The 102,392-nt window shown below is 44.9% G+C and overlaps 1 protein-coding gene across 4 annotated transcripts; it reads left to right on the forward strand.

Moving 5' to 3' along the window:
* The first annotated feature begins 5,467 nt into the window (after positions 1–5,467).
* On the forward strand, positions 5,468–101,941 carry Znrf1 (zinc and ring finger 1). Of its 4 annotated transcripts, none has more exons than XR_013051306.1 (6): positions 5,468–5,891; positions 88,525–88,620; positions 97,959–98,064; positions 98,378–98,469; positions 100,371–100,462; positions 101,325–101,941. XR_013051306.1 is itself a non-coding variant. In XM_076572172.1 (5 exons), exons 1-4 carry the CDS (start codon positions 5,468–5,470, stop codon positions 100,426–100,428), a joined length of 684 nt encoding a protein of 227 aa, XP_076428287.1. In that variant the 3' UTR covers positions 100,429–100,462; positions 101,325–101,941. The 4 variants fall into 4 exon arrangements, 2 of the variants coding, with proteins under 2 accessions (XP_076428287.1, XP_006974148.1); XR_013051307.1 differs by having other exon boundaries at positions 101,639–101,941; XM_076572172.1 differs by lacking the exon at positions 98,378–98,469.
* The last annotated feature ends 451 nt before the right edge of the window (positions 101,942–102,392 follow it).

Below are 102,392 nucleotides of genomic sequence, written 5' to 3' on the forward strand. Positions count from 1 at the left end.
TATGCAATACTAGGGATTGAACCTAGGACTCTATGCATGCTAAGTAAGTACTCTACCAACTGAGCTACATCCTCAGCCTCCTAATTTATCTTTCATGTCTCCACTTAGACTCTTTGCCCTTCTTCTGCTCACCTGTCTGTCTTTTAATCAATGCAATGCTTTCTCTCTCATGACACATAATCATTCATACAGCAAATATTTCTGACAGTACATGCCAAGTACTGTTCTAGATTGATCTATATTGCATCATCAATGATAAACTTGTAATTCCAGCACTTGGGAAGTACAGGCAGGAAGATCAAAAGATCAAAGTTACCCTTGTTTCATCTTTTTTCTGGGATCCCCTTCAGGAGTGCTTGGGATTGAACCCAAGCCTTGCTTATGCATGGTAGGTGTGGTGGTTTAATAAGAACGGCCCCCATAGATGCATGTGTTTGAATGCTTGGCCCCCAGGGAGTGGCACTCTTAGGAGGTGTGGCCTTGTTGGAGGAAGTGTGCCACTGTGGAGGAGGGCTTTGAGGTCCCAGCTGCTTAAGTCCAGGCTCAGTGGCACACAGTGCTTTTCTTGCTGCCTGCAGATCAAGATGTAGAACTCTCAGCTCCTTCTCCAGCACCATGTCTACCTGCATACTGCCATGCTTTCCACCATGATAACGACATACTAAACCTCTGAATGTGTAAGCCAGCCCAATTACATGTTTTCTTTTATAAGAGTTGCTGTGGTCATGGTGTCTCTTCGCAGCAATAGAAACCTTAACTAATACACTAGGCAAGCACTCTACCACTGATCTAGATTCCCAGTCCAGATACATAGTATTATTACAAACTTTATGTAACATAAAATTGCTCTTCACAAATATGTGATTCAATGGATGTTTTTAGTATATTCACAAGGATGTGCAATGCTAATTCCAGAACATTTTCATCACTTCAAAAAGAAACCGATTAACAGTCACTCTTCATCCTTCCTTTTGGGTCCTAGTGACCCTAATCTATCTCAATGGATTAGTCTACTCTGGATATTTCATGTAAGTAGAATCCTAAAACTATACAATAATGCAGTTATTAAATGAAGGAGTTCTCTCTACCATTGTGTTTTCGAGTTTCATTCATATAACCTCTATCAGCACTTTATTCCTTTTTATGACTGTTAGTTCATGTACAGAAACCATTATTGCTTTAATCTATTGATGAATATTTGAGTTGTTTCCAGGTTTTGGTTATTTCAAATAATGCTGCAGCCTGGTGTGGTCGTATACATCTGTAATCCTAGTACTTGGAAGATAGAGGCATGAGCATCAGAAATTCAAGGTCATTCTTGTCTACACAGGGAATAAAGAGCTAACTTAGGCTATGTAATACTTGGTCTCCAAAATATAAAACTAGGCCTGGAAAGATAGCTTAGTTAGTAAAAAAGCACTTGCATACCTAGTAGGATCCCTAGCACACACCTACAAATCCAGGCACAACTGTGTGCATCTGTAATCCCAGTGCTGGGGAGGTGGAAACAGGAGGACCCCTTGGGCTTGATGGCTAAGGAGTCTAGCCAATCAGTGAGCTTTAGGGTTGGTAAAGAGCCTATTTCAAAAACACAAGGCAGAGAAATGATTGTGGCAGACACCCTCTATCTACCTCTGATCTCCACATGCTTGTGTATCCCCACATTCAAACAGGTACACACACACACACACACACACACACACACACACACACACACACACACCAAGTGATGAGGCTATGCATATTCCTGTATAAGTTCTTTTGTGGATGTATGTTTCATTTCCTTAGTAATACACCTAAAATTCAGGTGTAGTGGTGCATACCTTTGATCCCAGCACTCAGGAAACAGAGGCAGATGAATCTCTGAGTTCGAGAGGCCAGCCTGGTTTACAGAAATAGTTTTGGGACAGCTAGACCTACCCTGACAATCCCTGTCTTGAAAACCAAAAAAATAAAAAATAAAATAAAATAAAAAAAAGAAAGACATATATATACCTAAAAATGGAATGGCTAGGTCATATTGTAGTTTTTTATTTTTATTTTTTGAGACAGTGTCTTATTGGGTAGCCCTGGCTGGCCTTAAACTCAGTCTCCTGCCTCTGTCTCTCAGGTGCTGGGATTAAAAATGTGTGCCCACCATACCCACCTCTAATCTTTTTGAGGATCTGCCAGGCTATTTTCCAAAGCAATCAACCGTTTAATGTTTCCAGCAGGAAGATATGAGGGTCTGATCTCTCCACTTCTCAATAGCTGTTACCGTCTTTCTCTGAGGATTGTCATTCAAGTGGGTGAAAAATGGCTGTTCTGAAGTTTATGAGAAGGGGACTCCATCTGTCTTGTTCATCCTATATCCTAGAATCTAGGAGAGTACCTGGAACTTCTCAGATACTAAATATTTTATTAGGGGATTGGGTATAGCTCACTGATAGAGTACATATCCAACATACATGGAGTCCCTGCTTACTGATAGAGTACATATCCAACATACATGGAGTCCCAGCTTCAATCTCCAGCACTTAAGTTGGGGGGGGATAACTCTATATGTACACACACACACGCATATATATGTGTAGTAAATAAATAAGATCAAAAGCTACTTTGTTAAGATGATTAATATATTTAACTTCAAAAACAGATGCATCAAGAATCTAGGTTTTTTTCCATGTACAGTACTGAACCACCCCTTTTCCAATACCATAGTCTTTCTTCTGAGAAGAAAATGGATGAATGCCCTCTTTTTATAATTTGTAATTTTTATTTATGTGTGTTTACATGAGTGAGTGCTACTTATCTGTGGATGCCAGTGGAAACCAAAAAGGTCATCGGATTCCTTGGAATTAGAGTTAGAAACCAAGCTCAGGTCCTCTGTAAGAGCAGTATACTTCCTATTCAGCCATCTCTCCAGCCTCTGTAAGGCTCTTTTTCTATTTCTTCAGATCATTCTTTTTGGTTTTCGAAGTACATATATTCCTGATTTAGACACAGATAATATCATGGATATTATCTCAATGTGTGTGTGTGTGTATATATATATATATATATATATATATATATATATATATATATATATAAAATCTTAGATTTACTTTTTTGTGTATGAATGCCTTGCCTGCATGCATATAGTGCATCATGTGCATGCTCGTTGGGTACCTGGATCTGGGGTTATGGATGGTTGTGAATCACCACATATGTGCTGAGAATGAACCTGGGGCCTCTGCAAGAGCAACAAGTGCTCTTAACCCCTGAGCCATCTCTCCAGCTCTGTACACACACACACACACACACACACACACACACACACACACACACACACACACAATTTAGTTTTTCAAAACAGGGTTTCTCCGTGTAGCCCTGGCTCTCTTGGAACTTGCTTCGTAGACCAGGTTGGCCTCGAACTCAAGAGACCTCCCTTTGCCTCTGCCTGGGATTAAAAGCACGGTGCCACAGCCCTGATATTTCTTGTATTAGTTTTTCTTACAAAACTCTGAACTTTCTTGTTCAGGGCTTTTTGCTCACCCCCAGATACTCTATGCTTGCAAATAGCCATCTTCTTGTGGCCTTCCAGGCTAGCCACCCTGGAAGAGGCAAGTCTAGCCTTTTTTTTTTTTTTTTTTTTTTTTTTTTTTTTTTGGTTTTTCGAGACAGGGTTTCTCTGTGTAGCTTTGCGCCTTTCCTGGAACTCGCTTTGGAGACCAGGCTGGCCTCGAACTCACAGAGATCCGCCTGGCTCTGCCTCCCGAGTGCTGGGATTAAAGGCGTGCGCCACCACCGCCCGGCCAAGTCTAGCCCTTTTTATATCTCTCCACTCTCCATACCCATTTTTGGAAGCACCTGGCGCACTTGACAGAGTGACAGAGGAAGTCAGGCTAGGGACTGGGTGATGCTCACATCCAGCGCTGAGCACTTGAAAAATTATTTGTTCAATGAACAAGCGAACGTGAATAGATAAGAAAGACTGGGACTGAATTGGAAAGGTGATTCTCTGTTGCAAAATGCAATCTGGTCAACAAATATTTATTGAGTACTGACTGTGTCCTTGCCTTGTGGCTCTATGTCAACATACACGGTAAACAAAAACAGGAGTCGGCCTTGGACAAGGAGTTTCTAAATCCACTTCTTAGCCGCATCGTTCTATTTCCATGCTTTTATCCACCTATTGATTTTTGAGGATTACATTCTAGCCTAAGAAATCGACTCGTTTCCTTAGATTCAAATAGTTGGTTCTCATCTGTCAGCAAAACCCCGATTCCTTATGTGCCCCCCAGGGCCCTGTTGTATCTCCTAACAGATGACCCCAAATGTTTGGGTCCAACCTAACTCCCCCCCCCCAAAATGTTAAACTTCCTAATGTTGGTTGGGGTCCTTGGACGGGAACCTCCAAACGAACGGACAGCACATCCACCAGGGGGTGCTGTGAGGGCAGGTTTGTGGCGGGAGGGGAGCTCGCCCAATGACCCTCCAACACAGGTAGGCGTATTAGTTGGTTTCCTTTCTTTCTAGTTTCCTTCCCACCCACTAGAACCGTCGCCGCCCCTCCCCCACGCAAGGCTGCTTCTTGCACGCAGGGATTCGACTTTCGCGGCGACTCTAGCCGTGCTTGGTTCCCGGAAGAAGTCTCGCCTCGGTCGCAGACGCCCCGCGGCTGGAGCTCTCCTGCCCCCGGGACCGCCAGGGGCGCCGGCGGCGGGTGGGTGGGGACCTCCAGGGCTGCAGCGGTCCGCCGCGCCGCAGGGGCCGCGAAAGGGTTAACCCGGCGGGGGGGAGGGGGGGGGGGCGCGAGGCCGCGCGTGCGCTCTGCCGCCCTCCATTGTCTCCACGGCGGCGAGGAGCGCCGGCGAGCGCAGCCCGGGACCAAGCGGGGCGGTGCGGCTGGCTGGAGGAGCCGGCGGCGGCTGGAGCCGGAGCGCGACGCCACGCGACCGCGGCTTCCAGAGCTCCGCCTGGCTGCCCCACCGCCGCGAGCCCTCCCGAGGCCTGGAGGAGTCCCGGCCGTCGGCCCCGGTCGTCGAGTCCTGAGACCGGGGACGCGCGCGGCGCCCCGAGCCTCCGCCGCTTCCTGCTGCGGGCGGGCGGGCGGGCAGGCGGGCGGGCGGGCGGCCTCCTCCGGCGCCTCCCTCCCTTCGCTGCGGCTCCTCAGGCTCTCGAGCCCGGGGGCGGCCTGTGGCGCGCGGCGCCCGCTCCGGACCGCGCGTCTTCGGACCTTAAGGAGAACATGCATTCGTCTTGGACTGTTTGAAATTCTTAGTTTGGGGTCCCCGCTCGCTCGCTTTTTTCCGCCCCGCGGATTTTCTGAGGGTTCCCCCCCACCTCTATCTTTTTTTTTTTTTTCATTTTCTCCCCTCGAGGCTCCTTTTGTAAACCTCCCCCCCCCTTTATGTTCGCCCAGCCCTCCACCCGCTTCTGAGTAGTGGGGGAGGAGGGTTCAGGCCTCCAGGTTCCCGCCCCACCGGGGCCCCGGGCGAACATGGGGGGCAAGCAGAGCACGGCGGCCCGCTCTCGGGGCCCCTTCCCGGGGGTCTCTACCGATGACAGCGCCGTGCCCCCGCCGGGAGGAGCGCCCCACTTTGGGCACTACCGGACGGGCGGCGGAGCTATGGGGCTGCGCAGCCGCTCGGTCAGCTCGGTGGCGGGCATGGGCATGGACCCCAGCACGGCCGGAGGGGTGCCCTTTGGCCTCTACACCCCCGCCTCCCGCGGGACCGGCGACTCGGAGAGGGCGCCGGGCGGCGGGGGGTCCACGTCGGACTCCACCTATGCTCACGGCAATGGTTACCAGGAGACAGGCGGCGGTCACCATAGAGACGGGATGCTGTACCTGGGCTCCCGAGCCTCGCTGGCGGATGCTCTACCTCTGCACATCGCACCCAGGTGGTTCAGCTCGCACAGTGGTGAGTCCGCGGGTGACAGAGGCCTTAAAGGGTGGAGTGTAAGGGAGGGCGCGCCGGGGCGCCCCAAACCTCTTCGTGTGCTAAGCTGTGGGTATGAAGCTAACTCCTGCCTTTCCCTTGGTCCCTCCTGTGCCAGAGGGTGAATAAGATCAAGTGGTTTAACTACTGCCTAGGGAAAAAGCTGTCTACCAGGCTGCGGGGCCGGGCGTTTTAGGACTACAGGCATGTGTTCACTTGTGGATGGCAGAGTGAAACCTGCCCATTGAAGTCCCATTTATTAGCATCGTGATCCTCAGAGAAGAGGTCTTCTTGTCTGGCTTACAGTTTGGACTCTTCATTTCTGCCACAGCAGCATGGTGTCTACCTGTCTGGTTAGGGAGGTAGTGTCTCCTAAACAAAGAGTGAAAAAAGAAATAAAACTAAGGGGCAAGTGGTTCTTAGATTAGGGTTCTTACCCTTGCTAGGAAAGGGAGGTGGCTAGTTTTCCCTGCCGGCTGGGTAGCTGTATAAATTGTTTAAAATGGAGCAGGAGGCTGGCTTAGACAGGTGTGGTCTGCTATATGGAAAGCCTTCCCTCTTTGGATTTACAGGACCAGGGTTCTGGTCTCCCATGCTGCATGCAGTAGACTTGGCTCAGTGACTCTCACATCCCTCCATCTTTTTTCTTCTGCTCCATGATAAGTGCCTGATCTTCTCGTGAATCTGCATCTTTTTTTTTTTTTTTTTTTTTTTTTTTTTTAAACAAAGCACCAGCAAGGTGGAGTATTATTGCCCTGCAGTTGGCACATGACTGGGGAGGAGGAAGATTGAAAGAATCTGGATGAATTCATTCTGTGCTCCTCTGGTGACAAGCCAGGAGAAGGCTGGAGGGGGATTTCCCAGGCTCTGGCTTGTAAGGCAGAAAAGGCCTGGCAGTCGCTTCTAGAGGAAAACAGGTCTGTCTGCTTGGCTGTCCTGAGAAGGCAAGGCAGGCTTCTGGAAAATTGGTCCAAGGGGTGTGAGACTGCTGTTTGCTAATTAGCAGTTGAAGTGAAGAAGTAACATTCAGACTCCTTTGGGTGAGTTGGGAAATTGTAGATACTGTGTAGGAGAAAGCATTCTCCTCTCTTTAGGGTACATTATGAAAGATTTACCTGTGGGATTACTCTTGTAGCTATTTCAAAACAGTAGGTTTTAGGGGGTTATCTCCTTTTTTTCATCCTTTTGGTCAAGTCCATAATCTTAAATTTTTGATATAACTTTGGTAGGGGTATAGTGACGAGTTTAGAGTCTCTCTGACTGTAATTAAACTGTTGGAAATCAAATACAAGGCATGTCTGCCTTCGGTACCCTTTAGGCATTTGGTTTGTGTTAGGCATCTTGGAATTAATAATCTTCCTATTTAGTTTGAGTCCAGAAGGAGTCCACTGTATTTGTGAGACTATTGTGATTACGCTTTTAAAACTGAAAATAGTGTAAATAGGTTCTCTGAAGTCACAGAGTGATTTTTGAGTGTGGCAAACAACTAACTTTATAAAGTCTTGTATGGAGAAGTGAGAAAATCTTACCTTTTGGGCAAGATTTCTTAAGTCTGTCTCTTACTAGAAACTTCTTTATCCTTGTTCCATCGCCAGGTTCCCTGATAAAGTTAGGCGCGTACAACTGAATTCCAAATTTTCACACTCTTTAGCTGTGAAGCCTTAGATTTCTCCCCCATCACACCCCCATTCAGGCCTGAGAGTAGGGAGCACAACAATAGGAATACAAGAAAAGCTGGAGATATTGATCTTTTCGGTGTCTCGAAAGTGTGTGTGGCAGGCTCTTGTTAACATTATAGGTAATACATTTATTTATTTGTTTGTTTTTAGTATATAGGATCATTCTGTCCTTTTGCAAGACTTTGAGCCCATTGAATGCCCCCCAGGGCATCCTGCAGTTCACCTCAAACTGCCTCCATAAATTCCCAGATGCCTTTTGCTGGGGTGGGTGTACCAGCCTGACCGAGAACCACTGTTTAAAGGGATTGGTTCTTTTGTACAAATAAAGTAATTAGCTTTTCCTGTACTTTTCACTTGAGGTGAGGGCTCATTTGCATCAGTGGCTCTGTCTCCTGGAACAGGCCATGGAATTTTCTGGGGCATCCTTTTCTCTCTTGTTCATGGCTGCAAGAAGAGAAGCCCTTTCTACTTTGGAGCCTTTGAGTTAGGTCTGAGCATCTTTTGCTCTTGAGTGGTAAGATTCCAGCGGTAGGGCTTTCGAGCTTGATTCACCAGATGCCTGGAAACTGATACAGTGTCATTACTTGTGTTTTCAAGGTGCTTTGGGGACTCCTCAGAGCGCAGAAAGCCGTCATTAGTGAAACAAGTCAAGGCTGTGGGCTTATGCTGTGTCTGGAAGTAGACTACTGAAGGGTTCCAGTCTTAGGTCCTCTTCTGAGTAGCTTTGACCTTGGACAAGACACAGCACCTTACTCTAGGCTGATCTTTGTTATTTTAAAAATAGATGTGGTAATCCTCAGTGGTGGCAGCTTGTAATGGTTGTTCTCCAAAACCCTATGAGAGGATATACTGCAATCACATTTGTCTTCCATGTTCCTGTGCCTTCCTCATGCTGTGACCCTTGAACATCTTGAGTTCTTTATGACAGAAATGTTTGTTCTTTCATTCTTCACATAGATAGCTCCTATGGACCCCTTAGGGCTCAACAGAAATTTCTCCTCAGAGGCCACTCTTAACATCTGGCCCTACCTGTGATTGTTTTCAATCATTTGTGCTAATCTTAATGGTTTTTGTTTTTATTTTTTTAGCATGTTTTATAAGCATTTATCGGCTTACTTATTTTTTCTTGTAGTTTGATTAAGTTCTCAGCTCTGTGAGACCAGAATGACCTTTGATTACTGCTGTAAGTCTTATACTGTGCCTGGCACAGGTATTTGCTGAATGAAAAAATGTGAATGGTTTATGTCCATCATCTCTGTCATCACTGTAACTCTACTCCCAGTTTGCAGGCGAGGTGAGGAACCCAGACAGCTGGCTGGTAGGTAGCAGAGGTAGGACTGGAATGCTAGCCTGACAGCACCAGAACCCTGGCTCTTTTTATTTAGTACTTTGTTTGGTTATTGTTTGTTTGTTTTGAGACAAGGTCTTAATATTTGACCCTGACCGGCCTCAAACTTATATAATACAGGTTGGTTTTGAACTTTTAATCCTTTTGCCTTCACCTGAATTGTTTCAGTTATAAGCATATGTTGCTTATGTCCAGCTGTGCTCTAAGACATCACTCTGGCCTCTCTCATCTGTAACTTAAGGAAGTAGTACCCTGGAAACTTACTAGCCAGTAAGTAGAAAGGCTAGGCTCATGATATGCCTGACTTAGAACCTTGAGCAGACCAGTCAAGTAGTCCCTGGTTTACCATATGTTCATCTGTAGATATCTGTCCTCCAGCAGAGTCCTTGTTGAGGGTCTTGTGTGACAGTATACACAAAAACAAAAGCCAAAGGAAATCCAAATGGAACATGGTGGTGTCTTAGAGACAATGGTGTTGTTCTGTGCCTGCTCTGTCTCCTTAGAACTTGATGGGCGGAGAGGTCTACATGTATGGGAACATAGGCCCCGGATGGAGGCTGGTGCTGTCTGGAGTCTGACCTACATCCAGTTCTCCCATAAATACTGCTGAGGAAAACCGCCTCGGAGAAGCAGTTACAGCCCTTTCCTTTCACTGTTCAGCTGCTGGTTTTGTTCTGAGGCGATTCTACAGCTTTTGGTTTTCTGATGCTACTCTGGAGGTCTTTCTTTTTTGTAGTAGTTCTGTTAACCTTGGAATAGGGGTTTCCAAATATGGAGAGAAAACATGAAATATCCATCATGTTAGGAGATGTTGTTATTTTCTGAGTTCTGCTGGAAAATGGCTGGCTATTGAGGGGTTTGGTCTGGCTTCTTAGTAATGTATATGTATATTCAAAAAATCTGAATTTATTCTGTATTTTCACTAAACCAACTGAGGCTGAGATGGAATGACTTTGCTAAGTGTCTGAATATGCTAGCAGGGTATCTTCTAAGTTCTATTTTGCTGTCACACTAGGATTTTCAAAAGGTTTAATTTTTTTCCTATTCTTAAATAATGAGGGACAGTTGCCAACTCTTAGGAGTGGATCAGAAAACCTTTGTGTCTCACTGTAGGTATGCTGGAGGTAATGGGCCTTTGTGAGCTTTCTGAAGAAGCAAAAGCATTCTGTGGTCCCCAAAGAGCTAGATCCATCCCCTGCCCAGCTTTGCAAGAACATTCTAACCTTAATGAAGACTTTGTTTTTAATGCAGGATTTTTGGCTTTTTATTACCATGAGGGGCTTATTTTCCACGCTTCCTTCAGGCAAAGATAATTTCCTAAGAGTCTTAGTTAACTATTCCTCACAAGATCTGAAAGGCATTGCAAGCAACAGTGGTTAAATTCTTAACATGGATGCTTTATGGATGTGTATATTTTTATATTACACAGACTCATCGCCAACTATGTCACAAGGAATACTGTGAGCCAGGGCATCCTTAACCAAAGAAAGAGTGCTAGCTCCATTCTTGAGAAAGAACATGCTGTGTATTCTACAAATGTGATGATATTCCATCTGAGCTCAATGGGCACTGAACTCAAGTTTTAGAATACCCAGTTATAGGCAGTAAGGTGGCTGAGCAGATAAGGGCACCTTGCCACCAAGCTGATGATCTGAGCTCAATCCCCAGAACGCACAAAGGTGGAAGGAGAGAACCAACTCTCCTAAACTGTCCTCTGACCTCCACATGTTCACATACAAACGTACACACATACATGCACACAAATAAAGTAAAAACTTGTGACACTTTAATTTGGCAGGAAAGACCTCATAGGGAACCAGTGTTGACTTAGATGGATATTGGTCCTGCTCTTCTTAAGCCTTAAGTTAGGTTAACCACAATAGGTCTCTGAAGTTGTGGTACTCGATCGAATCTTGAAGTTAGCCCCAAACCTGAATGCTAACTTTAGTTTCTAGAATGATAGGTTATGATTTTTATACATTTTCCCCCTCAAGTTTACTGTGGCCCAGTCGAAATCAAATGGTTGGGTCTTAGCAGTCCCTTCCCCCACTTTTGGTTTTTTCAAAACAGGGTTTCTCTGTGTATCCCTGGCTGTCTGGTATCTCATTCTGTAGACCAGGCTGGCCTTGAACTCAGACCCACCTGCCTCTGCCTCCCAAGTGCTAGGACTAAAAGTGTGTGCCACCACTGTCTGGCAGGTTCTTAGCATCTTAACATTATAGGCTTAAGTACTAGAAGAGGCTTATCAGAGACCTAGCAGTTTGTACTTTTTTAAGTTCTCATAAGAACCAGGTTTAGTGCTGTGGTGGTGGTGCATGCCTTTAATCCCAGTACTTGGGGGGCAGAGGCTGGTGATCTGTGAGTTCAAGGCTAGCCTGGTCTATAGAGTGAGTTTCATGACGGCCAGGGCTACACAGAGAAACCAAGGTGGGGTTGGGGGAGAGAGAACCAAGTTTATCTTTGTATCCAGAGTTGGGTTCCTGTCTCTGGTGTGCTGTTTGGATAAGGAGTAAAGACCAATGATCAAGTAGGAAGTTGATAAGGAACCAAATTTCATCTTAAATCAGCAGCGGGAACAGTTTCTGAACTGATAGCAAGTTTACTTTGAGATATCCCTGGCTTGGAAGGCAAGCGAAAGGGTGAAGTCACAATATCATGTGACTCAAGGTGAGGTGAGGCATGATGAGAATTTATAGTGTACTCTCTGACATATAACAAGAATTAAACTGGGCGGTGGTGGTGCACGCCTTTAATCCCAGCACTGGGAGGCAGAGGCAGGCGCATCTTTGTGAGTTCAAGGCCAGCCTGGTCTACAGAGCGAGATCCAGGAAAGGCACAAAGCTACACAGAGAAACCCTGTCTGGAACTGCCCCCCCCCCCAAAAAAAAAAAAATTGAACAGATACATACAGGAGCTCTCCTGATAACTGTGAATGACTCCAGAGTATTCCTAAATTTGACTGGGCCTGGTGTTCTCTGTGGAGCCTCAGGACAATGCAGATGACTGGACCCCAATCCTAGAGTTTAGTAGAGCTGAGGAGAATTTGTAACATTCTGAGAATGTAGTTAGTGTAGCATCTACTCAGCTCTGTCATGGATTTCATTTTCCCTTCTGAAACAGAAAGAACTTGGTCTTTTTTGGGTGTGTTCATTAGCATTGTTTTTTGATATTTCTAAACTAGTTAGATATTTTCTAGACAGGATCCATACAAGTATTTTTCACCAGCAAGAGCATTCTTCATAATTTTTTTTTCCCCACATGGAGCTAAGCATTTGTCTCCTACATAAAGGCCTAAGCCAGTCTGCCATGGTCTTGAGAACAGACAGTAATTAGCAGCGTCCTCCTGTGTGTGCCTCCCCCTCCTTTTCCTGTAAGGCCCAGTCCCCGTGGGCTGTCGGTACCACTGAAGGGCCGGCCTACTGAGTTGTGGCCTCTCACATACAGGCCCAGCCCAGAGCTGCAGAGGTCAAGAGCTAGGACAAATGACACTAAAGTGGATACATTACCCAGTTTCTTCCATATTCCCCTCCCTGTCTCAAAGCAGGAGACCTGCCTGTGCAGAAACTGGTTGCACTAAGACATTCATTTAGTCAATTGATAATTATTGAGTACCTGCCGTATACCAGGAAGGTAGGTGCCGGGAACATCTTTTTTTTTGTTTTGTTTTGTTTTGTTTTGTTTTGTTTTTCGAGACAGGGTTTCTCTGTGTAGTTTTGTGCCTTTCCTGGAACTCACTTGGTAGCCCAGGCTGGCCTCGGACTCACAGAGATCCGCCTGTCTCTGCCTCCTGAGTGCTGGGATTAAAGGCATGCGCCACCACCACCCGGCTTGCCGGGAACATCTTAAAGATTAACATTCTTTTCAAGAATCTTTGCTTTTTTACTCCCCCGCCCCACCCCCACCCCCCCAGACAGGATTTCTCTGTGTAGCCCTAGGCTGTCCTGGAACTCACTCTGTAGACCAGGCTGACCTCAAACTCAGAGATCCGCCTGTCTCTACCTCCCTAGCGCTGGGATTAAAGCCTTTCTTTCTTTTTAAGAGTCTCTTCTCCTCAAGCTTTAGGTTTTATCTTCTTGATCGGCTCTCTGGTGTGTAAACACACTCAGGTGTGTGAGGCTGCTGTACAGGTGTTTCTTCTGAACTCTTCAGTGACTGTCCATTTTCTAAACCCTATTTCTGGGCTGGGCAGGTGATCTTTGTGTTTCTAGCAGACTAAGAAATGTCTCAAGTGACCTAGTACCAGGGCTCTCTTGTCTTCTCAAAGAGAACATCTAAAGAAGGGCTATTTTTTAGAATTGTCATTTTATCCTTGGACTTCAGTATCTTTGTTATGCCTTTGTTTTCTGGTTACTGAACACTAGAAGCATGGTTTACCACTTTTCTATGTCTGTCTTCGTTAAGGGAAGTTCCCCTTGGTCTGCTAAGTGTAGGTTTCTGAGCTCCATGGTGTCGATACTCCAGTGCCCCCTACCCCCATTGCTTTAGACTGAGGTAAAATACATATAATAACATTTGCCGTCTTCACCTTTTTTGGTTTTTCAAGACAGGGTTTCTCTGTGTAGCCCTGACTGTCCTAGAACTCACTCTGTAGAGCAGGCTGGCCTCGAACTCACAGAGAGCCCCCTGCCTCTGCCTCCCGGTGCTGAGGTTAAAGGTGCAGCTGAGTGGAGCGGTAAGGACTGCAGTAAGGGACTGTCAATGTTTGTCTGTGACTGTGGTTTCACTTAGCTAATGCCCTTACCTTCAGCCACGTTGTATCTCCTGTCAGAGTTTCCTTCCATTTCAGGGTTGAACATTACCTACCACACAACGTGTGTTACAAAGTGTATAATACAGAATGTATGCCACATTTTGCTTCTCTGTGCATTTGTCACTGACACACGGATTGCGTCCATGTTGTTGTGGCTGATACTGTTGGGAATGTACAAATTTAGACCCTAATTTTGCACCACCACCACCACCACCACTCCAGTGACGGGGATGTTTCTAGGCTCTAAACCACTGAGCCATATCCCCAATTTTTTCTTATATACCCAGGAGTAAAATTGCTGGATTGTATTTTCTATTTTTTTGAGATAGTGCCTCATGTAGTTCAAACTGACAAACTCACTGTGGAGCTGAGGATAAATGTGAACATCTGACCCCCTGCCTCCAGCTCGAGTGCCAGGATTACCTGCCCGGTTTGTTTGGTGCTGGTGATTGAACTTGGCGTCATACATTGAAGGCAAACACGACCAAGTGGAACCATGTCCCCAGCCCCTCTGTTTTGGAACCATTGTCCCCTTTCTCTCGGGTCTTGGCTGTATTGCTGGGGGATGTTCTGGAATTCACTGTGGAGACCCTGCTGGCTTAAACTCAGAGATCTGCTTGCCTCTGCCTCCTGAGTGCTGGGATTATAGGCATGGAATCACTTTTTTTTTTGGATAATAGCTAACCTAATGAGTGTGATGTTGTAGTTTACACTTCTGTCATATGATTGATGAGTTTTTTTTCCTAGTCATTCGTGCATCTTTGTAGAAATATGTGTTCCTGTCATTTGCCTATGTAATTTTTTTTTCATTTCATGTATATGGGTGTGTTCCCCCCCCTCCCCCCAATATCTATGCACTACATTTGTGCTTGCTACTTTTGGATTCCAGTCTCCCAGAACTGGAGTTACAGAAGGTTGTGAGCTGCCAGGTGGGTTCTGGGAATTGAACCTGGGTCCTCTGGAAGAGCAGCTAGTGCTCTTAACCACTGAGCCATCTCTCCAGCCCCTCCTCTGTCTATTTTCGAATCAGGTTAGGTTTTTTTGTTTTGTTTTGTTTTTTGGTTGATTTTTCGAGACAGGGTTTGTGTGTAACAGCCCTAGCTGTCCTGTAACTAGCTCTGTAGACCAGGCTGGCCTTGTGCTTGCAGAGATCTGCCTGCCTCTGCCTCCCAAGCAGAGAATTAAAGGCGTGCGCCGCCACCGCTTGACTGTTTTTTCTTTTATCCTCATTTTTAATGTTGTTTTCAGTAATTTACTAAAGCCTTGTATGATAGCCAACAGCAGTGACTGTTATTCCCAAGAATAACTAATAAACCTTTATTACTTTTTGCACAAAAAGAAGAATTTAAAAGGTTCATGTTGAGATGATTTTTTTTTCTTTTTGTTTTATTGAGAAACTATGACAACTGGCTGTTAGATAATGCCTTAATTTCTGAGAGGCTACTTGGTGAAATAAATGTTGCCGTGAGCGTGTGTGCACGTGCGCTTTGTCATCTTGATCTTGTTGAATTAGACTCATAATATGGCCCCAAAGTTCTTGTTTGTAGTACCCTTCCCTCTATAAAATATGATTAAAACATGCTTCACAAACAGCTGTTCTAAAATTACTCACTTCCATATTGTGTTACTGTATATCTTCTAAGGTCAAAGGTGACTTCTTAGCATGTGGGAGAAGCAGAGCTACTCAGATGATTTGGGACAGAGCTAGAAAGTCCCACAACCCCAAGCCTGTGTGGTCAATTTGCCCACAGTTCTGAGCTCTTTGGAGACATTTTTGTTTGTTTCCATCTCCAGTAACTTTTTTCCTTTAGAGAAGAGCTAGTTAGGATTCGTTTATCCTGATACTCCCCCGAGGCCGGGAAATTCTACAGGAACTTAAAGGAACCCTTGGGATTCCACACTAACAAATTAGTTTTGTGAAATACTGTTTATTCTGTTTATTTACACCCTCAAAGATATAATACCACTTATACTAGCTAGAAGGTTTTCTAAAACACCAGTCACTGCTGTAACAACCATCCCCAAATTCCCATGCAAACCATCGATTATTGGATTGACTCAAATCTGGTCAAATAGGGCTGAAACTTCTATACCATTGTAACCAGATGCCCTGGAGAGCTGTAGGTAAGTCTTAAGACTTGTGGTGAGGGCTGGCTTGCAAGCTAACTGCCTTCCATCTTAATGTCTGACAGGCCCAGTTATATGAGCCGAGTTTAATCAGTCCTACCTGTTCTTTCAATCTGAAGGCCAAATGCAGCACAAAAAGCTAAGTGAATATAAACATCTCCTGTGTTTGGGTATAGGACTCTCCAGTGAAGTGGCAGACCTATGAAAAATACTATTATGAGCTGTTCTATTTTGCTGTGGCTTTGGAAAACCTTTGGATTTCTTTACTGAAATTTGTTTAGGGAAAAAAATCTTTTTAATGAAACAGTGTGAGTCACAAAGCAGCCACCCCTTCTTATAATAGCATTTCTCACCAGAGGAATTTTTGGTAGCTGCTGGGGGGAGGGATGTGAGTAGGTTGTGGATGATACATCCCTTGGTAGAACATAGCCAAAGGCTGCTACATGACAGCTCTGGTGCTTTCCTTGCTGACACCAAGCTCTGAATTCAAAATGCAGGACAGCAGAACAGAACAGAGAAACTTGGGTTAGTGAATGGATAACAGCAGCATGAACAATGAGATTGGAGCCTCGACATTGTAAATCAGTTCAAATCCCATTGCAGTGTAAAAGGATCATGCAACAGGCCTGCAGTCAGAGTCCCGATCCATACAGAGCAGAATATCGGCTTTCTGGGTTAGGGGATGGCAGTGGACCTAATGATGCCCATTTGAGGATCACAGGTAGTTTCTTTCCTTCACTCTCTGCCCATTTCCAGATTGAAATTACAAAGTGGAGGCATCTTCATTCTAAGGGTGGATTTGTAGAATTCGTCTTTGCCCTTAAAACTTTTGGTTCAAAATGGGGTCATATTAAATTAAAATGCTTCTGCATAGTAAGGAAAGTGATTACCAGGCCAGCCTGCTCTATAGAGAGAGAGTTTCAGGACAGCCAGGACAATGCAGAGAAACCCTTTGTTGAAAAAAAAAAAAAAAAAAAGATAGTTTATAGAATGGTAGAAAATCTGCCAGCTATTGATCCAACAAGAGATTAATATCCAGAATATATAAAATCACAGAACAAACAAACAAAAAAACCCCACTTAGCTGGGTTGTAGTGGCCCACACCTTTAATACCAGCACTTGGGGAGTGAGGGGCAGAGTCAGCAGGATCTCTGAGTTGGAGACCAGACTGGTCTACAGAGCGAGTTCTAGGACAGCCAGGACTACACTGAGAAAGCCTGTCTCGAAAAATCAACAAAACAAAACAAAATAGAATTTAGAATAGGGCTGGAGAGGTGTCTTAATGATCAGGAGCATTTTCTGCTCTTTTAGAGGACCCAGGTTCTATTCCTATAGCATCCTCATGCTGTCTGTCTTACAACTGTGTAACTCCCAACTCCATGGTGTTCCAATGCCCTCTTCTGGCCTGTGAGTGCTGCATGCATATGCTGCACAGATGTACATAGAATCAAAACTTACATTAAGAAGAAAATTTAGAATAAGATACCAGTATTCAAAAGCACTTGCCCTACACCTGTCTCCAAACCCAAGATTAAGTTTGAAGGTTTTTGGGGGGTTGTATTTGTTTGGAGCTAGGGCCTCATGTATTCCAGTCTAGCCTTCCCCTCATTATATAGCTACAGTTGACTTTCAACTTCTGATTCTCCTGCCTCTGCCTCCCTACTGCTGGGATAGCAGACATGAATAACTTCTTGGGTTATGTGGCCCTGGGGATTGAACTTAAGGCTTCATGCATGCTGGCAAGCATTCTGTTTATTGAGCTAACCCCCATTACTTATTTTAGAGACAATAAAGTCTTGCTTATACTGGCCTATAACTTTGAAACCCATGCTGGCCTCAAACTAGCAATCCTCCTGACTCAGCTTCCTCCTGTTGGGTTTATAGATAAGAACCACCACAGCTATCTCTTGAGTCTTAGTTCTAACTGTCATCTTCTTCATTGACTCACAGTTCCACAGGCCTCATTTCCGAACCACGGCTTTATGTAAGATGTAGACACAGGAAAATCTGACAAGTTTTACAGCTTTTAAGATTTGAAAAGTCATGGCTGACTCCTTTTTGTGTTTTTCTGACTTTGTACTTTTTTCCCCCCCACAAAGCCTCATACCAGTTCTAAGTCTCCAGGGCTCAAAAGGGGGAAACAGGAAATCCATATTTGATGCCTGAGAACCAGCAACAACTAATAGAGAAAGGGCACCAGTCCTTGGAGGGAGAGTTCTGGGCCTGGGGTGACCTGTATCCGTTCCTATACAACTTAGGTTGTGTAGTAGAAACTCAACTTTTCTGTGATGTCATCATTATAAAGTAGCTTTCTGTCTGAGGAGCAAAACACTCAAGGAAAGGGGTGTTCTATCTAGCAGTAGGAGTCACTCTCCTGTTTCTCTTACTTGGAGACTTGCTGGATGCTTATCTTCGGATCCCAGCTGCAGCCTGAAGCCCTTCCTCTTTCCTCCCCTTTCCTCTTAGTAATGAACTCTCAAGATTTTAGTCTTGTGGTTGGTGAATGGGTAAGTCAGATGGTCGGTGCTGTTTCGGTTCTTGTTTTACTTGTACATTTCAGGAAATCAGATAGTGCTGTGACTGAATAGGGTCTCTTCGGTGCCTAAATGTTTTCAAACTAGGAACCATTTCAGGAATTCAAAAGTAATATACTTAATAGGCAAATGATAATTAAAACATAGACATAATTGTGTATGTCCTTTCCATTCTCATTTTATCCATTCCTCCTCAACAATAACCATTGCCCTGACTGTGGTGTTTATCCTGATATATATGTGTAAGTGTATAATATATATCATATACATATATGTCATCTATGTATGCATGTATGTGTATATATGTTATTTTAGCTGCTTACATTTGTCCAGAACTGTATTTATTGTACTTGTTAATTTTTTATACTTTGCATAGACTGCATCCTAATGTCGAAATGTGTGTGTGTGTGTGTATAACAAAACAGATTTGCAGTGTATAACTTGGTTTAACTTGCTACCACAGTAGTTCACTTCCATTTCCATACTATTGGATGACTTTACATTACCATCTGTTGTTGTTCCCTTCTTAATAAATATTAAAATTGTTTTCACTTGCTTCAAGAATGTTTTCATGTTTCCTTAGCTTTTTTTTTTTTTTTTTTTTTTTTTTTTTTTAAAAACAGTTGTTATGTAGCCTGGGTAGGTCTTGAACTCACTTTGTATAGCTGGCGATGGTCTTGAACCCCTGATCCTTCTGGCTACCCCTCCCAAATGCTAGGATTCAAACATGCCGCCACCACACCTGGCCTCCTTACACTCTAATGAGTTTTTCTAGGGCACAATCTTAGTCATGAATAGCTAGGTCATGGAGGTGTGTATATGTGTATCTTTAGCTCTGAATTAAATAGTACCCAATATATGTCTGGTGTGCTTGTACCAGTTTGTACTCTCCAGATAGCATGCTTTCCTTCCTTTGTGTTTTTGTCTAAAAGTTTAATAGGATTGGGCCTGTGGTGGGTGTAAATGGCATATCATTATTTGTTATTGTATTTGTTATTAATACATTTGATAAAATGTATTTACATATATGTTAATATTGTATATTTAAGCATAATTTTTCAATTGTGAAATACTTGCTCATGTCTTTTTGTAGCACAAATTCTAATTGGTGTTAATAATAAAAACCCAGAGTTAATATAGGGGTAAATGCTGAAAGATGAGAGAGACAAAGGAAAAAGCCACAGCCACTTCTTACCTCCCCTGAATTCTCAGCCTGAAAGGGGGCAAGCTCCTGTCTTCTCCCACCTTTATATTCCTCTCTCGGCCCAGCCATTACTTCCTGTCTCCACCTCCCTAGTGCTGGGATCAAAGGTGTGTGCCACCACTGCCTGGCTCTGTTTCTCTTTTACACTGGATCAGTCTTGCATCTCTCACTCATGTTATTATTAGGTGGCTCACCCTTCCTCTAACACCTCTCTCTCCTTTATTTATAGCATATATATGCACTTGTATTTTTGTTCCATAGTTTTTGTGTGGAGTTTAGAGGACAGCTAGGGTTCCTGGGATTGAACTCAGGTCATCAGGCTTGGTACCAAGCACTGGTTCTTTCTTGTTTTTGCTCTGCTGTCACTTGTAATATAGAAGTATCCTCTATTTGGGTTTATTTCTTTATTCTCTGATTTCATGTGGTTAACTCAATTTTAATATGACTGACTAGTCATATTTTCTTTCATGGCATATGCATTTTGTGTGGTAAATATTTTCTTTCCCTGAAATTTTTGGCTTTCAGGGCTGGAGAGATGGCTCAGAGGTTACGAGCACTGGCTGCTCTTCCAGAGGTCCTGAGTTCAATTCCCAGCAACCACGTGGTGGCTCACAACCATCTGTAGTGAGATCTGGCGCCCTCTCTGGTGTGCCGGCATATATGCAGACAGAACACTGTATCTATAAAAAATAAATCTTTTTTTAAAAATTGGCTTTCATATTTAAAAACTTAATATATGGAGAATTAATTTCTTGTTTGTTGTTTTCTCAGAATTTGATATAGCTCTGGCTATACTCAAACTTGCTACATAGCCAAGGTTGGCTCCTGTCTCCACCTCCCAAGGACTGTTATTATAGGGGTATGCTGCTACTTCCAAATGTTGAGAATGAACAGATTTTTCTCTTTTCATGTGAATAACCGGCTTTCTCAACGTCCTGTTAGCAGTATCAAGGCTTTCCTCTCTGGTTTGTAGAGCCACCTCTGTCCTGTCAAGTCTTTCCAGGCATATTTCTTACTGGCTTGTTCTGTCCCATGGATCAATTTGTCTATCCTTGTGCTGACACTGTCTTGATTACTATAGTTTTTTGTTATTTGTTTGTTTTTGAGACAAAGTCTCTATTATGTATCTTTGGCTGTCCTTGAACTCACTCTGTAGACCAGGCTGGCCTCAGACAGAGATCCACCTGCCTCTGCCTTCTGGGTGCTGGGATTAAAGGTGTGTGTACCACACCTAGCTGTGTGGCAAGGGCAAATCCTTTCCCTTACTGAATTCTTTTTCAGGACTATTGGCTAAGTGAAACTTTGCAGGGTTCCAATAAGGGATCAAGATGGGAGCAACAAAGTGAAGCCCGAAGTTCCAGGGATCACTGTTTATAGCTGGGATTCTTAGTGGCAGGATGTGTGGTACCCCCGCCCTAATGGGCAGTTTCATGTTTTTCCTCTGCTATATTGCACAAACAACATCTCCCTGTGTCTTTATATCACAGAGAGCAGTTTTGAGTGTTTCAGACAACAATAAAAACAAAAACTGCCTGACTATTTTGGGTACTTTTTGATTCCAGACAAATTTTAGGATCTGTTTTATTAATATCAGTGAGCAAAAGGAATTGAACTGTTGAGATTTATATCCTCATCACAGACTCATTTGCCATGTTTTTGTTGTTAATTTTTCACTGGCTTGTTTTTCTGTTTTTGAGTTCCAGGTTTCCTGGACGTATGGCAATCCTTTTACCTTAGCCAAGATTACAGTGGTGTGTCCCATGCCCACTTCATTTGCTGTCTTTATAAACGGATGAGACTGGATTTACAGATAAGAATTGATTTTTTTTTTTTTAAGATTTACTTATTTTATTGTGTGTGTGTGTGTGTGGGTGTTGTACCACATATGTGCCTGGTGCCCATGTAGGCCAAAAGAGGATGTCAGATCTCTCAGAACTGGAGCACACACACAGTTGTTAGCCACCATGTGGATGCTGGGAATTGAACCTAGATCATCTGAAATGCAGACAGTGTTCTTAACTGCTGAGCCATCTCTCCAGCCCCAAGAATATAATTAAAAAAATTTTTTTTTACATATTTTCAATTTATGAAATTATTTTCAGGCCGGGTGGTGGTGGCGCATGCCTTTAATCCCAACACTCAGGAGGCAGAGGCAGGCAGATCTCTTATGAGTTTGAGGCCAGCCTGGTCTACAGAGTGAGATCCAGGAAAGGCGCAAAGCTACACAGAGAAACCCTGTCTCAAAAAACCAAAAAAGAAAAAAAATATCTTCAGAACTTTTACAAACAGATTCACACACCTACTGTTAATATTCTGATCCGCCCCTTGAAATCCTACCCTTGCCTCCGCCCTCCATCTTGATGTAAAAGCCTCATTGGAAGGGAAATCTCCCCTTCCTCTCTTTCTCTTCCACTTTTCTTCCCACAAGTTGCACACCTTCCCCCTCTCCCTCCCTCCCTTTCCTTCCTCTTTCTCTTTCTGTCTCTCTTTCCTATCTCTCTCTTCATCTCTCTATTATAATAAACTCTCCATGTGGATACAGCAGCTGAGTTGTGAGTTACTGGTCGCCATGCCCGAATGGCATGCATCTGCCCAGCCCACCGGGGCATCTGCTGAGCATGTTTCCTGGCATGCCCGGGATACCCTCAGGGGTCCCCCCTCGCAATAATTCATAATACCTACAGCTTTAAAACTCCTTGGATATTACCAGAAAAACAAATAATTGACAAGCATTACGTTCTTGGCTCTGTAAAGCAGCTTAAGATCTTAAACTAGAATTGGCAAGTCTGAAAAGTCCACATTGACCTGCTCCTGGGAAGATGAGTATCATGTGATCTTAAAAGTGACAAGGTCTGAAGGGGTGTTAGGCCTAACACTGAGACCTACTTTAATCAGAATTTTTTGTGTGAACCAAAATAGATATAGCCTCTGCTATGTCTTGGTACTTTGATGCAGTCTGTTGAAAGGCGGCTTTTAAAAAACCCTTTTAGGGGGATGGAGTGATGCTCAGCAGTGAGGAATGCTTGGCTGCACTTGCAGAAGACCTGGGTTCAACTCCCAGTACCCACATGGTGGCTCACAAGTCTGTAGCCCTAGTTGCAGAGAATCCAATGTTCTCTTCTGGCCACTGAGGGCACCATGCATACATGTGGTGCATAGACACACACACACACACACACACACACACAGGCAAAACACATAGACACATAAAATAATTTAAAAACTTTTAAAAAATGATTTATTTTTTATTTTACATGCATTGGTGTTTTGTTTGTATGCATGTCTGAGAGTATCAGATCTCCTGGAGTTGGACTTATAGACAGTTGTGAGCTTCATGTGGGTGCTGGGAATTGAACCTGGGTCCTTTGGAAGAGCAGCCAGTGCTCTTAAACGCTGAGCTGTCTCTCCAGCCCCTTAAATATTTTTGTTTTTTTTTTTAATATATAATTTATTTTATGTGCACTGGTGTTTTGCCTACATGCATGATTGTGTGAAGATGTCATATCTTAGAGTTATAGACAGTTGTGAGCTGCTATGTGGGTGCTGGGATTTGAACCTGGGTCCTCTGGAAGAATATTCAGTGCTTTTTTAAAGACACTATTTTTTTTTTTTTTATGGAGACAGGATCTCACTTTGTAGCTCTCGCCTAGCACTTCCTGGCACTTGCTATATATCCCAGGCTGGCCTTGAACTCAGATCCACCTGCTTCTGCCTCCTAAGTGTAGGGATTAAAAGTACCTACCACACCTAATCCCAGCACTGGGGAGGCAGAGGCAGGCAGATCTCTGTGAGTTCGAGGCCAGCCTGGGCTACCAAGTGAGTTCCAGGAAAGGCGCAAAGCTGCACAGAGAAACCCTGTCTCGAAAAACCAAAACCAAAACAAAACAAGTACCTACCACCAACCCAACCTGGCCATGCGTTTTGTTTCCTGTCTTCCATCAGATAAGCTGGATTGTCTTTATCCTATACTTCCATCTACACCTTTCTCCATTCCCTACCATCTGGAAGCTTTCAGTTCTTTCAGTTGCTCCTCTGAAATTTTTGGCCTGCATACTTCAACGAAATCTAAAGTTAAATCATTATCTCTACTCTCTTCCTAAATAAGAACCCACAGTTTGTGTTACACATTGCTTTGGTTCCGTATTATAATCCACTTTGTTTTCATACGCTAGAATTAGTTATTGCTATTCTTATTTGATACGTCTGCTCACTTGGATTCACCCACCTGCTTACCCTTCCTCTGCCTCCTGTTCTTTCATCTTACTTCATTCTGAGCTACTCTCCCTGTCACCAGAGGTGGCCTGTACAGGTGCTTTGTCATTCTACTGCTAAACTGTTGTTGTTGGTTTTGTTTTTTTTTTTTTTTCCAAATACATTATTTGTCATGACATTGGATAATTTATCTGGGTTTAAAAATAAAGTCTGGGTTTGTAGGTTTTTCTTTTTTTTCTTCTCTCAACAGTTTTACTGCTGTGTTTTGTTTAGTTCCTAAATTGTAGTGGTGAGGTCTCTTTCTAAGCTCTTTGGACTAATCTTTTGTCTGCTGCTCAATTCCCTTTGTTCTTGGTTTTCTTCAAGCTTACTATAATGTGATCCTCACTTGATTTACCTTTATTTGTCCTGTTTGTTGTTTGTACTTGAATATAAGATTTCATAGTCTTCAAAGCACTTAAGAAAGTGCCTTGCATTTATATCTACAATTTTTTTTGTTTTTGCTTTTTGTTTTTTGAGACAGGGTTTCTCTGTGTAGCCCTGGCTGGCCTGAAACTCACTCTGTAGACCAGGCTGGCCTTGAACTCAGAGATCCACCTGTCTCTGCCTCCTAGTACTGGGATTAAAAGTGTGGACCACCACTACCCAGCTCTTTAATTTTCTCATCTCTGCCTTCCCATGACATAGATTGTTTCTTCACCCACTTTTAATTTATAGCTTTATATTTCATTGAACTACATTTTAGGTTCCTTGCAGTACTAAAGGTTATTTACTTCTTGCCTTCAGTTGTATAAAAACAAACAGAAATGAGCAAATCACCTTTTTAATGCGTTTCTTGTTTTCCCTCTTTGAGAAAGTAAGTGGGGTTAGCTGGCTGCTTTCTTTTACCTCCTCTTCCTGCTCAGAACTCCATGAAGCCTTATCACTCTGGCATCATGCTGTTAAGCAAACAAGCACCATGAACACCAGGGCAGGCAGGAAGCTAGAGCCCAGCATGGCTTTGTGCTCCACTCCCAGAGGAAGAGCAGCTCCTGAGTCATGTGGGGAAACCTTACAGCATTGTACCTCTGGGGGCTCACAGCTGTGCAGGAATCTGTTTCTATAGCAACAGAAGGCTTAACTCTTCCTCCGTTCTCAGAATATGCAGAGAAGTGACATGATAAACTTTGAGAGCATTCTGTGCTCTAGGCAAGCTAGATTCATTTTCTCCCTTCTAGACCAATTGTCCAGTACAGTGGCCAGTAGCTACGGGTGGTTATTTAAATTACAATTAATTCAATCTAAAATTCTGTTCCATGATTTTTAGTTTGTTTTTATTTTTGAGACAACATCTTAAGAAATTGCTTTATTAGCCTCGACTGGACCACATTAGATAGTCCAGCTTGGCATTGAATACAAGGCCGTCCTCTTGCCATACCCTCCCAAGTGCTGGGAATATTGTACACCACTGTGCCAGGTTCAGATTCCATTGCTGAGTCACATGAGCTACATTTCCAGGATTTAGCACCTACAGATGGCTAGGGAGTGTCACAATTGGGTGACACACATAAAGAACAGTTCCACAATTGTACAGTTCTGTAGACGGTACTGTAATAAACTCCTCCACAGCATCCTCACAGTCAACTCCTTTGTTAAATGTGTGATTTCAATTGCCCTCCCGGTGCCTAGAGTCTGGAAGGCTCTCTTTTGAGTTACCATCTTTCTGTACCAACTGTATATTAAAAGAATCCGGAGAGGATATTGAGTCTAAAAATGGCTTGTGGTTCATTGATGATCCCAAGCCTGCTCCTTTTACCTATAGTTTGGTATGATGCAAAGAGGAGAAACCAGGTAAATAGAAAGGTCATGTTAAGTAAGCTTTGGGGAGAGTAAAGACTAACTTCTACATTGGCTTATTGGTCTTAATCAGCTGTGATTAAGCTGAGATGGAGAGGACAAGTTTGTGAGATGACTGGAGAAAGCTAACTCATCTTAATGAAAAGTGTGTGTGTGTGTGTGTGTGTGTGTGTGTGTGTGTGTGTATTATATTCATGAAAATATAATGGAACAAATTGTTTTACATGCTGGCTTAAATACCCGCGGCCCCCCCACCACCTTTTTTTGAGGCAGGATCTTACTCTGTAGCCTGACTGGCCTAGACCGTGCTATGTAAGTCAAGCCAGTCTTGAACTCACAGAAATCTGCCTGCTTAAAGGTGTCAGCCACCAGACTGCCTAAAACGCCTTTCCCGGGGCTGGAGGGAGGACGGCTTAGCAGTTAAGAGGCTGCATTGCTCTTGCACAGGACCAGAGGTGCTTCCCAGCACCCTCTTCCGTCTTTTTCAGGCGCTCGCGCACACACACACAAAATAAAAAATAAAATCTTAAAACCTTTGGGAGCTGGCTCAGTGTATGAGGAACTTGCTGCATGTCATAGTTTGCTTCAGCTGTCAGCTTGAAACATTTGGGAAGAGGGAACCTCAGTTTTTGAGTTGCTTCCATCTGCTTAGCCTGTGGACCTGCCTCTGGGTGTTTTCTTGATTAATTCTAGGCACACAAGGGGCAGTGCCATCCCATAGGTGGGTGGTGGTCCTGGGTTATATAAGAAAGCAAGCTGAGCAAGCCAAAGAAGAGAGAAAACCAGTAATAAGATCTTACTGAAATTTGACTCGGGTTGGAAGTTCCTTATAAGGAAACCATCTTCCTCTTCATCCTTTGGAGTTGCCATCTCAATTCTCCTTTGAGTTGTTATAGAATGGTTTAGAGGGAGACACACTCATCCACTCTGAATCTCATTCCCATTCACATATAACAGCATTTTACTCCAGAGAGACCAAGGTTAAGAATAGTGTAGGTCACACTAGAGCTAGCCCAGGGAACAGAAGGAAGAGCTATCCTAGTTTTGGCTCGTGACAGACAATGCCAAAATTTTCTTCGCTCAATTATGGAGCTCTAATGGAGACTCAGAGTCCTTCCTAACACAGTGTTCCAGGTGCCCACCATTCATACCAACCTGTGACATTGCCATGCCTTTTGTTGCTCTCCTTTGCTAGGAATTTGAGGCTTGGGGTTTGTGTTCAGAGAAAGATTGTGTGTGTATGCTGGTAATGTAAGGCAGATGCATTTTAAAGAATGAACCATCATGGCCCAAGGCACAGAATCGGTACCTAAGTGAAGATGAAGCTAAGAAGAGTGTGATTTGGGATGTGTTTAGTTCATGACGATGGTTTTGTAGGATTGGCAGAGGTGGCTTGGGGTTGACTTTGGAATAAAAGAATCTGAAGACAAAAAGACAGTTTGTGAGCTGAAAGGGGAGAATTCAGAAAGAATTCAGAGGCAGCATTTGTAAAGAGAAGTCATAAACGAAAAACAAAATGTCCTTCAAATGATGAGTACTCTGTGGAAACAAAAGTTAATCGAACTTGGTGCTTTCTAAATGAGAGATTTTTTTAACTGGATAAATCAAGACCCAAAAGTTCCTACATTTTTTTTATCACAAAAATCACCAGTTTTCAAACATTAGAATAGAAAGTGTAAGCCTCCCTTCCAAACTTCTGTATTTCTCCAGATGTTTGCCCCTGCAGATGCACGTTTGTGAATAAAACACATGATGCTTACTTCAATTCCTCTTCATCGTTCCATGGAATTCCATGCTGTGTGAATTATATTCTTGTTTCTGTTATATAATTTTCTAGAAATTTTTCTTTTCTGGAAGTTACACTGTTTATAGGAACTCTCTCTTTGTCTGTCGGGCCATCGTGACTGCCTTTGCTGGAGAGATCATATCTCCCATCTCTGGAAGTTGTCAGAAGAACCCATAGGGAAAGATCACATAGCATATCCTCTGAGCTTAGTTTGTTCTTAGGGAGTATTGAGTTATAAGCTAGAAAGTATTCAGAGCTGGGACTGGAGCGATGGCTCAGTGGTTACTGCTCTTTCAAAAGACCTGAGTTCAGTCTCCAGTACCCACATAAGGCAGCTCACAACCTCCTGTACTTCCAGCTTAGGGGGTCTGAAGCCTCTGACCTTGGAGTGCACATGCTCTCAGCTGCACATACCTCCCACCCTTCTACACTCATACACAACTAAAAGTAAAATCATTTATTTGTTTGTTTGTTTATTTATTTCCAGGCAGGAAATGTGTAGCTCTGCCTGTCCTGGATCTCACTCTGTAGAACTCACAGAGATCCACCTTCCTCTGCCTCCTGAGTGCTGGGATTAAAGGCTTGTGCTGCCTCTGCTGCTACCACTCAGTTTAGAGCTTTTTTTTTTTAAGTCTAGAGCTGGGCACCAACTGCAGGGAATATGTGGTAATAAATGATGCCAGCTGCGGACTCAAAGAGCCTATCTTTTCCAGCCCTTGGTTCTGGGCCTGACTTGCACACAGCTGCTTTGCATTTTTCTATCTAGAGGGATGATTGCTTCTGCCAATGACTAGACTAGGGCATAAAGGTTTTGTTTGTTTTTAAGTCTTGGATTCACAATCTGGCCAGCTCTAAAAGAAAACACTTTGCACTGGGATGTGTTTCAGGTTAGGCTGTGAGAGGATGAGCTTAGCTGGGGACTTTTGCTTCCTTGGGGTACTGCACCCTGAAACTGTCAAATGAGCGACATTCTGGCAGGGCCTGCCCTGTAGTCATTGGTTGGGGCCAGGGCTGTGACCCAAACTGATAATGGAGCACACGGGGGTGTGGGTGTGGGGTCTTAAGTGAGGTAGATTCACCAGCCCCAAGGTCTGAGCAGCTATTAGGTATCAGGCTGGCAAGTGTCCTGAGGAGTTCCTGTCTCCTAGTAACCTGTGGGATAGTGAACCGACCACTAACTCAGCATTTTATTTGAATTATAAAAGACCTCTGATCTGTGTCTAGGTAGACATCTGAAATATTCCTAAGTAAAAAAAAAGCATCCTTTCTAAGTGTTAGTTTTTTTTGTTTGGTGCTAGGGGTTGAACCCAGGGCCTTATACATATTAGACAAATGTTCTACAAGAGTCTCCTTATGTATAGCTTAAACTGGCTTCAACTCCCATCCTTCTGCTTCAGTCTGCCAAGTGCTGGGATTATAGGCATGTACTACCACATATGGTAATATGTTGGGTTTATTTTTGTTGTTGTTTTTAATATTAAAAAAATGAGAAAGAGAGAGAGTGTGTGTGTATGTGTGTACATCACAAGTATGTGGAGGTTGGAGGAGAACTTGCATGAGTTAAGTTCTCTCCACTATGTGGGTTCCCAGGAACAAACTCAGGTCATTAGGTTTGGTGGCAAGAGCCCTTAGCCACTAAGCCATCTCACTGGCCTGGTGTTGGTATTTTAGAGATGTTGCTACTTACTACATGTGACTGAGGCCTAGAACCTGGAAATAGGGCTTAGGATGAAGCTGAGCCCATTGCCCAACAGCAGGGCTATTGTTTATTGAGTTCCAGTAGATGACATGTGTCATTTCCTCCTTTCCCAGAGAAAGGAGAGAAATGAGCAGATTAGGAAAGTACTTGGGAAAATTCTGTAATGATTTGCCCCTGAGCCAGGCTTAACACTTGAATACTTGAACTTTTCCCTGCTGTGGCTCTTGCTTTTCTATAGTCTGGGTTTTGTTAGGTAATGCTCTTTTTAAAGCAGACAAGTAGAATTGTAACAAATAGTAACACGTGATAACAATATTTCTGACAGCAGACGTTTATTTAATTAATGCTTACTAAGAGCCTGCCACTGTTTAAATGTGTTCAGTATATTCACTCTTTGTCTTTGCCCTGTGACATATTTGGCAGATGCAGAAACTAAGCCCCAGTACTTAGGAACTTGCCTAAATGTCACATAGCAGGAAAGTGATGTGGCTTTAATGAATGGCACCTCATACTGTTAAGTGGCCATTCGGAAATGCAATTATTAGGATCTTTTTTAGCCCTGATGGTCTTTCCTTCAATTTACAAACCTTTGTAGTTCTGTAAAATGATGAAGAAATAACAGACATTTTCTTACCTCTGTCTGCTCTAAGAATTGCACTCTTTTATTCCTCGTTATGACCAGTCCCCTTAACCACTTTTGACTCCAGCGGGATCTACAGTCCACAGACCCTGTGTCCTTCACCCTGTCCTGCCTGTCTTTCTCCCTTATAGCTTAAATTACTCAGCCGATAATAGTAAGTCACTCTCAATACCCTTCCCCCCTTCTGCCTTGTTACAACTTGGCCGAGCCTCAACCTTGGTTAAATCAAGTCTGCCTGCTGTGTGGGTGGGTGTAGTCCTGGGAGGGAAGAAATGCAGAGCACCCCCCTTCTCCACTCTCCATTCCTGATCACCAAGTTTAAGTGGGTTTAAATATGACCTGGGAATTCTGACCTTTTTTATAGCGCATTCATTCCAACTTCCTAGAGAGTTGTTCCTTACCTCCTCCTCCTCCTCAAAACTAACTCCTTCTTAGCTGACGGCACACACCTGCAGTCTCAGCACTTGAGAGGCAGAGGCAGGAGAAGTACCAGTTCTGGGCCAATCTGGGATACATAATGAGATCCTTTGTTAGTCCCCCCTCACCCATCTTAGCCTTTGGTGAAGACCTTACTTTTACTTTCTTTTTCATTGAGAAAACAGTTAACTAACCTATCTACCCATCACCCACCTGCGTACATCTCAGCTATTCTTGTCTTTCCTGTAACATTATGAACTATCCATATTCTTTGCAAAGGCTGACCCCTCTCCTTGTAAAGTAGATCTCAGCCATTTTCCATAAGTCATTATGGACTCTTCAGCATTCATCTCCAGGCCTTCTCTGTTCTCTCCTAAGTGTGGCTTCTCTGGCACATTCCTATCAGCACTGGTGCAAACTGATGGCATTTCTCCCACTTGAAAATAGCAATAACAGAGTATATCTTGCTTTCATTTCACTACTTCCCATGATAGCAAAACTCGTAAGAATTCTCATTCTGGGACTGGGGAGATGGCTCAGCGTTAAGAGCATTTATTGCTCTTGGAGAGGACCGTGGTTTTCTAGTTCCTTCTTTTAGGACCCAGAGTATGTAGTAGATTAGTGAATGTTCCATACATGTTTGAAGAGAAAGTATTTTCTGCTATTGGAGGACTATTCTGGCATTGTTGGTTGAGTCAGTTTGGTTGTTGGTCTTGTTTGTTTGTTCGTTTGGTTTTTCCAGAAAGGGTTTCTCTGTGTAGCCCTGGCTGTCCTGGATCTTGCTCTGTAGACCAGGCTGGCCTTGAACTCACAGAGATCCGCCTGCCTCTGCCTCCATGCACTGGGACTAAAGGCGTGTGCCACTGCCCTTAGTTGTTTTCAATTCTTCCAGAACTATACTGATTTATGTTTATTTATTTAATTAATTGCACAGGGAAGTGTTAAAAAGCCACATCATCTTCCATTGATGAGCATCTTTGCCCTCTGACTTTTGCCTTTCTGTGTTTTTTAAGGATCTCATTATGCATCCCTGATTGGCCTGGAACTCACAGAGATCTATCTGCCTTTCTCTGCCCAGCAAGTGCTGGGATTAAAGGCATGCTCCATGCTCCACCACACCAGGCACTATCTGTATCTATTTATAGATATTTTCTGGTAGAAAACGTATGGTTTGGCATATTGCTTTTTTTTTTTAATCCAGACTAATAATTTTTTGCATCTTTAGTTAGTGTTTTGTTTGTTTTTGAAACATATAGACCAGGCTAGCCTCAAATTCACTTTGTAGCTAGGGATGACCTTGAACTTGTTCGTGTGTGTGTGTGTGTGTGTGTGTGTGTGTGTGTGTGTGTGCGCGCGCGCGCGCGCGCGCGCGCACGCACTGCAGGGTATGCAGAAGCCAAATGAAAACACCGAATGCCCTGCTCTATCACATTCTACCTTATTCCTTTGGCAAAGGGTTTCATACTGAACCTGAAACCAGCAAATACCATCAGTCCTCTTGTCTCCTCCCCCACAGTGTTGGGGTTTCAGGCCCAGGTGCATATGCAGCCACAGCAAGCTTTTTAGGTAGTTGCTGGGCATTTGCTTTCAGGTTCTCATGTTTGTGCAGCAAAAACTCTTGCCCACTGAGCTATATCCACAACCCTGACCTTGAACTTCTCATCCTCCTTCCTGTACCTCCCCGGGACCCCCTGCAGGCTGGGGTAGCACTCCACCAGCTGAGCTACATCCCCAACCCTTTCAGTTAGTATTTATGCCACTGCAGTGTAAGAACAATATGAGTCTTAAGATAATATTCTTTCATTCATTTCCTCCGTGACCTCTGATTTTCATATATTTTATGAGCGCGCGCGCACACACACTCACCACCTTAGTACATTGGTTGGTGGTTATTATTTCTGCCTTAACTGGTTAATTATCTTTTGAAGAAATGTGATTTTAAATGTATTCAAAAATATATACCCATCAGCCTTGAGCAGATCCCAAAATATTTACCCCAATCTCAGATTTGCCCGAGAGGAAAGTAAATGAATAGACACTAAAAGTAAAACCTGGAGTTTGCAGTTCACAAAACAGACATGTGATGTAAGCAGGTAGTAAAACTCAAGCCATAGGAAGAAGACACTTGAAAGGCACAAATGGCCTCATTTTTCTGGTTCTCTGCTTCAAGTGGCTTGAAGAGTGAGGGAAATTTTAACCTAACAGACAGATGAAGGCTGGGCTATAATTAGTAAGAGGCTGCCATTATCAGTTCAGTGCCGCACAGGTCCCACTTATGTAAGAATGCAGAGGGATCATAGGGAAGCTCAGTCTTGTAAATTCAGAATTCAGCTCCTTGCTGCTAGCACTCCTGAGTATGAAAACCAGATTCCCCATTTCACATAAGCCTTCCTCTTACCTAGGGGGAAATCCAAGGACCTGTTGCCTCAGGGTCACTGTTCACTAGCCAGATCTCTGTCAGGAAATGGATCTCTAAGATTTGCTTAGCTGCTATAGGCTCTGGCTCATCTCAGGTTCTCCTTTTAAGAACCCAACTCAGGCAGCCAAGTTATCTGCTCCCTTACCCTGAAAGGTTTGGACAGGCTACCAAAAATGGAGAATCAACTTAATTTCTTTGAACTATTGAAATCTTGAACATTTATAAAGGAATGCTAGTACTTTAATAGTACTTGGGCAAGTAAGATTTGTTCAGTGATGGTATATATTTGTATATGCCTACATTAATGAATAAAGCCATGTATGATTCAGTTTCTTTAATGTGTTTAAAGAAAATCTTTGGGCTATGTAGCACTTTGTGAGCTCCAGCTCCATTGATCTAGGGTGGAAGAAAGCAACCATGTTCTTGAGTGCCTGACTGGTGCCAGGCACAGGTATGGAACTTGGCATATATTCTCTTTTCCTTTATAGCGATCCCAAGTATAGAAAGAAATTACTCCCATCATGTGATCGGAAATGACAGCGTCAGAATTTCTGCCTGACATCTGCATTGTATTTTGCAACCTTTAGGATGGGCAGCACTTAAATGCGGTTGTGTTTGTTCTCTTTCCTGTCGGCACGGTTGACAGAAAATGTTGCTGTGCAGGGGTAAGAGCAGTGGATAATTGCTGAGATCTCCAGCTTTGGGGTCTTCTATTTAAGAAGGGGACTCCACTGATAGGTTAATGTGTATGATGTTAGTTTTACTTTTCTTCATGTTTTAATCCCTTTTTTTTTTTCCCTTGACAAGGTCTAACTGTGTAGATTAGGTTGATCTGGAACTCATAATGCAGACAACCATGCTGGCCTTGAATTCAAAGAGACCCATATGCCTCTGCCTCCTGACTACTGGGATAACTTGCTGACAGATATGGAACGGTCTATGATAAGGAAATTCATTGGAACCTGCTCATGAACCCTTCTTTCCTTCCACCTGGCAGTTGGGTTTTTGGCTCCAATTCCCTGGGATTTTAGAGCTAAATCAAAATCCATTTTTAAAAATATATAATTTATTTTTATTTTATGTTCATTGGTGTTTTGCCTATGTGTATGACTGTGAGTGTGTCAGAATCCCTGGAACTGGAGTTATAGACAGGTGTGAGCTGTCATGTGGGTGCTGAGAGTTGAACCTGGGTCCTCTGGAAGAGAAACCAGTGCTCTCAACCACTGAGCCGTCTCTCCAGCCCCTCAAAACCTATTTTTGTTGTCTGTTGTTAGGCAATAAAATCTGCCTTAAAACTGAATGCCTTGCTGAGTTGAGTTGACGGCTAAAGTCCTTGCTGTGCAAACGTGAGGACCTGAGTTCAATTCCCCAGAACCTCTGGAACAATCGAACATGGTGGTGTATGCTTGTAATCATAGTATCGGAGAGGTGGAGACGACAAGTCGGTTTTTTGGCCAGCCAGTCAGACTGGCTTGCTGGCCATTCAGTCAACCTAGCGTACTTGACAAATTCCTGGCCTCTGAGAGACCCTGTCTCAAAAAGAAAAAAAAAATTATTGGACAGTGCGTGAGTCAGAATACCCGAGGTTGTCCTTAGCCTCTGCACACATGTGCACATGCACCCACATACATACAAAACTTCACATTACATGTACATATGGTGATATTTTATTTGTACTGAAATGTGATTTTAATTGTATGTTAATAAATAAAGTTCCCAAGGGGTCAGAGCTATTAGAGCCATAGCAAAGCTGGGCGGTGGTGGTGCACGCCTTTAATCCCAACACTTGGTAGGCAGAGCTAGGTAGATCTCTGTGTGGTCAAGGATACAGCCAGCATTGGAGACATACGTCTTTAATCTCAGTACCAACCATAGAAGACCTGGAGGTCTGTACAGACAGGCAGTGATGAGTCGGTCATGTGGTTGGGTTTACAACCAATGAGAAGGCAGAACAGAAAGTGTATATAAAGACAAACACACAGGAAGTAGCTTTTTTTTCAGAGAGGTCTCTTGGCTGAAGAGGCTCGCTGCAGCAGGCGGGAAAGGCTCTTAGCTCTGATCTCTTGGCTTTCTTCTTTGCATTGGTTCTGTTTCTTATTTAATAAGATGGTTGGTTACATCTACACGTACACATATAATTTAATGACTTACAGCCATAATAATTCTGTGACCCAGGAACTCAGGCTGGGTCCAGCTAGATTGTTGTTTGTGTAGCAGCAGCTGGGATGGTTGTATTCAGACAGCCACTGGAGCTGGAATGTCTAAAATGACTGCTGGAGTCTTTGCCACCTTGACTGGCATGATTAGGAGGTAGAGCCCCTCCCTCCATGTGGCTCTACCACTGTTTGACTGGCTTGGGTTTTTAATGGCAACTAGATTCCAGGGGAAAAGCATTCTAAGCCACTAGAGCAGAGATTTGCAATTCTTTTTTTGTTTTTTAAAATTATTTTAATTATGTGTATGTGGCAGGAAGAGGTTTGTGCACATGAGTGCAAGTGCCCACAAGGGTCAGAGACCCCCCCTGGAGCTGGAGTTACAAACTGTTTGGAGCCACCTGTAGTGGGTGCTGGAAACTGAACTCAGGTCCTCAGGAAGAGCAGCCCATGCTCTTAACCACAGAGCCATCTCTCCAGCCCCAAGAAGTTATAATTCCTGTCGGGCCTGACTGCAGAAGATTTCTCTCTGTAGTCTGGCCCATTGACAAGGGGAAGTTAGGAGAGGGGACATTGTAGAAGAACCTCTGAGATAGAAGCATAATCTACCCTTCTGTGAAGAACTTGACCCCACTCCAGGTCGATTAAGTCAGAATCCCTAAAGAACCAGACGCTCTTGGGAAAGTTGGCTGTGTACACTTGGAAGCATACTCTCCTGAGGCTGGCAGTCAGGCTCTGCATGCAACAATGAAAGCCCTCACTCCTTTGATTATGCTGATAAAATAAATTGAACATAATTTAAGTGCTGCTAACATTTTTTCCCTAGGTCTTGAGCCCATTTTTAACTTCTATGAAAACTCCCCAACTAGGACTGTTCAGTAGGAGAGCGCTTAGTAGCTTATGAGGGCCGAGGTTTGATCCCCAGCATCAGAACAAAGTAGCAAAGCAGAGCACCTCCACTCTGCTCAGGGACACACTGGTGTGTACTGTGGTGCCCTTTCAGTGAGCTACAACTCCTGTCCTGGTCTTCTTAAGACAGTGTTACTTAAGAGTCATTTGAGACAAGTGTCTCACTGTGTAGCCCTGGCTGTCCTCAAACTTGGGGTCTTGCTGCCTGTGCCTCCCAGTGCCGGAAGTAGAGGCGTGTGCACCACACTCAGTGTTAGGACGTGCACTGCCACACCAGCAAGCTTTAGAACATTCTTTAAAGTTTGCAGCAAAATTGAGAGGTAAGGATTTTTGTTTGTGGTTTTTTTTAAGCTCATACATAAATGTGTTGTATTATGCATTAATTTAAGGATTTAAAAAAATAGTTACAGATCCAGAACCATTTTTTAAAAGGGCCAGTCTCTTCACCCATCTCTTCCTCATTATACTTATTATTCCTCCTTCTCACTGGTGAGTTGGCCATCCATATGCTTGTATAGGAGTGGCAGAGTGTCTGCTGTAAAGGATGAATGATGCCTTGTCCTCTTTCATTTTCTTGGGAAGCTGAGATGGGAAGATTGCGAATCCAAGGCTCCTGTCTCCTTTCTTTATCTTAAAGCCATCTTTGTACCAGTGAGTTTCCGAGATGCCTGGTCAAGTCTAGTTCCCTGTGCCCTGGGTGATGGGCACTTTTTTTTTTAAATGCCGAATGCCTTTTATTGAAGGAGGGAGGAGGTCTTAAATACAGGCTTACAGCACAATGGGAGAACCCTGGAGGGCAGAAGTTCGCTACTGATGTTTTACAATCTTGCATCTAAGCTGTTAAAGCCCAATATGCAAGATACACAGACAAGGAACTTCCCTTAAGCATTCAGGAGGGTGGAACCGGGCAGGGAATTAGCATATGGAGGATATCAAGGTCAATGTCAACAAGCAAGGCAACAGTTACTCAAAATGGGGGGGGGGGCAGGACCCTACAGGTCCCCCTTTTACTAAAAAAATGAGCTTCTGACTTAGGTTGCGTGGGATGTCAGCAGGTCACTTTACCCGTCATGGAGACGCCTACCCAGGCCACACAGGTGCTCTGTCTTAGGTTGGTGAGCGCCCCCCCAAGCATTATCTGTCTCTGAATACTCATTATCATACAGGCTCAATCATTATGAGCTGCAAAGTTAACTGCTGCCAAAGATCTCAAAGTGGCGCTGGGCTTGCAATCTGTGTGTTCAACACAGAAAAGACCAACAGAAGTCCTAACTCACCCATAGCCAGTAGGCTAAAGGCAACTGAGTCATTCCCTTCCTTAACGAGCCTTACTGCAAATTGGAGTCCTTGTAGGATGGTATCAATAGGCACTTTTGAGAGTGAGTGCTTTTATCAGAATTTTTTTGTCCGTTATTGCCTAACACATCATCACCCAGGCAGATGTGCCTTTATCTTTTCAGGGGGTTGTGAGAGGAAGTTCACTTTGCACACTGGTGCTTCTTCCTGCAATTTTACTTTGCAGAACATTTCATCTTAGTCTTAACAAAAGTTGGCAGTTGTCTTTGAACGCTTCAAATATGTATGTCTTTAAATAGGCTGCCTTCCAAAACTAAGGGTTTCGCTTTGTTTTGTTTTGGGGTTTGTGTTTGTTTGTTTGAACTCAGAGATTCGCCTGCCTCTGCCACTTGCTGCCTGCCCTGCCTTCTGAGTGCCGGGATTAATGGCATATACCACCACTGCTGAAAACTAAGTTTTCAATCTTTTTTTCTTCACCAGGCCTTTTTTATGTCCAATTTGCTTAACTAAAATTTATTGAGAATTTAAATAGACAGGGGCCATTTTAGGTTTTACTAAATGCGTAGGAATGACTAATTATGGCACTTGTTATGGGACTTTACAGTTTAGTAAAAGTTACTGAGTTTAATACACACGTGTAAAAGGCAGCAGCATGTGGGAGTTGGGTGGAGACCAGCTTTCAAAGCCTGCTGGCTTTCAGGAGCTTCCCTTTGCACTTATAAACAATAAAACCTTGACTCTCGGGATTTAACCCTGGGTATCTGGCAGTGGTTTGGCCATCACCTCTTTGAGTTTTTGTGACTCACTTTCCTGCCACTTTTCTTAAGGCCGAGGCTAGAAATATGGCGATCCTCCTGTCTCAGCTTCTTGAGTGCTGTTGTTACAGGCATGGACATCACCATGTCTAACTCGCTGGGCTGCTGCTTCTCCTTTTGATTTTTCAAGGCAGGGTTTCTCTGTGTAGCCCTGACTGTCCTGGGACTCCCCAGTGTAGACCAGGCTGGCCTCAAACTCAGAGATCCGCCTGCCTCTGCCTCTCAAGTGCTGCACCAACATACCTGGACTCCTGGGCTTCTTAAAAATGGAATTCTTTTTTATTGTTTGGACATGCCTTCCCTATATAGCCATGACTGTCCTGGAACTCATTATGTAGCCCAGGCTGGCACTCACTATCCTCCTGATTCAAGAATTCTTTTCCCTAACATTGCCTAACACTTTGATCAGAAGATGGAGGTGGTAGAGTATTTAAAATAGTGATTATTTTAGTTGCTACCTCTTCCCTTCCGCCCTGTTAAATTAAAAGAAAAAAAAAAAAAAAAAGCTTCGTTTTCACCGAAATCCCCTGGCAGGTGCCTTAGTTGGATTAATAGGGGTGCTTTTCTGGTGGCCTCCAGAATCTGGTTTTGGCACATGTTCTTTAAGCATAAGCATTCGGTGTGAGTGTTTTTTAATTTGCCCACACCCGTGCAATCCATGTTTCCTGTGCCAATACCAGAATAACCCTGGCCAGGGATCAAGATAAGCCTGGTAACTGACCTAAAATTAAATACTTAAACTCTATTTGCCCTTTGCGTTATATTTTGTTGTTGTTAGGAAGTCCTGATCCCTTTTCACCACTTAGGACAAGGCTAGGAAGGAGACAGTTGGAGACTATCCTAGACGTAGTAAGGGGCTGGGTAAGAAGGACAGTCATTGTTAATAAGCAGAGATAGAGCCAGTGTAAATTTTCTGGGTTAAAGATAGTTTTAACCCAACAATAGGATGCTGAGACATTATTAATCACTGGCTTTCCCCAAGCAAACTATAGTAGTCTGGACTGTGAATGTGAGCTATACGGAACCAGGCCCGTGCCTCTGATGCTCCTCCAGCTCAGCTATCCTGCTCTTTAACGAGCTCACCAAGTAGCCCCCAGTGAGGATATGTTATGTGTATCCATGACACCTTTCAGATTATAGGAAATCATTCAAACTCTGAGAAAGAGGCTTTTGCCTAAGATTGGCTTATAGTCTGACTACAAAATAAATTGCTTTTATTGCTGGTTTTACCATCTCCCTGTATGTACATTTGCTGTTGATATAGTAAAAAGATAGTGGTGAGCTCTGTGTCCCCTGAAGAAGCCTTTGCAAATAGGTAGTGGGGAGAAGAGTGGACCATGTTTAAGCATAACTCTTTAGTTATTGTTTGAATGTAGACATCAGAGCTGGCTCACTGGATAAAGGTGCTTGCCACTAAGCCTGACAGCCTGAGTTCTAACCATGCACGCGCACACACAGAAAGAGAGAGAGAGAGAAGCATTTCAAATGTACTAATGTAATATAGCAAATATATATACTTATAACCAAGATTGTTTTATGAGTTCTGACAAAGCTTGTCTGGAGATCAGAGAAGCAGAGTAGCCAGCCACTTCTTACCTCTTCGAAATCTCAGACTGCATGTGTGGGGATTCTATCTCTATGAAACCTCAGAATGAATGGTCGAGAGATCCTGTCTTCACCCGCCTTATTTTCCTGTCCCCAACTCCCGTGTGCTGGGATTAAAGGCACATGGGAGGCTGGAATCACAAGATGTCTATTTTTTTTATGGGACTTTGTCCTGTTTTGGATTTTATTTTGTGTTTTTTTTGTTTTGTTTTGTTTTTTGTTTTTGCTTTGTTTTGTTTGAAACAGGATCTCACTCTGAAGCCCAGGATAGCCTGGAATTCATATATAGCTTATGATTACTTCAAACACAAGGCAATCCTCTGCCTCAGCTTCTCACATACTGAGATTATAGATATGAGCCAGTATAATTCATTTGGATTTCTCTATAGTTATGCCATCTCAGTGAGCCCCCATAGCTTTCTGTGTGTTAATATAAATAGGTCTAGGGATGTAGGTTCAATCCCTAGTACTGAAAAAAAGAAAAAAAGGGTGGGGGGAAATGTTTGCTTCTTTGAGATTTCCTTTTAAAATTCAGTACTGTGTTGTGTTTTTCGAGATATTCCGTGCATATCCAGCATGACACTCTTATTAGTCTATATGCACAGGGAGCAGTTAATTGGAACACTTTTGTACCTGTTTGTAACCATTAGCACGGATGGTGCTGTGGGTTTTGCATGTGCAGATCTCTTGCCTTTCCCAGTACAGATAGATGGTCCTGTTATAGCTGTCCTATTATAGTTGAGTTTTTTATGTCATTTCTGTCATACTTACGACTGCTATAAGGATGTGCCACAGATTGAGTACCTTGTTCCAGATGCCTATAGTCTATCATCAAGGTGTCAGCATGATGCTGTCTTTGGTGGCCTCTGTCCTTGGCTGGCAGATGGCCACCTTCTCCATATGTCTCCACAGGGTCTTCTATTTGTGTCTGTGTTCTAATCTCTTCCAAGGATATCAGTTATATTCTATTAGGGCCCACTCCCCAAACCCCATTTTATATGCTGATTCGGCTTCTAATACATTATTGGATTAAAGCAAATAAAGTGGACCCCCTTTGCTTTGCTCCTTTACAAAGAGAATGCTCTTGGAGTCTTGCACTTGGGGTGACAGTGAGTCTGTGGTTATTGTTCATTAGGTCAGAGAAGGTTCTTTGTGCCCTGTTTGCTCTCAAGAATGGAGAACATGAGGCCTGCCTCAAACTAGAGATCGGAAAACTTGGATGCCTTCCTCATAGAGGTTCAGAAAAATAGCATGGGCTATCTCTAAGGCTGATTTGGAGGACAGGAGCTTCAGACAGAGCAAATAACAGCATAAAAAGGTGTGGGTGTTTGGCAGGCCAGTCACAGGCACAGACACATAGGTGTCCCTCTTGCTCTGCTGCCCCTCAGTGTTTCTGTCAGCAACCCAGCATCTTTCAGCTGACTTCTTTCTGTCACTACACTGGTTTTATTTGGTCACCGTTAGGAGTCTTCTCTTTGAATGTACTCTGGGCCTCCTCCTCAGGCTTTGCATTGAGTGTTCTGATTCCCCATTGTTGTTACTTCCTAGCATATGCATTTTCCTAACTTGAGTGAGATACAGTTTCTGTAGACCCACCGAAAGTACACCCATGTAGATTTTAGTATGTTCACAGGGTTGTGCAGTATCACCACAGTCAGTGTTAGAACACTGTCATTATCTCCCAATGAAAGTTTCCCATACTTCTAAAAAATACTTAGTTTTTAAAATTCTATATCCGTGCACTCGTGTGTGTGTGTGTGTGTGTGTGTGTGTGTGTGTGTGTGTGTGTGTGTGTGAGAGAGAGAGAGAGAGAGAGAGAGAGAGAGAGAGAGAGAGAGAGAGAGAGAGAGAGAGAATGAGAATGCATGCCATGGTACAATGTGTCAGTTAGAGGACAGCTTGCAAGCATCAGCTCTCTCTTTCCCCCATGTTGGTTCCAGGATCAAACTCAAGTCGTTAGACTTGTCAGCAGGTGCCTTTACCTGTTGTGCCATCCCATACTGTTTAAAAAATTCTGTTGCGGGGCTGGAGAGATGGCTCAGCGGTTAAGAGCACTGGCTGCTCTTCCAGATGACCCAGGTTCAATACCCAGTACCCACATGGCAGCTCACAACTGTCTGTAACTCCTGTTCTGGGGGATCCTACACCCTCACAAAGACACACATGTAGGCAAAATACCAACATACATAAAATGCAAATATATAAATTTAAAAAATTCTGTTGGGGAAGGGGTTGTTTGTTTGAGACAAGATCTTGTCCTTAGCCCAGGTTGCCCTGGAACTCACTGTGTAGCCCCTGCTGGCCTTGAACTCACAGTGTAGCCCAGGCAGAACTGGAACTTATTATGTAGACCAGGCTGATCTCAGATATAATCTCCCTGCCTCATCTTCCCCATTGCTGGAATTATAGGTATGATGCCTGGCTTGAGGAATAATTCTGTCCTGTTTGTATTGTTTCTTTCTAAGAATCACTTTGATATTAACATAAGAAGCCTTATGCTTCTTATTCATATTCATATTCAGGATTCATAGTTATAGAATATATAGTAAAATTATTCTTAGATTGTTTGATGAAGTTGGCAATTACATTTCCTTAGATGATCCAATACAAATGCATACTATTTGCTGTTTTAGGAATTATGGAATCCAGATTGCATGAATTAGACTAATTCTCAGATGATCTACCCGGGGCTTCTGTATATATCTATCTAAAGTTTTTTGGATGGAAACCACATTAAATAATTGATCCAGATATGGTGGTATATACAGTAATCTCAGCTTAGTTCATGAAAGAAGAGCCTTGGCTACATAGTAAAGTTGAAGCCAGCCTGTGCTAAATGAACCTATCTCAAATGACAATAAACATAAAGCAAACAAAAATGAAGAAAAAGATTCAATCAAGGATTATGTTTTATATGTAGTTGTCATGTACCCTTAGTTCTGTTTCTTTTGGAACACTTCTCGTGGGATTGACACTTCTGAAGAACAAAGACCAGAAATGGTCGATACTTTGCATTTGTCAGATTGTTTCCTTTAGGTTTAAATTCAAGTTAAGTTTTCTTGGCAGAAAAAGAACTATGCAGATGAGTTGTGTTCTTCTGTATCAATGTCATTTTGTCCCATGAGTTCATTAAAGTAGTGTCTGAGTGTCTGCTAGGCAAAGGTAATCTGTGGTTTGGTAACTCTGAAATGGTATGAGTGTCTCATTTCCTAGTAATCTTGGTCCCAAGGGCTTTAGGAACATTAATAATCACCTCTACTACTGAACTACGTTTCCATCTCTCCTCTCTTCAAGAGTATTTGTTTCATTTATTATTACTGTCATTAATGTGGGTCTTTTTCATGTAAAAGTGAAATACTACTATATACTTAAAAAAATCATATTCTTTGGTGGGGGGGTGTTGAGACAGGGTTTCTCTGTAGTTCTGGTGCCTGTCCTGTCATGGATCTCGCTCTGTAGACCAGGCTGGCCTGGAACTCACAGAGATCCACTTGTCTCTACCTCCTGAGTGCTGGGATTAAATACATGTGCCACCAAACCTGGCTTTCAGTGGTATTTGTGTCTCTAGAATTTTGAGTGTTTTTTCTGCCATCATCCTTCAGTATACTTAGTTGGGTCTATCAGATCGCCCCACTTCCTGCTCCTTGCCCTTGCGGGACTGCTTTGTAAGTTTTGACTGAGTTCTTCTTAAGCAGAATACATAGATCTGGCTAGTGGCTGCCGACTGTGGACAGCCTTTCACCTCTGTGTATAGCACAGGCAGAAATGTCCTTTCCTTTCCCCCTCGTTTCTGTTCTCTTGGTTTCTGGCACCTGGGGCTTTCTAGTTCTTTCCTTGTTCTCCGTAGCAGAAGGTGTTTGAAGCATGGGGCTTGCTGGTTGTCTAGGTGTTTGTTTGTATTACTGTAACTGGAAGTTCCCAGGATTTTCATTTTCAGAATGGAGACTGGATACTTGAAAGGGTTTTTGAGACTTGAATTCATTCTCTTCTGTGAACTTTCAGAAGTACCTATAGTTTATATTTTGTATCATTTAGAAAGTCTGAGAATCTTGACTCTCAAATTAGTATTAACCCTGATTACAGAGGTCTTACATCTTTGTTCTTAATGATTGGAGATTGGAGAAGGGATGGGGTGGTGACAAGTCATAAGGAGGAGAGTGAAATTGTAAATTATAGCTTAGAGTATCTCTCCCTGCTTAATCTTTAGTTCTTAAGGGCATCAGCATATCACCATTTTAAATGTGAGAAGCATGGTTTTCTTTTCAGTATGATTAAACCTAAGAAAATTATTCCATTTTAAAATGAAAGGCCTCATGTCTCACTCCTTCGAGGCTCTAGTTTCTAGGGTTTGCGATATATATATTTTAAAAGCCAATGTCTTATTTACAGCAAATGGAAAGAGCTGTGCGTTGAGCATGCTCCCTTGTGCTAAGTGTGCTAACAAGTGATAGCTGAGAACCCAACATTGGTGTGTTTTCCCACTTTCTGTTACTTTAACAAAATAACTGGAATAATCTACCTAAAAGAAGAGAAGTGTGCTTTGGGCCTGTGGTAAGGCAGTGACTTAGGGGAGAATGTGTAGTAGAGAAAGCTGCTCCTCTCATGGCAGCTGGGAAGAAAAGAAAGGGAAAGAGGATGGGCCAGGAAACCAGTGTCCCTTCCCTTAAAGAAAGACTTCTTATTATTGTATGTGTGTGTGGTGTGGGGAAGCGGAGCACATGTCCCAGTGTGCGCTTGGAGGTCAGAGGACAACTTTCAGTTGATTCTCTCCTCCCACCTTTATGTAAGGTCCTGGGATTAAACCTAGATCTCCAGGCTTGCATAGCAAGCACCTTTACCCCCTGAGGCATTTCTCTGCCCCCCAAATCCCTTTCAAGGGCATGCCCTCATATGATTGTAAAATTTGTAACCACATCCTGCCTCTACAGGCTCTACAACCTTCTCGTTAGTGCCCGGCTGGGGACCATGGTTTTTTTGTTTTTGTTTGTTTGTTTGTTTGTTTTTACAGCATATGGACTTTTAGAGGACGTTTATCCAAGCCATAGCAACTAACTGGATATAATAGGCGTGAAATATTCAGTTAAAAAACAAAACAACAAACTGGGGGTAGTGATGATTACCTATCATCCTGGCAATTGGGAAGCTGAGGCTAAAGGATTGTCCTTGAGGCCAGGATGGTCTACATAGAGAATTCCAAGCCAGTCTGGCTATGAAATGAGACCCTGTCTCATATGAAATGTTCATATGAAATGAACCTTTAGAGTTCAAATTGCAGCCTTTACACCATCACAAGTTTGGCTTGTTGAGTGCTTGTTGAGTCCTGATGTTTGGAGGCAACAAAGTTTTTGCATTGCTACTTTTACTATATGAAAGAAGGAAAAGATAATATTTATTCCCAAATGGCTCAAAAGTAGTGATGGACATTTTTGGTAATTAACTCCTTTGGTTGGAGAATTAGAATGGATAAACTTTTGTGGTTGAGATCCCTTCTCTGCGTAACTGATTAGGTGGGGGTAGGTGTGTGGTGTGTGTGTGTGTGTGTGTGTGTGTGTTTTGAGACATATCTGTATAAACCAGGATGACCTCATATTCACAGCCACCTGCCTCTGCTTTTCAAATGCTGGGGTTAAAGGTGTGTGCCACTATGCCTGTCTACATTGGTTGTTCTTAACCACGGGTGTTTCACAATCATTGGAGGAACATTTGTTTAATTTTTACTTTGAGATTATTATAGGGCCAGGTGATGGTGGCTCACGCCTTTAATCCCAGCACCTGGGAGGCAGAGGCAGATGGATCTCTGTGAGTTTGAGGCCAGCCTGCTCTATAGAGTGAGTTCCAGGTTAGCTAGGACTGTTTCACTGAGAAACCCTGTCTCGGGGAAAAAAAAAAAAAGTATGATGTGGGAAACCTAAGCTGAAAAACTTTGGGGTTGGGGAATTAGCTCAGTGGTAGAGCGCTTGCCTAGCAAGCACAAGGCCCTGGGTTCGGTCCTCAGCTCTAGGGGGAAAAAAAGAAAGAAAGAAATTACTATAGATATATCCAGTTATGAAAAGAGTAGGTGGGCTCTTAGGTCTTCACTGTCCCCACAAGGATTTAGTTCATAAAACTAGGGTTTCTCAAAATGAGAAAATGGAACTTGGAGCCATTGGTACAATTTACAAGCTTTTTCAGATTCTCCAGTTTTTGGTGTTTTTTTTTGGTTGTTTGTTTGTTTGTTTGTTAGTTTGTTGTTGTTTTTTGTTTTTCAAGACAAGGTTTCTCTGTGTAGTTTTGGTACCTATCCTGTATCTCACTCTGTAGACCAGGCTGACTCTGCTTCCCAAGTGCTAGGATTAAAGGCGTGCACCACCACTTCCTGGCTCAGATTCTCCAGTTTTTCATGAATTCATTTGTGTATGTTTTTATGCTCGTGCACGTTATCATTTGTGTGGGTTCATGTATTCAACATCACAGAGATACAAGTTGGTCCATACCAGAGAGGGCTTTGACGATGTCGCTCTCCTCTGCCTCTCCCCATCATTAGCCCTTATCAGAACTGATCTGTTCTCCATCTCTGTAATTTTGTCATTTTTATAATTCTATATAATTAGAATCATGTGGAGTGTAACTCTTGGGATTGGTTTTTATTGTCAAGCTTTATTGTTTATAGTTAATTCTTTTTTATTGCTAAAAATATACCATGGTGTGGATGGATAAACTATTTGTTTTACCTATCTGAGGAGCTTTCTTTAAAAAATAAAACAAAACAACAAAAAACAACTAATACAAAATTCCAATCATTGTGATGCACACATGTAATCACTTGGGAAGTAGAGGCAAGAGGATCATGAATTCCAGGTCAGCCTGAACTTGTTTTGTTTTTCTGAGATGGGGTTTCTCTGTGTAGCCTTGGCTGTCCTGGAACTCCTTCTGTAGACCAGGGTGGCCTCTGCCTCCCAAGCGCTGGGATTAAAGGCTTGTGCCACTACTGCTCAGCAGTAAAATAGTATCTCAAACAAAACCAAAACCCAAGGGTTAGGCATGTAGCTCAGTGCTACAATGCTTGACCAGCAGACAGAAGCCCTCCCTTCAACCCCCAGCATCTAAAAAACAATCACCTGTCTTGCAAGGCTCATCCACATCACTACTCCACAGCTACCCGCTCCCCACCCGGTTATCTTTTTCTATTATGCTTGTTATCACACATTTGTTTGTCTCTATTCTTCCACCCATCACCTATTTTGATACATTTATAAATAAACTGTATACCTGTCTCTGAATATTTTGATACAGTATTCAGTGTTGACTTTGGTGTTTTTCTCTGTGTAAAGTTTATATATAATAAAATACACACCCTAAGTATACATTCACTGAGTTTTGCTCTCAGCCCAACCTGACTCCCTCTCTAGACAGAGAATTTCACACTCCCCACCCATCTTACAGACTACAGTGAACCCTAGCATGCATTATCTATCAAAGGTCTCAGATTTTGATGTCTGCCCTGTCAGGAATGCTTGATGCTTGTTTCTCTGATGTGAGTGCTGACCTTGCTCCTGCAGAGCGGGTTCCATTCTTGAGCAGACCAGCCTACTGAAGAGTAAAACTGAGAAGCAGCCACTCAGTACCCCTCCACCCGCCTGTGTTTTCCCACACTTGCTTTATCACAAACTGCTCATCTGTGCCTCCCTTCCACCCTCCATCTTATTGTTACAATTTTGTCAAATGCAGACTTTATCTGAACATGCTGTCCTCAGTAATTCTGCTCCTGTGGAGCACAGACTTAGACTGAAAGCAGAACTGGTGGCCCCTGTCAAAAGGAGACTGAGCCTGCAGACAAGAGAAGCTTTCTCATTGGTTGTCATGTGGGTGACGAGTGTGTCGACATCCTCTGATTTAGCCCTGTGAGGTGCCTAGATTGGCCCTGAGGGAGGAACCTCCTGAGGAAATGGACTCTGAGCCTAAGGTGGGCTCATTGCCTTCCTGAGGCTCTATTTATAGTCCTCAGAGGGAATCTCAGGGATTTTATATCACCTCCCACCCTACCTTATAAAATTAGTTCAGGTGGGTGGCTAGAACCATGAAGTTAAACACCAATTATCTAAATATACATAGGAGGTGGGAACAGAGGGTCAGAAAAGAACCCATGTTCTCTAACTTGAGGATTCCAAATGCAGGGATAAAAATGGCAGATGCCTCCTCATGTCTGCAGCTGTCAGGGGCTGCTGGAGCCCACCAGCTCCCCTCTCTGCATCCCCAAGTCTAGCTGGAAGTGCTTCGTGCTGGAAAACACGGCTATGAGTGTTACTTAGTGGGGTTTGTTGTTTGGGTTTGGTTTTGAGACAGTCTTTATTATGTAGTTCAGGCTAGCTTCTAACTCAAGATCCTCCTGCCTCGGCATCCCCAGTGCTGGGATTACAGGTGTGTACCACCAAACCTGGCTATAATTTCATATATTAAAAAAGCAAATTTGGCTTTTAACTAGAGTTTTCCTCATAAGCTTCTATCATGTCTCAGTCTGTACTTTGGCACATCCTATCACATTTTAAAAGCAAATATTTGACTTTAGAGAGAAGCATTAGCCTATTTCAGGGTTGTTCCTGGGCTGCTGTTCAGGCTGTCCCTCTGTGTCATCTGTAGGCTTGTTCTGCCCATGCTGTCATGGCAACTCAAGGTCTTCCAGTGTATGCCCCTTTGCTGGTCAGGCTTCCCAGGCCTGGTCAGAACTTTGCTTTTTGTTGACTCCATTATCTACTGTTTCAGCTAATGTGGTGTTCGTTTTAAATGATTTGTTCCCTCATTGGCAGTTGGCTTTATGCTTTCACTTCCTCTAGCAAGGCCGCTTAGTTTCCCATGATTTTATAGTTCTCCTGGGAAAGACAGAGGTCCTTGTGGAAATAATTAAGCTAGTGGTTTTTCATATGCATTGTCTTCAAGAGTGTGAAGGTTCTTCAACATTTGATTCAGAAATGAAGTTTCTGACTTTAGCAGTTAGGTTTGAAGAAGAAAACTAGAGTCCAGTAACTGCTATTGGGGCTGGGCTCTTCTCAGAGCTCTGGTCTAGAGATGGGGGTGAGGAGAGGGCTGACCTGATGGGGGAAATTGATGTGCCTTGGCTTTGCTAGAACTCTGTCTGTTCTACTTGTTATCTCTGGCTCTAGGAGCAAGCTAGGCCCCAGCCCATCCTTTTTTGTCTGAGATCCTGGGTATATTTCCCCATCAGTCTGTGGAGGATGAGGTGGACAAAAAGTAGAAATGGAGCAAATTGTGTAAGATTATTGGGCCTCTTGCTTGGTTTTCGGCATTGACTCTGATCTCTGAGTAAGACATCTCTAATTAAAAGTCAAAGAAAGATTTACTCATTTAGCAATTGATAACAGTAGTTTCTCCTTGCCTACAAGGGATAGTTTTTCTAAGATCCTCAGTGGGACCCTGGAATCACAAACTCTGAATTTAAAGTGTTTCTCTATATACCCTGCAATTAATCAGTTAATCTGTCTGCCTGTGACCTTTGCTTTAGCGTTTCCTCCACATGGCTGCATTGGAGATTCAAAGCCATTAAGTAAAGCCGTCATTTTCTTAACACTGTTGAGCTGACAACTGACACTTAAAAGGTGAAGAGTATATACAGCATGGCTGTACGGGACAGGTGATTTATATCTCAAGCAGGGTGGAGCATGGTGGAGCAAGATTTATTTCATCATACTACTCAGAAAAGTATGCAGATTAACGTTTCTGATTTGGGGGGCTGGAGAGGTGGCCTAGAGGTTGAAAGTACTTGCTGCTCTTGCAGAAGACCAGAGTTTAGTTCCCAGTGCCCACATCAAGCAGTTCATAACCACCTGTAACTCCAGCTTCAAGATTTCCAACACTCTTTTCTGGCCTTTGCAGGCTTTACAGGCACATCATTTAGACTGTCCCCCTTTCTTCCCATATCAGTACTTTTTAACGAACTGTTCTCGTTGAAATAAACTTACATAACATAAATAAATCTTAAGTAAACTTACAGTGCTGGCCTAGTGGACTTTCGAGCCCTCCCTTAGTGCATGTCTCCTGTCTTAGTTAGGGTTTCTGTTGCTGTCATAAAAACACCATGACCAAAAGCTGTTTGGGAAGAAGAGGAGCTGTAAGTTCCACACCTCAGTCCTTCACTAAAGAAAGTCGGGGCAGGACCCTGGAGGCAGGAGCTGCTGCAGAGATCATGGGGGGGGGGGTGCTGCTACTTGTGCCTCATTCTTTGCGCAGCCTGCTTTCTTGGAGTCAGACAGGACCCTGCGGTCTCCTTCAGCCTGCTTTCTTAAAGCACCCAGGGCCATCAGCCCCAGGGGTGGTGTCACTCAAAATGGACCCTCCTACGTCAATCATTAATCAAGACAGTTCTCTAGACTTACTTGCCTGGCTAATCTTATGGAGGCGTTTTCTCAATTGTGATTCCTTCTTCTCATATAGCTCTAGCTTGCATCAAGTGGACATAGAACATATCCATTCTGTTTTCCTACCTGTCCCTCCATTACTGTCACATATATGACTTAGGTGTTATCTTGAAGTAGAATTAGGACGCTGTCTTGAGGGCCAGGGTCACCCTTCTGAAGAACTTGATGTCCAGTACTTTAGGCATCGGCCAAATTCTGTCCTCAGAGCATGAAATCTTCTCTGGTAGACTCTGGGCTTGATGGCACACACTGATTTTACCCTTGGGAGAGAGGCTTTTCTTTGTTCTGGAGGAACCCAGAAAACATAGTCTCAAGTACAGTGCTCCCCCACCCCTCCACCCACTCACACTTTGAGCTGGAAAGCTCAGAAAGAAACAAATTCAAGGAAGAACTTTGTCTGGAGTTGCCTGTTGGTCTAAAGGATGTTCGCCCAGTAGACATGAGATTATCAAAGGCTCCCTCCTTGGAGTCTGAGTCAACAGAGATTAACTCACGGAAAGGGAGCCCAGAGTCTAACCCCTCGCCCTAAGAGGCTTTACCACTGGCACTGGCTGTCCTTCTGAGGCTTTCTCTGAAAGACTGACTGCACAGCACGACAGCCATTGTGCACATGCATTCATTCCACCCGCCTTCCTGTGGCCTCTGCTCACTCCATGGCCTAGGCCTGTGTTTCTCACCGGCATCACATCCCCCTAGACACTCCAAACCCTTACTTTTTCCTGTAGCCCGGAATGCTCCAGCAGCTCAGCCATGTGGCCCTTTTTAGTTCTGTACTTAGTGTGACTCTGTACTTTTATGTTAATAAACTATTCTTTCTCACCTGCTTGCAGTCCATTCCTCAGAACTGAATACCATCCTTCTCTAAAGAAAAGAGGTTCTTTGCCCTGGAGCTCACAAAACAGAGACATTATGGGTACACCAGCTGCCCACCTAGATGAAGAAATTCCCTCCAGGCCTTCCCACTGGATTGCAAAAACTCAGTTCTGCTGTGAAGAATACTATCTCTTCAATTGTGAGGCTTGATCTGTTTGAGGGGCTCCTAGCAGGAGGACAAGGACTGATCCCAGGTGCATGAACTGGATTTTTGGAGCCTATTCCCTATGGCGGGAGACCCTGCTCAGCCTTGATGGGGACGGGGCTGCAGCCTGGTCCTGCCTCAACTTGGTATGCTAGTCTTTGATGACTACCCAAGGGAGGCCTTACCTCCTCTGAGGAGTGGATGGGGAATGAGATGGAGGAGGAAGGGAGGTGGGAGAAGGGGAGCGAAGGGGAACTGGGGATGGTATGTAAATTGAAAAAAAAAAATTAAAGAAGAAGAATGCTGTCTCTTGACCTCAGGTCCTAGGTTCTCCAAGTGAGCTTACTCATGAAATAACTTTGACTTGGTAGACTAAAATCAATGTGCATGCAGTCTTGTGAACTAATTATTGGTTTTTTGACTTAAAAAATAACTATCTATCTTTGAAAGAGTATGGGTCTTCCCTCAGACCATTAGCTTCAAAGAAAGTTAGCATGTTTTTGTTCTGTTAATTCCTGTCTGACTACCCAAAGGCATCCTGGGGTGTTTAGTCAATTTCTTTGCTGAGCAGGCTGGTCATGTTTATACTTTCCTGGAGTCAATTCTGGAGTTTGCTCTCATTTAGGCTGTGTATAAGGCGAGGGTTGGTTCTTCAGGTCTCTCTTCCCATGTCTCCTTAGACCTCCTTTTTGTGTCTGTTTTGAAACTGAAGTACCCATAAAGATAAATTGAGAACCTCCTTTAGAAGCAAGGTCTTAAGGAAGTTGACCTTGGGAAAGAATTCACCTGTTCCCTAGAGCCCAACCTGCAAGCCAAGTGGCTTTATGTCTGTCACCCTTTCATGGGACATCTCTGTCCAGAGGCTCTGGAAGGGCTCAGGTTGGATCAAGATGCCATCATTTCTTATGGCAACCCTCTCATAAAGCTCTAGGTTTGTGACTAGACCAAGTCTGTGAAAGCAAATGTATCACTCTGTGTGTTAGTGTTACCATTCTTACCTTTTTGTTGTTGTTGTTGTTGTTGTTGTTGTTGTTGAAGAATAAATCTGGCATCCTTACTCTTGACCAGAATGGAAAGACCTGCATTTATTTGCAGGTCACTTAGTGTGGGGAGACAAAACTGTCTTCTGTAGTCTGTGGCCTGGTCTCATGAGAAAGACTTCCAATTTCTCTGAGTTCCCTGGTACACTCAGTGTGCTGAGTCCCAGCTCATGTAAGTATCTGGAGCTCCACATTTAGACTTCTAGTAACAGCTTTCTCTTCTTCCTTACTTTTCAAATTTTATTTATGGTGCTTTGTCTGAATGTATGTCTGTGCACCGTGTCATGCCCAGTGCCCATGGAGACCAGAAGAGGGCATGGATCCCCAGGAACCGGGGTGACAGACAGTTGTGAGCTACCATATAGGCACTGGGAATTGAACCTGGGTCCTCTGGAAGAGCAGCCAGTGCTCTTAACTACTGAATCATCTCCAGCCCCCGGCTTTTCTTATAGAGAAATGTTACTGCATTTTTTTTTTTAGAATCTCTTCTGGTTTCCTCATTCAGAGTCCAGTAGCTCCAAGGCTTCTTAGACTACTTCAGCCTGACTGCCTTCTCCTCCTCCTCCTCGCCCTCCCTTGCCTTGCTTTCAGGATTCTAGCATAATTCAAATACATGTTTTGTGCTGTCTATGCCAAGCAGATTTCTGTCTCCTAAATAGCATTTAGTGAGGTTATTCCAATCAATACAAACGGATGGCAGCAGAATTTTGTTCTCTTGTTTGCACTTTAAAAACTACAAGGAGGGCATTTTAATTGAATTAAAATGGTCCTGAGTTGAGAGGTGCATGATAAACTCCGTAAGTTCTGAGGTAAAGAGCCTTTCTTTAGTGGGACAGCAGATGGTCCAGTTCTTTCTGCTCTTTCCTGTCCTTTGTCTCCATCTCTTTCGCTTGCAAACCTAGTTCTAGTTCCAAAGATAGAGATAGAATGAAAACCAGCTTCACAAGTGGAATTGAAACCCCATGAGCAAATGAGGGATTCCTCCTCTCTGGCCTCAGAATTGTGACTGGCAGCTGCTTTGGAGGAAGTGGTTCTGTTTGCCTTGGAAATGGCTATTTATACATGGTGGCTTGTGTAGAAAGAAGGCTATCAATGCCATTGTAAAGCCCTTCCACAAAACAGGGCCTAACAAAGAGCTTCTGTTCTCCCCCTTCGTGTCCTATAAATAGTCTACTGATATCTGTGGGTGTTCCCTTTACTCTTACATAGGAATGTATAGATCTGATGGTAGTCTAGGGCTGACCCCATTTGGCAGACTTATCATCCATTACATGTATTGTGTTAGCTTTCAGTAGCCTTCCTTGCAGGAGTCACTCTGAGATAAACACTGCCACTGAAGTCTAAGGATTATCAGCTGGGTCAGCACCACTGAGGGCAGTGGGACCCAAAGTGAGGAGGGATAAAGTGGTCAAGGCCTCGTAGAACAGTGAGAACAAATGGTTAAAGATGAGGGCAGCCTTTTCAGACCAAAAATAACAGCCACAGCCGAACGGGAGAGAAATCGGAAGCTCCCTTTGAGTAGTTTGGTAGAAAGTGAAGAGCACATTGCTTTGGGCAGCTAACTTGTGTTGAAGTTGAACCCGGTGGGAAGTAGGTGGTGGTACTTACACCTGCCCTGCTTGGTTGAATCCAGGAGAGTTGTTCCACATTCGATGGTCACTTTCCTTGTCTCTTTTAAGTAAGCCAGGTCTCATTGATCATACTGTGAGCTTACCCTCTTTGACTTAGTTGAGAGGGTTTGGCCATGTTGGTTGTTTCTGAACTGTGCCAAGTTCTTCTGTCAGGAGGCTGCTGCACCTCCTAGGCTTTTCATGTGGAAAAGTGAAAGGCCAGATCCTGGCCTTGATCCTACCACTCTGAGCAGTAAAGGAAACTCCGAGTGTCCTAGGTCTGGGGCTAGAGAGCTGGCTCAGAGGTTAAGAGCACTGGCTACTCTTCTAGAGGACACATGTTCAAATCCCAACACCCACATGACAGCTAGCAACTGTTGTAATTCTAGTTCCAGAGGATCCAACACCTCGGTGAGCAGTGTGTGCACCTGGTGCACAGTCGTACATGCAGGCACAGAACCCATACACATGAAATAATAAACAAACACTTCTGAAGTGTTAACAGATTTGCCTGTGACAGTAAGCCAGAGGAACGGCCTCCTGCTGGAGCAGCTGAGTAGGAACTGGGACTCCTTACAGCTACTCTCTCCATTGAGCCTTGGCACCAAGTATCTGCAAGATTTCAAAAAGAACAGATAATAAATCTCAGATACTGTGGTAGTATCAGAAGGACTAGGGCCTTTTTATTTTTGTTTGTGGTAAAATGGCTCAGATCTCCTAGGAACCAGTTTTTCTGCCATCAAAAGTCTCCATTCTCTTGAAGTTTGTTTTCGGATCTTATTTGATCCTTCCGTTTCTAGATGTGAGTAAAGAAATGTTTTGAACCAGAAGTCTGAGGATTTTCTTCTACCCAAAGTAGTGGTTGGAAATTGCATAAATCGATTTCAAAGTGGACATAGATTTTAAGCAGATAGATTTGGTGCCTCCCTGTTCTCTGGGCTGGCTTTGTTTCCTTCGATCGCTGGAAGTCGTTTTCTTTGTGTTTCTTCATGCCATGTCTCCTTTCACTCCTTCGGGCTTACAGTGTGGGTGGGATTATATGACCAGCCGTCCGGGTTTGATCATTGGCTTCAGCTGGCTCAGTCCAGCAATATGAGATGCCTTTCATCAATTAACGAACAAACAAACAAACAAACAAAACAACAAAAAACCCACAGAAGCACTTAGACTTTCCACAGTCAACCCAAGGTGAAATGGCAGTTCTCAGCACTGTATCAGGAGGGGGGAATTGTGTCTGTCTACACATAAGAGCACTGGGACCATGAAGTCCTCCCCCTGTACTGAGTGTAGGAAATTTGAAGTTAGAGTGAGAGTTCAAGGTTTAAAACCTGGATATTATTCTTGGCTGATAATAAAGACTCTAAGGTCTTCTCTTCTTTCCTTCTCTGTGCTATGAGATTACTGGAATTCCTTCACTGTATAAGGGGGAGGTTGCTAAGAAAAGAAGGGAAAATTACGGAAGACTGCCATGGTGATGTCATTCTCGGGATGCGGAAGAAGTCAGACCCTGCACTGGAGATCTGACATTCTTGGCAGCATTGTTGTGGGTGATATTTCGCATGTACAAGATGGCCTATCAGAAGTCACCAAAGGAAGAGAACCTTCGATGTATGAGGTTCATCATGGAGATCTGTGTCCCAGTATAACTATCCTCCACTGTGTTTGTCTTTCCTCATAGAATAGTGTACTATATTAAAGAGTTAATCTAGCTGGGCGTGACGGCACACACTTTTAATCCCAGCACCTTGGAGGCAGACACAGACAGGTGGGTCTCTTGGGAGTTTGAGGCCAGCCAGAGCTACATAGTGAAACCCTGTTTTGGGGTTTTTGTTGTTGTTGTTGTTTTCTTTTGTTTAAAGTTAATCCAGCAGCCTGACCCTGTATGTTAGTTTCTGACTTGGCTAAGCCTGCTGCTGAGATGTGAGGAGATGCTGGCTTCTGTTGTATTTCTCTCAAATTAATCTGTAAGAGAAACATAAAATTGGGTTACACTCTTGACAAAATGTAAGCAAGAAATGCCCTTGTTCTTGCTGTGACGATACATACAAGACACCTTGCATACATAGCTGTTCAGTGACTTCAAAAGACTTGAAACAGTTTAAAGAACTGGCTTTGACAGACTGTTCCAGCTCATTTGTAATAACAAGCTTAGAACCTTGTGTGTTTAAAGGCATTTTAGAAGGGCAATGCCTTGAAGTGTCTCACTGAAACAGCGCTGCGCCCAGCCCTGGGAGGTTAGGGTGTCAGGCTGACACCCTACACAGCACTGATCTCTCAAGGCATCTCTGAAGGCAGCTGAAGAGTTTCCACCATCAGTGGCTCATGGTCAATACTCCGACCTTTTGCTGAAGTTGAAAGTTGCTGGAGGGAGATGAATTATTTATCAAAAAGAGTCGATTAAAAGGGAAAAGTGAAACAGTGCAAACACAGATGTGTCTGTCTGTCTTTCCCTTTCCATGGCAGCCTTTTCCTCCTCGTGCGCTTGAATTCATTTTGTCATGTGTTCGTGTAACGGTGGGCACACAGCCAGAGTCACCAGGAGAAGCTCTCGGTACCTGTGGCAAGACGCTAGTAAGTCACTGTTGCCATCTTCAGAGCATCCCTGTGAGGATGGATGTCTGTACTTCAGGAGACTGTAGGGGCTAGAGCTGGCAGGCGGGGGACAAGAATTTATTCCATAGTGCGCCCTGGGGCAGAAGCCCCAGGGCCCTGGCTCTACCTAGTACAGGGGAGGAGTGAGGAGCAATTTTTGAGGTTAATTGTCCCTGTGTCAATAAAAAGAAAAATTCTGTATTGTCCTAAATGTAATTACAAAGCCCAGAGAGGAATAGATAAGAGAAGTCAATAAGTTAAACAGTTAGTTACCTGCCAAACCAGTTGAACTAAATATATGTTGAAATCTTGCTTAATAAAAATCCTTGATCAGTGGTCCCAGGTACCACTGTATCCTTTTTACATAGAACTTTCCACACTGCTCACCTCAGCTGGCTCAAAAGCAACAAGTACTTCTGCCCTCCGTGCCCAGAACTTTTCATGTCACCCTGCCCTCTTATCTATAGCTAGTCTAGTTGAATGTAAAAAAAAACTGCTTTCTTTCCCCAAATTTACCATAGTATACTCTCGATTCTCTCTATATCCAACTATTTCTAGCCTTGCTGCTGGTAGTTACAAAACTTTGTGTCAAGACCCAGTTCATGGGGCTGCAGAGTTGGAACAATGGTTAAAAGCACAGGCTGTTTTTTCCAGAGGACCCAGGTTTGAATCCTAACACCCACATGAAGGTGAACAACTGTCTATAACTCCAGTTCAGAGGACCTGGTACCGTCTTCTGACCTCTGTAGGCACCAGGCACCTACATAGTGCACCATCATCAAATTGGAAGGGAATTTAGAGGGATAAACTAGTGTCCTCACCTCACTTTAGAGGTGAAAAGGTAGAGCTGGGTGGTGCTGGCACACGCCTTCAATCCCAGCACTCAGGAGGCAGAGGCTGGCAGATCTCTGTGTTCAAAGTAAGACTGGTCTACAGAGCGAATTCCAGACCACCAGTATAACATAGTAATAAAATTTGTCTCAAAAGGGGGGGGGGTGTTGGGGAGCTGATAAAAGAGGGAGAGATAAGAAAAGACAGACAGACACTCAGATTTGTCCACAATCATGAGAGTAGTTGGGGATATACTCTAGGCGAGAGTTTCAGGTGTTAGTGGTTGCCTGCCCAGTCTGTTTTTACCACACCATCCTGACTGCAAGCCAAGGCCTTTAGAGCCATACTGTGTGAAAGTATTGGCTCATATTCCTGCTCTATAGTCAGGAAGAGGGTGGAGGAAGTCTTGGCCTCTACCTCTAGCCTCTTACAGGGGGATGTGCACATTCTGGGTGAGCCAGTAGATTCCAGTTCCAGTATGGACACTGCCAGTTTTCCCTGTTCCCCTTCATTTCTGACCCCAGCCCTGCCATGGCATCCATAGTGTTTGCCTTATATGGATGTGATCTATGGAGCTTTAAAAAGTATATATAGTGGGACTGGAGAGGTGGCTCAGCAGTTATGAGTACTGGCTGCTCTTCCAGAGAACTCGGGTTCAGTTCCCAGCATCCATATGGCAACTCACATATGGATGAGTTAACTCACTTAACTCTATTTTCAGGGAATCTGGTGCCCTCTTCTGAATTCTTCAGCACCAGGCATTCAGGCAGAGCATTCATACATATAAAATAAAAATAATAAATTTGTAAAAAGATGCCTTGTTAGAATATGATTTTTTACCGGGCAGTGGTGGCGCACGCCTTTAATCCCAGCACTTGGGAGGTAGAGCCAGGTGGATCTCTGTGAGTTCAAGGCCAGCCTGGTCTACAGAGCGAGATCCAGGACAGGCACCAAAACTACACAGAGAAACCCTGTCTCGGGAAGGAAAAAAAAAATACGATTTTTTTTTTTTAAAGTATATAGTAGTATTTCACTTTTACATTTAAAACTTATAGTCCAACTGGCCAGTAATTCCAGATACTTAGAAGCCTGAGGCAAGAGAGTTAGAAGCTCAAAGCCTGCTTTGGCTCACAGCATGAGTGCAAAGCCTAATAACTTGGTGAAAAACTTGTCCATGAGTTTAAAAAGCAAAGAGAGTAAGGAATCTAACTCAGTAGTAGCAGCACATGTTCCTAGTCCGGGCAGGCCGTGGCTGTGTCCAGCTCCCCCCCCCCCCCCCCCCCCCCGTGCACCCCAGTACTGTGCAAAATAGTAATGATAGATGAAGGGCGGGCGCGCCGGCCCTTCTGAGAGTGGAGGATGCATTTTATGAAATCTCCATGTGTCTGTCTGGTGGCACTTGGCACCTTGTGTGTCCACAGATATCAGGAGAAATGAACGCTGTGGACACACTGTCAACCTGCCCTGCTCCCTGGGCCAGTGAAGGACTCTTCTTTTAGCCTACTCCAGAGAAGGGAAGGAAGGTGAGGTGTTGTTTGTTAGCTAGTGATGTGTATGCCTCCTCCTTCTGAATGGGACAAAGGAAAGAAGGGAACAGATCTCTAGCTTGAGACTTTTTGTTCAAATGTCAGCTCTGTTCTCTGTTTCTTTTAGTTCTTCTTATGTATTTCTCTATCACACAAATAATATGTATATTCCTTTAAAGTTCTTTGACCCAAGTCTCCAAATAGCTAATCTTGGAGATAAGAGCCGGATTTTTAAACAAAATTGTTTTGGGGAAAAAAAGTCTGAATTTTGTTTTGTTCTGTCCACCCACCCATCACCACCAGACCCAGGCATTTTCTTGCATGTTACTTGGGGGTCAGACTGTATACTGGGGTCCGGTCATTCATAGCTAGCCTGCTCTCACTTCCCTGTACCTTGGTTTCCTCAACTGTAAGATAGCAGTAACAGTGAGTCGGAGCATGCCCAGAGGCTCAAGAGATGAAATACCGTAGTGAGGGCAGACACTCGGAGCTGGGCCGACACGTGGGGATGGCACAGAGGTGTGGCTGCTGCCCGTGGTTTTCTGCCCACTACTTATTTCCCTCCCACCGTCCTCCTGGGTGGATGGAAAGCTGAATGAGCAGCAGGCTCAGAGTGGCTGTGGGAAGAGAATGGAGACGTTTTCTGGCTGCTCTTGGCTATCCTTGAAGTACTAGTACTTGGCACCCAGTGTGTCTGGTATCAGTGAGAGCCAACGGGGCTTTTCCAAAGGACTGACTGCCCAGCCTGCCCCAGCTCAGTGTGTCCCTGCAAACATGGATGGGCACTAGATGGAAGATCAGGTTGTCAACCAGGCAGCATTCACATAGATAGCTTAAGGTTGTTGAAGTGTGGAACTGAGATGGGGAGGAGCCTCCTATGGCGGCTGCTCTGAGGCCCTGTGCTTCCCCAAGGAAAGGGGGAATAATATGTGTCCATAGAATGAGAGACTATACAAATCCCATTGCATTGGTAATTAAGTAATGTGATAATGCAGGCAGCCAGAGATGAAAACAGAGGGGGAAAGGGAGGGAAGGAAGGAAGGAAAAGAGAGAGAAAAACAGAAGGGGTTGGGGATCAGCTAAAGCTCAGTGGTAGAGGCCCTGGGTTCGGTCCTCAGCTCTGACAAAAAACAAACAAACAAACAAAAGCAAAAACCAGAGATGTTAAGAGCCTAGGGGAAGCTGGTCAGTTCTCTTCCTAGTATAGTCTCTATAAGCTAAGGCACTGGGCTGTGTTTGCAGCCAGAGTGGATGTGTCAGCTTGCTTAGATATGGGAATGACCACTTTGCCACACTACCCCTGGGGTTCTTCTGCTAGAGCCATGGTCTGAGACTGTTTATATCTGAGTAGCAGTCTACACCAGTCTGGCTCAACTCAGACCTCAGTCATCCCATGGATAACTGAGGTGGAGAGATTTAATTTTAAAAAAATTTAATGATGTAATTGAGTTCGTTATCATAAAAATCAAATAGTACATCTAAAATAAAAGGTTCTGTCCCTTCCACACCTCTACCTGCTCATGGGTGACCAGGTAGCCAGTTGTGTGCAACATGAATTCAGAAGCGTGTCCTTGTTCATGCCTGCTGGGTGGTACATGTCTGTAACCTCTGCATTGGGAAAGAAGAGGCAGAAGGAGCCTCAACTGAGAAAATGCTTCCATAAGATGAGCTGTAGGCAAGCCTCTAGGGCACTTTCTTAATTAGTGATGATGGGGGAGGGCCAATCCATAGTGGGTGGTGTCATCCCTGGGCTGGTGGTCCTGGGTTCTATAATAAAGCAGGTTGAACAAATCATAGGGACCAAGCCAGTAAGCGCACCCCTCCATGGCCTCTGCCTCAGCCCCTGTCTCCAGGCTCTAACCCTGCTTGAGTTCCTGTCCTGACCTCCTTCCGTGGTGAGCAGTGATATAGAAGTCCAATCAACCCTCTCCTCCCCAGCTTGCTTTTCTGTCATGGTGTTGCATCACAGCATCTTGTATTTGGGGAAAATGCACTTGCTGTGGTGTGTGTCCTCAGCACTGCCATCAGTTACCTACTGTTTGTTTGCACTTGTGTACTAGAGGTGCCAGGAGCGTTTCCATTTGTGACTACATTAGTGCCCACAAGTCTGTTCTCTGTAGTGTCTAGCTTCAAAGAAAGATAATCCAAATTCTAGTCTCTACCCTGAGAAAGCAGAGAGGGGTGCTCACGTGGCCATTCTGTCTCTGGTTCTGCACTCTCCTCCTACCTTCCCCTCCTCTGTAGTCAGCCAAGTCTATAGAGTTGGTTCTCCTAAGATAAGGACCCCCATACGGGGCAAAGAACAATATCAGTTCTATAACAAAATACCCAAACTGAATAGTTTAAGCCAATAACAATCATTGTCTCTCACGGCATTTATAAGCCAGAAAATTAGGAGCCGCTCGGTGAGGCATGGGGCTTTACAGCTTTCATGAAGCTGCAGTTGGATGGTGACTGTCTTAAAGGCTTTTTCACTCACATGCCTGGCAGCCAAACCAGAGAGACTCAGGAATGACTAGGAGTCTTAGCATCTCTGTTTCTGTGTAAGTTTTTCATGTGACTTGTCCTGCCTCAAAACCCTCTCTGGGAAGCTGTATACATTGTATCTTAACTTGGCTAGGGCTGCCATTCTAAAAGAACCAGGTGGGAGTCAAATCATTTTTGATTAATTTATATATTTTGAGACAGAATCTCATGTATCTGTGGCTGACTTGGAACTCACTATAGACTACGCAAGCCCAGAACCCAGTGATCTGCCTACCTCTGCCTTCTGAGTGCTGGCATTAAAAGCATGCATACTACACCTGGCCATATTTCCCTTTTAACCTTGCCTTGAAAGTTGTACAGAAGCATCTCTTGCCACATTCTGTTGGTTCAGGTGCAAGATGACTTAGGTAGAAAAGAACATAAAAAGCCTGTCTTTCATGAGTCCTAGTATCACATCTGTTTTGGAGAAATAGCAGCCTGCTACAAAGTACAACCCTATTCAAATTCTGTTTTAAATTAAGCTTTGTGAGCTGCCATGTGGTTGCTGGGAATCGGGAAGAGCAGTCAGTACTCTTAACTGTTGAGCCATCTCTCCAGCCCCTTAATTTAAGCTTTTATATTGTATATCTTAGGCTGACCTGGAGCTCACAATTCTCCTCCCTCAACTTATCTGGTTGTTGGAGTTACATCTATCTATCTATCTACCCACCTATCTATCTATCTATCTATCTATCTATCTATCTATCTATCTATCTATCTATCTATCTAGATATCACCACACCTGTCTAGTAGGAGTTACAGGTGTGTATCATCACACTTGTATAGTTGTTGGAGTTACATACACGCGCGCGCTCGCGCACACACACACACACACATATGTATGTATGTGTGTGTGTGTATATGTGTATATATGTATGTATGTATGTATGTATGTATGTATGTATCAGCACACCTGTATAATTGTTGGACTTTTGGGTGTGTATCACCACACCTGTCTAGTTGGAGTTACAGCTTCAGAATTCCAGTTGGACTATTTTTTTAATCAGGATAAGCTAACCTTTAGAGAGAAAGAGCTGTCTTATAGAGGTGTATGCCAGTAATTCCAGCTACATAGGAGGCTGAGGCAGGAGGATCACAAATTTGAGACGAGAATGAGCAATTTAACAAAACCCTATTTGAAGATAAAATTAAGGCCACAGTTGTGGTTCAGTGGCAGAGTACTCATCTGTCACGTGTAAGACCTGAGGTTAATCTTCATCACTCAAAAAAAAAAAATCAAAATTAAAAGGGGATAGGAAATAGATAACTCTAACATAAGAGCATTTTGCATAGAATGTATGAGGCCCCAGGTTCAATCCTCAACAGCACACAAAGGGGAGATTTTTGCATCAGCGTGTTGGAATTTATAAGCTATTAAGCCATAGTCAAAAAGCAGTGTCTTCAAGAACAGGTAATGTTGTGGGAGTGATATACTACTAAATCATCCTCTTTATCCTAACCCTGTTTCTCACCGCCCCCCAGGTAGACCTTAGGCAAGTGGTTCTCAACCTTCCTAATGCTGTGACCATTAATACAGTTTCTCATGCTCTGATGATCCCCAACCATAAAATTATTTTTATCACTACTTCGTAACTGTAATTTTGCTACTGTTATGAATCTTTTTTTTTTTTTTTAAATTATATATAGTGTTCTGCCTGCATGTGTCCCTGAAGGCCAGAAGATGGCATCAGATCTTATTACAGATGGTTGTGAGTCACCATGTGGTTGCTGGGAACTGAACTCAGGACCTCTGGAAGAGTAATCAGCGCTCTTAACCACTGAGCCACCTCTCCAGCCCTATGAATTTTAATGTAAATATTTTTGGAGCTAGAGGTCTGCCAAAGGGGTCATGACCCATAGGTTGAGAACTACTGCCTTAGATTCTAGTCTAAGGGATATTTTGGTTTTTTTTTTTTTTTGGTCCAGAACATCCTCCCCTGTATATGTGTGTTCTGTGTGGTGTGGAAGGGGTGTATATTGTGTGTGTGGTGTGGTGTAATGTGTGTGGAGGGTGTGTGTGTGTGTGTGTGATGTATATTTTGTGTTTGTGGTGTATATTGTGTGAGGAGGGTGTGTGTGTGTGTGATGTGTATTGTATGTGTGTGTGATGTATATTATGTGTCTGTGGTGTGTATTGTATGGTGTGTGTGTGGGGTGTGTGGTGTATATTGTGTGAGGAGGGTGTCTGTTGTGTGTATTGTATGGTGTGTGTGTGTGTGTGATGTATATTATGTGTCTGTGGTGTGTATTGTATGGTGTGTGTGTGTGTGTGTGTGATGTATATTATGTGTCTGTGTGTGTATTGTATGATGTATGTGTGTGTGATGTATATTATGTGTCTGGTGTGTATTGTATGGTGTGTGTGTGGGGTGTGTGTGTGTATGTGGTGTATTGTGTGTACGGTATGTGTGTGTTAGCTAGTATTTGAAGCTAGGGCCTTGTGTGTAATGGAAACACTCTGCTGCTGAGCTACACCTCCACCCTGACATTGGCTTCCTGCAAAGCCAGGGTCAGTTGATTTCTAGAGTAACCTTCATTCTAGATTATCTTAGTTTCCTCAGAGTTGTTATTTAACCCATTCCTTTAGCCCTTTGATTTTTTTGGTAAACTAGAAATCAGGTTAGGTCTAAATATTTAGTTTCAGTTTAAGTACTTTGGGCAGAAATGAAAGTGCTGTTGCTATGCGCTTCATATGTATCATGTGAGGAAGCATATACCAAGCACCAGTTCTCCATCATTTGTTCTTGTAAATGGATCATTTGGTTAAGGGGATGACTGTGAGATCTGTCCCTTGTGAAGGAGCATTTATCCCACTGCACTGAGCCAGTCACTCTTCAGACTGTTAATTACAAACTGTTAGTTGGTGGCTTGCAGCTGTCCTGTTCTACCCCAGCTAAATGACTGATGATGATCTCATGATAAAGCTTCATGGTCCTCTGAGGCAGTGATCTCTTCAGTGGTTCTCGTAAGCAGTAAGTGTGGTGCTATCCTAGATGTTACATGAGTACTGTATAATAGGATCTTTCTTAAGTCTGGGAAGATCTGAATCCCAAAACATCACTGGTCCCAGGTTTATGGATAAAAGACTATAAAGTAGAAGGTCACTTTGTCAGATAAACGATGAAAGACTTGTAAAAGCACATGTAGGCAATAACACAGATGGTACTCAAAGCCTAGACCCTCGGGAGGGAGAGTGCGAAAAATAAAGTCAAGGAAGGACTGAACCTTGAGGTCCTGGCCAGTTTTAAGAGGCTAGAGGCTGTGAGTATAGTTCAGTGGTGGAATGCCCTAAAGTGTCAATTTCTTAACAGTTTTACTTTATGAAATTTACCTAAGGGATGAAACATAACAAGTACCCAAAGTGCCAAGTGAATATTGTTTCTTTTACTAAAAAACAGGGGACAGCCTCAGCATCTATGTGTAGGGAATTAACTAAATAACTTATATTTTCATAAAATAAAGTACTGTATAGCTGGTTGTTGTTTTTTTGTTGTTAGTTTTTGCTTTTGTTTTTGTTTTTATTTTTTCCAAGACAAGGTTTCTCTGTGTAGCCCTGATAGTCCTGGAACTTGCAATGTAGACCAGGCTGGCCTAGAACTCAGAGAGCTAGCCTGCCTCTGCCTCCTGAGTGCTGGGGTTAAAGATATGCACCAGCGCCCAGCAATATACAGCTGTGTCTTTTTTTTTTTTTTTAAGGTTTATTTATTATGTATACAGTGAGTGTTCTGTCAGGCCAGATCTCATTGTAGATGGTTGTGAGCCACCATGTGGTTGCTGGGAATTGAACTCAGGACCTCTGGAAAAACAGGCAGTGCTCTTAACCTCTGAGCCATATCTCCAGCCCCGCAAACAGCTGTGTCTTAAGAGATGAGGGAGGTTTGGGATTGCAGTTGGTAAGATGCTTGCCTACCATACACCAAGGCTCTGAGTTTGAGCCTCAGTACTGCTTAAACCACCTGTAGTAGTACAGAACTGTAGGGGTAGAGGAGGAGAATCCAAAGTTGAAGGTGATTCTTGGCTACTTACCTAGTTTGAGAGCAGTCTGGGCTGCCTGAGATCCTGTCAGGAGGAAGAGCAGGAGAGGAAAGTCCTTTTCCAGGAGGCTAAGGTGGGTTCTGTTCTATACCACTTTCCTATTCCTGTTGTCTACTTGATTAGTTTTACCCACTGAAGCCACCCTCAAGGATTTGTTAACCCAAACACAGCCATGGGTGGTCCTGTTGCATTGTGATCTTTGGGTATGTTTGAAGTCCCTGCCGCCAGCTGCCATAGGGCTGGGATTGGGACTGGTGTCTGTGCAGTAGACTCCCCATTGCTTCTGTAGCTATAGCCTGCCTTGCCATCAGGGTACAAAATAAAATACTCAGTCCAGCATGAAGGCTTGGCCTCCTTCCTGGCCAAAGCCAGAGGATGAGTTTTCCTTTTCATGCTGTGATCTCTTCCCCTGTTTACTACGCCTTTTCCTCTTTGGGAAAGTGTGCCTAAAGCAGCTTCACCGTGTGTGTGTGTGTGTGTGTGTGTGTGTGTGTGTGTGTGTGTGTGTGTGTGTGTGTGTGTGTGTACACGTGTGGACTGAGAAAGATGGGGCTCTCCTCGAGCCCTGTTCCTCCCCCTAGCTTCATTCAGCAAATGGGTGGGATCAAGCTGATACCTTGAAGAGAATCAGTGGTCTCTGAGATATTCAGAAAAAATGCTGTCTACTGTTCTCTTGACAGAGGTGTGAACAGTGTTCATTGAGTCACCCTCTTCAACATTTAACATAAGTTGAACCAGTGCTAGGAAAGGACCACTCAGTGTGCTGTGAACGGCTCCCCTAGCCGCTCAGACTAGAATTATTTCATCTGTCCTTTTCCTGCCCATCATGCTCCCACTCCACTCCAGCCCTCACACCTGTTTTCTTCACTACTTAGCCTAATTCATAACTGCAGCCCATTTCTTCCCTCCCAACTTCTACCCCTTACAGCAAATAAACCAGCTATATTTTTTCTTTTATCAGATTCCCCAAATTTGTATGTCTAATGTCATCTTCCTTTGCCATCCTCCAGCAACCTGTTCTCTAGGATTCCGTCTTCATGAAAACACCCCGATGGTTTTCTCCTGTCCTACCCTTGCACTGGAATACACCCGCTAACTCCAAACTCCCATTCCTCTGACTTTCGTAGTTTGAGACACAGTCTGGCCATATTGCCCTGGCTAGCCTCAAACCTGTGATCCTCCTGCCTCAATCTGCCAAGTGAGTAGTGCCGTTACAGGCCACCACACCTGGCCACGAGTAAGCTAACCTATGTACTTTGCTACTGCAACCTAACAAGTTATTTGTGGATGCCAAAAAGCTCAGTAATCAGGATAAATAATTATTCAGAGTCAAGTCAACCAGATGTCCCTTCTGGATTCTGAGTCCACCAGATGGCCCATTGGGCACCAGCCCAGGAGACCTTCATGTTTACCAGGGGTTGGCAGGGCAGTGAGGCCTGGTTCTCTCCACCCACACCACCAATAGCCTAAATAGCAGGAACTCCCCTTAATTGCTCTATAAGCTTTCAGGGTCTCCCAGGCTGCACTGTTGCCAGAGTTGGTCTATCGTCTGTCTGCCTGCCTGCCTGCCTGTCTTTCTCTCTCTCTCGGTATGTATGTGTGTGTGTGGGGGGTTAGTTTAGTGTTGGGGGTCTTTCTCAATTGCTCTTCACTTTAATTTTTGAGACCTGGCCTCTAACTGAACTTGGAGTTCAATGATTCTGCTAGGTTTACCAGACCAGCAAGCTCTTGATATGTGCTGTCCCCTCCCATGCTGAGGTTTATAGATACATGCTCCCATATTTTTACATGAGTGCTGGGGATCCCAACTCAGGGTCATGCTTCTGCACCTTTAATGCCAGCAGAGGCAGGTGGGTCTCTGAGTTCAAGGTCAGCCTAATCTACACAGTAGGTTCTGTACCAGCCAGAGCTACAGAGTAAGTCTTTATCAAAACAGACCAACAAACTAAGTACTTAATAGTTTATTAATAGAATATCATAAATGTACATCTTTCTATGTATAGTGTGGGTGTGCACATGTATGTATATGGAGGGCAGATATACTCCCTACCTTATTAGTGAGACAAAGTCTCTCACTGAATCTGGAGCTCACCAATTCTGCTGATGCAGGCTAGCTAGACAGAGTTCCAGGAATCCTCCTGTCTCCAGCTCGGATTATAGGCATGTACTACTACACCAGCTTCTTAGATGGCTCTATAGACTGAGCCATCTCTCCAGCCTGTAATGTGTGTCTTGGTGACTTTTCACAAACTGAACCTTTCCGTATGACCTGTGTCCTAGGACACTGCCTCATGCCCTTTCCCTGTCATGGCCAGAGGGCTAATTGCCCTCCTGACTTAGAACAGATTTGCCTGACTTATTTTTACACTTCAAATAGATAAAAATCGAGCAGTATGTGCTGTAGGTCTGCCTCCTTCACTGAGTATTGTTTGAGAGTCAGCCAGCATATTGTGGTGTAGTGAGTGCTGAAGACCTTTAATTAGCCTTGCTGTAATAGTTTCCATTATGTGGATGAACTACACTTTACCCATTTGTTCTTATACTACAGCTGCATAACAAAATATCCTAGAACTTCATGGTATACAATAACTGTCTATTCTGTGGACATGGTAGGAGCAGCTTGCCTCTGCTTCATGATGAGTCTCAACTGAAAATGAGACAGTATCTAATGTGTATGGGTATTTTGCCTGCATGTATGTCTTTGTATCATGTGAGTACTTGGTGCTCGTAGAAGCCAGAAGAGGGTGTCGATACCTTGGAACTGGAGTTACAGATGGTTGTGAGCCTCCATGTAAGGGCTGGGAGTTGAACCTGGGTCCTCTGGAAAAATAGCCAGTGTTCTTAACCACTGAGCCATCTCTCCAGCCCTGTGAGGTAGTATCTTTGGATAGTGTGTTGTTTTAAATGAGAATGCCCCACTTCCCATAGGTTCATATATTTGAATGCTTGGTCCTCAGGCAGTAGAACTATTTGGAAGGATTAGGAGGTGTGGCCTTGTTGGAGGTGTGATACTGGAGGTGGGCTTTGAGGGTTCAAAACCCACACATTGCCATTTAGCTCCCTCTACCTCTTGCTTATGGATCAGGATGTGAGCTCTCAGCTGCTGCTCCAGTGCCATGCCTGCCTGCCTGCCTGCCTGCTGCCATGCTCCCTCCCATGATGCCATGGACTCTAACCCTCTGAAACTGTAAGCCCAAAATAAACTCTTTTCTAAGTTGTCTTGATCATGGTATCTTATTATAGCAGTAGAAAAGTAACTAAAGCAGATGGCTCATTCACTCACATGCTTGGCTCTCAACAGAGACCTCTGCAAGGGTTGTCAGCCCAAGGTCTCTATGTGGTCCAGCTCCCTCCAAGCATGATGGCTAGTTGTGAGGGCAGGGTCCTAAAAATGCTAGGCAGCAGCCATATCGTTTGTGCGTCCCCACCTTGTACAGCCTGACATTCCTGCTCTACTCTTGGTCCGAATAGCTCAAAGTCCACTCCACAACTAAAAGGGGTGTCAGGAGTTCTTGGGGGGCAGTGAGAGTAAAACAGTACTGAGGGCATTTTGGAAAAATTACACCTTCCAGCTGATGATAGGCATAGTATTGTATGATGATGTCAATCCTTTTTGAGGCAGCCACATTAGAACTCATCTAGTTCCCCAGTCACCTCAAGGCCTGGCTGGCTTTCCTTATCCTTCAGTCACAGCTTGGACTTTCCTTCTTTTTAACAAGAAGCCTCTCCTGACATTATTGCCATCCTAGCCTCAAAGGTTTCAGTGTAGTTTCCACTCCTTATTCTGGTGCCTTCTCGTAGCCCGATCATAATGCAGACTACGAGGCATGGTTTTGCCTATTTAATTGTCCTTGTCCCTGTCAGGGTTGGAGCCCCGTAAAGCAGCTCTTTCCTTCCATGTGTGTTGTTCAGTGTCTTTCCCAGAGCCTGGCATGTAGTAGCTACAGTGAAATAGAGAAAATGGATCCAGCATTTAGTGTTTGCTTGTTAGAGACAGGGGTGTACGTACCAAACACAATGTGACACACATAGGAATTTGTGGTGGTATTGTGTTCCCCAAAATATTGTGCACCCTAATAAACTTATCTGGGGTCAGAGACAGAACAGCCACTAGATACAAAGGCTAGAAAATGGTGGCACTCCTTTAATCCTAGCACTCCAGAGGTAGAAGTCCCTCTGGATCTCTGTGAGTTCAAGGCCACTTTGGAAACGGCCAGGCATGGTGACACACGCCTTTAATCCCAGAAAGCGAGCCTTTAATCCCAGGGAGTGATATAGAAAGCAGAAAGGTATATAAGGCGTGGGAACGAGAAACTAGCAGCATTTGGCTGGTTAAGCTTTTAGGTTTTGAGCAGCACAGTTCAGCTGAGAACCATTCAGATATGAGGACACAGAGGCTTCCAGTCTGAGGAAACAAGATCAGCTGAGAAGTTGGCCAGGTGAGGTTAGTTGTTGGTTGTTCTGTATCTCTGATCATCCAGAGTTCACCCCAATAACTGGCCTCAGGTTTGATTTTATTAATAAGAACTTTTAAGATTCCTGCTACAGGAATTAGTCATATTTTAGGATATTCAGACACATACTCCTCTGCAGCTAGTCGTGTTAGAACAGAAAGGAGTTTTAGATAGATTCATTTCTCCTTCTGTAGGTTAAAAATGTGTACAAGTAGATGGTCCAGTGAGCAGCAATTTTAGGTCCTCATTGTGATAAGAGGTGTTGCCATGAAGAGGTTGAGGGGGTTGAAGGAGCTCCATTTGAGCCCCTCTACCTTTACTCTGAGATGCAGAAACTATGTAAGTTCGGTGATAGACACGTAAGCCGCTAGTCATGCCATTTCCAGTATGAACTCCAAGAAAGCCACTTTCTGTGACTTACAGGAAGAACTAAGGTGTCTTTCTTCAGTCCTGCTCCCCAGCCCCAGCCCTCAGGTCCTGGATCACTTTGCCAACCAAAAGAAAGCATTTTTAAAAGGGGAGGAAGCTGGGGAGCTGGCTCAGTGGCCCATGAAAGCCACAAGAGCGTGTCAAGTCCCTGGAACTGGAGTTACTGATGGCTATGAGATACCATGTGGATGCTGGGAATCAAACCCGGGTCCTCTGGAACAGCAGCCAGTGCTCTTAGCCAGTGTGCCATCTCTCCAGTCCCCAAGGACTTTATAAATAGTTGTATTTGTTTTTAACTCAAACATATGTCATAGTGCTACCAGTTCCTTTTGTTCCCTTTGTGTGTGTGTCTCTCAGCCCTTCTTTGTTTTTAAGATCTGCCACTGTATGTGTATTTATTCCTGCTAGTGCCTGCTTGTTGATGAGTGTCTAATAGTGGACGTATTCTCTGCTGGACCCCTGCCCATCTCCCATGGGGCTGTTCTGGGCTGCCTGACACTATGATGTGACAGACATCCTCTGTGTCTGAGAAATAGCCCAGAAGTGGGGTTGCTAGGTCATAGAGCAGTGAATTTCCTGGAATCTCTTCTAAGGACTCAGATGTAACTGTAACCCATTTCCCCCTGTTTGCCTGAGTGGGCAAGGTAGGTTGCTTCAGATGTCCCAGCTTCACCTTAGATCTGAAATTTTGTAGTGCTATCCTCCAGAGAGAAGAGAGAAAGAAAATTTGATTCCCTTGTAGTTTGAACTGCTTTGAATACTTTAACCTGTTCAAATGCCCGCTGTTCCTTCTGTTAATTGTAGAGACACATTCTCCTGTCTTGAGTCTGTCACCTGTTTCTGGACCCTGTCTAGAGGCAGTAAGGGACAGTGGCAGGAGACACAGTGGAGCGCACTGACCCGAGCATACATTTGGCTTCTCTGTGTGTGCCAGGCCACCAGGCTGCAGGATGGGTGTCGGGAGTCCACTTGTCAGCATACATGGAGTCTGCCCATTTCTATCTTAACTGCTGGGAGGCTAGAAAAGTCACAACACAGGTATTTAGAAGACAGAACACAATGTTCTAAGTTGTATGAAACATTTATAGTGACCTTTTGTCTGGAATTTGCTTCAAAATAATCTGGAGCAGGGGAAGTGAGTACAGTAAAGATCAAATGCCTGTAAAATTTGTCATCCAAACGTAGACACATTTATGATTAAAGGAGAGAGCTATTAATTACGCTAGGATAACAAGCTAAAACCAGCTTGTCCTAGCAAACCAAGATGTGTACCCCAGGGGAAAATGAGCTGGGACTGACCCTGAGTTTACTATTGTTGTAGCTTGGCGACTGGTACCTGGAAGCTCATTCATTTGTTTGTTTGTTTGTTTGTTTGAGAATTACCATAATGAAAAAGATTTTTAACAGGATGTGTATTAGACCACCAAAGCATTCAGAAGGCTCCCTTGTCAAAGCTGGCGCTCTAGCCCAGTGGAAGAGTGTTTTTCATGCATGAGGCCCTGGGTTTGATACCCATCTCCTCCCCACCCCCCACCCCCAAAATAGTCCTTATTGCCCAGGAAGTGACTGTTAGGTCCCTTGCCAGCTGGTTAAGAGTAGTAAGCTTAGGTTGTCTTCTGGCTGCACTCAGGGCACACGGAGGTGAGGAGTTGAGAGGAGGGCCCCACCTGCTCTTGTTGACAGGAAGAATGAGAAGCTGTGCGTTGTTCTAGCAGGGAGACTTGGTTTGGGCTGCCCAGCGACCAACCACAACAGTTGCCTTCACACACACACCACAGCCTGGCAGTGGTCTCCACAAAGGCACATGCGATTGTTATCTGTGGCAGGAAGCAGCCTACAGACAGGGGGTTCTTAACCGACATTCTGCAGCACACACTTCCCTGTCCTACTTAATCTCCGCCCTGGCTCAGCAGTTGCTGGAACTGAGAGGTAGAAGGTAGAAGTTTACTCCTCTGCTGAGAGTGAACTCCAACTGGTTCCTCTTTCCAGTAGTACGTGGTCCTTCTTCACACAGTTCCATGAAGGGTAGTTCGTTCACCCAGTGGATATCTTCAAGAACTCTCATATGCCAGGCTTAGAGGCTATGGTAGTGAAAGATAGGCTACCTCCAAGGAACTTACTGTCACGGGGCCGCTGACACCAGATGCAGCAGCAGTGACTGCTAAGAAGAAAGTAAAGTTGATGGGTGACTGAGAGTGGAGGGTGGGGGCTGTTCTAGATGAGTGTTCTAAGGGTGTCACAGAGGGACCAAAAAGCAGGTGCAGCAAGGAGGGGCTGGGCAGGTAGGAAAGGCGCTCATCTCTCACTTGCTGCTAAGTAGTCCAGAGTCAACTTTAGGATACTGTCATGGAGAAAGGTCATTGGTGACTTAGCAAGTTTGGGATAGGTACAAGAGATACAGGAAGGAGAGAGGTGAAGCTACTCAGTGCAAACAGCTCTTTCTATGTGCTTGAAATCCACCTGCCGCTGCTGGGGTTAAAGGTGTGTACCACCACAGACTCCTCTTAAATTATCAGATATAAATGACCCTGATTTTGGAATGTAGAACACCAAGAGCCTAATTCAGTCTTCATCCTTTAGTTTCATCAAGTAAATCACAAATGGTTGGTCTATTCCTGAAATATATATTATTACATGTTTCAGTCTTCCACCTATATAATCTTTCATTATACAAATGTTCCGAACTTTTGAGCTTAGACCCTTTTAACAATCTAAATCTGTGAATTCGTTTCTCAGAAAAGCACAGTTACCCGAGAACTTGATGTATTTTTTCTAGAGATGGGTGGATCCTAAGAGCCCAAGAATCTGTCTATGAGGTATTTCACTAGCTATGCCTAGACTACTAAAGGCTGCACAGCCACAGAATAGGATCTCTGTGGCCCTTTCTCTTCTCCCTTACGGGCCAGCCATTGACTCACCAACCGTAGAAATTATATTTACTGTTTTGCTGTATGTGAATGGACAGACCGACTGAATTGCCTATCTTGAGTGTGGCCAACAGCTACATTTTCACTGGTATCTAGAAAACATGCTGTACTCTATGGGCTGAAAGTTTATGCTCTACCCCCAACTCATGTATGGAGTCTCATGATACCTAGTGTGGTGGTGTTTGGAGGTAGGATCTGTGGGAGGTGTAGAGTCTTCATGACTAGGGCTGTGCCCTCAGAAGAGATTGAGACACCTGCACTCTCTACCATGTGAGGACACAAGGCTGTGCCTGCAAGCCAGGAAATGCGTTCTCACCAAACACCACATCTATTAGCACCTTGGATCTTGGACTTCTAAGTCAATAGGACTGTGAGAAATAAATATTTGCTGTTTAAGCCACCCAGTCCACAATATTTAGTTATAGCAACCCAAACTGACTAAGATATCCCACATAAGTTGTAGCAGGACCAAGGAATCACAATTACTGTTTTGTTTTCTTTTCTGAGACAGAGTCTCTCTATGTAACCCTGTCTAGCTTGGAACTCAACGGAGATCCCATCTGCCTCTGCCTCCAGAGTACTGGAATTATAGATGTGCACTGCCATGCCTAGTAAATTCTTTTTTAGACAGGCTCTCTCTAGCCCCTGGCTGTCAGGAACTCACCACCGTGCAGACCAGGCTGGCCTTGAACTCACTGAGATCCTCTTGCCTATGCCTCCTGCGATTACAGGCATGTGCCACCACTGAGGCTCTAACTCTACTCTTAAAACATGATGCTTTGGGCCAGGTTTGCTGTCACACAGCTCTAATTCCAGCACTTGGGAAGCAGAGGCAAGCAGTTCTCTCTAAGTTCGAGGCCAGCCTGGTCTACATAATGAGTTCCAGGACAGCCAGGGTTGTGTAGAGAGATCCTATCTCAAACAAAACAAACAAATATGATTGGGTTCCCCCCAGACACGCTAGGAGAAAATTCATCCCCTACCTTTCTAGTTTCTGGTGGCCATCTGCTTTTCCTATTGTGACCCCTTCTTCCATCTTTGAAGCTACAGTGTAACTAGTCTTCAGATCTTTTCCCAACCGCTTCCCATACTTGTATTTCTTCCTCTGACATTCTCCTGCCCCCTTCTTTCTTCATAAGGATGCATGGGAACCTATAGGACCCACCAGGCAACCCCATCCCATTGTAAGACTCGTAATTTATCACAGCAGGTTCTGAGATTGGGATGTGGATGTTTTTGCAGGGCCATTGTGAAGGGGCCCCAAAGTAGCTTGACCACACAGCAGCCATGACAGGCTTAGGGGCCTAGACACAGCTTCTGTGACAGGCTTACTGGCAGGCAACACCCAGGGATCTACCCAGGGGTGAGGAAGTAGCTTGAGTCTAGCACACACCTATTTTTGTTTTACAGACACTACTAGACAATTGTCAGCCAATCAGGGTCCTGGACCCTGGAAATCCTCTCACCCCAACCTCTGCTATGATAAAAATTCTGCCCCACCTGAGTTCAGGGCTCACTGCTCTCACCACTGTGTCAGACAGACAGAGGGACCAAGCTCTGAGCTTGAAATAAAGGCTCTTTGCTTTTACATGCGGGATTCGGTCTCCGTGGTCTTTTGGGGGGGTCCCTGTGATCTGGGCATAACACCATTATTCTGCCTACCATATATTGTACAAATGTGTGTGTGTTTGTGTGTGTTGTGATTTAATGGTTAGGTTTGTAAAGCACTCCTGATTTACAGCTGAGGTAGTTCAGTCAGTGAAGTGCTGACTGGAGGACCTGAGTTGGATCCCAAAACACACATTAAAAACGAGTGGGCTTGATGGTGCATATTTTTAATACCAGGGCTGGGGGACAGAAGCAGGCAGATCCCTGGGGCTCACTGGCCAGCCAGCCTAGCCTACTTGGCAAGTTTTAGGCCAGTGAGAGACACTGTCTCAAAAAAGAGGGTAGACAGTGCCTGAAAAAAAATACCTGAGACTGCCCTCTGGCCCCCACGTGCACACATGGCGCATACACATATGCATCTGTACACAGTTTGGGAGGTGAAGTGCCCTGATGTTGGCTTCATTTCTCTTGAGTAGGAGAGAAAGCGTAAAAGCACTAGAGTGGAGGTTGGGGATTTAGCTCAGTTGTAGAGCACTTGCCTAGCAAGCGCAAGGCCCTGGGTGTTCGGTCCTTAGCTCCGGGGGGGGGGGGGGAATACTAGAGTGCTGAATCTAGATCTGTATTTTTCTGTTTTGTTCTATCTGGGTGCTTGCTTTTTAATTCTTTCCACACATTTCAATAAGCAGTATTTGTCAATATTTATGTTCCTGAAGCCAATCTTCTGGGAAATTGATGTGCTGACTAGAAATGAGGAAATACTAAAACCAATATAAAAATAGTCTTCAAGGCAAAATGTCAGAGTGAAGAAGGAATTTGCAGTTCTGTGGTCCTCTAATTTTATAAGCATTTATGAGTGAAAGGTCCAGTACATAGGCAGCATACTGACATAGTATTTTGTCTACTGACTTGTGCTTGACTGTGATAGAACATTCCGTTACAGACCTTTTGCTTGCCAGACAGATTACTTGTTATCGTTAGGAGGTCCTTGACTTTCTTAACCTTGGCTCTGTTGTCACAGTAAAGATTTATGAGGTGTCCTGTGTTCCTGCTACCGTATTGGAGTCTTTTCTTCCAGCCTCCTTGTTCCCACCCTGGACTTCCTCAGTTTTATCTACCAGAGTCAAGTAATCCGAGCCAGAGGAGAAGAAAACCATGGACTACTCTGCCTTGCATGGCTTCGTAGAGCTCACATACCATTTTAGGGATCTTAGAATTGGGGGTCCTTTTTGTTTGTGCTGTACCCGGGGACTCTCTAGGAAATTCCTTTGACCCCCAGTACCTCCTAGTTCTCTAGGATCTCTCTTAATAGCTGTGGGTGACAGAAAAGCAGGAGGACTTTGCGGACTCTGACACTCCTTTGGTAGATCTGAGTGCTGCCCCCTGCCCCAGGAAAACGCCATCCTACTCTCCTGGCATCTTTCTCGTCATTTCAAAACACATGTGGCCTTTGGAACTATGTCCTAAGTGTCTGTCTCCATGTGCTCTAGTGTGTAAGTACAACTGAGCAGAGGATGTGCCAATGAGAAGGGCCAGAGCTAAGTCCAAGCAAGAATCCAAATCTTCATTGTTACTGTGTGCCGGGCCCAAGCTTGAGCTGATAGATTTTGAGATGTGGACATGACCAGCATATATTTTGTAATCTGGGATTTTAGTAAGTAACTCAGAAGAACCTTCTAGTGGACTTCCAGTGATGTGAAGGCCAGGACCACTGGCAGTAACAGATGTTAAGTGTCACAGTGCAAACAAATAGTTTTATTCTATATGAGCAATTAAGTATCATGGCCATTTGCCAGTAAGTCTAGTATTATACTAGTCATGATCTGGTAATATGTTCAAGCATTTTCTCTCTTGTCGTTGAAAAATTCCAATCAGCTAACGGGGTGGACAGGGCCTTTAGAAACCCTTTTTCCCCTTTGTCCTTTTCTCTTTCTTAATTGACCTTTTCTTCTCCAATCACATTCCTGCTCGTTCTCTCCCGCCCTCCCCTCTCTCCCTCTCCCTTCCTCCTCACTCCCCTCCTTTCCTTTATTAAAAGAAGGAAAGCTGGAAGTGGGAGAGATGGCTTAGAGGTTAAGAGTACCAACTGCTCTTCCAGAGGACACGGGTTTGATTCCCACCACCCACATGGCAGCTCTTAACTACTGTCCGTAGTGATGCACAGACATATATGTAGGCAAAACACCAATACGCATATAATAAATGAATAAAACAAACAAAACAAAACAAAATTGGCATCTCTAGAGGGAAGAACGGAAGCAAATTGAGTATTGGGATTTTTAACTATATCAACAAAGAGCCCCAGGACTTAGAAAACAATCTCTGTTCAGTGGAGAAGAAAGCCTGCCACAAGGCAGTTCCAAGACCAGCCCTGTTTTCTTTGGAGGTTTGTTGAAGATTGTTGCTACAATGAAACTCAGTTTACACCCCCAGTGCCTGGCTCCTGCTCTGTCCCTGGAGCTGGGAGATGTGATACTCCTTTTTGTTACAGTACAGAGACAACTCACAAGTCATTTGCCATTGATAATTGCCCTGTTTACTTAAAGACCAGCTTTTTTTTTTTTTTTCCTTATTTGGTTTTGGGTTTATTTGTTGACAGGGCATGGTGGTTTGAATGTAATTGGCCCCCATAAGCTCATAGGGAGTGGCACTATTAGGGGGTGTGGCTTTGTTGGAGTGGGCATGGCCTTGTCAGAGGAGGTGTGTCACTGTGAGGGTGGGCTTTGAGGTTTCCTATGCTCAGGATACCACCCCCATGAGTCAGTCAACTTGCTGTTGCCTGCAAGACGTAGCACTCTCAGTTGGGCAGTGGTGGTGCACGTCTATAATCCCAGCACTTGGGAGGCAGAGCCAGGCAGATCTCTGTGAGTTTGAGGCCAGCCTGGGCTATAGAGTGAGACCCAGGAAAGACTCCAAAGCTACACAGAGAAACCCTGTCTCAAAAAACAAAAAACAACAACAACAAAAAAGAATTATCGTGGTTATGGTGTGTCTTCACAGCAATAAAGACCCTAAGATACAAGGTCTCACTATATAGCCCTAAGTATTCTGAAACTCACTATGTAGACCAAGGCTGGTCTTGAACTCATAGAGATCCAGCTACCTCTACCTCTTGAGTGCTAGAATTAAAGGCTACTACTGCTTCCGGCTCCAGTTTGGGAGGGAGGATCTAGGTAGAGATGGCTTAGAGTGGTCATTTACTTGCTTCCTGTAACTGATGTCATGAAGAACAAGTTAGGGGATCCGTCTGTTCTTGAAGAGTATTCTTTGGCATTGCCCAAACACTAGAAAGTCCACACTGGCAGTGATCAGGATTATTGGGTCCCAGGAACATAGGTATGTGGCCTGCTGGAGGTTGAAATGGACACGGGAGAGTCGGGTGAAAGTAGGAAGAACATGGTACTCAGCTAAATAAGCATGTTACAGCTGGGTTTATCCATCTTAATTGCCTAGCTTTTAGGTAATCCCTGGTGTCTGGGAACTAGAAGAAATTCTGGCTTGATCCTTTGTATACTGGATAATCTTCCATTTTCAACAGAGGGTTGAAATCCATCCTTTAAATAAGACATCTCCAAAATGCAAGCCAAATGCTCCCTTCTGGAGACCTTATACCCACATTTTTTGTGGGGTGGTTGGGATGCCCGTAAACTTGACCAAGCATGGTAGCCAAGCGACAAGAAATAATAAATCAGTGTTCATCTTGCCCAGTAATTTCACATTCAGGCTAAGGTTTCATTTTCTTGTACCAATCAGGCTTGATCGTCACATGGGTTGTCACATTCTTGTCCCCATATACCACCCTGTCCCTACTAAGTAGCCCTTCTTACAACTTAAAGAAATGGGTTCAAAGGGAAGAGATGTGGAACAGTGACTAGCCTGAGCTCCTGCTTCTGGCAGGTGCTGCTTTGGGGCAGCCTGGGCTTGTCATGGAGCAGGATGGGTTGGAGCCCCCGGTGCCTCTGTGTACACTGTTCCCTTTGCTTCCCGCTGTAGATATCTTCGCTGAACCTGTTCTGTTTTGCAGCAAGTGAACAAGACCAGCTTTACTGATTGAGCCTATGATTTGTTTAAACGTCTATTTTTTTCATATATTCATTGCATATACTCAAATGTTAGCAACTCGAAAAATTGGTGTTCAGGAGGGTGGCGGTGGCACACGCCTTTAATCCCAGCACTTGGGAGGCAGAGGCAGGTAGATCTCCCTGAGTTTGAGGCCTTCCTGGTCTACAGAGTGAGTTCTAGGACAGTCAGAACTACAGAATAGAGAGACCTGATTTAAAAAAAAAAAAAAAAAAAAAAAGCTGGGCGGTGGTGACACACACCTTTAATGCCAGCACTCAAGAGGCAGAGGCATGTGGATCTTTGTGAGTTTGAAGCCATCCTGGTCTACAGAGCAAGCTCCAGGACAGCCAGGACTGTTACACAGAGAAATTCTGTCTTGAAAAAAAAAAATTTTTTTTTTTTTTTTTTTTTTTTTTTGCATGCCACCTTGTCATACTAACAGCTTTTTCTGCTCTCTGTGGGAGACAGATAACACTGCCTCATACACGTGATGACATCTTGGAGTCCACGAACACATTATAAAAGTATAAGCTGTGACTCATTCTCCCTATGCATGGCACACACATGCATGGCACATGTGTGGAGGTCAGGTGACAACTTCTGGGAGTCAGTTCTGTCTCCTCTGGGCTCCGGCACTGGAACTCAGCTCAGCGGGTTTGCCCGGCAAGAACTTTTACCCCTGAACTGTCTCTCCAGCCTCAGTTCTCCTTTTTTGTTTGTTTGTTTGGTTTGGTTTGGTTTTTCGAGACAGGGTTTCTCTGTGTAGTTTTGGTGCCTGTCCTGGAACTCACTCTGTAGCCTAGGCTGGCCTGGAACTCAGAGATCCACCTGCCTCTGCCTTCCGAGTGCTGAGATTAAAGGTGTGCATCACCACCATCACCACCACCACCACCACCACCACCACCACCACCACCACCACCACCACCACCACCACCACCACCACCTAGCCTCAGTTTTATATATATATATATCAGTATTAGTCAGGGTAGCTAGGACTAGGTTGTAATACAGTAACAGACAGTCCTATGAGCTCAGGTGCTTAGTTCCGCACATTCATTGTCTCTTGGTCGAATATGCAATGCCAGTCAAGAGTAGGGACTCTGTCCACTCTGGGCAGTTGTTACTCAGGGACCAAAGCTGGCAGAAGCTATGTCTCCCTGTGAGTGTCACATTGCAAGTAGCTTGGTGACTCATACACCGACTTGAAGTCCGCTTGGATGAGAAAGTAGATTCACAGTTCCTTATCTAAAGTGTATTTCAAACCCACCCTTAACTTCAAGGGAAACTTGTTTGTTTTGTTTTGTTTCAAGATAAGGTTTCTCTGTGTAGCACTGGCTGTCCTGGAACTCACTCTGTAGACCAGGCTGGTCTTGAACTCAGAGATCCGCCTGCCTCTGCCTAACTTCAAGGGGAATAAGCAAATTCAGTGTTACTCAATTCTGGAAAGCTAGAAATAATTGAACAGTAGCACTCAGGACTTACCACTAGAGAAATAATGAAAGAAAAGATAGAAAATTACTAAAGAAGTACTTGAGTCTGCATATTGAAAGAAAGGGGGGAAATGCCTGGAAAGACACACCTAAGCACATCCTGATAACATTTCGGAAGCCTTATGGTGGAAAGAAAAACCTTTCAAGTTTCAGGCCAAATGAACAAATTATTTACAAAGGAAAAAGAATTAAATTGACCCCACATTGCCTGTTTGCAACACCTGGAAGCTAGAAGACGGTGAAATTTCTGTAAACCACTAAGGATTCAAGGACTACAAACCTCTGGTACCCAGAGGAGAGAAGGCTTTGAGCTTGTGTAAGGATTCAGAGTCTGTGCTCTCCTCTTCCCCACTATATTTGTCCGTAACGTGCTCGGATGCTTTGCTCTTGATACTGAGGGGTGTGTGTGTGTGTGTGTGTGTGTGTGTGTGTGTGTGTGTGTGTGTGTGTGTGTGTGTGTGTGTGTGTTTGTGTGGACGCACATGTGGATGGGTACCTAGGTTTGTGGGTGCATGTGGCAGCCAGAGGTTGTGCCAGATGTTTTTTTCACTCATTTCCCTACCTCATTTTAAGACAGGGTCTTTTTTTCCTGAGACAGGGTTTCTCTGTGTATTCCTGGCTATCTTTGAACTCACAGAGATCCACCTGCCTCTGCCTCCCAGGTGCTGGGATTAAAAGCATATGTCACCACCACCTGACCTTGAGACTGTCTCTTACTGACCTTGGAGCTCACCCATTGGCTTGACCAGATAACCAGGAAACCCCAAGAAATTTCCTGTCTCTCCTTCCCCAGTGATGAGATTACTGGTGTACACCACCTTGCTGGAGTTTTTCCATGGATGCTCGGGCCTTGTCAGGGCCTCATGCTTGCATGGCATGTGCTTTTCCGACGAACCATTTCCCCAACCCCTTTTGTTCTTCTGAAACATCCACATTTCTGCTACTTGTCACCTCTTTCCTCAAAGTCTACTGTATCTAAATTCACCATGCATCTTCCTTTTCACATCATGGCCTGACACTTTGTCTAGTGTCTCATTATGAACTTCCAGTAAATCTGAGTGATGTTTAACCCATGCACCTATCATTATGTACTTTATTTTAGGGTAGCCACCTAAACTTCCAAATGTCAGCTGCATGTCGTCCGCTGCGATTTAGCTTTTTCATTTATTTATTTTTTTCCTTTTTTTGAGACAGAGTCTCAGATAGCCCAGGCTGGCCTCAAACTCACTATGTAACTGCGGATGACCTTAAATTTTTGATCCTTCTGCCTCCACTTCCTAAGTGCCAAGAATGCAGCATTCACCACCACACTTGGTACAGATTTTTGTAATTTAGGTAAAATTGTGAAACAATGAAATCTCAAACCTGAAGTTTATATTTGATAAATTTTAACAGATGCATACACATGTATAACTTAAACCCTCCTCTTAATGTGGAACATCATCATTACCCTGGAAAATCTCACATTACCTTCTCTGTCAACCTCTGTCCCAACTCCTGTCCCTAAGAGACAACCACTATTCTAATTCTTCTCACAACCTGTTAGTTTTGCCTGTTCTAAATTTTCCTCTAATTAGTCATACTGTGTGTCCTAATGACCTTCACTGAACATGTTTTTAATGTTCATTCATGTTGTTGCATGTATCAGTAGTCATTAGCTGTTACTGCTGAGTGATTTTTCCCATTGTAATCTATGCATGTATCACAGCATTTTTATCCCTTCTGTTAATGGACAGTTAGGCTGTTTCCGGTTTTTGCTTGTTGTTAATAAAACTGTGATGTATATTTTTATAAATATCTACTTATAGACATATGCTTTCATCTGGTGGGGGTGGTGGCAGAGGAATTGCTTTGATCATAGTCTGGGAGTGTGTTTTATAAGAAACAAACCCACCTTTTTCCAAATGGCTGTCATTCCATCCTTTCATGTTACAGCTGTTCCATATCCTCACCAACATTTGGTGATGTCAGTTTTATTATTTGACATTTTACCAGACACATGTATTATGGTTCTCCAAAGAAACAGAAACTGTGTGCACACATACATGCATGTGTACATATGTGAAGAGATTTATTATAGGAATTGATTGACATGATTTGTAAGGCTGAGAAATCCCATAGTCTGATGTCTGCAAACTGGAAATCAGGAAAGCCAGTGGTGTTTCTTTGTTAATTTTTTTCCCAATGGTGTAATAGTATCAACCTTAGTCCAAAGCAAAAGTCCAGTGTCCCATGGAGCAGTCAGGCAGACTGAGAATGGAGACCTCACTTTTTTATTGCATTCAGGCCCTCAACTGATTGTATGAGACCTACCCACACTGGGGAGGGCAGTCTGCTCTGTGGTGTCTACTCAGTCTGATGGCTGTGTTTAGAAACACATTTCCAGAAACACCCAGGAATAATACTTAGCCAAATATCTGGGGACCCTATCACCCAGTTATGTTCACACGTGTACACACACACACACACACACACACACACACACACCACGCACGCACGCACGCACGCACGCATGCACGCACCCCTTGGCTCTAGAAGAGCATTGCAGAGGCCAAGTCCCGAAAGAGAACTTCTGGGCCTTTCTGTGCCCAGAATTGTCTTCAGGAGGCATAACTCAAACTTCAGTTAATCCATTGATGTATTGTGCATTGGGTTTTTGAAGGGGAGAGGATGTGGAAAGAAAAATATATGTGTCTTTGTGCTTGAAGAATGTAGAACATATGGTATAGAAATGTTTGGAGTGTCCAGGAGGTGGTGGCGAACGCCTTTAATCCCAGCACTCAAGAGGCAGAGGTAGACAGATCTCTGAGTGAGTTCCAGGACAGCCTGGGCCACACAGAGAAACCCTGTCTCAAAAACGAAAAAAGAAGAAATGTTTGGAGTGTCCCCCATGGTATCTTTGTCCCCTGTTTATATTAAATCCCACTTAGTCATCGTGTAGGCAAGTCCTATTTTATTGTCAATAAGCATCACAGGATGTGGCAGGAAAAACTGACGCAGGCATCCGGGAACTGCCTGGTAGAACAGAATTGGGGTGGTACCCTCGGAGCTCCCAGCTGAGAGGTGCCACATCGTTCCTCTTTGTACAGATAGGAGGCCCCTCTCGGGTGTGCAGCTCTTTTCACCCTGGTTGCCTCTTTTGATTACTCCACCTTTAGGTGATCGCAAAGACAGGCAGAACTGGGGCAGCCATTAAAATAGCGCATCAGCATCGGGAGGGTGGGAGAGAAACTGGAGCAACAAGAGCCAGCTCTTGGTCCTGCCCAGGAAATCAGGTCTTAAAGGAGAAGGTTCCAGTTTGTGTCCAGAGCGTGGAGATTCTTAACTTACATGGTAGAATATCTGGGAGGTGGCTAGGGAGCGCTCTGGACCAATTATCCCATCTGCTGCTGTCCTCAGACCGAGAAGCCAGGTTAGCCTGCCCCAGGAAGAAGCTTTTTAATTCACATGACTGTGAGCTTCCTTGAGGTCACTCTTGATTCACCCACCAGTGGTCCTAACCTGGCATTGTGAGTGGGCTCGCTTGACCTGGCACAGGGCAGACTTACCTTCTCTTGGCTTGAGTCTCTGATAGGTAACCGAATGCCAAAGGATTCCCACTTAAACAGGGCACTTGTAACAAGGAAGCAGCTGGGCTCTGGCTTTTGCTTTTCTGCCTGAGAAAGGAGAGCAATTGGATCTTCATTATGTCCTCTGTTGGCTACTTTTGATTGAATCTTATAGGGAATTTGCATGATGGAGCCACGAAGCACAGAATCAGGCCAGCGCATATTAATGCACTCCTTCCTCATTTGAGACATTAGCGGAACAGGTCAGGGGACCGACCAGCTGGGTAAGCCACCACCCTTCTCAGTGCACTGACGGGAGACAAGTTACTTAGCCAGCGAGCTTTAACCAGTGGCAGTGGCCAATGTGGCACCCACCTGTGTGGAGGACAGGGGCTGGGAGAAGCTCCAGGTGTGCCAGCTGAGTCCTTTAAGAGCACGTGGAGAGTGTCTTGAGCCCACCTGTGGTTTTCTCTGCAAGGAAAACAAAGCTTTTCGTCACTCTGAAGCACTGCTGACACCTCTCAGGAGGTCTGAGGAAGTCATGTGGTTTGGCTACCTCTGCACACCTTCGGTTTGTCTTGGTTTGCCGGGCTGACTTTCATTCAGTGCAGACTTCCTTCCAAAATGGGATAAAGATTTCCAAGAAATTTTAACCTTCAGATAGTTCATAAATATCAGTATTTGTCATTCCATAGGGCTGTTGGTGCTGAATCAAGACTGGACAGATACAAGAAAAGATTGGGGCGGTAAAGTGTAGAATCCGTCTTGATCATCGGATGACCTTTCAGGAAAGAAGGTGGGGACATTAGCTTTTCCCCCTTAGCTCTCCATTTTTTTTCTTCCCTTCTTACTTTTTGCCCTTTATTTTCATTTGAAAGGTAATATACAAGCAGGGCTGCAGACTCTGTGCCAAGTCGAATGCTGAATTCTGCAATGCTACACTGACAGAATTCCTAGAACAAAAATCATCGCCCGTGTTTAAGGACTATCTAGAAACATGGCTGTGGGGCATTGCAGAAGTGATTTGAAGACCCGTGTCTGTGTCCTGTTTGCTGCTGAACCCTTCCCCTGTGCTGGTCAGCCAGTGGGACCAGGATGCTGGCTTGTGGCCAGATTTGCTGGCTGTCAGCTCTCTCTTTCTGGCTCTGTTAATGTTGAACAAGTTACTTGAGCTTTTGACCTTCCCTGTGTTTCTATGAAATAGAGCTAATATAGCACCTGCCTATTGGTAGTACTTGCACTGTATGATAAATAAGAAGCTGTGTAAAGCACAGTGGCTGTCCTTAGAAATGACTCAGTAACTGCAGAATACTACTTACCTATTATAGTGTAAGAGGAGACTTGTTTCCACATTGGCAGGATGGAAAGTACCAGTGGAGGGACCCAGCAGTCTACGAGGCTATGCCCCTCTTGTCTGATGTGTGTATCCACTTAGTCGTGGTCTGACTAAGTCCTTCCCCTAGCCCTCGGTTCCTTCCTCGTCGTTTATTGCTCTAGGCCTGATGATGATGTTATCTCCTTCAATCATTGCAAACATGAGGTGTTTTTTCTCCATTTTTTCCAGCAATAAAACTGAGGGCTGGCCAGGCGGTGCTGGCACACACCTTTAATCCCAGCACTCGGAGGCAGAGGCAGGCGGATCTCTGTGAGTTCAAGGCCAGCCTGGTCTACAGAGTGAGTTCCAGGATAGGCACCAAAACTACACAGAGAAATTCTGTCTCGAAAAACAAACAAAACAAAACCCTGCCGGCCAAGGAGGGACATTACTTGCCAAGGCCTTGAGTCTGGAAAACCCTGGTCTTCTTGACATTCTCTGACTGCATAAAAATAGTCCCTCGTTACTTCACAGGCCTTGTAAAATGAGTTAAAACAAAAGCACTGAGAGGTACGGGCTCTGCTGCAGTCAAAACATGGTTCTCCCAACACACTCTCTTCGTCTACCAGAGGTAATATTTCCCAGCTCACCTCTTTCTCAACATCCCGTGGCCAACGTTTTCTTCCCTTTGGAAAGAACTTTGGACTGAGACCTAAGAAGCCCAGTGTGGTCTCAGATGTACTGCCTCAGTGTGTGACCTCACACTGCTCCGAGGCCTTCCTGGGGCCTGCTCCCTTTCAGAATAATGAAGAGACTGCTCTAAACCCAAGACCCTGCCTTTTATCCCCTAGGATATAAATGTCCGGTGACGTTAGACCTTGCTGAGTGGCCTGCTTGCCAGTATCTCAGCAAAACTCCACCCTTCTCCTTCACACTGAAACACCTCACACGTAAATAGAGGACTGTTGTGATGCTGTTTCAGGCATTACCCGAATCTTCTCAGAAGTGCTGGGGAAATACGCAGCATGGGAAGTGTAAACTTTTTCTAGTAACGGATCACTTGAATAGCTGTGTCTGTGCCCAGGCTGGGTTGGAGGGCCGGTCTGGAATGCCTCCTTCCATGCCGCTGTCGCCCAGCCCTCAGCCTGCACACAGTGCTAACAGGGAGTGCAGCAGACAGGTGTTCTCTAAGCCACTTACATTCTTAAGAAACCTTGCTCTTTTGAGTTGGAGACATCAGAAAATCTCTTGTAAACACACAAGAACTTAAGTTGGAAATGAAGTGTCTTTATCCTAAAAGTCGGGTCTTTTCCTCATCTCTCCATTGCATATGTGACACTGGATCTGCACATACATTCCTAAGCTGGCTTACAGAGACAAGCAGCCTAGTTCTGCCAGAAAACTAGGGACAGCGTACCGCTATTCCAAGCTTCTAACTGTCTTCTGGTGGTGTTACTTAGGAACTTGTAACAACCATGCAGAGGTCAGATACTGGTACCATTTCTTTTTTTTTTTTTTTCTTTTCTTTTCTTTCTTTCTTTCTTTCTTTTTTTTTTTTTTTTGGTTTTTCGAGACAGGGTTTCTCTGTGTAGCTTTGTGCCTTTCCTGGGACTCGCTTTGGAGACCAGGCTGGCCTCGAACTCACAGAGATCCACCTGCCTCTGCCTCCCGAGTGCTTGGATTAAAGCCATGCGCCACCATTGCCCGGCCATGGTACTATTTCTAAGACCTTAGGTGAGGTGTTTGGATGCTGAGAATTTTTAAGGAAATAGATGGAGGGAATAAGGGCCAAATCCATGGAGTCCACTTCAGCTGTAGTTAGCTGAGTGCCAAGTCTTCTGTTTGGTCCTATAGCGTTATCACTGCCGGCTATGGTGGCACATGCCGCCTTCTTTTTTTTTTTTTTTTCCCCATTATCATTGAGGAGAAGACTTGAAGTAAGTACTCTGTGTGACTTGCTTCCTGTTTCTGCACCACTTTACCCCAATCACAGCTTTCCATACAGATTTGCAAGGCATCGTGTGAGGGACACTGGGGCAGGAGTGGGCTCCTCTAGCTTGGGACTCACAACTGTCTATTTGAATGCTTTTATCTGTTTCCTTAAAAGTGTTTCAGGGGAGGCAGCGGCAGGTGGATCTCTGTGAGTTCAAGGCCAGCCTGGTACACAGAGCGAGTTCCAGGACAGTTAGGGTTACACAAAGAAACTCTGGCTCAAAACAAACAAACAAACAAACAAACAAAAGCATTAGCTGCTCTTGTAGAGGACCCAGGTTTGGTTCCCAGGACCCACGTGGTAACTCACAACCATCTGCAACTCCAATTCCAGGGAATCTGATGCCTTCTTCTGACCTCCATGGCACCAAACATACATGTGCTGCATATACATATGTGCAAGCAAAACACACAAATTTTAAAAAATAAATAAATATTGTAGATGGTCATTACCAACATCAAACTATGAAAATGCTAACTGAAAACTAATGGAACAGTGAAATCTCGGCAGCAGTAGCTAGATGCATTATGTTATGTTAGCCCATCCAGCCCAGGTGTATGCCTTTAATCCCAGCGCACAGGAGGCAGAGGCAGGTAGATATCTGTGAGTTCGAGGCCAGCCTGGTCTACAAAGTGAGTTCAGGACAGCCAGAGTTACACAGAGAAACCCTCCTAGCTTGAAAAAACAGAAACAAAAAAGTCATTGTTACCAAAGAAAGAAGCTGTGATTTTCTGTGATATACACAAATGGATGCAGGCAAATCAGTAACTTTTCAAAGTTCATGGTTCTGTGGTAGAATTTGCATGCAAAGAATTTATCTCTTTGAAACTATTCAATAATATAGAAAAGATTAAAATAATAACAATTCATCTGTCTTATGACTGGGCATGTTCATCAGTGCATTAGCCTGTTTGGGGGTGGGGAGGAACCAAACCATTTGTGTGTGTGTGTGTGTGTGTGTGTGTGTGTGTGTGTGTGTGTGTGTGTGTGTGAGAGAGAGAGAGAGAGAGAGAGAGAGAGAGAGAGAGAGAGAGAGAGAGAGAGAGAGAGAGAAGTTAGCTTTGCTTAATTGTAGTTCAACTCGGAAGATTCTCCACCAAATTTTACCAGTACTGTTACAATGATGAGGAAACCCTTGGTGTATAACAGTCCAGATTGCCCTAGCAGTAAAATAGCAGATTACAATGTCCTGTGTTCTCCTCGAATTGAAAATGACTGCTTTACTTAGTAGTGTTTAGGAGCACTCTGAAGAGCTGCGCCTCCTCTTCCCCCGCCCTGCTCACATACTTCTTAACTGATATAGCTCCCTTCAAGGGAGGCAAAGGATCTTGAGTGAAGGATGGATGAAGGTGCTACCCCCAGGCAGGGTGGGTAAGTTGAGGGGTTGGAGGTTCAGCTGGCGCATTGACTCCTCCCTTGGCAGAGACGGAAGGGGGTGAGCTCTGTTACTTAACGATAACTTGGCTGCCTTGGTTTGCTGCTTCCCTGGCCTTGCTGGCTACTAGGTCCCGCTGTAAAGAGTCTAAGAGAACATCAAACTCGAGTCAGCGAGCTCCGCCAAATGCTGTGTGGCAGAGCACCCTAGTGAAAGCTGAAGGCTATGGAGAAAGGGAGAAGCTCAATGACTTAATGAAGGAGAAACTGGCCTTGGCTTTGTCCACATTGTCTCTGTCCGGAGCGCTGACTCCACACCTTGTTGTGGTTGAGCATGTCCACACTGACTATGGATATCTGGATTTGGAGAAGGTATTTCATGCTGTTTTCCTCTCTTTCAGGTTTCAAGTGCCCCATTTGCTCCAAGTCTGTGGCTTCCGATGAGATGGAAATGCACTTTATAATGTGTCTGAGCAAACCTCGCCTCTCCTACAATGGTAAGGCTGTCTGTATCATCTGCTTCCTGATGTCAAGATGAGTTGGACAGTTGGGACATAGCCTCCAGGTTGGGGGGGGAGGGCTCTGTGTAGTTTTCTTTTAGTAGCAGTATCTGTGTGGTAGTGAGGAACCTACTGTTCCAAAGAGCCTTGGTTATAAGTTGGGGTAGCTGAGGAGTGGCCAAGGCAGGGACAAAGTTGGGGTAGCTGAGGAGTGGCCAAGGCAGGTCCCTGCTCAGGGCTAGAGTGGTGAGAAGACTCAGCATAGTTTGAGTATTGTATTCCTACTCAAAAATTTCGAGGACTAGAGATGTAGCTCAGTGGTAAATGCTTGCTGACATGTACAAGGCCCTGGATGCCATTTTAGCAACGCCCCCCGCCACACTGCCATCATAATTTGTAAATTTTAGATTTTATCGCAAGGTTATATCTCTTACTTGCTGGCCAAAGGATCCCAGTTGCAGGAGGACATGCTATCTGTCTTGGTACATAACAGCCTGAAGACCTCTGGACATGCCAGAAGGCCAGCTACAGGGCAGGCTGTGGCCCTGTCTTTCCTCCCAGTGAGCCAGCCCTCTTTCTCGAGCTGACAGCCTTTCCTTTTCTCTGTGACTGCCATGCTCCTGGGTCTACTGCTTTACCCATCCCCTGCTCAAGCTCGGCTTTGTCCGTTACCCATCTCTGCCTGGGACCATGGAAAGAGGGGTTTTCCCTGGATGGCTCTCATCGCTTGTCACAGTCATGGCCTCAAATACTGTACTCACTTTGTCTCACATGTGTCGGACCTTATGAAGACTGTTCTGTCCTGTGGGTTGCTGGCCAGAGCTCTCTCTAGACACTGCCTTTGCTGTCAGAGCACAAAGACGCTTCACAGGGGGCGTGGCCTGAGAGAGCTTGGCTTTTAGAATCATTGGGGAGAACTTTGTAATAACTGTGTCTGTGGCAGACAAAGTGATGTCAGGACTATGCAAAACAAAGTCACCTCACCTGCGTCTCCAGCTCCTTTCCCAGAGAACCCAGGTCTTCCTATGGACCATCACTTGAGGGGCTGGTGCTGCTGGTCCATCCTTCTCACCTCAACCCCTGAGAGCAGTGTTTCTCAACCTTCCCAGTGCTGTGACCCTTTAACACAGTTCCTCATGTCATAGTGACCCCAACCATAAAATTATTTCCTTGCTACTTCGTAACTGTAATTTTGCTACTGTTATGAATCATAATGTAAATATCTGGTATGCAGGGTATCTGATATGTGACCCCTGTGAAAGGGTTGTTCATCCCCAAAGGGGTCACGCCCCACAGGTTAAATCATTGCCTTAGAGCAAGGGAAGGTTGGCCACCTGAGACAGAGCCACTGTGGTTCCCTCTGCTCCTTGGTTTTCTCTCATCCTTGACATGAGAAACCATCTCTCCCTGTCTGTAAGCGCCAGACTTGCAGTTCAGAACTCTCTTTCAGAGCCAGTCCTTTCCTGCCAGAGGCAGGGAGGCCAGTCACCTCTAGCCCTGTGAGTAGAATTTATCCTAAGGTGATGGAGGAGCTTCAAAGCCCATGTCTGGCTCCTCTGTACACATGACTAATGCAGAAAGGAGGCTGTGGCCCCAAGGACACCTCATACTCAGTCTGTTTTTTCTTTTCTCTGAAGACACTGGAGGTAAGAAGACAGTATTTGGGGCAGGGTGTGGTGCCTCTCGCCTTTAATCCCAGCACTCTGGAGGCAGATGCAGGTGGATCTCTGAGTTCCAGAACAGCCAAAGATACACAGAGAAACCCTTGGGGGGAGGGGAGCAGTGTTTGTCACCTGGGTCCTTAGGCCAAAGCTTCCAAGGCAAGGGCTCTGAGCTCACTTTGGTTTTACTGGTAACATATTCTACCTAGTTTCTTATCACCCCAACCTCACATACTTTACCTTATCTACTTTAAAAAAAAAAAAAAAGAAAGAAAGAAACGGATCCAAAAAGATGACTCAGCAATTAAGTTTGGCTGCTCTTTCAGGGGACCTGAATTCAATTCCCAGCACCCATGTGCCAGCTCATAGACATCTATAACTCCAATTCCAAGAGATCTAATGCCTTCCCGCTTCCACAAGCACCAGCACAGACATGCATACAGTTAAAATACCTCTACACATGAATAAATCTTTAAAGTTTTCAAAGAAAAAAGTAAGAGGAAATCTCTGGCTAGAAGCCAGGCGCTCTTGGGACCGCCCTAGAAAGGGCCGGTGTGAAGCTGTCTTCAGTGGTGGTGACATTCTGTTTCCTCGTGAAAGGTGACTGCAGGGGCTGCAGAGGGGGCTTCGTGGTTTAGAGCCCTTGTTCTTGGCACTCAAATGAAGGTTCACCATCTCCTTGGACACCAGGCACACGTGTGGTACATAGACATACATGCAGACAAAACATTTATACACACAAAATCGTAAAATCAATCTTTTAAAAAAGTTCAGTGACTGGAGGGCTGAGACTGCAGCTCAGGAGTCGCGTGCATGCCTCTGGTGTGTGCAGCTCTGTATTTCATCCCTAGAAGGAGGGAAGGAGAGTGGGGAGAGAGAGTTAGCACCAGTGACCTGGAAAGCAAGCTCTGGAACCTCCTGGTCACAGCCCTGGAGACCTACACATGCACACACATTCACTCACACCTTCCACAGTTGCTGGCTCCAATGGAGGAAATTTCTATAAAATGTATGATAGTTATATAAGATGAAATTTAGTTACCACCAAAGAAACAAAGTAGGAGCCTCCTAATGAGGCAGATAGAAAGTAGTATTTTTCTTATTAAGAGGGTTGGCCAAGTGGAAGGTTGGAAGGCCTCCAGTAGTTGCCTGCCAGATTATTTTTTAAAACTTAGGGAAAGCAAGACCAGTTTTACTAGTCCAGCAAGTGCCCGGAGGAGAAGAGAACTGGCACCTAGTGCTGCCGGGGTTAGGACTCAGGCAGGCAGGCCAGTGACCACCAGAGACCCGCTGGAGGGACAAGCCCCAGGCAGCTGCCATTAGTATTCTCACTCTTCCGGGCCTTTCTATGGCAGCCCTGGAACCTAAGACTCCTAGAAGCTGAGGGAGTTACAGAGAAGAGAGGAAGGAGGTAAGGGGGCCTCTGGGTAAACTTGATTGCCCTCAGTACCTGTATCTTTCTCTTTCTAAACTCTGGCCATCTACTGCCCAGGTAGCAATACAGAAGCTCCTGCGATGGAGGTATGACTTTTCCTTAGCAGAAGAGCATGTGACAGGGCGGTGGTGGCCCACGCCTTTAATGCCAGCACTCAGGAGACAGAGGCAGGCAGATCCCTGAGTTTGAGAACAGTCGGGGCTACACAGGGAAACCCTGTCTTGACAAACCAAGCAAACACAGATGAGGAAGAAAAAGAAGGAGGAAGAGGAAGAAAAGAAGGAAGAAGGAACAAGAAAAGAAAGACAGAAGAAGGGATATTCTGGTGAGGCAGGTGTTTTCCTACAGCGTCAAGGACGTGGCAACCAGTATGCTGCCTCAGTAGATGCCGGGAGTTCTGTTCTGGGATACAGGCCCATGCTTGGCTTCTTGATTTATGATGCTCTCCCTTCTCTGCCAAGAGGTATTGCCCTATCTTCAGAGCTCTGAAAATGCTCCTTTCCTTATTATTTATTGTGTGTTCCTATGTGTCTGTGCCCACCCATGGGTGTGTACCATTGCCCCCAAGTGGAGGCCAGAAGACGACATGGTGGGGACTATGTGGATTCCAGGGATTGGACTCGGTTTGTCAGGCTCTGCAGTAAGTTACCTACTGTGCCGTCTTGCCAGCCCAACATACTTTCTTGGGGGTGTGTGTGGGGGGACGGACATGTATGTGCACATGTGGGTGCATGTAAAGGCCAGAGGTCAACATCAGATGTCTTCCTCACCTTTAATTTTTTATTTTTAGATTTACTTTTTTCATTTTATGTGTATGAATGTTTTACCTGCATGCATATGTGTATACCACATGCATGCCTGGTGCCCTTGGAGGTCAGAATATGGTATCAGACCCCCTGGAACTAGAGTTACTGATGTTGTGAGCCTCTAGGTGGGTGCTGGTAACTGAACCCAGGTCTTCTGCAAAAGCAATAAGTGCACTGAACTACTGAGCCATCTCTCCAGTCACCTCTTCTTATTTTTTGAGATGGGACCAGACTCTCACTGAACCTACAGCTCACGGATTTGGCTAGGCTGGCTGGCTAGTGAACTCTAGGGATCCTCCTGTCTCTGCCTTTTCGGGGCTGGAATTAGAGATACGCACCGACATGCTGGGTTTCAGATGGGTGCTAGGAATGGGATCGCACATTGTGTCTGAGTGGCAGGCACTTTACCAACTGAGTCCCCGCCCTAGTCCACATAAGCTACGAGGCCAGAGGAGAGGACACTGCATGGAGAAGCTGGAAACAGCTTTGTGACTGTGAAACATCCCAGGCCTTTATTTAGTTGGCTTTACCCCCCTGGGTATCCTCATTGCAGCCAAATTTGTCAGAACCTTGGATTACACCTCATAAAATCCAGGGGTTGCACACGATCAGAGAGACAAAGGAACAGCCACAGCCACTTCTCCCCTCGCCACCTCCTCAGCCAATCTCCAGACTCCTCAGGCTGAATGCCTCGGAGTCCTCAGCCAAAAGGGCCTCTCCAGTTCCTGTGTCCTCCACCTTATGTGCCTTTCTCTGCCCAGCCATTTCAACCTTCCTAGTGCTGGGATTAATGGTGTGTGTGCTTCCCAATTCTGGTAGCAAAGGCATGAAATCTCAAGTGCTGGCATTAAAGACTGACTCCCAGTACTGGGGTTAAAGATGTGTGCCACCACTGCCTGACCTCTGTGGCTAGCTCTGACCTTTGATCTTCAGGCAGGTTTTATTAGAGTACCATAGAAAATATTACCACCACAAGGTGTATTGGGTGGTACAATTCCTCTGCTGATAGGAGACACTCTGCTTAAGATCTCAAGAGAGGACACTCCAGCATTACTAAGAAAGGAATCAGAGAACCTTGTCCTGTCTGCCAACATATTGGGCCAGCGGCAGCTCTGTACTTGACAGAGATGGTGTAAGACCAAACCTGTGCCTCTCCTATACCTTCTGCTAGGAGTTTTCCCTTTTCTTCCATGTTCCTTATTGACATACTGCAGGGAGAATGTAGATGCATGCTCCTGCTCTTAGCCAAGTCTGAGCTGGGCCTCAGCCTTCCCTCCCAAGCCCCATGCCACCAAGAGTTCTGGGGCCCTTGGTGAGTGCCTTGCCAGAGCACTCCATGGTTCAGCTAAGTCTTAGGAGGTCAGAGGCAACAGTGCTGGCTCTCAGACTGCCCTACCCATTGTGAGCACCTGGAGACCCCAAAACACCCTCAGAAATGGGAAGCTTACGCTTCCTGTGAGATGGGTATTATTTTTAAGCCACCAGGGAAGTCACTCGTGGCCTGGACCTTTAAAGGAAACAGGTAGGATGGCAAGAGCTCAGGCTTAGAGTCATGGCAGCTGCATAGATGTCCCTCTGCCAGGGTCTGCAGGACTCTCTGAGATCTCTCTGAAATTCTTGGTCTCTAGATGGCTCAGGAAAGCAGGGGCCCTTTTCTTCTTCTTCTTCTTCTTCTTCTTCTTCTTCTTCTTCTTCTTCTTCTTCTTCTTCTTCTTCTTCTTCTTCTTCTTCTTCTTCTTCTTCTTTTTTTTTTTTTTTTTTTTTTGGTTTTTCGAGACAGGGTTTCTCTGTGTAGCTTTGCGCCTTTCCTGGGACTCACTTGGTAGCCCAGGCTGGCCTCGAACTCACAGAGATCCACCTGGCTCTGCCTCCCGAGTGCTGGGATTAAAGGCGTGCGCCACCACCGCCCGGCCTTCTTCTTCTTCTTCTTCTTCTTCTTCTTCTTCTTCTTCTTCTTCTTCTTCTTCTTCTTCTTCTTCTTCTTCTTCTTCTTCCTCCTCCTCCTCCTCCTCCTCCTCCTCCTCCTCCTCCTCCTCCTCCTCCTCCTCCTCATGTCAAGGAGCACTTGAGTCCATCTGCATTGTCATCTGCATGTGTGCCAGGTCCAGGGTCCTTGGCTTTGTGCCACAAAGTCCCTGTTTGATGAGTATGGAAGTCTCACAGAAATGCTTGATAGCCAAGCCTCTGCTTCTAATCCACTTTCTAATCCCAGGGACATCTGGTGGCTGCTCATTCTCAGAGCCCTGATGATTGCACCAGGAAGTTTTAAAGAGACCTCTTGAGGATCTTTACTTTTCCTACCCTCTGCTCCCTGGGTTCTGGGCTAGGTATGGGCACTACTGGATTACCCACACTGTCAGATCCTATGCCTCTCTCTCTCTCTCTCTCTCTCTCTCTCTCTCTCTCTCTCTCTCTCTCTCTCTCTCTCTCTCTTTCATTACACTTTGTGTATGCGTGTGTGTGCGTGTGTTTGTGTGTGTGTGTGTGTGTGTGTGTGTGTGTGTGTGTGTGTGTGTGTGTGTGTACAACTTGGGACCAGTTCTCTCCTTTCACCATTGTGGGTCTGGAGAGCAAACTCAAGTCTTCAGGCTTGTGGCAGACACCTTTATGTACTGTCATCTCTCCACCCCGATTCCAAGCCTCTTATTCTTTTGGGCCACTCCAGAACTTCCAGATGGCCTTCCACAGCCTCAGTCCCAGTGTTCTCTGTTTCCTGCTCTGTGTCAGCCTAACATGGTGGGTTCAGTTCTCCATACCGTGCTACAGACACCCAGGGTGGCCAGTAAAGTCCATAAAATTGCTTTGTGAAGAGGCCATAAAAAGTGTGTATTTAATCAACAGGTGTTCCAGTCTGGGTCTGCTAGTCCTTCATTGACAAGTGTTCAGGGCAGGGTTCTACCTGTGGATACTAAATGAATCACCCTTGTTCTCCTTGCTCTAGCGTGATGTACACTTTGAAGAAAGAGAAGTCAAGTCAGTCCTATTGAGGAAGAGAGCCTCTGAGCCAGACCTCCATATCTGCTCCTCACCCCACACTAGCACCTGGGGGCCACATGGGCTCACGAGGTGCAGATGGAACAGTGAGCACAGACCATACAGGACGTCTGACTGGCTTCTTGGGTTCACTGCTGAGTTACCCATTGGTAGGGGGTTCCCAAGGGAAACTTTTGGAATCTAGGGGAGAGAGGGACAAAGGTTATGAAGGGCTATAGCCTGAAAGCCATGTCAGGGCTAAGATGCCCCAGAGAATGGGGAAGAATTGGCCAAGGATGTCTCCAGGATGACTCCACTGTCTCTAGACTGAGCGAGTTTGCCTCCATCTCTGTTGAGGGTTCTGTTCTCCAGTGTTCCCATGAAAAGCATCAGGCATAGCCAAGGTGGAAGCCTTTACAGTGAACACCTGTCTCCTGGGCCTGCATTAAGCTCCTTTGTCTATTCACAATCCATCTTACCCTTTGACTGCGTTCTCAAGTAAAATGCAAATTCCAGGTGTCTTAGTCAGTGTTCTATTGCTGTGAAGAGACACCATGACCACAACAATTCTTTTTTGGTTTTTCGAGACAGGGTTTCTCTGTTTTGGTTCCTGTCCTGGAACTCACTCTGTAGCCCAGGCTGGCCTCAGACTCAGAGATCTGACCGCCTCTGCCTCCCGAGCACTGGAATTAAAGGTGTGCGCCACCACACCCAGCTTCAGTGCAGTTCTTTGTTGAGGATTTTAAGTGTAAAAGTAGTATGTGTTCAATCATTCAAGACAATATAAAAGAACATCAGAGCACTTTACTTCTAATCCTACTTTGTGTCACTTTAAAGGTGTATTTTTCAGGATTTTTCTTTACCTGCACACAGTTATATGTGGTATCTAGTGCTTAAGTGAATGGGACTGGCCACTTTGGGTGTTCCTACACTTGCCAGGTCTGGAGTGTGAGGTGACAGTGTTGTGGCAGACCATTGTCCATCTCCTTTCTTAGTTCATATTACACTTTCTGTTGTATCCTTGGCTTAGCTAAATGTTAAACCCAGTGGCCAGGAAACACAAGTGATTTCTCTCACAACTCCTAAGGATATAAATGTCAATATCAGATTTTATCTATTTTATTCCTTTGCCCCAGGATTCTTGGGCAAGGGACTTTGAGCCTATGAATAATTGCCCCCCACCCCCCACCCCCTTTTTTTTTCTTCCTGAGACAAGGTTTCTCTGTGTAACCCTGGCTGTCCTGGAACTTACTCTGTAGACCAGGCTGGCCTCAAACTCAGAGATCCGCCTGCCTGTGCCTCCCAAGAGCTGAGATTAAAGGCATGCGTCACCACCGCCCAGCTAAATAATCCATATTTTATGGGTCCTTAATAGTTTTCTTTCCACCAAACAACAGTGGAAAGAGAAGTCACCAGAACAAAGGACCCTAATCCTGGACCATCCTCAAGTCCCCTGACAATGGCAAGACATGACTTCTTTGGTTTCCTCATTCACAGGATGAACATGACACTTAATGCCTTGCCTGGCTTGTAAGATCCTTCGACTCAAAGAGAAACATAGACACAGAATCTCATTTTAATCATTGCTACAGCTGGGGACTGATGGTCTGCTCAGTGGGAAGTGATCTAAGCTCTCCTTCCTGAACAGCCATAGCCTGCTCACTTGATGTTCTCTTGTGGTTTGGGTGATTTCCGGGTGATTCCATGTCACCTCTGCATTACCAGGCCTGCCTATGGCTTTACTAGAGTTTAGTCTAAACTTTCTCCTTGGACAGTCTCTTTAGTCTGTTCTCTGTACATGTTGCCCCGTATCTATTCTGAACCCCACATCTAGACTAAAGCAGATTTCTGGAAAGCTCCACTGGTATGTGTCTATGGAGACACTCAGTAGACAGCTGGATTCGTCACTCTGACCTTGCCTTTTCCTGTGGAGTCTCTAATGACTTGCCATGCTCTCGCCCTACCCTGTGAGCAGTGTGCTGTTGCTGCGTGCTCAGAGTGCCTCCAGAGTGAGGTTCCACAGCACAGCACGAAGCTGCCCTAGGGACTTGGCTTCACCCCTGCTTATGACTCCTTAGGCTCTTTGCAACCTGCCTTAGCCCGTTTCCTCAAGTTCCCAAGTGTCTGACACTGTTTCCTTTGCCTGGAACCTAATCCCTCCCACCCCAGCCTGTGCCCTTGACTCCTATCACTGTGAACTTCTCCAAAGCTGTCCTTGAACAGTCTGAGTAAGCACTTTTCTTCCATACCCCTAATACCTGGTTCAAGCTTCTGGTTCAGAAGGCTCTTCTAGTTACTGCTTATTTCTCCCATTGCTGTTCCCCCCCCCCCCACATACACACACACATACAAAGCATACATAGTGCTTTGGATCATGTAAGTAGTTCCTAGACCTGTGTTTGCTCTGTGCCACGCACCTGCTGCTGATTAACCCCGTTGGTCTCTCTGTCTCTCTTGCAGATGACGTGCTGACTAAAGATGCGGGGGAGTGTGTCATCTGCCTGGAGGAGCTGCTTCAGGGGGACACGATAGCCAGGCTGCCTTGCCTGTGCATCTATCACAAAAGGTACAAGGGCCTGCCTGGCAAGAACCATGTAACAAATCCCACATCCACAGGGTAGATAGCCCTCGCCAGCCATTCAGTCCTCTTTGGCTGTGGGATGGCCTGTACACCCTTTGCTCTCTGAGAGAGGTCAGGCATCTACTGTACTGGTGGAAGACTCAGTCATAGCAAGGGCAGAGCAGAGGTGAATTGCTCAAGGTTCAACTCTGCTTCGGCAGTTCAGATGGTAGGAGCTGTGGGCAGACCTGGTTTGGAGTTCTCCCGAATCCCACCTGAAGCTTGACTGCCTTCCTTCCCTCTGAACCCTGTCCTGCAGAGGGAGAGGTAGCAAGGGTAGAACAGCTGTCCTTGGCGGCCTGTGAGACACCTCCTCCCCCAAGGGCCAGGAGGCAGGAAAAGCCACTACCTGTAAGTACTGAGAGCTGCTATAATTAGCCAGGCCAAGATTTGTCCTCTACCTTCAGCAGTATCCTTTTTTTTTTCCTAACTGGAAAGAAGACACCACATTGCCCAGGACAGTACCCCTATGTTCCTGTGGCCACCACCTGCTCTCTGCTCCTCCAGCCGGCACTGGTTCCTGGCACGGGGGCTTTCCTAAGCCCAGCCCAGGACTGCTGGTCTGCGGTGTCACAGCTGTGCCTGGCTGGCGTGTGGCTGGCCTATGGGAGAACTGGTTCTTGGTCTGGTTTCCACCACAGATCCCTGCAGCATCCCAGGCAGGCACTAACCAGAGCTGGGAAAGAAACCCCCTGACCCTGCTGGGGAAAGCTAAGCAAATGATCTTTTTGGTCACTCTCCTTGAAAATGCCCAGATGTGGGTTTACAAAACAGGACAGTGTCCTGGGGCCCTTGCTGTTTCTTCTGGGATGCAGACAGTCCTCTATAAACACTGGAGAGGGAGGCCTTGCTGCACCCCTTCCCAGGCTCACCTACTTAGCAGTGTCAAAGAACCCAAGGGTCTAGCTCCCCTTCCTAGTGTTGCTAGGCAGACTTGGAGCTTCTGAGAGGGGTGCCCCCATCACCTCAGATCTGGCCACATTTGTCACTGGCCAGCCTCTCCTGGTCCCACTTTCTGCCCTCCTCAGAGACAGTGAACCTGCTGCTGCTCTATGTAGCCCACCTGCTCTCACCTTCTTAGTGTTAACTGCTGCTGTCCTGGGCTCCTGGGCTCGGGCTTTGGGCCTTACAAGGCCGCTCTTGCCCTTCCTGCAAAGCCAGATCTACCAGTCTGTACCTACTGGCCTGCCTCCTGCTGAGCCACAATCATTCTTTTTTTATTCTTATTTTTTTAAATAATTTATTTAACTTTATTTTATGTGCATGAAGGAATCAGATCCCCTGGAACTGGAGTTGCAGACAGCTGTGAGCTGCCCTATGGGTGCTGGGAATTGAACCTAGGTGTTCTGGAAGAGTAGCCAGTGCTCTTAACTACTAAGCCATCTCTCTAGCCTCCCCCTGCCCAGGATCATTCTTTATTTTTTTTTAAAGACTTATTATTTGATTTATTGAGACAGGTCTCACTATGTAGCTTCGGCTGTCCTAGAGCTTACTTTGTAGACTAGGCTGGACTTGAACTTACAGAGATCTACCTGCTTTTGCTTCCCGAATGCTGGGGTTAAAGTTGTGCATCACCACCACACCAGCTTATTTTTTTTTTTTTATTTGATGTGCATGGGTATTTTGTTTGCATGTATTTTTATGATGTGTGTGCCTGGTGCCCACTGAGACCAGAAGAGGGCATTGAATCCCCAGGAACTGGAGTTAAAGATGTTTGTGAGCCACTATGTGAGTGCTAGGAACTGAACCTGGCTCTTCTGAAAGGACAAGCAGGGCTTTTAGGCACTGAGCCATCTCCTCAGCCCTCAGGATCATTCTTTAAAAAAAAAAAAAATACACATACATATATATTAGTTTTAAATTGTGGGGGGGAGGGGGTGTGCGCATCTGACTGCAGGAGCCTACCAAGGCCAGAAGAGTCAGATCCCCCTGGAGCTGCATTTACGGGTTGGCTGTGAATCAGCAGATATGGGTGCTGTGAACCAAACTTGGGTCCTCTGGAAGAGCAGCATGTACTCTCAACCACTGACCCATCTCTCAGGCTCCCCCTCTGCCCCTGCGCCCTCAGATCATTCTTGATATTCTCCCCTTTTTCCGACTTCAAGCGGGTAGGGGACATAATAATTTTTCCCTGGGTCCTTTCAGGAGAGATTTGGAAAACCCTCCCCCAGAGCCCAACCCCTGACAGGACCCCTTGCAGGAGCATTGACATTCATCAATAACTGATGTGTCTCCCTTGGTACCCGCTCCAGCTGCATAGACTCCTGGTTTGAAGTGAACAGATCTTGTCCAGAGCACCCTGCTGACTGACCCTGCTGGGCTGGCTTGCTGACTCCTCTCAAAGGTGAGCCCATAGTTGGTGGGGGCTCTGGGCTTACAGGGTCAAGTTTCTGGGAGTTGGGGGAGAGGGGGCAGACTGCCTGATACACACCCCTCCAAGGAGAAAGCAGAAGCAGAGAGGAGGACAGGAACCATGTCCTCAGTGAGCAGTTCCCAGGGTGTGGGGGTTTTCCTGGGGAAGCCTAAGGAGGGACAGTAGCATGCTCATGAAGAACTCGGGGCAAAGGTAGAATCCCATTCCTTTCCCCGAGAAAGGCGGGTCCCCTGCAGAGTGCATGGGCTGAAGCGGATGAGCCCCAGCCGCTCTGCGGCTGCCTCTTTACAGCAGCTGTCTTGTCCTTGCTCACCTCCTGGCTCTGGAGGCTCCATTTCTCTAGAAATGGAGGACTCACTAAATAGAGACCTGTGGAACTCAGTGTCCACTGCAGAGTGCTTGTCTGAGCTCTTTTCACTGCTGGTTCTCCCCTGCTGGCCACCTTACCCCACTTCTAGGGGACTCTGAGGGCTCCCGGCCATACCCAGCCCTCCGTCCTCAGCACAATGTCACAGTAATGGCAGCAGGCCAGCATTTCAACTCCCTCCCACACATGCATATGTATCTCCAGTGTGAGTGTTCCATTTCCTCCCAGGGTGCCTTGTTTAACTGCTAACCCCTCTCCTGGTCTCCTATCCCTGCCCTACCTGTGCTTTCTGAGGCCTGTGCTGGCATCCTCTCCCCCCCCCCCCCCCTCATTCTCTCTTTCTGGCAAACAAAACCTAAGTCCCAGACAAACCAATAGCGCATTTCCACTTCATCTCACATCCAAAGGTTTGGGGGGAATTTCTTTTCTTCTCTTTCTCTCTTTTGTTCTGTTTTCTTTTGTTAGGTTTATTTTATTTATTCCAAGTAAATGCCCAGACCAGCTGACGGTGTCAGGCAAATCAGGGACATTTGCTCTTTTTACCTTCACCTCAAACTCTGATGACAAGGGGAGAAGACAGAGCAAGGGTGAGAGTGAGGCAGGGGATTGGACCCTGGCTTCAGGATGCAGGTCCAAATTGCCGGCATGATGTTTGGCTTCCGGGGGCCTGCCTGGACTGAACCAGACACCCCGGCCGACCAGCCTGCCCTCGGGACACGCTGCGCTGCTGCCAGTTCCCGGCCGGATGGAGCGCGACTGACTTCTTCCGACCCACACAGGGACGGACAGCCCTGGGCCTGGGAGGAGGCTCCTCGGACACTGGACAGAGCTGAGCTTGGGACACCAGAGGGACAGGGCACCCCTTCTGCACTGACTTCCAGAACATGGTCCTCCCTCCTCCCTGAGGACACCCAACTGATTGAGAGCGAGTCTGAGAGAAGAATGAATTGACCTCTATTCTCCCCCTCACCTTCAACCCAGGAGGGAAAGGGCATTTTCTTTTTCACCTTTGAAAGGCGTTGTGGGTCTGTCTTTAAAGTGTTTACAACAACAAAAAAATTATATAAAAAAAGTCTAGTGTCGACTGGTGTTTTCCCTCGTGATGTTTACAGATTGCTGTTTGCTGCCCAGCTGAAACCCACTCAGTGACAGAACCAGGCCTAGCCATGTCTTCTCCGCTATACTCTGACGGCGGGCGGGCGGGCACACGGGCACTTCCTTTGCCCAGTGCCCCAGTTGGCTCTCTGTATCACCAACCTTTCTACTTTGGGGGGGTTCGTTTTTTTGTTTTCCTGTTTTTCTGTCCCATCTTTCTGGCTTGGTTTTGCACTTTTCTCCCTTAGTACCCTGATACCTTGATTTCCTTGCCAAAAACGAAAAAGGAAGACGCAGAAGAGCCCATCGAGGACACTTCCCCCCCTCCATTCCCATGTCTTCCCTGCCTTCCTCCTGGATCTGGTCCAATCAGAGGATTTAACAATCACAAATACACTGAAAAAAATGCCTGGACAGTTTTCTTAGGCCCTTGTGGTT

Source organism: Peromyscus maniculatus, chromosome 5 (genome assembly GCF_049852395.1).
Source record: "Peromyscus maniculatus bairdii isolate BWxNUB_F1_BW_parent chromosome 5, HU_Pman_BW_mat_3.1, whole genome shotgun sequence".
NCBI classification, from domain to species: domain Eukaryota; kingdom Metazoa; phylum Chordata; class Mammalia; order Rodentia; family Cricetidae; genus Peromyscus; species Peromyscus maniculatus.

Excerpts from the sequence above, each read along its gene's own strand:
- Znrf1 (XM_076572172.1), top strand. The coding sequence starts at position 5,468 with ATGGGGGGCAAGCAGAGCACGGCGGCCCGCTCTCGGGGCCCCTTCCCG. Across the intron at positions 5,892-88,524 it reads GTGGTTCAGCTCGCACAGTG|GTTTCAAGTGCCCCATTTGC; the intron begins GTGAGTCCGCGG and ends CCTCTCTTTCAG. Across the intron at positions 88,621-97,958 it reads ACCTCGCCTCTCCTACAATG|ATGACGTGCTGACTAAAGAT; the intron begins GTAAGGCTGTCT and ends TCTCTCTTGCAG.